The 144,179-nt window shown below is 39.3% G+C and overlaps 1 long non-coding RNA gene across 2 annotated transcripts; it reads right to left on the bottom strand.

The window, feature by feature from the left end:
- Positions 1–67,371: 67,371 nt before the first annotated feature.
- On the bottom strand, positions 67,372–133,966 carry LOC120530005. 2 transcript variants are annotated; one of them, XR_005633866.1, is made up of 3 exons: positions 133,687–133,966; positions 119,573–119,705; positions 67,372–67,569 (listed from the first exon to the last, which is right to left on the bottom strand). It is a non-coding gene; the product is annotated as an uncharacterized LOC120530005 (long non-coding RNA). The 2 variants fall into 2 exon arrangements; XR_005633867.1 differs by lacking the exon at positions 67,372–67,569 and adding an exon at positions 85,548–85,754.
- Positions 133,967–144,179: the final 10,213 nt, after the last annotated feature.

The raw sequence follows: 144,179 nt of genomic DNA, 5'->3' as shown, positions 1-144,179 counted from the left end.
AATACATACAAAACAAAGCATTTAACATGCTACTTTAGTTACGATGGGATTCGAGAAACTGGTTAATTAAACAATTTTAAGATGAAGTTTATGATGTTCTACTTTAATGACAATATAAACTACATGATTAAAGTGGAAATTTTGAGATTCAAGTTGACATTTCGAGTTTTTTTCCCCACTGTGTCCCTATTTTTTTTTCTTTTCTCTGTATCCTAATAAGATTTCATATGACACTCAGATGGTGGGCTACTACTTGCCTTTTCATGGCGACTTTGATATCTGACAACTTTTTTTATTTCGTCACTCGATCAACTTCCTTTTGTTGTTTATACCACTGTTTAAACCAACAAATAGTACGTTTTTCCTTGCCTCCACTTGGTATTCGCTAAAATTCTTCTATTTTCCCCCATGCTTTTGCCATTGCCTTTTTACAGAACACTGAGCTTAAGGGCTATTTATATTGATTTGCATATTCAAAGAGGCATAGTTCTGGGAGGAGTTGAGGAGTGGCAGCAGGTACATGCACGTGTGTTACTTTTAACGCTGACCGGGATTTATTGAGCGGGAGAACGTGGAAGATGGCGTTCGCAAAGATTTATGCATCTGGATTTTTTGTGTTTACACACATTTCCGCTTTTGTCCATATGTACAGCATTATGCATGATGCCCCTGGTCACCACTCTACCTTCCAACATTGTGACAACTGACCCATGTGTACTTTTTACTAATTATTTATGTTTGTTCTCCTTGTTTTTATAATAATTTCTAACAAGTTTGACTGAGGGGCTCTACCTACCTACCTACCTACCTACCTACCTAAATCCTGTTCCCAGTCCTTCCTAAATCTGCCACCCGGAAAACAAAAATAATAGAGAAGACATCAGAGTGTTGGGATGGCATCTTTATTTATTTGTCTCAAGGTGGCTAAAAGGCTTTAAGACATTAATAAGGTTAGCAGTTTGTACCGCTCCTCAAGTCACTGTTCCTCACCTGAGCCAGCATGATTATAGTGTAAGCTACTAATCCCAAGAGCAGTAGCAAAAAGAAAGAATAAATAAATAAAAGCTATAGAAACACAAGGGACCAGCAATAACAGCCATTACCACACTCATTAACAGAATTTCTGGTCTTTACCTTTATTGAATTCAGAAGCTAAACCCTCCACCCAGACCAAATAAGTTATAACTATTTCCATTTAGCCTCAGACAATCTGCACAAGCTCCTTTATATACATGATGCAGCCTCCTCTTTCTCACACCCTGTAGCAATACTCCCATTGGATTTTGAAAAAAAACATTTGATTGGCTAAATTGAGCATCCCTTTAGTGTAGAGTTTGTGGGCTTGATTAAAATATTATGCTCCACACCCTCTGCAGTATTGCTCACAAGTTCAGATATCTTTTGTCACTTCCTTATTAAGAAAGTATTTAGGTTGGCTATTACTTATTGCCCTCTTCTCTTTAATGTATTACAGAAGTTGTAGGCAGAGATAATCCATACATCTAAGCAACATTCCCACCTTCTTTTTTACCACATAATACAAAGCACAGGATCTCTTACAAATATTTAACTGGTTTCCTTAAGGTATGCCCTGGAGAGCCGCAGTGGGTGCTGGATTTTCTTCCATCCCAGTTTCTTAATTCAAAGGTAATTTTTGTCAACAACAGAACTTGTTATTTAATTTATGGCTTTATTTTGACCATGTCAGGTGATTCTTATAATTTAGATTTTACTTTCCTAGAATATCATCCAAATAATTTTTGAACCAGAGCAGTTTAATAATTCTCAGTTCTTTACTTATTTCTCTTCCTTATTTCACCAGATATTTTATTTAAAAAACAGGTATTTCCTCATCAACACACAAAGGTGTAAATGGAACTTAATGAACTCCTGGTTCCTTTGTAATTTACACCTCCTTGGCAGCAGGTTTAGAAAACAAGAATCATTTAAAAACAGTGAATGTAGCTACAGTATATGACTAGTAGTGATAGAAGCAATAGTAGTACACTAGCAAATAAAAGAAGCAATGAAGTGTTTGGAAATTTAGCAACTGAGTCAACAAGAAAGAAGAACAAGAAAGTTACTTGAATAATATTTATTTACACAACAGCATTTGGATTCTAAGAAACAAGATTGGAGCAAAAGCTGCTGTCACAGTTGGAGGTTGCGCCAGCTAATAACTACTGCAGCTTCACCATGCCCCCGCATGTTTAACACATGCTTTAATGCATTTCTTCAACAAAATGATATCAAGTATATATCTTAGTGTTCTAAAATGTTCAGAGAGCTGTAATATCATGAATGTAATGTATTCTGTGTGGTGATCACTGCCTGCATGTGCCTGTCGGCATAAGAGAAAGCCTGTTTAAGAAGCACATAGCAATTAACAACTGGGTCGGGGAACACATAGAATACGAAGCATTTAACATACTACTTTAGTTATGAATGAATTTGAGAAACTCTAGTATATTAAACATTGATTTTAATATGAAGTTTGTGCTGTTCTACTTTAATGACAAAATAAACTACAAGATTAAAATGCAAATTTTGAGATTAATGTCGACATTTCAATTTTAATCTCAACATAGACCTTTTTTTCTTCACTGTATCCCTTTTTTTCTGTGGCCCTAATACGCTTCTGTATGACACTCAGGCACTTGCCTTTTCATGTCTATTTTGTCAATTAATTTTTGAAATTCTTCCTTTTTATACATGCTTTTATAATTGTCTTTTAACAAATCACTGAATGGAAGGGGCTATTTATATTTATTTGCATATTTTAAATATGTGAAATTCTGAGAGAAGTCAGGGTGGTGCATGCATGGGCATTAAAATTCAAGTTGATTGGGATTTATAAAGGGGAAGTGTGTGGAACTTTACTTATGCACATTTGTGTTTTTGTCTGCATGCCAATTTTTAGTGTGAATTCTAAGCACAGTGTTATACATGAGTCCCCAGATGTCAATGCCATTTTTGCTTTTGTTTGCTCTTTGCTACACACACACACACAAGGATTAGGCGTCACAAGTCAATGAGTCTACCTTTACTGTAATGGCAAAACTGATATTCGCCCACACCCCGCCTGTTGACAAAAGTCAACATCCATCGTAAAAGGGTTAATAATACCATGAAAAGTTTAGGTTGAGCATTATAAATATATCATTTCTTTTTTTACCTGAAAATTTTGGACTAAATCAGCATGCGCATTATCCACAAGGGCACATTATATGTGAAATGTTACAGTATTTTAAGTTGTTTCACTGCAGGTACAGTATGTTAAATATATGTATATGTATGCTGTATATGCAGAAAATACAGGATAAATTATGTTACTTTGTATTCACCTCTTGATGTCAAGTCTTAATTTCTAGTTTATAATGTAAACTTCTTTTCCCCAAATCTTATGGAAGGCATAATATATAAAAGCAAACATTGGAAAAGCGATAACAGAAAAGAGCATTCACATTGTCCCTTCAAAATTTTAAAAAGAACCACTTAATTTCCAGCTCTCAAGATGTTGTGTGGTATTTTATTATTTACCTTCAACTTTAAAAACACACTTTGCATTTGTCCTTGCTAAAATTCAGCAAAACATCCCATTCCAGCTCTGCATTGACCCAATGAATGTAATGATTAATTTTGTAAACTCCACGGATGAGGATTATCAATTCAGCATGTTGCAGTTATAAGGCAACTGGAGTGCAAGGAATTTAATTGTTCTTGGGTGACCAAGGATCCACCATCGCCTCCCCAGACCTATGAACGATTTAATAATCACCATTCCACACCCTATCACTCATACCTAAAAATGTGCTGGCTTCATATTCCCCCCAGCCCCTCATCCACAACACAAAGCAACACCGTAACAACTTATTATTATTAATAATATAATATAACAACCTATTATTAATAAAATGTAAATTAATAATGCCATAAAAATTTCACACAGAATGAAGATCTACCAAAATAGAGTATAACCAGCAAAGAACAGTATTAAATATCTTAACATCAACATCAAGTACTAAACACTGAAATCAGAAAAGCAAATTTCCAATTTTTGTTCAATGGGGAAAATGCTTAATTGTATTGTACAGTAGATAACAAATCAACATAATTCATGTTTTAAATCATGATAATGGTGACAACTACTCCAAAATATTAATTTGTTCAAGTTGACACTAGAAATCAACTGATGTGTCACTTAGATGGGCTCCATCCTTCAAGCGGCATGTCAGGTCTTCATGAAAAGTTCAGGCTTCAAATGCACACACATCTGAGTAAAGGTTTGCTGTGAATATTACAGGGTTAGAGGACCTGCCCAAGTAACCCAAAAACAGGCTTGCATTGCCAAGCTCAAAACAATTTCACATACTCTAAAAAGAAATATTAATCTAGATAATTGTTTTGAGCACATGGGAATTGGAAAATTTCAATATGATGACTAAGTTTTTAACTTTTTAAAATATATTAAACTAGCCGACGCCTGCCGTAGCATACGCCGGTGTAAGAATAGGAACGGAAAACAGTGAGAAAGGAACTCAGAAATCAAGAAGAAAGAAATACTTCTTGAAAGACGCAGTTGTGAATAGGTGTTTTGCTGTAGACGACAGATGAGTCGAAAGATCTAACCCTAGAAAAAGCCACGTACAACTGACCTTGGCTGAAGACTGGTTGTTGTAGATTAACGCAAATGTTTGCAAATGTTTGTCCTTGGGATGTCTCCAAATCTGTCCCAATGTGATGCAACGAAATCTACTGCCCTATGTCGTAGTGAAGTGCATTGCCTTCGTCAACTGTTTGTGTCAAGAAATAACCCACTGATAGGAACAGGCAGTTGCCGGATCCCAGAATACAGATGACGTTGTACAAGAACCTGTCGACAAAGGCTTAGGAAACAACCGTCGCAGTATAACGAAAATAGCAAGGAGCGAAACCAATGCCAATGGTCAAGAGAGTACCTTCCTGTAAGCAGGCTATGGAAAAGACTCCCAGGTGCACACATGGCCAAAGTGAAAGGTCACGCAGTCAGGCTAGAAATAGGGCGGTGACGTGACACCAATAGGGTCATGAGAGAGGAGTGGGGAATGTGGTAGTCTGAAGTGGGAATAGGAATCGAGAAAAGCGGAATGGGGGTGTATGGGAGGCTGCAGGCAGCATGGGGAAGGGTTTGGAAGAGGACAAATAGGAATCGAGAAATGCCGTGTGGGCTGCGTGGGGGTGACCGGGTTTGAAGAGGAAGCAGGATGAACCAGAAGAGAAATATATATAAGAGATTATTGAGTTTAGTACTTATTTTAATAGTGCCATCTGCTGGAAATGGGTAGCAGCTCCCCACTTACCCTTAATGCAGGCACTGCACTGCTGTGAGGTTTGTGAGGAATTCTTTGGTATTATGATAAATACAAAAAAAAATCTTTTCAAAAATTTTTCTAATAACTCTTAACATTTCAGCCTTGCTGCCTGCCATCCGAATGCCCCGGTTCACGTCCCCCGTGTTCACCTTTAAAGCAGTACTTTTAACTGTCTCATTACCTCTCCTTCCTCTTACCTGTAAACATCAAGGTTCTTTCAGAAACATTAAAAATCTCTATCCCTCTATCCTTGCTAGGTCCATTTCTGATCTTTTTCTCTATTCACCTATTCCATCAACACTAAATAGTCTTATTGATCACTATAACTCAACCCTTCTTTCAGCACTAGATAAAACAGCTCCTTTAAAACATAAGGAGGTCTCCATTTAGCATTCAACTCCATAGTATAATTCAGAATTGCAGTCTATGAAAGCAGTTGGTCAATGCATTGAGAGCATTTCACGGAAGACTGGCCTTTCTCTGACCATCAAAGGGCTCACAGAGATGCACTATCTGCAGCCAAAAACAGGCATTATGGCAGAATAATAGAAAGTGACCATGATAACCCAAGGATTTTGTTCTCTGTAGTTAATAAACCACTTCACCCTGCATCTGGCCCATTTACCTCCTCTACTGAAGTCTGTGAAAAATTCCTCTACTTTTTCCAGAATAAAATTAAAGATCTAAATAATTTTAACATAAATCCATCATCCATTTATATCTTCCCCTGTCTTCTCACTCCATCCAGCTCCTTTTCTAAATGTTTACTAATCACATCTGCATTTATTAATGACCTGCTTTGTAAGATGAGGTTGACTACATCAGTGGCCTTCTCCATCGCCATGCTCCGGTTCACCCTCTATGGTCCTCTGATTCTGTCAATCTTGTTGTGCCCCATACTAACCTGCACTCTGAGGGTCACAGGACCTTTAGCTGTATAGCGTTCAGACTTTGGAATGAACTCCCTAAATTAATTAGATCAGCTGACTCAATTCATTCTTTTAAAAAAACAACTTAAAGCTCATCTGTATAGGAAGGCGTTTAACTTAACCTGACTTTCTGCCTCCTCTTTCATTCTTCCTCTCTGTCCACATGCTCATTATAATATGTGTGTGTTATATCACAAATGATCATATCTGTTAGGATTTTCTTTTATTATTGAATTTAGTATTTTACTCTGTTTTATTGTCTTTTATTCTATTCAATGTTTTGTGTAACCTGTATCTATCTGTTTTATTGTTCTATTTAGGAAACATTTGTATCCAATATTAAATATACTTGCTGTTTCCTTCTGAGACACTGTGAAGCACCTTGAGCATGGGAAAAGTGCTATATAAATAAAATTTATAATTATTATTATTATTATTATCATTACACCAAGTTCTTATAATATTAAGAGAAAAAGCAGTTTTAAGGAAAATACAAATTAATTCATTTATTACTTCATGATCACTTAGAGCCTACTCTTTTGCTGATATATTACTAAAATATTAAATTTAATGGTTGCTATATTAAATATAAATTCAATATATTTGCTTTCAACCATTGGATCTGCACCTTTTCAGCCCCTGTTTTAGGTTATTCTGTTGGGATTCATAGCTGAAATAGAAAAAAGTGGGTGTGAATTGCTTTTTGTTACCAGGTTTAGTCTCAACATCACAGGTAGTCTTAATTGGATTTAGATAAAATAAAGTATCTTAATTCATTTAGACTGTTAGATTCTGTAGGCCTTGGTCTGCATCATATTTGTGCTCTACACTAAGGTGATGAGAATTAACAGAATAACGGAGGTCAGTATTAGTCATGCTCTGTTTCTAGAAGGCTATATTTGGGATTTTCAGTATACTGATTCATGTTGAATGACCTGGGCTTTTTCTAGTTGCAAAGTTAATCTCTATACAGTTTTGACTGTGTATACATGTATACCACTTGCAACAGTAGGGGTCGTTGTTGCCCTGTGAAACCCGCAGACAACACGTTCAGACACCAGGTAAATATATAAGAAATAAATTTTATTTCTTCAATAATGTACACAAAGCACCTCCACAATACACAAATAATCATCAATAATGATACAATAATTAATCTTCCTCTCCACCCAGCAGCTCTGTCACACTTCCTCCCAACTCTGGCTCAGTCTGTTGGGTTTCCCACAGTCCTTTATATAGTTTGTGACCCGGAAGTGCTTCTGTCCATTATACCATAGCACTTCTGGGTCAGCTGAAAACTTCTTTTCTTCAGCCCGGAAGTACTTCATTTCTTCCATCCCTGTGACTAGGGAGTACTTCCGGGCTACAATAGAAACATTCGCACCTCCCTGCAACGTCCCCTGGTGGCTCCCACAGTATCCAGCAGGGCTGTGAATTTGAACTCCAATGTCCTCCATGTTGCAGGGAAGACTCTATCTAGCAGCCTGGGGTTGTTGGCCATGATAAACTGCAGGCCATCCCTCACACACTATATGTAACAGGACCCTATATTGGGGTTCATTCAAGTTTTATTTCCTGAGGGCATTTTTGCCTATTTGCTTTCTGATAGAATTATAAAAGTAAATTAAAGTAGTGGCACAGGAAAACATTTCAAGTGCTGTACAGAGTCCTTGAGGCTGAAAAAATATCATTTTCAGCCAAAGAATTAATGCTGTATAATAATGATACATTACTAATTAAATGATATTATTTAGTCCTCCCTGCGTGGAGTTTGCATGTTCTCCCGTGTCTGCGTGGGTTTCCCCGGGCGCTCCGGTTTCCTCCCACAATCCAAAGACATGTAGGTTAGGTGGATTGGCGATTCTAAATTGGCCCTAGTGTGTGCTTGCTGTGTGGGTGTGTTTGTGTGTCCTGCAGTGGGTTGGCACCCTGCCCAGGATTGGTTCCTGCCTTGTGCCCTGTGTTGGCTGGGATTGGCTCCGCAGACCCCGTGACCCTGTATTCGGATTCAGCGGGTTGGAAAATGGATGGATGGATGGATGATATTATTTACATTTGTCTTTCTAGCATGAAGTGCATTAATAAGTTTGGCATTACTCCATAAAAAAGAACAAAAAACAGATTACTCACTGGAAGGGGAACTACAGTATGAGCATAGCTTTCTAAACAAAACAAGATACTGGCAATCTAATACTACTTTAGGATTCATTGATTTGAGTTTGAATGCACTCATTCATAACATGAATCAAACTTAACACATACAAGCATACACAACAAATAAGTAGTGTTAGTGATTTGATAAAAATATACAGCTAAACTGAAACCAACTTTTAACCCTGTTCATGGTCAACTTTCTAGCTTAATCATGATATCCAACATGGCATACTAGAACCGCAACAAAGGCATTTAAAACTTTTTCAAGGGATTACATTTTAGCATTTCACCATCTGAAACTTCAGTTATAAATGTATAAAATACGCAGAAGATCCCAACTTTACAGGTCTCAGTTTGAATCCTTATGTGAAGCTTTACAAGTTATGACATTGCTATTCCTCTTCATAGCTGACAGTGGCAAGGGGAGATTATTTCAGATGAAGAAGCTGCACAGCAACTGGGAGTATATCAGCTAAACTAAACACACCATTACAGTTTCTGTGCAATTTCGGTCAAAAACAGATAATTTCAGCAGCAGCAACAACTATGTGATTTATTAGAAGGGTGCCAAATATAGATAAAGATACTAGCAACTACAATGATTTTTTTACTTACTACTCAATGAAGAGGCATGCAGGCCTATTTGTAAAGGACACATGACTTTTCAGCATGGCTTGAATCAAAAGTGTTTGAGTGACTTTTATTTTGATAAGTTATTGGGTGTCTTTGGTTTACATAATTAATTGCGCAGTTTTTGCAGGGAATAGGAAAGGAAAATGGTGACATATGGGGTTAACAAACAAGCACCTCGCTGAAAAATGAACAAGGTATTAATTTCTCTATGTTAAATGTTTCAAAAGAAAAGTTTATTTTGTACTTTGCCTTTATAGCTCTTATGGTGTTTATGAAAAAAGGTCACGGAAACGGTAATAAACATTCATAAAGCATCAGTCTGAGAGTTGACCATAATTCAGCCAGGGTTGCTATAGTAAAAACTTGACCATCTATCGTCCTGCCGAACTGAAGTCGCGGGTGAAGCGCTGGTGATTCGTACCCATTGCAACGGAGTTTAAAGGCAAAGCGGTGACACTCAGTTTCCACTTTACAATGGAAAAGAAAGTACAATTTAAGAATTTCAATAAGAGGTCTTCAGCAAGGGATTATTAAATATTAGCGGCAGCTGATGAATGGATTTGATGCGATGGTCAAATGTAGCCATAAACAGTTATAACGTCACCATGAGTACTGTTAACATTAAATAAAATGAGAATGTACTGTATATATTAGTAAGGTTAAAACTAGAATTACCAGAGCCTACGAGAAAGCTCGTAAATCCGGCCCACCTTAAATCCATTCTCACCTCTCCATCAGCATCTTTTGTCCTATAAACGTGTCATTAAGCAGCAAGCAGCCTGGTATCCCATCCCCCCGCCCACTGCTGTAGTTCATTTCGCAAAGAAGTTTCTCAGTGCTCAGTGTTTATCTTTGAGTGAAGTGCTGGAGCTTTATAGGGTAAAATAGTACATCATCATTTGGAATACATACATTTCCATGTCAACAACAATCTATGTAAAAACGTAGTTAACACAGAAACATTTTTCATGTTTTAGTAATAATTGAAAAAATGTAGACATGAAATGTATAATGTGTGAAGCCTGAAATACAAATATGAAATAAGTGGTGCAATGCTAAGAACTGCTGACTCCCAATCAAGAGCTTCTGGGTTAGATGCTGGCAGTTTCACAAGTTTACCATTTTGAGTAGAGAGCTGCTATTATTGTTAATATTATACAGTAAAAACATAAATTTGAATTGAATCTGTAACAACCACTATAAATTTATAGTGCTTGTCAAAGTTTGCGTTTTTTTTTTTTATTCAGTTTTATTCTGTCAGTCGCGTTCACGCTCGCCCGATGTGACAACTGCTGTTTTCAAATAAAGACGCCCTATAACTCAGATCGGAGAAACAGAATAGAAGCCCTCCCCTCAAGAAACGTCCACTCACACATAAGAACAACGCAGCGGTTTATATAGCCTGTGTGTGTATATGTATGAAGAGGGATTAATCCTGACCCTTTAATAGAATTTGGCTTTAAGGACTATTCTGTAACCACTGTTTAAAGGTTTAATTCAAAGCTTTTAAAATTGACAAAATTGTCAAAATGAAGAAGAGAGTGCACAGAGAGATTGCTCAGAAGAAGTGATTCAAATTAGTAAAGAGATGCAGACTAACATTCAACAAAAACTCCCTTGTCGCTCTAGTCGTAAACGAAAGCCCACAGAAAAATGGTTATATTTCAAAGAGAAGAGGCTCAAAGGAAGGAAAAAAGGCTAAACTATTTGTATGATCAGTGGAAGATCCAAGCTCAGGAAGTAAGAAAACAGATTAAGACAGACATTACAGAAAGCCAACTATCTGCACTGATTGATGAACATGAAAAAGAAAAGATGGTATCATAGCAATTTATGTAGCAATTCAAAATAACATCACACCATTTTCAGATTTAAGATGCAGAGGAGATGCATGTGAAGCAGTGATGGCTGACATTACCAAAATTGCATATGAGAGGTTAACTGGTATTGATGGTGAGTTTGATGCTGAAAGAGAAAAATGTCATCTTCGCCAGCTTCTGCATCATGGATATGCTAGATCCATTTATGTTTCTACAGTCTCAAGAGCAAGCAAAAGATCCAGCAACAATTCTGTAACTTCATGTATGGCAGCAAAACGGACAAATGCTGCAGCAGAGTTAGCAGCAAAGGAAGCTGAATTCACAGTTATACTGGAAGAAAAGAGACAGCAAGAAAGAATACGACAAATAGAAGAACACCAAAGAAGGGAGCTAGAGACTCACAAGTGTGAATTGGAGCTACTGAAAGCTGAAAAGGGTTTGAGAGCAGCACGTGCTAGACTGGAAGTTTACAACCATGCGGCTGCAATAGAGGCCAACATCCTGCCGATTGACTACAGCATAACAGAACAAAGCCACATTCCTGCATCATTCACCTGTCAGTCCTCCAATGAATTAACATCTCCTCATGAAAACACAAACTCGTTTGTGCATACCTCACAAAACAACATAACACTGAAATAGGCTTCCAGTGCCAGAACCATCTGTTTTCAGTGGAGATCCACTTCATTTTATTGAGTGGAAGGCCTCCTTTGTATCGCTTATAAATGGAAAGAACGTTTCTTCAGCTCATAAGCTTTACTATCTCAAGAAATATATACTGTAGCTGGTCCAGCTCATAAGATCCTAGATGGAATATTTTACAGAAGTGATGATGAAGCTTATCAGGATGTTTGGTAAAAGCTGAACCATCGTTATGGTCAGCCATTTGTCATTCAGAGAGCATTTAGAGAAAAACTGGCAAACTGGCCGAAGATCCAGTCAAAAGATGCTATTGGACTTAGGGATTATTCAGACCTTTTAAATGCATTTCAGAATGCAATGCCTCATGTTAAGGGTCTTCAGATATTGAATGACAGAAGAAAATTGGAAACTTGTACAAAAGCTACCTGATTGGGTAGTATCTCAGTGGTATTGTCAGGTTACACTAACCCTAAAAGAGACTGAAGAGTTTCCAGGTTTTAAGGAATTTGCATCTTTTCTGTCAACAGAAGCAGAGATTGCATGTAATCCGATAACCTCTCTTATTGCTCTTCATGCTTCGGAGCATAAAGGTGAGAAACAAAATCTTAGAAAATCCTAGAGAAACATGGCCAGTGTCCTTAAAACTCAAAAGTGTCAGTGAAAACAGTGATAGTCAAAGTTTGACCAAGATCAGTACAGTGGAACCTCGGTTTCATGAACATGTACAAATCGGGTTAAGACCAAAAAGTTCGCCAAACTTTTGCATCTGTTCATGACCACACACTTGGTATATGAACAAGCCAGTTTCCATATCGGTTTGTGCACGCTGATGATTTATGCATGTGTTGCATTGTTCTCGGTCAGATGTGCGTGCTTTTACTGTGAACTCTTTGTGCTCTATTTCTTTTCCCTTCCGGTTCGTATGCCCCAATTACTGTATTTAAGCACGTGTTCAGCCTCTCCCTGTGCATTGTTCTCAGTCAGATGTGCGTGCTTTCGCTGTGAATTCTTTGTGCTCTATAGTATTTTGTGTGCTTTTGCAGTTAACCATGGCTTCTAAGGTTTTCTCAGTGTTATTCAAGGTTTTTACATTTAGTTTACTATTAACGCTGTGCATTCTATGGTATAATTAACTATATTTGTGCTTAAAAATCTTTAAAAAAATATATTTACATACAGTTCGTACAGTCTGGAATGGATTAATTGTATTACGGTCGTGAACCGAGGTTCCACTGTATAGGATTTCAGTGTATGTTCTGCAGTGATGATGGTCATCAGCTCCATAGCTATTTAGGGCTAATGTCCAAGCCTTTGGATGAGTGATGGAAATTTGTGCAGAAAAGGAAACTTTGTTACAGGTGTTTGATGCCTGGACGTAATGTAAAAGAATGCTGTCGTCGTAACTCCTGTGACCTCTGTAAGAAAAGGCATCCCACATGTCTTCACAATAGTAGCTATGTGCCAAGGGCAAGAACAACAACTTTTGAAACCTCAAATGAAGTTAATAGCAATGAAACAACTACTGCCGGTAGTGCTTACTGTGACAGAAGGAAGACATTCTACAATTACCCCCATGGTTGTGCCAGTCTGGGTGTCTTCATGTAGCCGCCTAGATGCTGAAAAACTTGTTTATGCTCTGCTTTAATACTCTGAGTGACACTACATTTGAAGACAAATGCATTAATGAAGCACTAGAACAGGGGTGTCAAACCACAGTCCTGGGGCCTCATGTATAACGCCATGCGTAGAACTCACACTATAACATGGCGTAAGCACAAAAGCTGAAATGTGCTTACGCACAGAAAAATCCAGATGCAGGAATCTGTGCGTACTCCAGCTTCCACGTTCTTCCGCTACATAAATCCCGACCAGCGTGAAAACTAACGCTCGTGCACGCCCATTATGTAACGCCCCAAATCCTCCCAGAATTACGCCTATTTGAATATGCAAATCAATATAAATCGCCCTTAAGCGCAGCCTTTTGTGAAAAGACAATGGGAAAAGCACAGGGAAAATATAAGAATTTCAGCGAATACCAAGTGGAGGCAAATGAAAAACATACTATTTGTTCAAATAAACCGTGGTATAATCAAGAAAAGGAAGTTGATCGAGTGACATAGCGTGTTGGAGAAACTTGAAAGCTCACATTCACAAATCGCACAGTGCGGAAATAAAAAGAAGTCACATATCAAAGTCGCCGTGAAAAGCCGAGTTGTAAGCCCACTGTCTGAGTGTCATATGAAAGCTTATTAGGGTACAGAGAAAAAAGGCACACAGTGAGGAAAAAGCACGAAATGTCAACTTCAATCTCGACATTTCCACTTTAATCACGTAGTTTATTTTGTCATTAAAGTAGAACATCATAAGCTTCATCTTAAAATCGTTTAATTAACCAGTTTCTCAAATCACATCGTAATTAAAGTAGCACGTTAAATGCTTTGTTTTGTATTTGATCTTCTATGTGCTCTATGTGTGTGAATCACTACTTGCTTTTTAAACCGGCACTCTTCCTCCAACTGGACACAGAATCAATTACATTCGTAATATTACAGTTCTCTGAATAACTAAAATACTGAGATGTATACGTGATATCATTTTCATGATGATAGGAGTTAAAGCACGTTATTAAACATGGGTTTCACTTCGATGAAATAATTTATTGCAGCAGTACAATCAGGGGCGGCTCTAGGCTTGTGGTGGCACTGGGCAGAGGAAGAATCAGTGGCTCCTTCGCTCACCCGTCAGTAAGGTAGCTTATGCACAGTGGATGGCTACGTCCGTTGCGGACACTGCATAGCCGCCTCGTGCTCATGACACAAGCATTTAACTTTTGCCGAAATTTGTCGCTGTGTTTTTAGCTGTGTTGTTATTTTCTCTTTCTGTTTTATATTCAATATATATTGGCGTAGCCGTCACTGCAGTCAGTGCTTTTCTTTCCCCAAGTAACCGATCGCCATACAATCAGCTCTGTAATAGACGTTAAGCCATCTGTAAGCTTAGCGCCGATTCTTCAAAACGTTTAAAGAACATTGAAATATCTTCATAGTACATGTTTAATTATTCTATCCTTAGCGACACTCCCAGTGAAGAATATAGATTATTTAAATGAAGTTAAAGTTTTATCTGTATAATTTAATAAACATATTTTGCTGAATTTCACCTTATAAATGATATCGTTTCTGTTTCTGAACCGCGAGGTCCGTACAGGAAAGGCTTTAAAACATTTTGCAGTGGCTGAGACAGCGTGTCCTTGAAGCTGTATACCGATAATTCCCTTTCCTATCAGCTGCTACTGTGATTCCCCACTCAGATACAGTGATATAAATACTCTGAGTGGTGTAGTGAGAGAAATATGGAAAAAGATGATCCGCTGTGGCAACTCCTAACAAGAGGAGCTGAAAGAAGAAGAATAAGAAGAAGAAGTGAGAGTAACAACGCTAAAGCAGTTATGGTATTTGGAATACTATGGCTGTTCCCTCTACCATTATATTGTTACAAGTTAATTACAATCAGATGCATTACACTAATAAACAATATGCGGTTAGTTTTTGTGTATTTATAAAGCCGTCAGGAAAATAAGGTGTAACCACACAGGAACAGTAGCACTGCTTTGGCGCTGGGTGCCGCCAGTCTGCAAAACCGAGCGGAGAACTTGCGTACGACAAGGTATGAGGTACCGTGGAAAAGTGCGTGGATGTACGCCAAGTGTAGGTTTTATACATCGCGATTTGAATGTGGAAAAGTTCTTACGCAACATTTCTGTGCGTACGCACCATTTATACATGAGGCCCCTGGAGAGCCGCATTGACTGCAGGTTTTCATTTTAACCATTTTCTTATTTAGTGACCAGTTTTTGATGCTAATTAACTTCTTTAGCCTTAGCTTTAATTAGCTTGAATCAGGCCCCTTAGTTGTTTTTTCCTTAATTAGCAGCCGGACAGTAATGAGACATAAAACAAGCAGGTCATGACCAGCTCATCTGTACCCATCAAACAAAATCTGAAAATAAACATGAAGGTCTCAGTAAGGTTGATCACTCAGGTTACCAAAACATTTTAGGAGTTCTTAAAAAAAACAGAATATCAACAGTTTTGGAAATGTCTGCTGTGGCAGAAAGAGAGCAGCAACAAGCCATGGAATTGAATAACGAGTTTAATTAACAGCAAGAATGAGCTTCTCATTAAGGAACTGGTTGGAGTTTGAAGCCCCAATTTAGCTGGTCATCTGTTGGTTTGTTTTATGTCTCATTTCTGTTTGGTTGTCATTTAATGAAGAAAATAATCAATTGACAAGACTTAATCCTTAAAAACAGGGCTATTAAAATAGAGAGAAAAGAAGTTAATTAGCAGTGAAAACTGGACACTGATTAGGAAAAGGGTTAGAAAGAAAACCTGCACCCACTGCGGCCCTCCAGGCCTGGAGTTTGACACCCGTGCACTAGAAGTAGATAAATTTCCAGTGAAACTAAAATTGTCTACCATGATTGGAAGAGACACACTTGTGAAGAGTGAAAGGGTCTTTGGACTTCGTGTGAGAGGTTACAACTCCCAAGTTTATATTGAGCTTCCTTCTGTATACACTAAAGAGTGCGTACCACTAAACCGTTCCCACATTCCTACATGTGAAACAGCACAAAAATGGAATCATTTGTTAGAAATTGCAAATGTAATCCCACCACTGCAAGACTGTGAAGCTGGACTTCTTATAGGCTATAAATGCTCAAGAGCATTAATGCTTAGGCAAGTAACGGAGGGTGAAAATGAAGAGCCTTATGCAGTGCACACTGACTTAGGATGGAGTATTGTAGGGCCCTCATCACCACGTATGGGTTCACCTAGCAATCTACATCTGCGCTATAGAGTTCAACTGCCTTCGCATAACAGTTTGTTTTCTCTTGATGCCTTTAATGATAAGGATGGGTGTATTCAATGTGGGAGGAAGACTTAGTAGCTGTTCTCTTCCTTATTTACTGAAACATACCACAATTCTGCCCAAGAATCATCGCATCACAACTTTGATAGTTTGTCGTTGTCATGAAAGGATCAAGCATCAAGGGAAAGGTCTTACTATTAAAGAAATCAGACCAAATTGTTTCTGGATTCCTTCCATCAGTCGAGTAGTAACACATCATGTTCATCAGTGCATCACCTGTAGGAAGCACAAGAGACCCATGGAAGCCCAAAGAATGGATGACTTGCCTCCAGAACGAGTGGATTCTTCACCACCATTCACATATTGTTAAATGGATTGTTTTGGCCCATTTCTTACTAAAGAAGGTAGAAAGGTAAATAAAAGGTATGGTCTTCTGCTTACCTGTTTTTGTTCTCAGGCCATTCATATAGAAATGCTGGATGACATGTCAACAGAAGCTTTTATCTATGGGCTCTGCTGCTTTATCGCTGTATGTGGTGCAGTTTGCCAAATGAGGTCAGATCAAGGAAGCAACTTACTAGGAGCAAAAAATGAGCTAAAGGAAGCACTTAAAGAAGTCAATAATGAACAAATAATGGCCTTGCTTGCTGAGAGACAGTGTAATTTTAACATGAATGTAACATACTCAAACCATGTTGGTGGCGTTTGGGAAAGTCTGATCAAGACACTAAAAAATGTGCTTAACATCACTTTCTCTCTTTCTTCTGGAAGATTAGAGGACTCTTCTCTGCAAACATTCTTATATAAGGCAATGGCAATTGTAAACAGCTGTCCCCTTACCATCAACAACCTTAATGACCCAAGTAGTCTTGAACCACTTACCCCTAATCAGTTGCTGACTCTGAAATCTACTGCTGCCTTGCCTCCTCCAGGAATGTTTGTTAAAGAGGACATGTGTGCAAGAAAAAGATGGCGACATGATCAATATCTCGCAGAACAATTTTGGAGCAGATGGCGTAAGGAATATATTTGTAACATTGCTCTCAGACAGTGCTGGCACATAACAAGAAGAAATCTGCAAACAGGTGACACAGTAATAATGAAAGAAGATGATCTGCCTAGAACTGAATGGCATTTAGGTAGAATGGTAGATACCAAAACTGACAAAGATGGACTTGTAAGGAGGGTCAAAATCTACCTTGGAGACCGGAAGCTAGGTAAATAAGGAGAACGGCTCAGCAAACCATCAGTAGTTGAACTGGCTAAGATCTGCTCCTCAACTGTTTCCATAACGTGACTCTCACCTCTTCAATTAGTTTGCTATTTCATTGATCTTGTTGTTTAGTTTATAAATGCTGTCATCAATTGTCAGTCAGTGTTGAAATCATTATATTTAAATAATTATATTTAAAATATTTGGTGGGAGTGTAAAGGACACATGATGCTTCAGCAGGGCTTGAATCACAGTGTTTGAGTGACTTTTATTTTGATAAGTTATTGGGTGTCTTTGGTTTACATAATTAATTGTGCAGTTTTTGCTGGGAATTGGAAAAGGAAATGGCAACATATTGGGGTTATAAAACAAGTACCTCGCTGAAAAGTGAACAAGGCATTAATTTCTCTGTGTTATATTTTTCAAAACAAAAGTTACGATTGTTAAGTTATTTACATGCTTTTTATTTTGTACTTTGCCTTTATAGCTCTTATAGTGAGTTAATGAAACAAGGTCACGGAAATGGTAATAAACATTCATAAACCATCAGTCTGAGAGTTGACCATCATTCAGCCAGGGTCGCTACACTACTTGTGCATGTATATTTATGAAACATAATGTAATTTATAAAACTCTCTGTCTCTCTCCAACTCTCTTTACTGTATATATCAGACAAAAGGCAGGAGCTCTGGATGAAGCTCCAGCCCATTGTTAGGTTACTTGCTAGTTTGTTGCAGATTCCTACGTGTCTTTAAGTAAAGACGTTATTACTGGGTACAGTGCTAAATCCACTTCCTCTTAATTTCTACCATTGTCCCCCTGTATGTGATTCACCCTTTAGCTAAAAGGATTCTTTTGGATCTATTTTATCGATGCCTTCAAGGATTTTAAAGATCTGGAATAGGTTCCCATTCAGTTTTCTTTGCTCGAAACTAAACAGGTTTAATTCTCTGAGTCTGTCAGAGTAGGACCTGTCCTTAAGTCCTGGGATGCACTTGGTTGCTCCCCTCTGCACAGCTTCTAGTGCTTCTATGGTATGCCTTTCTTGTAGTGTGGTGACCAAGACTGCTGCACATAATATTTAAGATGCTGTCATGTTTTATGCCTTAACCTTACAAGTAAAATACAGTACTAACATTTTATGTGGTTCATACACAACATGAAAAAAGTACATAATACGCAAAAATCAGTTTCAGACTAGAAAAAAATCTCTTTTTTTTGAGAAATATTTTCTAAAAGTAATTCAAAAGGTTCACATTTAGTGTCTGTTCTTGCTTACACCTTATTGACATTCACAGTGCATATATTTACACTCCTAACTACAGAAAATCAATAATTTTTAAGCGCCACTATGTGACTTGACTAGACATCTTAGCAAGGAGCAGGGACTGGCAGCTTCTTGAAATGGGATCCAACTAGACAGAGGAAGGAGATCTTGAGTTTATGCCTGAGTTTGGACACCATAATCACTGCCTTTGGATTATTGTTTTGTCCTGGATCACTGTGCCTATATGGATGTATGGACTGTCCTAGGCTTGCATGTTATGTGAGTACTAGGTTAGAATGGTTATCATTCTTCACTGAAGGGAGCTCTCCCAATCTCCTCACCCCACACCCCATCAGAAATAATGGCAGGACTGTTCTTACATTGAGCACTGGTCACTGGATTATTATTTCTTCCTCATTACAAATGATAAATTGCTGCATCATTTGGACAGTATATTGGATTTTGTGCATATTGTGCTTGTGTTGTTTGTTGGTTGTATTTGTGATTGCCGTCTGGGAACTGGGGAGGGATTGTTTTTGTTTTTGTATGGTTAGATTTCTTCTTCTAGCATTGTTTAATATATTCATGTTGATTAATCCCATTGTTTCTGTGTCTCTGTGTTTGAGTGAGGCGAGCTGGGCCAAAGCTGGGTGCATTTCCTGAGGTTTTCACCAAAAAAATAAATACTGTTCCTGAGGTGGTGTGAATTGTAGTGTCGCCGTGACCACTACACATTAAGAAATGGTTTTGCTTTTCCTATGATAATTTTCTAAATGCATTTATTCTTTTTCAGTTTTGAGGGAAAACAGCTGAAAGCAGTAACATACTTCACAATGTAGAGCGCAGCCCCAGATAGGACACTAGTTCATCACATCACACTCCTAGTCATTCATATTTTGCGATTTTAGAGCTAACAATTAATCTTATACTCATGTCTTTCAGAGGTTGGAGAAAAGAACAAAAAACAATACAGACACATGGAAAACAGGCAAAGACAGTGGCTAGGTTAGGAATCTAACTACAGTTAGGTCCATAAATATTTGGACAGAGACAACTTTTTTCTAATTTTGGTTCTGTATATTACCACAATGAATTTTAAATGAAACAACTCAGATGTTGAAGTGCGACTTTCAGCTTTAATTCAGTGGGGTGAACAAAACGATTGCATAAAAATGTGAGGCAACTAAAGCATTTTTTTACACAATCCCTTCATTTCAGGGGCTCAAAAGTAATTGGACAATAGACTCAAAGGCTATTTCATGGGCAGGTGTGGGCAAGTCCGTCGTTATGTCATTATCAATTAAGCAGATAAAAGGCCTGGAGTTGATTTGAGGTGCCGTGCTTGCATGTGGAAGATTTTGTTGTGAACAGACATGTGGTCAAAGGAGCTCTACACACAGGTAAAAGAAGCCATCCTTCAGCTGCAAAAACAGAAAAAACCCATCCGTGAAATTGCTAAAATATTACGAGTGGCAAAATCTACACTTTGGTACATCCTGAGAAAGAAAGCAAGCACTGGTGAACTCAGCAACTCAAAAAGACCTAGATGTCAACAGAAGACAACAGTGGTGGATGATCGCAGAATCATTTACATGGTGAAGAGAAACCCCTTCACAACAGACAGCCAAGTGAACAACACTCTCCAGAGGGTAGGCATATCGATATCCAAGTCTACCATAAAGAGAAGACTGCATGAAAGTAAATACTGAGGGTGCACTGCAAGGTGCAAGCCACTCATAAACTCAAGAATCGAAAGGCTAGATTGGACTTTGCTAAAGAACATCTAAAAAAGCCAGCACAGTTCTGGAAAAACATTCTTTGGACAGATGAAACCAAGATCAACCTCTACCAGAATGATGGCAAGAAAAAAGTATGGAGAAGGCGTGGAACAGCCCATTATCTAGAGCATACCACATCATCTGTAAAACACAGCCGAGGCAGTGTGATGGCTTGGGCGCGCATGGCTGCCAGTGGCACTGGGACGCTAGTGTTTATTGATGATGTGACACAGGACAGAAGTAGCCGAATGAATTCGGAGGTGTTCAGAGACATACTGTCTGCTCAAATCCAGCTAAATGCAGTCAAATTGATTGGGCGGCGTTTCATGATACAGATGGACAATGACCCAAAACATACAGCCAAAGCAACCCAGGAGTTTATTAAAGCAAAGAAGTTGAAGACTAAACTTCGGACAGAAAGGCCCACAAACAAACAGCAACTGAAAGTCACTGCAGTAAAGGCCTGGCAGAGAATTAAAAAGGAGGAAACCCGGCATCTGGTGATGTCCTTGAGTTCAAGACTTCAGGCTGTCATTGCCAGCAAAGGGTTTTCAACCAAGTATTAGAAATGAACATTTTATTTCCAGTTATTTAATTGGGCCAATTACTTTTGAGCCCCTGAAATAAAGGCATTGTGTTAAAAAAATACTTTAGTTCCCTCACATTTTTATGCAATCTTTTTGTTCAACCCACTGAATTAAAGATGAAAGTCTGCACTTCAACTGCATCTGAGTTGTTTCATTTAAAATTCATTGTGGTAATGTACAGAACCAAAATTAGAAAAAAGTTTTCTCTGTCCAAATATTTATGGACCTAACTGTATGTGAGGCAGTACCTTAATTGCTCATCTACCATAACTTTAGTTTTAAGTAAATAGCACTGCTTACCAGACTGTAGCATTGATTTTATATAATTATTCCTACAGTGTGAATGAAGAAATCACAGCAAAAAAAAACCCTTCCATTATGTAAGAAAAAAGGTGAACAAAGATATGTTTTTCACTTTTGAAACAATTTATATAATCTTTTATTCAAAAGTTATTCAGTCATAAACTTAACTTTGAACTTTAATTAATTTATTAATCATCTTGCACCATTACTAGATCTAGTAATTAAAATGTAAGTTTTTAGAAATGAACCTTGATTTCCTATAGGTCTTGCGAATGTCACTGTTTAATTTTTGCCAGTAGAGGGCAGCATATGATCAAGTAACAGAAGGTACTTCTCTTTGAAAGCATCACCTGATTAACATGGAGGTCAGATCACATGGAAAATTCTTTTTCTAAGGATAGAAATGCAATATTAAAACTTTTAAATGTAAAACTGCAACACTTAATAATAATCGAAGACTTGATCAAAAAGAAAATACAGAATAACCTAATGAAATTGTTACAGCTTAAACATGTTTGTTACTTTCTTTTTTATGTTTCATTTAACATTCTACTGTTTCTTCATTGAATAAAATATTTGAAATGTTTGTGAATTAAACAAATAACAATTACCCATGTATAATGTACGTGTATATGTGCTATATATAAACTATATATGAAAAAGATAAGTTAACAGAAAAGAAGATAAAATAACACATACAATAATAAAATAGGTAACAAGATCAAAATGGTAAGTTTATGGCTTCTGAAACAGAACTCGTAAACGCAACTTCATTATACGATGCCTCCCTTTTTGTGTAATACATAATGGCATGTGTGTTCTCCATTTAAATTTTGCAAAGATATTAGGTTACGATTTCTTTCTTCAAGCTGGCATGTATTTTGGACAATTAAGCAAAGAAAAAGTGTGAGTAAATAGAGTTGCTGATATAACTAGAGGTATGTTTCCAGAAACCGTTACAGTAGACTTGAGAGTATGTGTTTTCAGGTTTAGCATCAGTGCAGTGTGCATATGAAATGCTGCCAGTTTCTTCTATACTGTACTTCTTCAGAGTGTCGTGGAGGTATTTTTGCGGGTGTCCTCCTGATATGTTATGACATAAGGTCTTCTTATAATATGTATTATATAGAGCTTGTATTTTAGTCTGCGCTTGGAGTAGACAGTCTTTACAAATACTGTCCAGACTCCGACTAGGGATTTATGCATTTTGGAGACTGTTGGAATACTTTGGTTATTTTGTTAAAGCTAAATGCAAAATGAATGACAAGTTTCAACTGTTTTGTACTATGTAATTTGGAAATGACATACAGAAGGACAACTATGCTTTAGATACAATCCTACTAACATGGATCTCTTGTCATCATTCCTTTACTTATGGGGCCTTTTCATACACTTGAAGTAAATAAGATTTACAAAAATGACAGCAACACTCTTTTTGATCTAATGTAGCATAAAGATGCCTGCAATTAATTTTTATTATGTTTACTTTTTTCCTGTGTTGTGTCCCTTTAAATTGATAGGAATGTGTAGTGGTCTGTTATTAAGGGCGATTAGCTTGCCAAGTAAATAAAACGAAGAGAAACACAGGGCCAAAACAAAACTATCTGTGAATTAGTTAAATTTGGTATTGATCTTTTTCTGCTGTCTACTGAGATAGTGCTTGGCCCTGAAGATCATGCCCCTATGTGGGCACTCAGTGGTCTTCATCTGCTTGTAGTACTGTGCTATCTCAGGTACACTATAACTATCCCTCTAAGTCTTATTATTAGCTTTGGAATGGTACCTCAATGCCAAAATAATAAACACCATGGCATGTTCATAAAAGCACTTTAAAAGACACTCTCAGAAACTATGGAGGTACTGAATCTGTGTCAGTTTATCATATGCTCAGTATAGATACTATATCTTCAAGTGAGTTGGCTAAAGGCAGTATTTTGAAAAGAATAAAAAGCATAGTCTTTAAAAATGTATAAAATATAACTGTGTAATGGCATAAAGCTTTGAAGAAGATATACCAGTAATGCAGTCCATAGATAAATATCCATCCATCCATCCATCCATCCATTATCCAACCCGCTATATTCCAACCACAAGGTCACAGGGGTCTGCTGGAGCCAATCCCAGCCAACACAGGGCGCAAGGCAGGAAACAAACCCCAGGCAGGGCGCCAGCCCACCGCAGATAGATAAATATGCCAATGAAAAATATAACAGCAAGCAAAACAAACCTGTTGGATAGCACTTGAGGGTACTGCAATATCTCAGGTCTTAAAAACACTCAGTCTCTACATTTAGAGGGACCTAAAATCACTTTGTATAAATTCCTTAGTTCTTATTATATTAGGATGTCAGTACCCCATTTAATATGTTATTTCTTTATGTTTGTGTACACACCTTTTAATTTCAAACACAAGATTTAGAAAATTTTCTTCAGGTAAATTAGGTAGTAAAAAAATCTTTAAAATAACCTAATTTAATCGATGATGTAACGCATCTACAGTAATGTCCTAAAAATGTATACTTAAAACTGTGCCTACTTAAGCCCATCCTCTCTGTGTGAGATTCATTAGTTTGAAATCCTTAACAATTTAACAAATGTAAACAAAAATGAACAAATAAATAAAAATGTCACATCCTTCCAAACCAGATTGAATGGATACAAATTGCCGATGCCCTTAACTTCATCAAAAGACTTTGATGCACTTTATCAGTGTTTGTTAAGCATTGTAAAGAAACAGCACCAAAACCAACATTTGTAAATTCAACTTTAATTTTGAAATGTAACAAAGGATGTATAGGTCTTATTATTGCACTAAATTGGTTTAAAAAAAAAAATCAAGGTCCAAACAGCCTGGAAATTGAACCTAGTAACAGAGAAATGTAATTTAGGATAATAAGAAGGTGTCATCTAAAGACATGCATGTAATCAGGAAGACATAAAACATTTCTATCAAAAGGTTAGCCAATACTCAAAACTGATATTCAAAGTTAAATTTCCAAACTTAACCATAATAATTTTTCCTGATCAATATGTGGACAACAGTACAGATTTCCATATCGGATCGGTCGAGGCCCAGGTTAATAAGCAGAGGAAGAGGTTGGCAAAGAAGAAGTGGGATAGCCAGAGAGATGCAGAAAGCAGGCAAGGGTATAAGGAGATAAGGTTTAAGGTGAAGAGAGAGTTGGTGAAGGCTAAAAAAGAGATGTATGATGAGTTGTACGAGAGGTTGGACACTAAGGAGGGAGAAAATGACCTGTACCAATTGCCTAGAGAGAGGGACCAAGCTGGGAAAGATGTGCAGCAGGATAGGGTGTTAAATGATAAAGATGGGAATATACTCACAAGCGAGGAGAGGTTGTTGAAGAAATGGAAAGAGTACTTTGAAAGGCTGATGAATGAACAGAATGAGAGAGAGAAGGTTGGATGATGTGGTGATAGTGAATCAGGAAGTGAAATGGATTAGCAAGGAGGAAGTAAGGACAGCTATGAAGAGGACGAAGAATGGAAAGGCCGTTGGTCCAGATGACATACCTGTGGAAGCATAGAGGTGTTTAGGAGAGATGGCAGTGGGGTTTTTAACCAGATTGTTTAATGGAACCTTGGAAAGTGACAGGATGCCTGAGGAGTGGAGAAGAAGTGTACTGGTGCCGATATTTAAGAATAAAGGGGACTGTGCAGTGCTGTAGTAACTACAGGGAGATAAAATTGATGAGCCACAGTATAGCACAAGTTATAAGAAAGAGTAGTGGAAGCTAGGTTAAGAAGTGAGGGGACGATTAGTAAGCAGCAGTATGGTTTCATGCCAGGAAAGAGCACCACAGATGCGGGTCATTAATGTGGACCCCCAAATACTTGTAGGACCACCTCCACATCCACCCCTTGAATAATGGCGGAACACAGATGCTCTTTGGTGTGATGAAAGTTAATAACCAGTTCACTGGTTTTGCTGATTCTCTTTGCAACAAGAAACAGGCTTTTCCACCAGATTCATATTCTGTCTCATCCTATTTATTAATAAACTGGATACTTGTAAAATTATCTGAGATTTTCATGCAAGTGTCATGACCTGCTGTTGAATTTATAGTCTGTTATACTCTATGTACTGTTCCTTGTGATGCTCTAGTTTTGTTCACATCCATATCAGAAGCAGAGTCAATATTTTTGTCTCTTTCATTCTTAAATCATTTCACAAATTATTTTTTAACATTTTTGAGCATGTTGGCTTAAGTTGCTTAAATTTGCATTCTCACTGTTTAGGTGTTATTTGAACAGGCTGAGTACAAACAGACAGTGCAGAGTCAAGGGTTGAAGAAAAGAAGTTTATTTTATGACCACAATTTGGCTTCCTTTTGTAGACTAAGTATATTAAAATCATGTGCTGAATTCTTTTTTTTTTTTTTTTTGCTTCTATTAGTTTCCACTATTGCTACATTCTACAAGTCAGCGTCACATTTGTTCTTTTACAGTTAATTGTACTTTTTTATTTTAATGCCTGCTGAGTTGTGATAAACAAACCGCTCTTTGAGGGGTCATGAAGCTGCATGCTGTGGCTACCTATGTGCTTCAAAGTGTTCGGTGACTTGAGAAATGGAAAGTGCGTGTCAAGTCCAAAGTCTGCCTTGATTCCTAACCTAATGAAACTTCATAATATTAGCAGGATACTAACCAAAATCAGCAACCTTATTTTTTTCCCTTTCATGCAACAGACCTGGAACAAAAAGAAAAGCAGATATATTTAGCAGTGACATACTTGACTGAGTGTCCTGCATATGTGTGGGCCACTGTATAGGTCATTTGGACCATGTAAGGTATAAATGTTATGATTAATCTTTGCTTCCAGAAGAGTTAAGTATACAGTGGAAAATTTAATAGTGAGTTTCATATTTATTTAATCTTAAAGTGAGTAGCATACATGTGTGTGAGCCACAGGGAACATCTTCGTGCTGAGGTAGCATGCTTGCTTCATTTGTATATGGTGAAATAGGAAGCAAAATGACACAAGAAGCTTTGCATTTGTATTGAATTCAAATAAATGAAACCTAAAAATGTCATCTGACTGCTATTTTTAGAGGTTTATGATGTACAGTGAACACTGAAAAGGCAAAGACCCTCAGTTTGTTCTCCATTTATTAATATCTCCTTTATTTCCTTGTTCATAATAATAAGGGTTATGTTCTAGAAAATGGTGAATGATTTTATTCTCTAATAACTAAGGAATACATAGCATAAATAGCATTCTCCTCTATGCATTGCACCAATAGATAACTAGTTTATTAAGGCACTACCTAACAGAGCTACATAATATATCTGATGTAACATTGTAACGTATTTATGTTGGTATGACCTCTTTACAAATGTAATAAGAACAACAAAATGTAAATGAAAGAACAGACCCCATGAGTTCCCTGTAGCTGCTTCCTAAATACTGGAACATCTTGTATAAATATTTGAAATACAGTTGGTGGTTGTTTTGGTTCAGTATGAGGAGATTTGGACTATGGTGGATTTTAGAAGTTTGCAAATGTTCCTGAACATTTTGTGGTGTAAAAGAAACCACACAGAGACATGAGAAAGGTTGAGGACGAAGGAAGGAAATCTCATTTCCTGTTGATAATATTGCAGAGCAGAGGTTAAAGATAGGAATAGGAGTTCAAAATGACTGTGACATTGCCTTTTACCCTGGTATTGGTTGTGGCATGTCTTATCTTCTCATCATTAGATAGTCCTTACTTACTGCTGAGGGCCTTTAAAACAGATCTCTGTGCAGGCGTGCTCCAAGTCTGATATTACATTTTAGACAATATAGAATGTATAAGGCATATGCTCTAATCTGCAGTTTGTGTGGTGATTAGAACAACTGTGACGAGAACAGGCTGTTTAGATTGTCTAAAACAGTGATTCTTAACCTTTTTTGAGTCACGGACCCCTTTAAGAATCTGATGAAAGCTATGGACCCCCTTCTCCAGCAATATTCACATAAACCCAATTTTGCATGCAATAAATATAAATGTACTTTATTTATTGATATTTGATTTTCTCATGCATACATTTAAAGTAAGCAATCTAAAAAAAAGCACTCCTTTTTATGCAAAAAGTAATGGCCACTCATTATAATTATGGAATTCCTCTTGTGTAAATTAAAACAGATCTACTACTACTACTACACCTACTATAAATCAACAGTACCGGGCTGTATAGTGAATATAAATGTTATCTTTTATCTGACCCTCCTGGACACCCTGAAAACCATCCATGGACCCCCTAGGTCTAAAATAACTTCAAATCAAGATCTGAATGTCCCGTTGCCTTTCCTGTAATATTTTTCTCCAGCTGCCTTTTCACTTTACTTTTTAACTGTTGCTCTTAATGCCTTATAGCTAAAGCTGGAATTAGAAGTCTTAGGTGCCTTATATAGCTGTTTTTCGTCCTTTGTAGTTTATTTTTAGCTCCTTATTTATCCACCATAGATCATTTCTTACTGCTTCTAAATTTTGGGAAAAACCTACCCTGCAAGGTATGTAAAACCCTTTAAAATCTTCCCCCAACTGTCTCCTCACTTAAACTTTATTTCAATTTGCTGTAGCTTTCTTAGGCTTTGGTGCATCCACTTGAAATTTGCCCAACTGAAATTCAATTTAATTGTTTACATTTTTAAATGTGCATTCTACCAAACATTGTGAAATGTACTATATTATGGTCACTAGATCCTAATGGTTCAATCACATCTGTCTCCTGAATTTTATTGTGATTATTACAAACTCAACAGAGTCTTTTCCCTTTGTGGTGCTTTAATATGCTGTGTTAAAAAAACAGTCACTGATTATATCCAAAAACTCCTGTTCTTGTGGTCTGCTATTTCTAAGATTAGCACAGTTAATATTTGAATATTTCAAGTCCCCCATGATTATAATATCCCCCTCCAATCTTGCCTCTTTAATAATATTAACATGATGTAAATTGAAACTATGGTGTGCAAAGTTTGAGGCCTCCTAATACGAGACATCAATTCCTAATGATTTCTAGTTGAATCCATCACTAAGCTGTGGCTCATCATCTAAATACCTTGAAGAAACCTTGTATTTAAATTCTGATTAACATAAATGGCAACTCCCATGCCTTTTCGGATTTGCCTGTCTTTATTAAATAATATGTACCTGTCTATGTTATACTCCTGCCCACCTCTATTATTTAGCCAGGTTTCTGTTATTCTGTTACATCAAAGGCATGGCAGCTACATATACATCCACATAATTAAAATATGAGGTATTTTATTTCCTTTTTGGTAATGCTTGGATTATTAACATTATCAGCATAAGCTGTACGCATAAAAAATGATAAGCATCAAAATCATGTGGGACTTGGCAACTAGTTATTTCACCGGCTTTTCTGTATTATCTACAAAATTGGAAAAAGAGTCCAACAAGGGAGGCAATTATGCTTATACTTCGATTTTGCACTAACGCTACAAATTTACTCATTGCATATTTCTTTATTTTAATCTTGTAGATACTGAAGGTAGGATTTCCTGATAATGATGTACCAGTGTAACAATTTTAACTCGGGGCATACTGGTTAACACTACTCAAGTTAAAGGATGGACATGCTAATGCAATATTAGATTCCTGATTTTTTGTGTTTGTTTAACTTTATTACTTTTTCCATTTTTTTCTGTTGTATTCTAAAGCTCATTCTAAAGCTACTTTCTGTTTATTTGAAGCTAGCTTTAGGACGTATTGGTGTACTGCACCACATACTTGTATTCCTTATGTTTTATTTCCATGTTACTGACTAAAAGCAGATTACTCAGACAAACATTCATTAATATTTCATTTTTTTGTGTCAGTTGGTAATGGTAACAGGTAGAGCCTCTTTACGCTGAGGAAATCCAGTCTGCTAAATAGCTGAATTTACTGTGTTTCAGAAGGCCTCTAAATTCTAAGATTGCACTGATAAAGCAAAATAAAATACTTATTTAACATTTAGGCGATAAGAGCATGACTGATAGAAAGATTAAACAAGAGCAAGAACAAAATAAATATTCAAAAGGGTAAACTAAACTTATTGGTAGATTTTCCCAAAGATATGTAAGGCTAGGTATCATAGATATCAGGACCACCTGATTTTTAAATGCATGCTGTCCTCAAAATGGTGGTGGTCATTGAACAATGAAATCCTATCTGGTTAATACATAGAGCATTGAAATTCTACAGTAAAATCGTTAACATATTGGGAAACATATTGGGAACAGACAGTGAAAATGCAAAGGAAAGAAAAACAAAATGCATAACAAAACATATACAAATATGCTTTTTCATTCTGAAAAGAAAGCTACCTCAGTGAACCGATTCAAATCCATTTTGACAGAAACTCAGTACTTACTGTGTTGCATTTGTAATACGGCGCTATATAGCGCCCGTCCCGGCACAGACTGACGCAGAGGCACATGTAAAATCAACACACTTTATTTTTCTCTTCAGCCGTGGGACACGCCTTCCCTGTGTCCCACAGGCCCAACACAGTCCCAAAAGCACTTAGTCAACTCACAAACACTTTTTCTCTCCACCTTGGCACCACCATTCCTCCCTTGTCCTCTTCCTCCTGATTCTGGCTCCTGAGTGGTGGATGCTGGCCTTTTTTATAGCCCATCCGGAAGTGCTCCAAGTGCTTCATCACCTGTGGCTAACTGCAGTTCCGGGCGGGGCTGTAGAGGTGTCCACACAGGCTCCGGGATCAGGGAGCACTCCCTGGTGGCCACCCCAGATCCCCACAGGGTTGTAGAGAACCCCATCTCCCATGGAGCCCTGCGGGAATCTGAGGCACTCATGTCACCCAGGGAGGCTGCCACCAAGCATCCCGGGGGAAGTACTGAGGAGCTCATGGCTGCTCCCCCGGAACATATGCAGCAAGGGCGTCCCGGCCAGGCATGGGACTCGGCCGTCCGTTACACATTGTTTTTGAAAAGGTTTTTACATGTTGGTGTTTTTGTGCTGTTATTAATTTTTGTAATTCACTTTGTGATTTATTTGTGTCATCATTTGGTTTGGAGTTGTATGGACGCCACTTTTGTCTTGCATGCATGTTGCCATATTGTTGATGACACAACCCATTACTAGTCATGTCTGCCAATGTAAAATTTAGCAGCACACTCAGAAAGGTGCCTGGAATTTGGATTAGAACACTACGTTGCAAAGACACTGAACTTATAAAATAGAGAAACTTTAAAGGTTTCAATTTTATTTAGAATTTTAGACTACTATTTTTGATTATTATTTCTTTTGAATACCATTTTATGATGTTTCTTTGTTGAAACAATTCATTATAGTCTACTTGGAACTTTCATCATATGAAATCAAAAAGGAAAATGGAACCAAATTATTGTTTACAAGAATGAAAATATTGCATTACTTTTCATTTAAGACATAGTCCATTGTATTTTTAAAATTCTGAGTTCTTATTTTAATTAAGAGTAAGTGGTTAGAAGTTCTGTCTCATAGCTTCAGAGTCCTGAATTTAAATCCTGAGCCTGTTTGTGTTCTTTATATCTCTTCCATGTCTGCATGGGTGTTTTCCTGATTTTTCCAAATACATTGCAAAATATGCAGATTCTTTCCAGAGAAGGTTACTGTTGATGCTACAGCTTCTGATGACATTTTAGACAACTGTCTGCTTCCAACTTTGAGTCAACAGTTTGGGAAAGCTGTGGCCAGATGACATTATTTCTTTATGGGTTAGCAGGGTGGTACATCGACTTACCTACAGGTTACATTTTGGCACTGGGGGATACAAGTCAAAATAGGTGTATCTCGATAATTATAGGGAAAGTCAAATATACTATACAACAAAAGATACAATAATATCACACATATTTAAATAAACCTCCTTGTCTTTCAAAATTGTTGCTATTGTAGAGTGGGACCAACGAAAGTTGCCTTTGATAACATTCACTGCTTTGCCACTTTCGTATTGTTTGATAACTTTTAACTTTGTGTAATGACTCGACATGGGTGACATCAGGCAGAGTATCAGGGCAGCCATACATTGTGAAGGAGCTTAAAAGAGGAGTGACGGACAGCACGGCAGGTCAGATGGTCCAAATCGGACCTGGCAAATGACAAAGATGGCAGCGTGAGGACACTTAAAGGCAGTGGTCCCTCTTGAAGATGAAGAGGATGCTGTCCTCAAAAGTCTTCACATAGTACAAGCTGCCTGCTCTTCTTTGTTGGGTCCAAGTAGGACTGTCCAAATTATGTTGTTTACTGCATTTCTTTTAAGCTTGTGGAATTTTAGGGTATAATGCACTTGATTTATGAAAATGTATACAAAACCCACACAAGAGACACAAGTGAACAAGACTGGAAGCAAGAAACTGGTGCCTGATACGCTATGAGACTATTACCAAAATGTAACATAGTATTGTATTCTTTTTTCTTAGTACATAAAGTACACATTAACATATAATAAAGATTACTTACATATATCTATTTATTATAGCTGATCAGTACTGTACATGCATACAGTATATACACTCACCTTAAGGATTATTAGGAACACCTGTTCAATTTCTCATTAATGCAATTATCTAATCAACCAATCACATGGCAGTTGCTTCAATACATTTAGGGTGTGGTCCTGGTCAAGACAATCTCCTGAACTCCAAACTGAATGTCAGAATGGGAAAGAAAGGTGATTTAAGCAATTTTGAGTGTGGCATGGTTGTTGTTGTCAGACGGGCGGTCTGAGTATTTCACAATCTGCTCAGTTACTGGGATTTTCACGCACAACAATTTCTAGGGTTTACAAAGAATGGTGTGAAAAGGGAAAAACATCCAGTATGCGGCAGTCCTGTGGGCTTAAAATGCCTTGTTGATGCTAGAGGTTTAGAGGAGAATGGGTCGACTGATTCAAGCTGATAGAAGAGCAACTTTGACTGAAATAACCACTCGTTACAACCGAGGTATGCAGCAAAGCATTTGTGAAGCCACAACACGCACAACCTTGAGGCGGATGGGCTACAACAGCAGAAGACCCCACCGGTACCACTCATCTCCACTACAAATAGGAAAAAGAGGCTACAATTTGCACGAGCTCACCAAAATTGGACAGTTGAAGACTGGAAAAATGTTGCCTGGTCTGATGAGTCTCAATTTCTGTTGAGACATTCAAATGGTAGAGTCAGAATTTGGCGTAAACAGAATGAGAACATGGATCCATCATGCCTTGTTACCACTGTGCAGGCTGGTGGTGGTGGTGTAATGGTGTGGGGATGTTTTCTTGGCACACTTTAGGCCCCTTAGTGCAAATTGGGCATCGTTTAAATGCCACGGGCTACCTGAACATTGTTTCTGACCATGTTCATCCCTTCATGACCACCATGTACCCATCCTCTGATGGCTACTTCCAGCAGGATAATGCACCATGTCACAAAGCTCGAATCATTTCAAATTGGTTTCTTGAACATGACAATATGTTCACTGTACTAAAATGGCCCCCACAGTCACCAGATCTCAACCCAATAGAGCATCTTTGGGATGTGGTGGAATGGGAGCTTCGTGCCCTGGATGTGCATCCCACAAATCTCCATCAACTGCAAGATGCTATCCTATCAATATGGGCCAACATTTGTAAAGAATGCTTTCAGCCTTGTTGAATCAATGCCACGTAGAATTAAGGCAGTTCTGAAGGCGAAAGGGGTCAAACACCGTATTAGTATGGTGTTCCTAATAATCCTTTAGGTGAGTGTACACTCTCTTTTATCTATATAGAAAGTGATGCAAATTAATTTTATTTTGGTTTTGTACATTTAAAAATGATTTTGTGCATAGTTTCATTCAGCATTGTTTGTTTTGACCCAAAATAGGAGATACAGTAGCTGTGCAGACAGCCGTGCAACCTCCTTTTCAGTCTGTCATTATACACAGTTTCTTTGTCTCATCTAAAGCACTATTGACCAGTGGCACACTTTCTGTCATCTGTTTACTTATTTATTTTTTGTCAGCTGAGTCATGGCAATGCAAACTGATATAAAATGTGAAAATAAAGAGATGGAAAACAAAGGGTACTATCAGATTTCTGTTTCTTTTGGGAGGAAGAAATAGAAAGATGTTTTTGTACTCTGTAAAACTATTAAGTTTATTTTAAAATAGATTTTGGCATTCTTGTGAGCAGCAGAGAGAAGCTTCATTGTTTGTATGTAAGTTAAAGGGACCTTCAAAGAACAGACAGGGGTCTGATACACATACTTTGTGTGTTTAGAATTCTTAACCAAAACTAAATCATTATTCAAAGTCACAGTCATTTCCAAATGACTTAAATAACTTATTTTCTTTTTCTTGTTTTGCCATCTATCAATGATCTTTTTAAATGATCCAAAATATGGACACGTGTCTTCTAAACATCAGGCATTGTACTATGTTCACCCATCAACAACAAGGTGATTCTGATGAAAATAACACTTCAAGAAGATCCAAAACTAAAGTATCTTTGTGATAATATCACAAATGATACATTTTATAACAAAGTGAAATAGTAATTGTTGCAAAATTTACTAAAATGAATGATGACATTCTCAAATGATATTTTAACATATAACAATTCATAGTTTAAATTATGATTCTTTTTCTGAGCAAACAATTTGAACTGCTTCACTATAGAGCATAATAGCAGTCAGGTCAACATGAATGAATAAACTTTTATTATATGTTGTGATATATGGCCGGGCGGTTTATCCCGCCAATACCCCACGCCGTTAGATGGAGTCATCCCTGCAACATGGAGGTGCCCCGAATTCCAGCAGGGTATCATGGACAATGGGGTTCGGCTTCACAGCCCTGCTGGATGCAGTGGGGCCACTGCAGGGAGGCACGAGTATTTTATTATAGCCCAAAAGTACGCCCTTATCATGGGGACGGAAGGAATGAAGTACTTCCAGGCTGAAGAAAAGAAGAAGATTTCATCTGACCCTTAAGTGCTATAAAATTACATGGACTGAGGGTCAGAAGCACTTCTGGGCCAAGGAATATAAAAGGACTGTGGGAAACTCCAGCAGATGTAGCCGGAGTTGGGAGGAAGTGCAACAGAGCTGCTGGGTGGAGAGGAGGTTTGTTTATTTTGATTATTTGTATTATTATTGAGAATAGTGGAGGTGCTTTGTGCACATTATTGTAATAATAAATTAATTATTGGGACTTTTACCTGGTATTTGGACATATTTTCAGTGGGGTTCCGGGGTCAACAGTGACCCCTACTGTCACAATGTAAATATCAAAATGTACCTTACACGTATTATATTTTATATGTTTACATATTGGCAAAATTGGAAAATGGCAATGTTATGTAACGATTCAACCAAAATTAAGAATAAGAATCAAAACTATCTTCTCATTTGCAGAACTGCCACACAGAGTAAAATGGTACTGCCTCACAGCTGATGCAGTATCCTGGGTCTAAACCCCATTACCAATCTGGTTCATTGTCCATACACGTCACAGGACTACCTCCTAGGCTAATCTGAGGTATGTGATACCACCCTGGAGCGAAAGAGGGTGCTGTTGATAATGGTATTGCCTCTTTTTCATCAGCAGTGGTGAGAAGACGCCAACTGAAGGCAACAGACTCCACCCTTTCTGGTTGGATCACTATAAAACATTCGATGCCCCAGAGAGAGTCATCTCAATCTGGACCTAATCTGCAACCAGAAAAGAGCTCCCGGAAAAGACTGTCAGCCCTGGAGAGTCATGAAGACTGTACCTTGCTACTGTTATTTTGTTAGTTTTGCACCATCGTACACCTTTTTGTTTAATAATATTTAGGTTAATCCTTGAGTGCCCTTCCTCCTGTCCACACTATTAAGAGTTTGCAAATTCTGTGGGTATTCCAGTCTCTCTTAAACACCAAAGATATGTAGGATAGGTTGGTTAGCAACTGAAATGGTCTTCATTTGACTTGGAATCGCCAAAAGATGAGCACACCATTTAGAATTTATTCCTAGCTTATGCCACATATTTTCAGGGTAGGCCACCCTGATTTAAAATAAACAGAAATATTATGTTATGTTAAAAAGCTTTATTCTCAGTTTAAGGTTAAATAATGCTTACCTGTCCATCGTTACAGTTTAAATCATGATTTAACAGAAATTATGTACGTTTCTGAATTACATCTACTAACAGCCAAATAGATTAAAAATGCTGCCAAACTTATTCTTATTTAATTCACTAAAGAAATGAAGAAACATTGTGATCTGAATTCTGCACACTTTAAAAAGGTTTAGAAACTTGTCAGTGAACCCCATAAAACTGAATATATTTGAAATATAACCTTACTTCCTCTATGAATACTACTAGTGCTTTATTATTTTTTATAATTTTATTGTAATCACACAATATTCCATACAAATAGATCAATTTTACAAAAACTTGAAAACAAATCAACCCTCCCTGAGAAAGACAGCATGGCCAGCAGAGTAAAACTTAAAGCTAGTAAAAATAAGTAAATAGATTAATGAAGTGAATAATGATAAATGGCAGAAGAAAAATTAATGGGGAGAGAATCTGCTTCCTCAGTGCTTTAAATGCTTATTCTAAAATGTTATTGATTAGATTCTGCCAGTTTTTGAAAAGGTTCTGCACAGATCCTCCGAGTCCTCTAACTTCAAATAGCATATAACATCAGTTACCCACCGACTTAAAAGAGGAGAGTTAGGATTCTTCCAGTATAGCAAAATAAGTCTGTGTGCCAATAGTGTAGTAAAAGCAATCATAGTTTGTTTGTCCTTCTCCACTTTAAGCCCATCTAGAAGTACACCAAACACAGCTGTTAATGTGTTAGGAGGGATTGTGACACCAAGGCTGTCTGACAGGCATTTAACACTAGAATTACCAGAGCCTACTAAAAACTGTAATTCCGTCCCACCTTAAACTGCTTCTTAAATCCCTTCACACCTCTCCGCCAGCGTCCTTTGTCTTCTAAATGTCCTGATAAAGAGAAGCTAGGAGCAGCCGGCTATTCCATCCCCCCACCAATTTAGAACGTGCACGAACTTCTCTCAGCTCATGCCTTGATTGAGTATCTGGGAGTGAAGTGGAGTTTTAGAGTGGAAATAATAGATCGTTGTTTGGAACACACGCATTTCATGTCTGTTCCGTTTCTACAGTAATCTGTGTCAACACATTGTTAAAACAGAAACGTTTTTTATATTCTAGTAATAGATGACAAAATGTAGGCATAAACTATATAATGTATGAAGCCTGAAGTCCAAATAGCAAAGAAACATTTTTCACAAGAATAACACAATTGCGCTTTTATTCAAAAATATAACTGCAGAAACAAAAAGCCGCCTTAACATGCGACATTGACAGCAATTTATTGTAACTGCCTCCTTGGTTCAAGAGACTCAGCCCCCGCTTGGGAATCAAGAGGTCACGAGTTCGATCCTGCGCCCCTCCGTTTTGAGAAGTAAACTACCCTTAGTCTTACTGTTTTAGAATAAAAGCATACATTTGATTTCAGTCTGTAACGGCCGGTGCAATTTATGAGCCTTGTAAAGGTTAGCTTTTTTTTAATTCACTTTTCATTCGCGTTCAGAATCAATCCATACAACCCCATCTGACGCTGCTGTTTTCACTAAAGACGCGCTATAGCTCTGCAGTGTACCACGATGCACACTAACGCCCCACCGGTTCTGACACACAAACGCTGGCGAAGCTGCCTTCTTCGTATCTCACCGTCACTTGATTTTCTTTTTATTCAGTTTTATTGAGTGTTCCTGCCAGTCCCGCATGTTGCTGTATGCTGTTTCTTTTGTACTCCAGGACATGCAGAGGAAAGAATGGTAAAGACCAGTAACTTCAGCGCTATATGCAATCATCAGACACTCCCCATCTGCCCGTGTCGTTCAAACACAGGAACATATATTGGTGTAAAAGTATAACAAAAGTGCACTTTTATTCAAGTGCACTTTTTCCATCGCCTTTTTTCTGTAAGAAGCAATGTACACACTTCTCTCTATGCTATGGTTTCTATTACACACCTGAAAGAAAGAGACAATACATGTGAAAATATCCAGCATACAGCAACATGCGGGGACTGGCAGGAACACTCAATAAAACTGAATAAAAAGAAAATCAAGTGACGGTGAGATACGAAGAAGGCAGCTTCGCCAGCGTTTGTGTGTCAGAACCCGGTGGGGGGCGTTAGTGTGCATCGTGGTACACTGCAGAGCTATAGCTGCCTTTAGTGAAAACAGCCGTGTCAGATGGGGTTGTATGGATTGATTCTGAACGCACTGAGCTTAATGAAAAGTGAATTAAAAAAAAGCTAACCTTTACAAGGCTCATAAATTGCACCGGCCGTTACAGACTGAAATCAAATGTATGCTTTTATTCTAAAACAATAAGACTAAGGGTAGTTTACTTCTCAAAACGGAGGGACGCAGGATCGAACTCGTGACCTCTTGATTCAAGCGGGGCTGAGTCTCTTGAACCAAGGAGGCAGTTACAATAAACTGCTGTCAATGTCGCATGTTAAGGCGGCTTTTTGTTTCTGCAGTTATATTTTTGAATAAAAGCGCAATTGTGTTATTCTTGTGAAAAATGTTTCTTTGCTATTTGGACTTCAGGCTTCATACATTATATAGTTTATGCCTACATTTTGTCATCTATTACTAGAATATAAAAAACGTTTCTGTTTTAACAATGTGTTGACACAGATTACTGTAGAAACGGAACAGACATGAAATGCGTGTGTTCCAAACAACGATCTATTATTTCCACTCTAAAACTCCACTTCACTCCCAGATACTCAATCAAGGCATGAGCTGAGAGAAGTTCGTGCACGTTCTAAATTGGTGGGGGGATGGAATAGCCGGCTGCTCCTAGCTTCTCTTTATCAGGACATTTAGAAGACAAAGGACGCTGGCGGAGAGGTGTGAAGGGATTTAAGAAGCAGTTTAAGGTGGGACGGAATTACGAGTTTTTTCGTAGGCTCTGGTAATTCTAGTGTTAAAGATTTTAGTCCAGAATGATGTTAATTTGGTGCAGGCTCAAAACATGTGACCCAGTGAGGCTGAAACTTGATTGCAGCGTTCGCAGGTTGGATCTTGCCCTGGAAACATTTTGGACAATTTTAAATGAGACAGATGTGCTTGATATATACTTTTGAGTTGAATAATTATTATATGCTTTGCACATATGGAGCTTGAGTGAATTCTCTGTATTTCTACCTTCCACTCCTTTTCTGATATGTTGAGTGAAAGATCCGTTTCCTACTGTCCTTTTGGATCTTTGAAAGAAAGGGACTGTGTAAAATGGTTTTATATATTGCAGAAATGCTGTGTAAGTCTTCGAAACTGAGCAATATTTTTTCCAGCATAGAGGGAGGTGGGAGGTGAGGAAAATTGGGCAGGTTCTGTTTAACAAAGTTTATAATTTGAAGGTCGTGAAAGAAATGTGTTGCGGGAAAGTGAAATTTGCAATGTAATTGTTTTTTGGATGCAAAGATGTTGTCTATGTACAGATCTCTAAGTGATTTAATCTGAAATGTTTTCCAGACATTAAAAACTGCATATGTTTGTGAGGGTTGAAAAAGGTGGTTCAAGAAATAATCAATTCTTGAGTAGCAATGATGAACTGGTGAGTAGAAGGAATATGCTCTTGAATTTGGGTTTAGAAATCTCCAGGGGTCTGATAAGTTGTGGTCAGTTACAAACTGTGTAATTGTCTTTGCAGTGTTAGATGTCCTCACCCCTGTGACAGGAGATCTATCTAGGTCTGGATTTACAACACAAGTCCACAGCCATTATAATTTCATTATCACATTGGGAATGGAAGCAAATACATTTTGCATAAATTCCCTGTCATCCACATTGGGTGTATAAACATTTATCAAAATCACTTCACAGTAAAATAAATTACTCATGACAATCACATATCTCCCTTCAGGATCAGATACTACATCTGATACTACAAATGAGACTGTTCTATGTATAAAAATTCCCACACTTCTAGTTTTCTTTGTAAAGCTGGAATGGAACATTTAGCCAGTTCAGTTCATATATATATATATATATATATATATATATATATATATATATATATATATATATATATATATATAGTGACAGGTGGCCGGGTCCCATGCCCGGCCAGGACACCCCTTCTGTATATGTTTCGGGGGAGCAGCTATGGACATCTCACTGCCTCCCCCGGGATGCTTGGTGGCAGCCTCCCTGGCCGACGATGGTGCCTCAGTTTATCGTAGGGTTTCATGGGAGATGTAGTTCTCCACAACCCTGTGGGGAGCTGGGGTGGCCGCCAGGGGGTGCTGCATGGAGCCAGGAACCCACCTGGACATCTCTGCAGCCCCACCCGGAGGTGCAATTAGCCACAGGTGATCAAGCACCTGGAGCACTTCAGGGTGGGCTATAAAAAGGGCCAGCATCCACCACTCAGGGGCCAAAATCGGGAGGAAGAGGACGAGGTTACCTGGGAGGAGTGGTGGTGCCAAGGTGGAGAGAAAAGAGTGTTTGTGCTGTAGTAAGTGGTTATGGGACTGTGTTGTGGCTGGAGGGATTATGGGGAAGACGTGCCCTTCCAGCTGAAGAAAAATAAAAAGACTGTTTATTTTACATGTGCCTCTGCGTAAGACTGTGCCGGGTCAGGCGCTATATAGCACCTTTCACAACTGGCGTAGTCGGCAGGATCCCGGTCCATCCAATTGGACCGGAACCTGCAGTAAAATTTGTGTGGAGACCCGGCATAGCAAAGCGCAACAGCGCGAGGCACGTGCTCGACTCTGCTGCGCGGAGAGCACGCTCCCGTCGCAGCTACAGGCGACCACGCCCGGCCCCGAGAGAAGAGCACAGCGCAATGAAGCGCGCACAAGTGGCGGGAGCTGGGAAATACAAGACAGCGCGAGAGAGGTACGAAGCGCGCACATGCGGCAGGGGCCGCAAGCCAGCATGCGCAGCACAGCACGAGAGATGGGGAAGAAAAAAGCTCGGCGGACACAGAGGTCAACTGGCAGACCCGCCACGCTTGTCCGCCGCACGGGTTACCACTGGAGGTAGGTGACGGGCCCTAGGCTGAAGGGCTGCGGGTATGTTTTTCCGCATGTGGGTCATCCTGCCTCCTAGATGACGAGGGGCGAAGCACCCGATGGGGGCAGGGGGATGTGTGTCTATGGCGTGACAGCGGAGCCAGCTCGGGAGAGACCGAGGCAGAACTGTGTCTTCCCTTTGCCCTGGTCAATCGGCTGGAAGGGGAGAGCCCGGACGAGCCTCCCAGCATGGTGTCCCCGCATGATGAGCGTCTCCCTGATACAGTTAACGGGGAAGGGGGGAGGGCATGTGTCAGTCGCCCGCCGAGGACGAGGAACCTTCTCCCCTCACCTCTGGAATGCCCGAAAGAGCCTGCAGAGAGTCTATTAACTTTTCCTGGGCTGCAGGGGAGGTGCAATCAGTCATCCTGGCCCTGCAGTCCTTGTTTAAAGTCTTTCAGGTCCTGCAGGAGTCAAAGGAGGGGCATGAGAAGAAGCTCGGCAGCCCGTGCGGAGCCCTGGCCGAATGACTTCATGCATGCGGAACATCATCCTTCTACCGGCAGGACAGAGCGGTACAGGTGAGTAAAACCTGTGCTGTAGAGGAAAGAGGGCGGTGCGCAGCGGCAGTAGTTATAATTAGTACTGCTTGCCACGCTGCTCCGCCCACTACACAAGATGCTGCCGTGATGACAGACGGCGTGGCAGAAGAGTATGCGGAGAGGCAGCTGGTGAACGTCTGCTGTCAAATGACTCCGCCTCGACTGCCCACGCCTGTCTCACGGCCATCTAAAGGGGTGCAGACAGCCCAGGGTCTCCCTTCTTCCCATAAGGGGACCCAGACTGTCAGTGCACCCCAAAGAAAGAGGAGGACCCGGACACTAAGATCGGGAATTCCTAACAAGGTGCAGTGTAAGCCCGTCGGGTTGACAGTGCCGGAGGGCTACACTGCGGTGGGGCGGAGAGGTCGCAAGCCCTCTTCGGAGCGGGCGAAGGGGCGAGAGTTTCCTGCCTGCTTCCACTCCCGCAAGGGTCAAACTGGAGGGGGTCGGTTATGCTATAACTGCTATCACGGTGGCCACGTCTGGAGGTGTTGTCCAGTGAGGACGTCTGAGTGGCAGGGACATCGGGGCAGCACCCCCAGACCTGTAGCTTATGTTTTCGCAGGGCGCAGCCACGGAGCCAAGTATGCCAATTCCCTATCCTGGAGAGGACCGGCCCTCGTGGGGCAGGCCGATAAGCCCCACAAGGCTCATCTGGGCGAGGGACACTGTGACAGGTGGCCGGGACGCTCCTTCTATATAGCGCCTTTCACATAGATATATATATATATATCTATATATATATATATATATATATATATATATAATTTTTAATGTAGGTAGATCATTTAGAACTGGTCATTTTAAAAGTAGCTCGCAAGCCAAAAAAGTGTGGGCAACCCTGGTCTAAATACTATAAGCAAAACATATATATAACAATCTTGAAAAAGTAAGATAGTAAACCCAGAGAATGGTGTTAAAAAGTGGCCCTGGATAAGCATAGTAAACCCTAATACAATAATAACAATAACAATAAACCAAGGGTATAATGTTTAACAGTCTCCTTTAGAATAGTAAAATTACTAATTTAATTTCTTCCACACATACATACATACATACATACATATACGCATATAACTGTAATTAAAACATAAACAGAAAGTGGCCGAGAAGGGAAAAGGATGTATAATTACAGTACCAGTATCATTGCAAGCAGATCAGACAGCTGGTAATATCTTCTTTGCCATGCCATGACAGGGTGCGACTCACGATCATATTTCAGAAAAATGTCGAGATCAGCTTTCTTAACTGTTTATCTGCTTCCTCCGTAGAGGTATAGATAATGCTTGCCTTGAATATCCACTTTCAGTTTGGCAGTATACAAGTGGCTTTATCTGATATCGGCTTTCTGCAAGCGCTGTTTAATGTAAAAAGCAGCATGTTTAGCAGCTGTTGAGGGTGAGAAATCAGGGAAAATACGATTCAGGTTATTTTCAAATATAATCTCTTGTTTCTGTCTGAGAAATGACATTACATTAAATTTAGATTGTGATTTTTTGAAACGTACAACAAAACTCCTAGGTTTAGTGATATTTGATCCACGTATGCGGTAAGCTGCTGCTATCTCGGTGTCTGATTTAAAGTCCTCTCCAATTATTTTTGAGAATAGTTCAGCTACGAATTTCACTGGGTTTGGACTTTAACGATTCTAATATTATTCCTTCTGCATCCATCTTCCAGAGAAGCAAGTCTGTCTCAGAGTTTTTTGCATTCGGAATTCACAGCTGTTGCCTTTCCATTGACGGTGGATGCCAGATGTTCGGCTGTTTCAATTCGAGTCGTAAATGTTTGCTTAACGTTTTTCAACTGATCACCAAGTGCTCTCAATTTTTCCTCAAACTTTGATGCATTTTCCTGAATATGCTCCTCAATTTTTTCCAGCATACCTTTAAAGGCTGCCTCAAAGCAATTATATACACGCTTCGTCTTTATTATCCTGCCGCAGCTCCACCCGTAGCTTCTCGTTTGTCTTCTCGCTTGTCTTGAACATACCATTTCTTTCTGTCTTTATATCATTCTTTATATCTTGCTTGAGCTCAGTAATCATTACCTTCAGTTCAGACAGATCTTTTCGGCATTTGCGCTCCACAGGTGAAGCACAAGCCCCTTTACAGCTGATGCTCCCAGCTTGCGAGGAGTAGATGATAACGCGTACAGCAAGGCCATTTCCCGTTTCAAGTGATCTTCTGGAATCAGCGAGCTATTGTGACCTGCATCACTTGCACATTCGCTCTCAACTGGAGACGATGCAGCAGACTGTGGTCCCGGGAGATCCATGCTTTCGCCTGTCTGCTCTGGGTCAGTCTCTGTAAGGTCATACCTTGAGGTTGAACTTAGACTTGATACCTTTCTAAGCTTGGGTGTATCTTTGGGTTTCTTTTTAGTTTCTTCCTGAGCCCCTTTCTTACCGTTCATGTTTATATATGCTTGCATATACTGTAATAGAACATCCTCGAGTTGGGTAAATACAGGATACCTCAGGATACTAAAAAAATAAAAGAAAAATTAAAGCCACCACTAACGGAGTTCTGCTTCAAACCTCCATCTCCCGCAATGGACGAGACCAAACATCTACTAACTACTAGTGCTTTAAATGAATAAAATGGCATCAGTTGGCAGTTATCTTAATTGCAATACCCTTTTTCATTTTGGCATTTAGGAATATGAAAATAATTGAACTGTACAGCCATGTCCCATATTCAGATTTATTGTAATGTGCACATAGTTCAATGAAATTCTTACTTGCATAACTCCATCAGACTAGTGACAGTAAAAAATGCCAATTAAAGGTAAAAATACTATGAATCCCATATTGAATGCACCACACATATGCATATATGCAGTACATAAGAGTATGCCTTTAGCAGTAAACGTGATTACTGAGTAACTTTTGAGTCAAGGTTATTATAGTTTTGCCTTTTTATGTTAGTTTTTATTTTTTATATTTCTTTTTGATTTTACTTGAAAATTCAGTTTAGTTTTAGTTTTCCTTCATTGTGTATTTTTAGTTTTAATTTAGTTTTTATTTCACAAAGACATTTATTTCTATTTTATCTATTAGTTTCAGTTTTAGTAATTATTGCATGGAGCCCCTACGGAGTTTAGTTTTGTGTCACAATCAGACAGAACTGTACACTTAACAGATTTGGATACGAGTTTAATGTTAGTGAAAGCTTATTACATTACAGATACTGAATATGAACAATTGTAGCGGGGCTACATAGTAATAGTGTTACTTAATGTTTGTACTGAGTGCGTTTTGTTTCCATCGTCCCGTTTGCTGTTTTTGTGCGTCAGTAAATGTCGTCCCCGTAAATACAAGTGGGACGGATGATGGAAAGAGACCGCAGCCTCAAATTGGAAAACACCTGTTAACTATCAATCAATTACATTCGGCAGTACTATATAAACAATTGGCAGAGAACAGTGGGAGAGAGGAGAGAGACCAGGGTCACATTTCACCACGACACATCAACTTACCTGCTGTTTACCACATCGCACCATTGCAACCAGTTTGTTTTCATTCCGCCAGACTGACTTCAATTCCCTCATCACCAGAGACCCCAGGGTCGGATTACATTATCCACCACAAGCCGAGGATTCATGATGAGGTTGCTCCATTTATTCCGGGAAATACAAACACTTCTCATATCAGTTGACCAGCCTTCCGCATTCAGGACAGTTGTACGCTCGGACTCAAGTTCAATATCATTGCCATTTTCTGTGTTCATTTTTTACTATCTGCGTTTTGTGTTCGTTATATGTTACTGGGGCTAGGGGGTTTGTCATTGAGTATATGTATAGTGTTGTCACGTTATTGCTTTGGTGGTGGTTAATACGTCTATCTTGACTGTCTTCTTCTACTTTTAACCCCTTCCATAATGCTACTGCTTTGATAAGACATAATGGCTTAACAGAGTCTTCCGTTAAAGTGCACAACATTAATAATCTAATAACAAATCTTAATGCACGTAAAAAATCTAGGCAGTGCGGCATAAACACCAATAATTTAATTGAAATTACTACTTCAGATCAACACTGCATTAAAACTATAAAAACGGATTGTAGATTACATAAAAAATACACACAGAGCGGTGTTAACAAAAATAACTTAATTTTGGTTCCGATTACCAATAACACGCATAAAATTCAGCTCTGCCCTTCAGAAACATTAAATATGGCACTATTAAATGTTAGAGCTTTAACTAACAAGACATTTTTTATAAACGATCTTATTAGTGATAGAAAGATTGATTTTATTGCACTATTAATGAAACATGGCTTAACTCAAATGGCGCGGCTGTTTTAAATCGAATCTGCGCCTCCGGATTACAGTTTTACTCGTGCAGACTGCCAGGGGAAAAAGGGGCGGATTGGCAAACATTTACTCGAGCCAATTAAAATGTAAAGATGTTAGTTTTGGTAAATTTAAGTCCTTTGAGTATCTCGCCGTTGTTATTCATGGAGATTCTCACGTTCTAGTATTATCCGTGTATAGACCTCCTAAATATAACGCTTCTTTCCTTGAGGAATTCTCTGACTTAATGTCAATTTTAATTACAAACTATGACACACTCTTAATAGTCGGCGACTTTAACTTTCATATCGACAATCAGTGTGACCAAAAAGTTAAAGAATTCATGAACCTCCTGGACTCTTTTGATTTGAGACAGCTCGTTAATCAGCCTACACATAAAGCAGGTCATACGTTAGACTTAGTGATTACTAAAGGACTTAAAGTTGATATAAAGCAGGTCATTGATATTGGTCTATCAGACCATTTCCTTCTACTATTTAATATAGAAATAAAGATAGAAAACACTCATGAGAAGCATTTTGTTAAAAAACGCTTCTTTGACTCATCAGCAGCTTTAAAACTTACAACATTCTAAGCAATCAGTCCGTTTATAATGCCAACTATAATAGCGAGGATAATGTAAATAGTAAAGTGGAAAACTTTAATTCTAAAGTAAGAACTGCTGTTGACATAGTTGCACCTGAAAAGACAGTTAAAAATCTTCTAGTATTGTTATTCCATGGAAGACCCAAAGAGTGTCTGATTTAAAAAGAACATGTCGTAGAGCTGAGCGTAAATGGAGGAAAACTAAACTAACTATCCATTATGAGATATTGAAGGTTAAAATAACAGAATACAATAACACAGTCCGTCTTGAGAGGCTGCTATTTCTCTAATATTATAAATAACAATGCTAGTAATCCCAGAGTCTTATTTTCTACAATTGATCGTCTGTTAAACCCAGGTAACACAAAGGAATGCCCCAGAATACTTCCAGTGAAACCTGTGAGAACATTGCTGTATTTTTCAATCAAAAATTAATGATATTAGAGATAACATAGTATATCTCCCCAACACTGCAGAACCTCCAAAGCCCCGGTACTCCATTATAAACAAATTAAATGCTTTCACCAGGATAGATTTACCTGAATTACATAGTATAATCTCTCAACTGAAACCCTCCACCTGCGTCCTTGACCCAATACCAACAAGGTTTTTCAAAGAAATATCAGGCGTGCTAATTGACAATATTCTGGACATAGTTAATTCGTCATTAGATACGGGGGTCTTTCCAGACTGTCTTAAGACTGCTGTAGTTAAACCCCTGCTCAAGAAAATAATCTTGACCCCTCTGCCTTTGAAAATTTTAGACCCATCTCTAACCTGCCCTTCTTAAGTAAAATTCTAGAGAAGGCAGTCATTATGCAGTTAAATGACCACCTCAATAAACATGCTATTCTTGATACTTTTCAGTCAGGCTTCAGAACAAATCACAGCACAGAAACTGCACTTGTTAAAGTAGTAAATGACTTGCGGGTAAATGCAGACAGAGGCCATTTATCTGTTCTCATCCTCTTAGATCTGAGTGCTGCATTTGACACCATTGATCACAATATTCTTAGAAATCGCCTTAGTCAATGGGTGGGCCTCTCTGGCAGTGTCTTAAATTGGTTTGAATCCTACCTGGCAGGAGAAAATTCTTTGTGAGTTGTGGTAATCAAATCTCAAAGACACATGATATCCGATATGGTGTTCCACAAGGCTCTATCCTGGGTCCGCTGTTTTCTCAATCTACATGCTTCCGTTAGGTCAGATTATCTCAGGTTACAACGTGAGCTACCACAGCTATGCTGATGACACACAGCTGTACTTATCAATAGCACCTGATGACTCCGACTCTTTCGATACACTAACACAATGTCTTACTGGTATTTCTGAATGGATGAATAGTAATTTTCTCAAACTAAATAAAGAAGAAACTGAAATTTTAGTAATCTGGCAATAATGGATTCAATGAGGTTATCAGAAATAAACTTGATGCATTAGGATTAAAAGTTAAGACGGAAGTAAAAATTTAGGGGTAACTGTTGACTGTAATCTGAATTTTAAATCGCATATTCATCAGACCACTAGGACAGCATTTTTCACTTAAGAAACATAGCAAAAGTTAGACCTCTTATATCATTGAAAGATGCTGAGAAATTAATTCACGCTTTTGTTTTCAGTAGACTAGATTACTGTAACGCACTCCTCTCAGGACTACCCAAAAAGACATAAATCATTTGCAACGAGTGCAGAATGCAGCTGCTAGAATCCTAACTAGGAAAAGAAAATCCAACACATTTCTCCAGTTTTGATGTCACTACACTGGTTGCCTGTGTCATTCAGGATTGACTTTAAAATACTGCTTATGGTTTATAAAGCCTTAAATAATCTCGCTCCATCTTATATATCGGAATGCCTGACACGTTATATTCCAAATCGTAACCTTAGATCTTCAAATGAGTGTCTCCTTATAATTCCAAAAGCTAAACTTAAAAGAAGTGGTGAGGTGGCCTTCTGCTGTTATGCACCTAAAATCTGGAATAGCCTGCCAATAGGAATTCGCCAGGCAAATACAGTAGAGCACTTTAAAACAACTGCTGAAAACACATTACTTTAACATGGCCTTTTATAACTTCACTTTAACTTAATACTGATACTCTGTATGTTCAATTCATCATAATAACTATTCATGTGGCTCTAAAATCCGTACTGACCCCTACTCTCTCTTCTGTTTCTTTTTCCGGTTTCTTTGTGGTGGCGGCCTGCCCACCACCACCTACTCAAAGCATCATGATGCACCAACATTGATGGACTGAAAGCCAGAAGTCTACGTGACCATCATCATCAGGTCCTTCCATGAAAACCCTAAATACAAAGAGGACTGTTTGATTTATGTTAGGTAGATTGCCCAGAGGGGACTGGGCGGTCTCTTGGTCTGGAACCCCTACAGATTTTATTTTTTCTCCAGCTTTGGAGTTTTTTTGTTTTTCTGTCCACCCTGGCCATCGGACCTTACTTATTCTATGTTAATTAATGTTGACTTAAGTTTATTTTTTATTGTGTCTATTTTTCTATTCAATTTGTAAAGCACTTTGAGCTACATTTTTTGTATGAAAATGTGCTATATAAATAAAGGTTGATTGATTGATTGATTAATATATATATATATTTTCTACGTTGGGAATGTCAATAGTGTTTCGTTTTTCATTTAACATATTCACTTATTTGACATACCTGTTTTTGTGTGCTTGTTTAAACTGTCGATTGTGGGGAAATTTCATTTGTTAGAGGTACGGCTTGATATTTAGATTAGCCTCAGTAATTTATCGAGGCCTCAGGTATGGAGGTGTAGCTGCCGGCTGGATAAGGGGTCGGCCGTTACAGAATTTTACACAATTTTATAATTTTTAAAATATTTTCTATGTCATTTGTGCTGAAAAAAATCTACGCTGACTGTTGGCACTTTATCTTTTCCTTTAATTGCCCAAAATGGGTTAATTTGTAATGAAATTTAGGTGAATTGTAAGGTTTGAGGGTTTTGGTTTTTTTTTTTTTTACTATAAATGTCTATAGCACACAACATATCCTGCTCCAAGACAATGAATGAAAGCCCATGCTGGGCTTTTTTTTCTACCAACCATATTGATCTCCGATTCCATCTCAGGCATATACAATTTATAGACAGAATTTTGCCACCAGCAGACCTGAAAAGATATCAAAAATCAGAAAACAGATTCTACTGTGTACTGTGTTGTACTGTATGTGAAGGGTAGGGGTGGTGAGACTTGAATAGCCATTGTATAAGAACAGTAAACCCTTAATGAGCAGAGTAAGAGCAGGTAATAGATGTATGGACGGGCACAAAATGACAGAGAGAGCATCTGACATTAAGAACAATATATACATTATCTAAACCTGATAATCCAGAGTAGCATTGCATGAAACCTGGAGCCTATCCCAGCAGGTTTGGATGCAATACAGGAAGAATCTCTGATATGCAATATGAATGATATGGCTGATGTTATGAACAAAAAGAATATATTTCAACTATCTATTTTGAGAGAGAGAGAAACATTGAAAAAAGGGGAACAAATATTTTAAAATTCTGCTACTGGATTATTTTCACAGTATCAGGTGTGTTGTGCTGTGAATATGAACTAAAAAAGATAAATTAACAAATTTAGAATAAATATAGTTTTTCATCATTTGGCAGACTCTCTTCACCTACCTGCCTTTAGTTCAGTTGTCAACTCAGGAATTTTACAAAGTTTGTATCGCTTCATTGTTGAACAATGTTTATGAAGCAAAAGTGATTGGTCAGTAACAATATGCTGATCTTGTATGATCACCTAGTAAATCTCTCGATCAGTGTTATTTTATTTTCAAAACTCTGGAGTGGTCTCCCCTAGACTTTCTTGTATACTCAGATATGGGGATGGATATTTGAAGAGTAAACTGCAAGACAATGATTATATTTTTATATTATTTAAATTAAAGACCCATCAATAACAAGTCAAATCAAATGAATAATATACATATTAATATATTGAACAATTATTATAAAAGTAAAGTTGAATAAATCAGACTCTGTAGCTGCATGAATAAAAAATATCGAGTATGTGTTCAGGTAAAGTGCAACTTCCGGTTGATGGATTTGGCTCAAAAGTTAATACAGATCCACAATTATTGTGTAACAACCACGTGCCAAATTTTATCCATCTATCTTATTGCATTTTTGAGTTACAGTGATCCTTCGCTATATCGCGGTTCGACTTTCGCGGCTTCACTACATCGCAGATTTTAAATGTAAGCATATCTAAATATATATCACGGATTTTTCACTGGTTCGTGGATTTCTGCAAACAATGGGTCTTTTAATTTAAGGTACATGCTTCCTCAGTTTGTTTGCCCAGTTGATTTCATACAAGGGACGCTATTGGCGGATGGCTTAGAAGCTACCCAACCAGAGCATGTATTACGTATTAACTAAAACTCCTCAATGATATACGATGTGCTTCCCGCGTGGTGCTTGATTGTTTACTTTTCTCAGTCTCTTTTACTCTCTCTGACATTCTCTGCGCCTGACGGAGGGGGTGTGAGCAGAGGGGCTGTTTGCCTAGAGGATACGGACGCTCCGCTAAAAAATGCTGCTTTATCGCGGTGCTTCGGCATACTTAAAAGCCCAAAAGCACGTATTGATTTTTTGATTGTTTGCTTTTCTCTCGCTCTCTCTCTCTGACATTCTCTGCTCCTGACACGCATTCCTTTGAAGAGAAGATATATTTGCATTCTTTTAATAGTTAGAAAGAACTGTCTCGAGCACAGTTTAAACATTTGACTAAAGGGTGTTATTTCATGTTTAGAGGGCTCTAATAATGTTAACAGTGTGGGGGAGTTTATAAGGGCTTAAAATATATAAAAATAACCATACAAACATGGTTTTTACTTCGCGGATTTTCATCTATCGCGGGGGGTTCTGGAACGCAACCCTCGCGATCAAGGAGGGATTACTGTATTGTGTTTACACAGACATAATTCCACAAAACTATTTTCGGACTCAAGGAGTTCTAAAACGTCAAGATTAATCAAAATCTTAAGGTGGAATTCTTTCATGTTTACTATACTTTCTCTATACTTCGTATACAATAAAGTAAAAACTATTTCTCCTTTGTGAAGTGGCAGGTGAAGTACTGTCGACAAAAAACAGGCACTTTAGAAATAAAGTGAAACATTACTCATTCATTATTTTTCTGTCCATACGGTAAAGGTTTTGTTGACCAGTACATTCCAATTTCAGGTGTTTGAATTACATCTTGATATACAATAAGCGCTAAGAAAGGTGGCATGTAAATCACTTTCTATTTCATACGCTTTATTCAGCTTGCTCTGTCATCACCACAAATGCTGTTTGAACACCCGCCCTCCTTCACCAGCTGCCGTTGGCTGGATGAATATACGGGTGGCTCATGGTGGAATAGATTTCTGTTTTAGAGTTTAAGTTACAAGGGTTAAAGATTAACAGCAAGAATATTAATTCAAAAACTAAAACTAAAAACATTTTTAGTAAATTATTATTTTATTTCTGATAGTCTTTCCAGCTACTTTAATAGTTTGGTTTAGTATTTTATTTCAGTTTATGAAAATGTATGTTTTATTAATAGTTTCAATTTTGATTTTAGTTTTCATTAACTAATAACCTTGTTCTGAGTAACTTTTTAAAAAAACTCACTGAATCTAGAAGTGCTAATGTAATTTTTCCATTTGCCCAGACAGAGAAGGGGAAAAATAACTGTGCAAGATAATATTAGATCATGATTTACAGTCCCATCTAGGCATTCTACCTAACATACATGAAACAGTCCTCTTTGTATTTAGAGTTCTCTTGGAAGGACTTGATGATGATGGTCACACAGACTTCTGGCTTTTAATCCATCAATGTAGGAACATCACGGTGCTTTGATTAGGTGGTGATGGCGCAGATCGCCACCACAGAAAACCAAGAAAAGAAACAGAAGAGAGAGTAGGGGTCAGTGCGGATTTTAGAGCCACCATGAATAGTTATTATAATGAATTGAATATACAGAGTATCAGGATTAAATGAAGATGAAGTTATCAGATAGCCATGTTAAAGTAATGTGTTTTTAGTAGTTTTTTAAAGTGCTCCACCGTATCAGCCTAGCGAATTCCTATTGGCAGGCTATTCCAGATTTTAGGTGCATAACAGCAGAAGGCCGCCTCACCACTTCTTTTAAGTTTTGCTCTTGGAATTCTAAGCAGACACTCATTTGAGGATCTAAGGTTACGATTTGGAATATACGGCGTCAGACATTCCGATATATAAGATGGAGCGAGATTATTTAAGGCTTTGTAAACCATAAGCAGTATTTTAAAGTCAATTCTGAATGACACAGGTAACCAGTGTAATGACATCAAAGCTGGAGAAATGTGCTCAGATTTTCTTTTCCTAGATAGGATTCTAGCAGCAGCATTCTGCACTAGTTGCAAACAATTTATGTCTTTTTTGGGTAGCCCTAAAACTGATGACTGAAAGCAAAAGCGTGAACTAATTTCTCAGCATCTTTCAATGATATAAGAGGTCTAACTTTTCCTATGTTTAAGTGAAAAAAATGCTGCCCTAGTGGTCTGATTAATATGGGATTTAAAATTTAGGTTACAGTCAACAGTTATTTACCTCCATCTTGACTTTTAATCCTAATGCATCAAGTTTATTTCTAATAATCTCATTGTCTCCATTATTGCCAATCACTAAAATTTCTGTTTTCTCTTTATTTAGCTTGAGAAAATTACTATTCATCCAATTAGAAACACAAGTAAGATATTGTGTTAGTGAATTAACAGCGTCTGGGTCATCAGGTGCTATTGATAAAGACAGCTGTGTGTCATCAGCATTGCCGTGGTAACTCACGTTGTGCCTCGAAATAATCTGACCTAACGGAAGCATGTAGATTGAGAAGAGCAGCGGACCCAGGATAGAGCCTTGTGGAACACCATATAGGATATCATGTGTCTTTGAGTTGTAATTACCACAACTAACAAATAATTTTCTACCTGCCAGGTAGGATTCAAACCAATTTAAGACCGTGCCAGAGAGGCCCACCCATTGACTAAGGCGATTTCTAAGAATGTTGTGATCAATGGTGTCAAATGCGGCACTCAGATCTAAGAGGAATAGAACATATAAATGGCCTCTGTCTGCATTCACTCGCAAATCATTTACTACTTTAACGAGTGCAGTTTCTGTGCTGTGATTTGTTCTAAAACTCGACTGAAATTTATCAAGAATAACATGTTTATTGAGACGGTCATTTAACTGCATAATGACTGCCTTCTCTAAAATTTTACTTAAGAAAGGCAGGTTAGAAATGGGTCTAAAATTTTCAAAAGCAGAGGGGTCAAGATTATTTTTCTTGAGTGGGGGTTTAACTACAGCAGTCTTAATGATGAGTTTACAATGTCAAGAATATTATCAATTAGCACGCCTGATAGTTCTTTGAAAAAACTTGTTGGTATTGGGGTCAAGGACACAGGTGGAGGGTCTCAGTTGAGAAATTATTTTATGTAAATCAGGTACATCTATCCTGGTGAAAGAATTTAAATTGTTTATAACGGAGTACTGGGGCTCAGGAGGATCTGCAGTGTTGGGGAGATATACTATATTATTTCTAATATCATTTATTTTTTGATTGAAGAATACTGCAATACCGTCACAGGTTTCACTGGAGGTATTTTGGAGGCATTCCTTTGAGTTACCTGGGTTTAGCAGACGATCAATCATAGAGAATAAGATTCTGGGATTACTAGCATTGTTATTTATAATCTTAGAGAAATAGCAGTGCGTCTCAAGATGGACTGTGTTATTGTATTCTGTTATTTTATCCTTCAATATTTCATAGTAGATAGTTAAGTTTAGTTTTCACCCATTTATGCTCAGCTCTCCGGCATGTTCTCTTTAAATTAAACAGTCTTTGGGTCTTCCATGGTATAACAATGCTAGAAGATTTTTTAACTGTCTTTTCAGGTTCATCTATGTCAACAGCAGCTGTTATCTTAGTATTAAATTTTTCCACCTTATTATTTTCATTATCCTCACTATTATAGTTATCATGACGGTCATTAATGGACTGTCCTATGTCTGGATCCTTTCCTTAGACCTACTTGCCTTGCCACTCCATCAGGTGCATACATTTACAGAAAGTATAGTTTTAAGTATCATTTAGGTACACATGATCTTCTATTGCACCAAGGTCACATTTCAAGGAGGTCAAATAAGGTAATATTTGAAATAAAAACTAAAAATTGATCGATATATGTCAACATTTTGCTTTCATTTTGTTAAGTGCATTACATGAGTAGATATATACCCTGTTTAATTTTTTTAAATGGAGTAAATTAATCTAAAGAAATAAGGATGCACACACAGAAAAAAAAGGTCATAGAAGATTACTACAGTATATAAACATACTCAAGTCATAGAGTGTCTGTGCTGGGAATGAAGTGTGGGAAAAATAAAAGAACAAAGCAATAGCAGTAGCAAAACCACCAAATGTTAAGAAAGACAGTCACATAGGTAAGTGAACTGAAGAAGAAAAAATAAAAAGTTAAGGAAGCACGCATAGACCTGGAAGCATTTGAAAGTTTCTTCACTACAGGCAGAGAAATTATGTGAATACCAAATGGACAAATACAAAGAGATAGTATTATAAGTGTTGGTATTACAGGTTGAGCATCCTTAACCTAATAATGCCTGAGATAAGTATTTTGGATTTCAGAATATCTGCATATATATATATATATATATATATATATACAGTGGTGTGAAAAACTATTTGCCCCCTTCCTGATTTCTTATTCCTTTGCATGTTTGTCACACAAAATGTTTCTGATCATCAAACACATTTAACCATTAGTCAAATATAACACAAGTAAACACAAAATGCAGTTTTTAAATGACGGTTTTTATTATTTAGGGAGAAAAAAATCCAAACCTACATGGCCCTGTGTGAAAAGTAATTGCCCCTTGTTAAAAAATAACCTAACTGTGGTGTATCACACCTGAGTTCAATTTCCGTAGCCACCCCCAGGCCTGATTACGGCCACACCTGTTTCAATCAAGAAATCACTTAAATAGAAATGCCTGACACAGAGAAGTAGACCAAAAGCACCTCAAAAGCTAGACATCATGCCAAGATCCAAAGAAATTCAGGAACAAATGAGAACAGAAGTAATTGAGATCTATCAGTCTGGAAAAGGTTATAAAGCCATTTCTAAAGCTTTGGGACTCCAGCGAACCACAGTGAGAGCCATTATCCACAAATGGCAAAAACATGGAACAGTGGTGAACCTTCCCAGGAGTGGCCGGCCGACCAAAATTACCCCAAGAGGGCAGAGCCGATTAATCCGAGAGGTCACAAAAGACCCCAGGACAACGTCTAAAGAACTGCAGGCCTCACTTGCCTCAATTAAGGTTAGTGTTCACGACTCCACCATTAAAAGAGACTGGGCAAAAACGGCCTGCATGGCAGATTTCCAAGACGCAAACCACTGTTAAGCAAAAAGAACATTAGGGCTTGTCTCAATTTTGGGAAAATACCTTGTGGACTGATGAAAAAAAAGTTGAACTTTTTGGAAGGCAAATGTCCCGTTACATCTGGCATAAAAGGAACACAGCATTTCAGAAAAAGAACATCATACCAACAGTAAAATATGGTGGTGGTAGTGTGATGGTCTGGGGTTGTTTTGCTGCTTCAGGACCTGGAAGGCTTGCTGTGATAGATGGAACCATGAATTCTACTGTCTACCAAAAAATCCTGAAGGAGAATGTCCGGCCATCTGTTCGTCAACTCAAGCTGAAGCGATCTTGGGTGCTGCAACAGGACAATGATCCAAAACACACCAGCAAATCCACCTCTGAATGGCTGAAGAAAACAAAATGAAGACTTTGGAGTGGCCTAGTCAAAGTCCTGACCTGAATCCAATTGAGATGCTATGGCATGATCTTAAAAAGGCGGTTCATGCTAGAAAACCTTCAAATAAAGCTGAATTACAACAATTCTGCAAAGATGAGTGGGCCAAAATTCCTCCAGAGCGCTGTAAAAGACTCATTGCAAGTTATCGCATACGCTTGATTGCAGTTACAGTATTACTGCTAAGGGTGGTCCAACCAGTTATTAGGTTCAGGGGGCAATTACTTTTTCACACAGGGACATGTAGGTTTGGATTTTTTTTTCTCCCTAAATAATAAAAACCATCATTTAAAAACTGCATTTTGTGTTTACTTGTGTTATATTTGACTAGTGGTTAAATGTGTTTGATGATCAGAAACAGTTTGTGTGACAAACATGCAAAAGAATAAGAAATCAGGAAGGGGGCAAATAGTTTTTCACACCACTGTATAATGAGATATCTTGGGGATGAGACTGAAGTCTAAACACAAAATTAATTTATGTTTCATATACACTTTATAAACATAGCCTGAAGATACAAAACTATTAAAAATATTGTATGAAATTATTGTATTTGAATACAAACGTCTCCACCTACGATGCTGTATTATGATTAAAATGTTACTGTACATGGAGAATAATCAAAAAACACAATGAATAATGCAGCTTTGTTTGGCAATGATAATGGCTGATAACAAACTGGTGCCAACACAGTGTCAGAGCCTACATTCCTTCTAAGCTGCACAGGTACTTTTGAACTGCCACGCAGGTGTAATTACACTGTGCACTTGTCCTGCCATGCAGCAATTTGAAAGTGCCACACATCCTTTATCACACCCATCAGCTTTTGCTAATGCTCCTATGGCTACCAAATCTCCACCATAAAGCTTGTTGTTAGTGTGTTGGTACACCAGATCCTGCATGAAATACTGAAAGTAACATCCCTGTCACTTGTTTAGTCTTGCTTCTTTCCACTTGAAATTCAAGCTAGGATTGAGGAAATCAGTCAGAAGTATTAAGTATCAGCTCATGTGTTATTCACATCTGCAAATCAGTAAAACAAATTTGAGGGAAAACTGCTCCGAACTCCATATGGGCAACTGAGGTCTTGTGTGGAATTTTCCACTTGTGGCATCATGTTAATCTTGAAAAACTTTTGGATTTTGAAACATTTCAGATTTTGGAATCTTAGATTAGGGATTGTCAACCTGTATTAACAATTAATACAGATGCTTAGAGAAGGTTATCATGTGTAAAACAGACAGTGTAGTTGTTTTAAACGTATATTTAAAATTCTGAATTTAAAAAGGGTTAAATATTTTAACATAAAAAAACAAAAAAGATAGTACAATGACAGAGTTTTATAATTTAAGACTTTTCACAGGCTTACTTTCAGGAGGTCTTCATCTGAAAGTGATGCCCAGCATCCCAGTAATACCTCAACTAGGGTCACTTAACTTGAAGCATTTAACCCGATTTATATATGATTGGAGGAACTCTCCCAGGTGTCCTTCATAGAGATAATGCACACTTTTAGAGTAGAATGGGAGGATACTCCTGTCCAAAAACAAAGAGAAAGTTGGGTCACAGCCATAATTGCACACTGTTCAGGGTATCCACACTCGGGTAAATCCAGTGTCATGCCACACAACTATTTTTAATTGCAGCCTTCATTTACATAATTTTAGTGAGAAGTGGCAAATCATGCCATGTGTCAGTGTTTACCAGTTGTGTAGTATGATACTGTGTTTCCAGCAACTCAATCATAGCAGTCAGAGACTCAAGAGGACAAATTCAAACTCAATATATATATATATATGGGATATGCCCTAGCACCAGAAGTACTTCTGAGTCATTGATAAATGAAGCTGCTCAATCTCAGCCAAGCCAGTCAGAGTCAAGTGGAAGAGGGCAAAGTTTTCCTGGAGTAGTGGATGGTGAAGGAAATGATTATTGTAAGAAATGAGCAAGCCTTTGCAAGGTATATTGATGCCAATAAACTGCACCTGGGAATGCATCAAGCTACGCTCCTTTGTGGGGCATCCCAACTGCTTTGTCCCTCATCACTGGCTTGCCTGCCCAATTCGGTCTTTCTAGCTCTGAAGTATCTTTCTTCCTCCCAGTTTTCCTTTTTCCTCCCTTGACCTTTTCTACTCATATATTTTATGAGTATGAGTATGCCTGGTGAGTGTAAGTGTAGTAAGCAAACTGCGGACCACTAACGAAGGATAGCCGTGCTGAGAGCTCTCATTCAATCATCCAATTCCCTCATTAAGTACTTTGTGACTGCTTGTTTCTCCCCCACACACGTACACACATGGAATCTGAGCCACAGTATTAAAAACAAATTGAACCTAACCACTCTGCTAACCAGGTCATGACTCCACTTTATCACAGGAAGACATATTCATGGGTTAATGGAAGACTGTTTATAGCAGAGAATGGAGGACCTCCATCTTTCATTTGTTTGGCTTACTCAGAGACTGACCAGGCTAGGAGCTCCTAGTCTGATTAAGCTTTGAAGCTGCTGTCCTATTTGATATTTAAAATGGGCTAAAATATGCAGACAAAAGATAATAGCCAATGTACCACCACACTGTAAGCATAACAGGAATGTAATCATTTACTTATATAAAAACAACAACAATATTTTGTTTGGTGGTAAGTAAAAATACTTAAATTACCAATTTATTGTTACGTAGCATTCTATTTCTTATGTCATTAATGAAACAAAATCTTCAGTAACAGAAAAGTTTGATAATGAAGGATAAGAGAGCTAAAGATATTAATGTAAAAGAACTTACTTTTAATGTGATGATTACCGTATTTGAAATAAAAATCTGCAGCCACTGCATCCATCTGGGATGGTGTTCAGAGACAGCTGATCACAGAAAGAAATATTTGCCTTTAATTGTAATTGATTTTTGCAAAAAAGAAATCCCTTTTTAGCTATCTAGAATTCCCTTATTATAATAAAGGTGTAAGAGTTCAACCGTTACTACTGCAAATAATAGTATCAGAGAAGTCTGTCACTGTAGTTGAGAAAATGACAGAGATAAATACTGTATAACAGTTTTGCTTAAAAGTTGTAAGACTCGCAACAAATAATATGGTCTCTGAAGAACAGTTGTGCACAAGCTAAGGTACATTAAAAGGAGTTTGTTATAACACTACTTGTTCAAATACAGAAATTTATCTTGGATTGATTTAAACAACTAAACAGAACTGTTGGCAACCTTGTTTTTCTTGCCATTAAATTTAATGTTTATAGTCTGGTTAGACTGAAGTTCAAGCATGACTTAACCAGTGACTGACTGACATCAAATACTTGCTAAGCCTCGTCTTGTGAGAAGAAGCAATACATTGCCTTTTATTAATGTGAATGAGTCACGTTTGAAGATCAATCTTCTTTTATAGCGGTTTGATTTTAGCATGAATAATAAAATCTACTTTGCACAAACTGACAAAAAAAGGTGGAGCAGTCTGACTCCTGATGTTTTTCATTGTATGGGATGGTTTGAGATTCACAGTTGTCCTTATATCATTTGGATTGCTTTCCTAATGAACACTAACTGCAGGATTTACAGACCTTACAGGCCATACCACACAGTCTTCATTAGTGTTAATGACCAATAACTCATGTTCAAAGTAGTAGACCTAACCCACATAAATCTGACAATATCTCAGTATAATACATTCAACTAAGATTTTATTACTACAATACTTTCAAATAAAAAGTGTATTAAACAGAAAATTTCTGTGAAACATGTAAAAGTAACCATTAAAAAATATCAATGTTGCCATTTTGCATAATATTACACTTAACTGCTTCTTTATTTTATCAGACAAGGATAATCGTATTTTGACTGTCAATAAACAAAATGATTTGCATGTTAGCTCATAGGAAGGGACATTATAAGCAAAAAGCAAAATTTGTCAGAAACACATAGTTCTGGATGTGCTCATCTAAGGCCAGTGTAAGCAGTTTAAACTTTAATTCACATTTGTAAATACGCAAGCCTAAAGAGTGAGTTATTTAGTTTTCCTTACAACTCAGTCACTCTGGTATACATTTTTTCAAAAGTGTTACATGCAGGACACAGGACAAACTTTAAAAATCAAAAAAAAAAAAAAAAATGTAATAATTTGCATTGAGAAGAATTTATATTGATAGCTTTCGCATCCAAGGGCATCTTGATATATAATATTTTTGGTTTTGCTACCAGGGGTGAGAATGTAGCTGTGATCTCTTTGGCCAAAAAAAAAGTTGGCAAGGTATCTCTGGCCAAGTGGAAAGTAGGTACACTCCAACGTCAAACACTGGCACTGTATCTGTTCGTGTTCAGCTCTGATGGGAGTGTGTTGCCCGCGTGGGGAGAAGAGCACATGTCTGTGATATCTCTGCCAATGAGCAGCTATCCTCTAAAACACATGTAGCTGAGATCTCTCTCTCAAAAACGTCAAACATTAGTCTTTAACAATCTCTAGATGATAATGTCTGCTGAACAAACAGGTATCGCTTCCTAAGTGGAGGTATGGTATGCTCCAACATTTGGTGAGGAGTAAAGCGACTCGAACGGAGGCTGGCACGTGAGTGAGAATGGCCCAGCCCTGCCCCACTCCCTATTTCTGAGGTCCCGCCTCCCCCTTGGCGCACAGCCTGTCTCTCTGATTTGTGCGAAAAAATCGGTGCCGAACTATGATATTTAGCACAACGAGAGAAGTTGAAAAATCAACTGGAATGTTCAAGCAAATTTTAGAAGAAAAAAAAACCTGATGTAAATCCATTAAGTAGTTCTCTTGTGAAAAGCGAACAGACAGACAGACAGGCATTGGATTTTATATAGAGAGAGATTTTATGCATTTTCATTGTTTTTGTACATGTTTTTATGCATTATAAAGGTTTATACAAACAGTCATCTGGGGTTTGGGAATGGATTAATCCATTTTACATTAATTCTTATGAGAAAATGGTTTCAGTTTTGAAACAAATCAGTGTCTGAACAGCCTTTAGGAATGAATTATGTTCGAGACTGAGATTCCACTATATAAGTAAGTCTATCACCCCACAGTATTCAGGGAGATTGCTATTCACCCCATTTCATTCCCTATAGGTTCCCCTACAAGTACGTTTATAAAGGGGATGCCAAATGCCTGTTGCTCTTAGTATTTGTGCTGTACATAAAATACACACATGCAAACGCACATCAAAATAGTATTCGAAAACAGAGTGCAAAACATGGTGATCCAAAAATCCTGCCAACCTGCACCAAGTGTATTAATGTGGAATTTTGCCTTAATGTGACTTCTTTATAGTGCCCCATGTGTACAGTTTTATCTGCACGTGGACAGCTGCTTTAAGCAAAGAGACATTACTTTAGCATAAGCAGACCAAAACGGTTAAGCTACACTTGTGCAACTCGCCAAAGAAGGTGCCCAATGATCGCTCTGCTACTATGGGAAAATGTTTTTTCCTCAGCTGCTAACCACTGTGGGAATATGGCAATCACCCACAATAGGTGCTCTTAACAATATACCTTGACCTAATCAAACAGCATAAAATTAATATTACTATAAAGCAACACTAATAAAAAAATTAAAAAAAAAAACAGTAAAACCAATGGTAGCAAAAGCAGAAAAATGTATTTGAAAAAGAGTCTTATTAAAAATACACAGAAAATAAATATGTCAGTTTCTCTGGACTATTCTCCTTCTCGGCTCTCTTGATTTTCTCTCTGCTACTCTGCTCGCCTTCCTTTCTTCCTGATCTGTCCAGTATGCACCCAAACTTAAAGGCCTAGCTTCATGTTGAATTAACAATAATTACAAGAATAATCAGTGTTTGCCTTTCTCAGGCTGTTTGTCCATTACAATGCTAATTACCGCAAGTCTAATAAATTATCAATCTGTTTTGAGATTCTAAAAGAGTGATCTAAAAGATATAAGGTTCAAGTCAGTAAAGATACAGAATTGAAATTCAATCTACTGCTATTGTTTTCAAATACACACTGAGTGTGTTTATAATGGGATTAAAGTGTCCAGAGTTAAAACATCCAAGGAGACTGTTCAAATAAAGTCAAAAGGTCCAGGTTTTCTAAATTTTGGCTTTTTAATCAGGTGTCTATATTGCTGGCAAGTTAATCAGTGCTAGTTTACACAGTTGACATTTTGAGTTCATTTTTCATTCTACTTTCTTATTTTATATATCGATTAAAAGACATTTCAGTATTGTGAGCTTTGAACATTAAAACTTCTTATTTGTATAGCAATACACTCCTTTTTGGTAGGCTTTTGTACTTTGTCCAAGTCATCGACGATCTGTTTTCCTTCATTTTATAGGATTCATGTGACTTTTGATTTTCTAATCTTCTTGGGCTGTCTTAGTTCCCTTCAGTTCCTGGTGGATCTTCAGGGGTGTGTTCACATCAGTATTGCCAGATTCTTCTTCTTTTGGCTGCTCCCATCAGGGGTTGCCACAGAGGATCATCTTCTTCCATATCTTTCTGTCCTCTGCATCTTTCTCTGTCACACTCATCACCTGCATGTCCTCTCTCACCACATCCATAAACCTTCTCTTAGGCCTTCTTCTTTTCCTCTTGCCTGGCAGCTGTGTCCTTAGCATCCTTCTCCCAATATACTCAGCATCTCTACTCTACACATATCCAAACCAACACAATCTCGCATCTCTGACTTTGTCTCCCAACCATCCAATTTGAGCTGACCCTCTAATGTACTAATTTCTAATCCTATCCATCCTTGTTACACCAAGTGCAAATCTTAGCATCTTTAACTCTGCCACCTCCAGCTGTGTCTCCTGCTTTTTGATCAGTGCCACCGTCTCCAATCCATATAACAAAGCTGGTCTCACTACTATCCTGTAAATATTCCTTTTCACTTTTGCCAATAACTGTCTGTCACAAATTACCCCAGACACTCTTCTCCACCCTGCCTGCATTCTCTTTTTTACCTCTCTTCCATAATCCTTATTACTCTTTACTGTTGATCCCAAGTATTTAAACTCATTTACCTTCACCAACTCTTCTCCTTGCATCTTCACCATTCCACTGACCTCCCTCTCATTTATACACATGTATTCTGTCTTGTTCCTACTGACCTTCATTACTCTCCTCTCTAGAGCATATCTCCACCTCTCCAGGGTCTCCTCAACCTACTCCCTACTATCGCTACAGATCACAATGTCATCAGCAAACATCATAGTCCACAGGGACTCCTGTCTAATCTTGTCTGTCAACCACCACTGCAAATAAGAAACGGCTCAGAGCCGATTCCTGATGTAATCCCACCTCTACCTTAAATGCATCTGTCACTCCTACTGCAAACCTCACCACAGTCACACTTCCTTCGTACATATCCTGTACAACTCTTACGTACTTCTCTACCACTCCCGACTTCTTCATACTATACCACAGCTGTATATACCAATACTGTATTTGACAGACTAAGGAAGAAGGACTAGGAGAACAGAGAAAAATAAAGTCTTAAAATTTCATGGCTACCAGTCTCTTTGCCATTAATTCCCACAGGCAGGAGTAGATGCTTGGCAGTGTCAGCAGAAAGATACAGAGAAGAGAAACATAATAGAGGAAACTAATGAACAAACAGCTGAGATTTGCACAACTAATAAGCAGCTCTAGTCAGGGTATGCTGGTGTAAAATAATGGGGTTTAAGATATACATTCTAAGATTATTAGGTCATTACAGAAGCATTTTACTGCTCTTTGGCACTGTAGCTAAAAGCTCAACCCTCCATTGTTGTTTTAGTAATCCTTGGAACCGCAAATCAACTGGCATGGATTGATTGCAATGTATATTCCTATATGCATGTAATAGTAACTTCAGAAAATACTGTAAATAGGGCCTAATCATTTAAAACTTTATATAAAAAAGAAGGGATCATAAAGTCAGCCTTAAACTTAACTGGAAACTAGTCAAAAAAAATAGGAACAATAGTCATGTAAGCATACTTCCTAGTTCCAATGAAGACTCTGGCAGCATTATTTTGCATTAACTGAAGTAACAAATAGAACAGTATGAACTACATGCAATAATAAATTCCACATTTACATGAAGAACATTGTTTTATTCTTCTTACTTAGAAAATTATTTTCCAGTAGTAATGAATTGAAAAAAAGATGTTTTTTGATAATGGTGTAATGTGTGTGGTAAAAGATGGACTTATGCTGATAAAAGTAATGTTTAGAGCTAATGAGGTAAAAATGTCAGCAGATTCCTGTCTGTATTATTTCCATCAATTAATAACCTTCCACCTTTATCTGAATTCAAAGACAAGTAGCTATCACTTATCCAATCTTTTAATTCTTTGGCATAATTAATAATGAACACAGATAGAGAAACATTGTTTTATATGAAAGACATAGCTTAGTATTATCTGCAAACAGATGAAAATGTGTTGTTTTTTTGTAACAAGTGAAAATAGTAAATGTTTGACTACTGAGCCCCAGAGGACACCACTTTTAACTTCAGAAGTTATTATTTAATTAAAAAGCTATATTTTCATGTTGGTATACAAAGTTAAAATTAATAAAATGGTGTTCACAGGCTGAGATACTGTCTGAAAATAGTAAACAAAATGTAAGCAATGCAAAAACCTGGAATGGTTTCTTATTAATTTTATCATTTAAGAAGTTTATCAAATCTATAATGCTAATAGGATTTTGCACAGCAGTTCAACTTTCTTCTTTGTTCTTGTCAATTTAACAGTTGTCTAAACAGGATGCACAGATTAATTCTTTTTTTATAAATTGAAAATTGAAAATACAGCAGGCCATGGAAATATCTGTTTTTAGACCTTTTAATATTTTCTGGTCATGTTGTTCTGAAGACCGATAATTCTGCATTCATGTGCTCTTGGACAGACAGTAGATTTTAGTTCAGAGTTGTAAATTCCATGTGAACACACTATAAACTCGATGACCCAAGTCACAAAATTTTGAACATAATAAATTCTACCCAAACTGTTAAGTTGTGATGTAGCACTGATCTTTTAACTTTGTAAATTGTAGAAAATAAAACATATCACCTTGTCAGTCACAAATGCAATTTTTTTGGTCAACTTGCATGTGGAGTAAAGTGATATTCATTCATTATGTTTATTTCATGAAAAAGGTTATTTATTTTTAACTGCTGTTTTTAAAGACCAAGGAAAAAAAAAAAAAAAATCAGCAGTGATCTCGTGTTTCCCTGAATAGTCCAACCAAAAACCCATGTGAATGTATTGAGGTCGGAAGGAGAAACATCACAACTCAGAGCTCCAAATGGTCTGAAAGCATGTGAACACACCATAAACGTGTTGCTTTCCAGCTATGCTTTATTTTTCAGCATTCTTACTTTAGATAAACAGTGGTCTAATTAAACAAAGTGAGTTCATTGTGCTCTACATGAGGCTACCCCAGGGCCTTTTTCATAGATATGCTACAATTATATGTCATCTGATCTACATTCTTTTCCAGAATAAAGTTAGAGTTTCTTTTTATTGTAGAGTTGCAATTTCATGCCACATGGTTATTGCTTTAATTTGTGATTTTATTTGTGAGGGCACAGATAAGTCAAACTTAATTAAATAATGATCAGAAATAATTTAATTTAGTAGAGAAATACATAATAATAACTTTGAATCTCAAAATCACCCATCAACATTATAGGATAATAATTTACAGCTAGGTCAAGTAAAATGCTGACAAATTAGATCAGGTGATCTATAAAATTAATACCTTAAATGTGCTGATTCTGTTCAAGTATTTAAAATGAACATCCCAAAATATTTTAAATGATCTAAATTATTTGGAGAAACAAGAAATTTATCATATAATATAAAAGGTTGTGTATTTTTTTTTAACCAAAGCAGCTTTATATCCCAAGTGAATGATTAGCAAATAGTATTTTGAACTAATGTTCTTAGACATGTTTTATATTATTTATGTTAATATGAATTGAACTACTAATACAGGTATCCCTAGTCAATTATCCAATTTTAAATTTAGTTCTAATAATGCGCTCCAGTCACTGGTTATTCATTGATTTGGATTGATATGAAATTTTGGGTAGCAGCTTCTACAGAATAGCACATGTGACAGATAATGGCATTTCATTTTGATCACCTTCCATGCAGGATGGTGTCCAAGCAAACACTGGGAAAGACTGATCACGTAAAGAGCTTAGCAAGAGGAGCAGCTGAAATAAAAATCAAAGAGAAGGCAAGAGATTGTCTGATGAGACAGCCAGATATAAATGATTGTCAAAACCAGAAAAACTTAAGCCAGCAATACATTAAGGGCCAAAACCCTATTATTAACTTGTTATACTTTTCCTAATTTCTTAATTTGTTTTTGTGTGCGTCTTAAGGCTTAAATGCCAGAAGCAGCACAGTTTCATCATATATATATATATATATATATATATCTCGTGTATATATCGTCTATATATATATATATATATATATTATGGAAGACTGCCGGCTTCCCAGGCCGGTCCGCACCCCCAGGCCGACAGGAGGAGCTCTCCCGACACCAGGATCGTGCCCCGAGGTCCAGCAGGGCCTTATGGACTCTGTAGTGTTTATACACAGCCCTGCTGGATACCTTGGGGACCACCAGGAGTCGCTGTGGGGGGACTTGTGGGATCTGTTGTGCCTTATGACCGAGTACGTCACAGTCACGTGATGGGAAGGAATGGCGTGCTCGGGTGATGTAAAAGACTGATTGCCCTGACCCGGAAGGAATAAGGAACTGTGGACTGCTGGGACAGTAACACCTCCGGGTCAGGGGCTATAAGGACGGTGCCTCAGTCCAGACACTGAGCTGTGCTGGGTGGGAGAGGAGCAAAGTGTCTGGGCGAGGAGGAGAGGTTATTGTGTTTGTTAAAGTAGTTTATTGTTGTAGTTAATGAGTAGTGTGGAAGGTGCTTGGTGCACTGGAAGAAAAGAAAATAAAAAGGTCGTGGACTGTTACCTGGTGTCTGGAGTTATACCTGAGGGTTCAAGGGTGCACTACTGCCCCTACTGCCACATATATATATATATATATATATATATATATATATATATATCTCGTCTATATATATATATATATATATCTCGTATATATATATATATATATATATATATATATATATATATATATATATATATATATCGTGTATATATGATATAGTATGTGGTTAGAGAAGACACAGTTAATCATATATCCTCCATGTCTTATGACCAGCAAGAAGCTTAGCAACCATAAACAATATGGCCATACAAAAATTATCACAAAATGTTAAGACCAAACAGAAAACAAAATGGCTTTACCAGAACAGTGATAAAAATTATAACAGATCCATGACAGTATCCTCCTAAGGTGTGGGCTCTGAATCCATCTATTCAGTTTGTTAGGATGACACATATTAAACCATTGTAGGAGATGTGGCGTAGAGACATGTGAAGTTGGTTATTATCAACTGGTCTTCTACTCCACACCCTTTCCAAAGCAGCAAATAACATGTCAATGCAACATGCCATCTCCATAGTATTCAGTATTTTGCTGTAGAAATCTCATTGTAATTCCTTGGAGGAAAAAAGAGAAAAAATAAATTCAAGATAGAAAAGAACTTCTACAAAAAGAAGCCAGTAAAAGGGGATCAGAAGATGTAGTCAAAAAAAGCTTACCATAAATTTCAAACCAAAGAACACTAGAAAGAAGCAAACACACTGGAAATTACCAACTGAAATCTCTTTTTTATGTGTCATGCCAATAACATTACATGACACTTCTTCTGCTGGGGGCATGTTTCAGTAAATGGGACCCATATCCTAGCCACAGCAACCCAAAACAGTGCTGCAAATGCATAAACAAACGGCACTGCAATAAAAGGAACACATCATAATTATTTGCCTAGAGACAAAACTTACCAAAATATCCACACAAGGAGATTCTCCGATGTCCAAAATGTAAAAATAAATTTGAAACAAAATTGCTAAAGATCAAGAATCATAGCACTCTTCATCGTCATCCACACATAATCATAGGTTTAGGGAGATATAGACAAGAAAAACAAAACATAAATACAGGCCATAGCCTGAAAAAAATGGAAGATGGAGTGGATCAAAAAATCTGTTACCTCCTTGCCCAGAGCCATGTTTTCAAAAAGGAACTCTCAGGGGGATGTCTCATATTTGCTGTCATACCTTCTGTCTGTCCCTGGGTAATATTTCTTGTCCCATTAGCAAAACATTTGTTAGAAATTCCAATTAGTTCTTTCTGAGAACTTGCTAATTCTTCAGTTAAACTAAGTAAAAAAAGACTTTACCAAATCTGCAGAAACAAAAATGGGTTTAATTTCACACTGACATTGAAATGGTGAGGCTATTGTCATCAACAGAGTCCATTAATATATTCAGTTAAAAAAATTGGAATGCAGAAAAATTATTGATATGTTAGAACATTAGAACAATCTAGACGAGAACAGGCCGTTCAGCCCAACAAAGCTTGCTGGTCCTATCCACTTAATTCTTCTAAACAACATCACGTCTAGTTTTGAAAGTCCTTAAAGTCTTAATGTCTACCACGGTACTTGGTAGGTTATTCCAAGAGTCTATGGTTCTCTGTGTAAAGAAAAACGTACTAATGTTTGTGTGAAATTTACCCTTAACAAGTTTCCAACTGTGTCCACATGTTCTTGATGAACTCATTTTAAAATAACAGTCTCGATCCACGGTACTAATTCCCTTCATAATTTTAAACACTGTCACCTCTTAATCTTCTTTTGATTGAGCCGAAAAGGCTCTGGTCTTATAATTTTTCTTCATAATTTATCCCCTGAAGCCCTAGAATGAACGTAGTCACTGTTCCCTAGACCTTTTCTAGCGCTGCTATGTCCTTTTTGTAGCCTGGAGACCAAAACTGCATAGAATACTCCAGATGAGGCCTCACCAGTGCGTTATAAACCTTGAGCACAACCTCCATGGACTTGTACTCTACATATTGTGCTATATAACCTAACATTCTGAACACTGTCTGGAAGTTGATAGCATAGAATCCAATATGACTCCCAAATACTTCTCTTAAAGTGTACTCTCAATATTTAGACCTCCCATTGTGTACTCCTGTGTAATACCTTACATTTACTGACATGAAATTTAATCTGCCACAAATCTACCAAGCCTGTATGCTGTCCAAGTCCTTCTGTAATGATTTAACAGATTTTAAAATTATCTGCCAATCCAGTAACCTTGGTATCATCTGCAGATTTAACCAGTATGTTACTTATATTACTATCTAAATCATTTATATATATTAAAAATAGCAGAGACCCTAGCACTGACCCCTGTGGAACCCCATTCTTAACATCAGCCAATTCTGATAGGGTTCCTTGCACCATAACCCTCTGTTTCCTGTATCTGAGCCAATTCTGCAGCCATCTACAAACATCACCCTTTACACCCACTTTTGTTAGTTTAATACTCAACCTCTCCTGCGGCATCTTATCAAATGCTTTCTGAAAATCAAGATAAATAATATCATATGCTCCACTTTGATTATATCCTTTTGTTGCTTTGTCATTGAATTCCATGTTTGTAAAACATAACCTCCCTCTTCTGAACCCATGCTGACTGTCCAGAAAAACTCCTGTACTTGTCATGTGTTGCCTACCCTTAATATTTCCTTCCATTTATTTTCCTGTGATGTACTTTAAGCTTACTGGCTTATAGTTGCTTGGATCTGCCCGGTCACCCTTTGTATATAATGGGGTAATATTTTACATTTTCCACTCCTTCGGAATCTCCCCAGTGCACAGTGACTTCGTAAAAATCTGTGTCAAGGGTTTAAATATGTATTTGCTAGCCTTCTTAAGAATTTGAGGGTAAATATTAGATGACGATGCGTAGAGCAGAATGGCATAGGAGGCGGAGAGTTGAAAGAGCCAGGAGGCGAACCTCATTTGTAGCTGACCCCTTTGGCTTTACAAGAAGACTGCTGAGAGAGAAGCGTAGTGGAGGTTTGGATTGCCCTAAGGAAGAGGTAGATCACTTCCTGTATAACACCCTGAGTGATCCAGACAGAAAGCAAGAGTTAGGGCTACAGACAGCTTTCTTGAAGGTACCAGCACCACTAGTTGAGTTCAACACTTTAGAACCCACCTGGAATGAAGTTCAAGAGGTGGTAACAGCAGCCAGAGCGAGTTCTGCTCTAGGTCCCAGTCAAGTACCATATAAGGTGTATAAGCGTTGCCCAGGACTCCTTCGAATCCTCTGGAAGATCCTCAGAGTGATTTGGCGAAGAGGGATCATCGCAGAACAGTGGAGGGAGGCAGAGGGCGTCTGGATCCCTAAGGAGGAGAATTCAACAAAACTGGAGCACTTTCGATCTATCTCACTTCTCAGTGTGAAGGGCAAAATCTTCTTTAGTATTTTAGCTAGAAGGATGGCAGACTTCCTACTGAAGAATGGTTATATTGACACATAGGTACAAAAGGGCGGCATTCCTGGAGTGGCAGGGTGCCTGGAACATACTGGAGTCGTCACACAATTGATAAGGGAAGCACGCGAGGGAAATGAAGATTTAGCTGTGCTTTGGCTGGATCTTGCCAATGCATATGGGTCAATCACTCACAAGCTGGTTGAGACGACTCTAGATCGGCACAATGTACCCTGTAAGATCAAGGGTCTCATTCTGGATTATTACAGTAATTTCAGGCTGAGAGTTACTTCAGGGAGCATTACATCAAACTGGCATCGACTCGAGAAAGGGATAATTACTGGCTGTACAATTTCTGTGATCCTTTTTGCTCTCACGATGAATATGTTGGTCAAGGCTGCTGGAACGGAGTGCAGAGGCCCCCTGTCCAAGTCTGGGATTTGACAGCCCTCGATCAGAGCCTTTATGGATGACTTGACAGTCACCACTACCTCAGTGCCTGGGTGCAGGTGGATTCTCCAGGGCCTGGTTAAGCTCATTTCTTGGGCGAGGATGAGCTTCAAGCCAACACAATCCAGGTCTATGGTACTGAAGAGAGGGAAAGTGGTGGACAAGTTTCGCTTCTCAGTGGATGGCGTAACAATACCATCAATTAATGAGAAACCAGTCACTAGCCTAGGTAAGGTTTTTGACTGTAGCCTCAAAGATACTGCGTCAATACAGACAACGATCAAGAAGCTGGAAGATTGGTTGTCGGCAGTGGATAAGTCGGGTTTACCTGGCAGATTTAAGGCATGGGTATACCAGCATGGCATTTTGCCATGGATTCTTTGGCCGCTGTTGGTGTATGAAGTGTCGATGTCTACAGGAGAGGCCCTGGAGAGGAAGATCAGCTGTCATCTCCGAAGATGGCTTGGCCTGCCTCGCAGTCTAACGAGTGTAGCACTATATGGCAGGAGTAATAAGCTTCAGCTTCCTTTCAGCAGTCTGGAGGAGGAGTTCAGGGTTCCTCGTATAAGAGAGGCCCTAGTCTACCAAGGCTCTGTAGATTCTAGAGTAACAGCAGCAGGTATTGAAGTGCGAACAGGAGCACAAGAGGGACTGGAGTTGGCAGAGTCTCGGCTGAGATACAAGGCACTTGTGGGTACAGTGGCAACGGGGCGAGCAGGTTTGGGAGCAATCCCAAAGCCACAGTACAACAAGGCTCAGGGCAAGGTGAGACGAGAATTGGTCCTAGAGGACGTCCGAGCAGGTGTTGAGGAGGTGAGGACCAGCAGGGCGGTGAGCATGCGGCAGCAAGGGGCATGGAAGAGGTGGGAAGGAGCGCTGGAGAGGAAGATCACCTTGAATGACATCTGGAAGGCAGAGCCACAGCGTATTAAGTTCCTGGTCCAAGCTGTGTACGACGTGCTCCCCAGCCCAACGAACTTGCATGTTTGGGGCAAGAGTGAAGTTCCAACGTGTCCACTCTGTCCTGGACAAGGGTCTCTGGAGCATATTCTGAGTAGCTGCCCATCTGCCCTTGGAGAGGGCCGATACCGTTGGCAACACGATCAGGTCCTAAAGTGTATAGCAGAGACCATTTCACAGGCAGTGGCCAACAATAAATATGTTGGAAGCCAGAGAAGAATTGCCTTCATAAGGGCTGGTGAGCAGGCGCAAGCAAAGCAAAAATCAATTAGCCTCCTTTCATCTTCAGCACACTGGGAGCTGCGGGTTGACCTGGGCAGGCAGCTCAAGTTCCCGGAATTTGTAACATCAACCTCATTGAGACCCGATATAGTTTTAACATCTGCATCGTCCAAGCAAATCCTTTTGTTGGAACTGTCAGTCCCATGGGAGGACCGCATGGAAGAGGCAAATGAGTGTAAGCGGCTCAAGTACCAGGAGCTCATTGAGGACTGCCGAAGGAAGGGCTGGAAGGCTTGCTGTGAGCCTATAGAAGTAGGGTGCAGAGGCTTTTCCGCTCGATCCCTGTGTAAGATCTTTGCCAGGCTTGGAATCACAGGAGCGGCAAAGAGGAGAGCCATTAAGTCCATCACAGAAGCCGCAGAAAGAGCCTCGAGGTGGATTTGGATCAAGAGGTCCGCAAAGTGGGCCAGTGCTGCTGGGATACAAGTTGGGGCGTGATCAACCCCAGCTGGGTCACCTGAGAGAGGGTGTCTGATCTTGAGAGACCCGAAACACCCGATGATCTTAGGAAACATCACTGATGATGTGTCCCAGTGCATCCAGAGATGTATCTAAGTACTGTACAGATGGTCTGGGTGTTTGGTTTGATTTTGGCCTATTTAATCTGAGCAATACATCTCCCTCAGCAATTTCTAAATCACTCAGTACTTCCTTAGTAGTCCAGTTTACTGCTGGGAGGTTATCCACTTCCTCACTTGTGAAGACATCAGAAAAATGCAAGTATGAAACATCCACTGTTTCACTGTCTGTATCTTTTAATTCCCCTTTAATATTCATGAAGCCTTGATGGTTTTTTACTACCAAAATACAGAAAGAATTTCTTCAGGGTTGTCTTTCGCCTTATCTGCTATATTCCGCTCCAAATGTATTTTAACATTCCTAATATCCTTTTTAATGGTTACCCTCATTTTCTCATATGCACTACCATTCACTTTGGAGTCATTAGTCTTATACGCCTTACACAGCTGTTTTTTCTTCTTTGAACCTTTGTTTTTAACTCTTTATTAACCCATGGTGGAGTTTTTAAAAATGTCCTATTAATTCCAAATTTAGGTATGTACAGTACCTGTCCTGAATTATATATAAAACATTTTAAAACTGTTCCACTGCTCCTTGGCTGTCTCCACACTTAAAAGATGATCCCTGTCTAACCTCCTTAGACTTGGCTGCATCTACTCAAAAATTGCCCTACCAAAGTTAAACTTAACAATTTTAGTCTTTGCATCTGCACTCTTACAAAACACTGAGAACCGTTTTTATATTATGGTCACTTGACACTAGTGGTTCAATCACCTCTACACCCTCTATACTTATTATTACAAAATACTAAATCCAGAGTTTTCACCCTGCGTTGGTGCTTTAACATACTGAATTAAAAACTCAAAGGTATAAGAAGAACCAGAATAACACAGACCTTTATTTTATATAATTCATTTGGGTGTAAACCAATGAACCAGACAAAGTAAAATGTATGTATTGATTGACACTGTATGTAAATTCAATAGCTTATAAAATGAACCTCTATTCTTTGTTTTCTTGGACCATTCTGACCATGCTGTAACAGACTGCTTTTGAAGAATGCTCCCTCCAAGGCATTTTGCTGAGAAGTAATTAAAAGATACCATGAACAGCTTTTCTTCTGCCCAATTACTGAATTGTCCTGTTAGAGGATGTTTCTTTCTTTAATAAGATGTTACATTTTTACCACAAATATCATAATTATGCTCTGCTATATACCACTCATTTTTTGTTGATAATTCTAGCATTAAGGCAAGTTATTTTAATGTGTTACTCCTTCTACATTTATATGTTGGGTTAGAATTTACATTACTACAAATTTTTATTTCTACGCTGTTGTTTGTTCCCCCATGTATAGTTTGTAGTAAAAAGCAGACACAAAAAGGTTTGGGGATGGCCACCCCATATACTGCAAAATAAAGAAAACACATCTTTCCAGGTGGAGTTCAAAATGAAACTGGTTAACTGAGCTTAAATATGGTGGATAAAAGGAAGAGGTGGAGTCAGGATGGCTGGAACAGGAACTAATGTGGAGGTGTGATGGATTCTGGGTATAGGAAATAATGTCATCAGTGTTAGCTGAAAGTGATGTCAACAGTGGGTGGACAGGTGATGATGTCATCAAGGGGCCGGGTCTTTGGGTGAACTGCAGAGGAACAAGAGGAGAGAGGATTAAGTGAGAGTGCCAACCCCTAGTCTAGCTGATGAATATCAGTATTTGAACCTCTTGACCAGGGTTGTCCAACTCTAGTTCTGGTGGACCGCAGTTAATTAGTGAGCCGTTTTTGCTGCTGATTAACTTGTTTTGCCTTAGTTTTAATTAACTTGACTCAGACCCCTCAGTTGTTTCTTTTTTCTTTAATGAACAGCCAAACAATCCCGAGGCACAAAATGAGTCACCACATGACCAGCTAACTTGAAAATAAAGAAAGGAGAAGGTCTCGGTTATGTCTGCTCAGGTCACCAAAACATCTTGACAGTGGTCTTAGAAAAATTAGAAAATCAACAGTCTGCTGTGGCAGAGCAAGAACAGCAACAAGTCATGATATTCAATAACGACTTTGACAGCAAGAATTGGCTTCTCATTAAGAAACTGGATGGAGTGAAAATGGCTGGAGTTTGAGGTTCCAATTTAGCTGGTCATATGTTGGCTTGTTTCACATCTTAATTCTGTTTCATTTCTTCATTAAATGGCAGCCAATCAATTTAGAGGACTGAATCCTTAAACAGGGCTATTAAAATGAAGGGAAAAGGAGTTAATTAGTAGTGACAACCGCTTACTGATTAGGAAAAGGGTTAGAATAAAAACCTGCGGCCACTGCAGCCCACCAGGACCAGAGTTGGACACCCCTGCTCTAAACTGTCCCCCATGTGCACGTGTGTGACAAGTTCTGAATGTGACCTGTCCTAAACTGCCTGCCCCGCCATTCTCTATTTTAAACAATCCTTAACTAACCTACTCATATGCCTCCCCAATACATTGGTGTCCCTCTGGTTCAGATGTAACCCATTGTGGTGGAACAAGTCCCAATGCCCCATAAACCCTATACCCTTCTACCCTGTATCAAGATTTGAGCCATGCATTAAGCATTCTAATATCCTCAGTCTTACCTGGACTGGTGCATGGCAAAGGCAGAACTTCAGAAAAGACTACCTTGTCAGTTGTGCTCCTCAGCCTGACACCCAATTCTTTTAATATGTACGTAATTCCTGAATATATATTTCTGTCTGACCATTACTCTGAGGATAACACCCAGAAGTAAGTTTCAATTGGATACCATCTTTTTTTTTATAAAATTACTTTCAATACTGTGATATGAATTGTACAGCAAAGTCGGAATTATAGTTGAAAGGAAACAATAAATTCTACAATAAATTAGTAAATAAACACTTTCATTAACACTTTCAACCAAAATGGAAAATGGGGCCTCAGCAACAATCAACGAGTAACTCACCATAATGGCACTGGCAATCAATATTTAAAATTACACCACAATATGATATTCAAATATTTCAACTTCATCAGGAATTAAGGTATGATGAAATAAATATTTATATCACATTCCTCAACCTTAGATAACCCAGAATAGCCATAATGAAGCTGGAGGAACTCCTCAGGAAAGTAAACAAAAATGAATAAATAAAATTAATAAAGAACACCAGTCATAATAGCCAGTAGAAAGTCATGTCCCCAAAATAAAACTTTCTTGTAGTTCCACTGGCATGAATTTCAAAGCTAAAACCACACAGTGTCCAGTGCGTTTATGCCTCCCTTTTTAATGAAATTGTTTAAATTATCATTGCCATCTTGCATATATCTCTGCATGTTTATAGGTACTATGTTTGTTGGCATAATGTGATGTGGAGATCACACGATGTGCTGTGTTATCACTCTCCACCTTTATTAGGATGGTACAGCTCAACAGCATGTATCTAGATAATTGATCAAAGATATATAAACAGATAATGTGAGAGAGGGACTGAAGAAAATGAGTGATTATTATATTGACTATGATTTCCACTTTTGCAATTTTTTTTTGGTATACAATATGGTTTAGTTACTTTGATTCTGTACTGGCTACAATTGTGATTGTTCCATAAACATTTTTTCCATTTCCTTGCTGGTTGTGAGTGCAATTATAACCTGAGTTCCTGTTTTACTTAAGTGCTTATTACAGGTAGTAAACCCTACAAACTTTTCTAGGTAATAATGCACTCAGACTCAATAGAGTTCCCACCAGTGTCAAATTGCCAAGATAACACATCAGCTTTTAATTTTCTTATCTGTAGTATGGTAGGAAATAGCAACATTAAATAACTGAAAAAAATTCACCTACCTGGTTTTGTGATCTATAAAGATTACAGTGAATGTTGTACCCCTTACAACAAGTGACATCAATCCTTAAAATGTAAATTCTAAAGGTAATAATTCCTTTTTTAAAATATTGTAATTTTTCTACTTTAAGGATACTTTTATGGAGGAAAGTCACATGGATGTAATTTTCTGGTAATGGTAAATTTCTGTGATAAAATATACCTCACTCCAATGTTTGATACAGTACATCCGTTCCCAATTCAAATGATAAGTACCTGCAAGGATATTTAAGAATTCAGACTACTTAAATTTCTCAAGGGTCCTTTTAGTTAAAGAAGATTTGGAGTTTTACAGTTTGAATGAAACTCCAGCTGTAATTAAACAAAAATTATTGAGCTTGTTTGTTAGTTATCTTCAATCAAGAATTGCTGTAACCTATTTGTCATCCATCTTTAATCCAGAACATATTTCATAACCTAGAAAAGTCACTGATGATTTATGAAAGTCACATTTCCTGAGTTTAACAAAGTTTATTTTCACTTGGATGAGCAAGGACTTCAAAAACATGTGCAAATGTTGCTTGTCACATTTTGCCCTTCCCTGAGCAATCCTAAAGAAGTCATCAATTGTCCCCTGTGTAAGGAATCCACTCAGAGAACTGCTCCCACTTGTTCTGTCTCCCTAGTTATTCTCTCTGAGATGGTAGATGTAAGATACAAACCTAAGATGTTGCAATTAAAAAATGACACGTTCTGCAGTTCAGCTAAAGAAATTTTCCCTTAACCAACTAAAGGTGTATGCACAAAAAGAATAAGATTTATAAAACTATGTACACCACATGCCACACCAAGTTCCTTTATAAATCTCAACTCAACTTTTAGCCATTCCCCATCACCACCTGTCAGTAACCATATATGGTGTAAAAACACCTTTTTTGAATATTAACAATCCAAGTGTCTGAGTGACCACTTTACTACAAACCATGAAAGAACAAAGGCAGAAAACAAAATTTAAGTGAATGTGAACTTGAGGTATTACTGACAGAAGTGAAGAGTCACAAAAAATATACTCTGCGGGATAAAGAAAAAATTAAGAGTGGGAGCAGCTGAGTGGAAAGAGGAACAGCAATGTCCCATCATGCAGTATACAGACTGCCACTAATACACAGCAAGAACTGCAATATATTAAGAACATTTTTATTGAACTTGTGATAAAATAAAATCTTTTTGCCAAGTAAACATCAATAGTGCAATACTATCCAAACCTCTGAATTGCTGTTGTGTTGATATCCAGAGGCTATCCATGGCTATCCACACAAGTTATCACAATGAGTGATTTTTTATTTTGACTATTGGATTCCAAACACTACAATCTATATTTTAAGGAATCAGTACTAAACATAACTGCAATCCTTACTTACCAAGAAACCAAACATTACACAGAGCATAATTCTAAAGACTGCTTCCCATGCTGCTATTTGATAAAATCAAAAGAATCATGGGTGTAACTGGGCCACCTCACAACAATGTTAATCAGACACATATGATCATCACATATTAGTTGCATATTAATTGAATGAAAGTGCTTTCTGTTTACAATAGCTAATTCATTCTGTGGTGGTGTCTTTATCAGAACATTTGTGCAGTCAATTGCACCGATTACATTAGAAATATCAACAGCTGCTGCAAGTTCCCTTTTGATCTCAATTTGCTCCCCCTGTGGTAGGGATATTGCATGGTTAGCATCTTAATTATACCATACCATGCAGATGGCATGACAGTGTAATAGCAAGGTTCCTAACTGGTCAACAAATACTCTACAGTTGTTAAAACCTATAACAGAACAGAGATTTATCCATGATAGTCTCTGTAATGTAGGTTCCAAATCAGCAAGCTACTCCAAGAGGATGGCCCTAGAAAGTCTGAATTAGTTTATAAGCCAGTCATCATCATTAGCCAAAAAATTGTGATCCCTGAAAATATGTTTTAGCCTGTAATTGTCAATATCCTCCAGAGAAGATAACGCTATCATTGCTAATCATGTTGACCAACAAACAGGACACCCTTTTCATAGACAAAATAGGCAAGCTACATACTCAAGCAATTGAAACGTTGCTGTTAGGTGTCATCGAGTGGATTCCAACTCATAGTGACTCTATTGATGACAGAATGAAGAACTGCCCAATCTTGTGCCATTCTTACAATTTCTGACAGGTTTGACCCCATTGTTGCAACCACTGTATCAATCTATCTCGTATAGTGTCTTGGTCTCTATCATTGTCCTTCCACATGGCAGGGTGTATCATCTACATATTTCAAGTTCTTAATCAGTCTCCCAATCTTGATGCCACATTCTTCCTCAAATACTCTGGGTTCTTCGATTATTTGCTCAGCATATAGGTTAAACAAGTATGGAAAAAGGATACAACCTTGATGCACACCTTTCTTGACTGTGTTTCCCTGTTCTGTTCAGACAACTGCCTCTTGATTCTATATCCAGGTTCTGTATAAGCATAATTAAATATTCTCGGAATTCCCATTTTTCTAAATGTTGTCCATGATTTGTTATGATCTACACAGTGGAATGCCTTTGTGTAGACAATAAAACACAAGTAAATGTTTCTGGTATTCTCTGCTTTTAACAAGATTCATCTGACATCAGCGATGATATTCCTCATTCTATGTCTTCTTCCAAATTTGACTGGACTTCTGGCAGCTCTGTCGATGTATTGCCGTACAGTAATCCCTCCTCGATTGCGGGAGTTGCGTTCCAGACCCCCCTGCGATAGGTGAAAATCCGCGAAGTAGAAACCATATGTTTGTATGGTTATTTTTATATATTTTAAGCCCTTATAAACTCTCCCACCCTGTTAACATTATTAGAGCCCTCTAGACATGAAATAACACCCTTTAGCCAAACGATTAAACTGTGCTCCATGACAAGACAGAGATGACAGTTCTTTCTCACAATTAAAAGAATGCAAACATATCTTATCTTCAAAAGAGCGCCATCAGGAGCAGATAATGTCAGAGAGAGCGCTCGCTAAGAAAAGCAAACAATCAAAAAATCAATACGTGCTTTTAAGTATACAGAAGCACCGCGATAAAGCGGCATTTTGTAGAGGAGCCTCCGTGTCATCTGTACAAACAGCCCCTCTGCTCACAACCCCTCCATCAGGCAGAGAGAGTGAGAAAGATAGAGAGAAGCAAACAAGAACCGCGCGGGAAGCATATCTTATATCAGTGATGGCGAACCATTTAGAAACCAAGTGCCCAAACTGCAATCCAAAACCCACTTATTTATCGCAAAGTGCCAACATGGCAATTTAACCTGAATACCACCTAAAACTGAACACCAGCATAACCAAGGAGCTGGTGGTGGATTTTAGGAGGCCCAGGCCCCTCATGGACCCCGTGATCATCAGAGGTGAGTGTTTGCAGAGGGTACAGACCTATAATTACCTGGGAGTGCAGCTGGATGGTAAATTGGACTGGACTGCCAATACTGATGCTCTGTCTGTCTATCTATCTACTGAGCTTTTAGTTTAGAAAAGTAAATCATACATTAACATCTTTTGTCTTAAAAGAAAAACATAATAACAGAGCTTTCAATGATACAAACAACTTTTTGTTGAAAGGTTAAAGTTTGCATTCGGTATGCTTTTGAACAATTAATGTGCTTTTTGCTGTTGTATGCATGCTGATAATTTGTCTAACCTTGGCTCATACTTTGTAAGTTTGAGAGCAACACATGCAGCACTCAGGTCATCTGTTAGTCTGTTTCTGGTGTCAGATTTGATTTAATTCAAAGCTGAAAACAGCTGCGCACAAGCATAAGATGTTCCAAACAAAGTAAGGAAAACAATCTCAAGTGCCTTCATTGACTTAAGATTATTTGGCAGAGAATTCCACACTTTAAGGATTTCATTTTCATAACTAACTGTGCTGTCCTTTGTCATCCCTTCGATCCTCTCAAGTGTTTCACGCAGGTCTACCCTATTAAGCTCCGCCCCCAGAGCTTCTATTATATATTACGGGGTCGTGGATCAGGTGTGGCGATTAGCAGCTCCCGGCAATAATTACAGATGCGGACAACTCCTCACCTGTGCGCTTAAGCGGGACTGCCCGCATCACAAAGCTCCGGAAACCGCCCCGGCCACTCTACCATAACTCCCTTTAAGCCGCGAGTGCGGTAATTATCTGTTAAAACTGGCCTTTTCAATTTTGAGCTGTGGACCCGCTATACCACATCCCTCCAACCCCACCACGGGAATCACAGACTCAAAAGGCTGCAGTCCGTGCCGCACCCTCAAGCAGCATGTGTGCCGCCCGCCTTACCCCAGACAGGAGAGGAAGGAAGCGCTCCCATTGGGCTGCTGGGCAGAGGGGCGGGTGATGTGAGAAAAGTCCTCCGCGCGTGAAGAGGGGGAGCGGTGAGGGGAGCAGCCCGGCCCCGCATTCCTCTGGCTTTATAGTAACGAACTCTGTGCTCGGGCGACGGCGTGCGTGCCCACTGAGAGGGCTCTGAGTGCCCCCTTTGGCACGCGTGCCATAGGTTCGCCACCACTGTCTTATATCATTGAGGAGTTTTAGTTAATATGTAATACACGCTCTGATTGGGCAGGTTCTAAGCCATCCGCCAATAGCGTCCCTTGTATGAAATCAACTGGGCAATCAAACTGAGGAAGCATGTAACCTAAATTAAAAGACCCATTGTCCAGAAAGCGCGAACCAGCGAAAAATCCATGATATATATTTAGATGTGCTTACATTTAAAATCCGCGATAGAGTGAAGCCGCGAAAGTCGAAGCGCGATATAGCGAGGGATTACTGTATCCAATTTTGAACTGCTCATATGAAAATTCAAGTTTAAACTGAAGCAAATTAAAACAAATCAACAAGAGCCAAAATATGACCTTGAGCATATATCACGTGAATTCAGAGATCACCTTAAGAAAAGATTTGGTGTGTTGTGCACAAACAATCGAAGACCAGACGAGTTATGGAAAGACATAATACATGAAGAAAGCAAAAAGTCATTACAAAGTAAGAGAAGAAACAAAACAGTAAAGTGGATGTCAGAAGAAACCTTGAAAATTGCTTTTGAACACAGAGAACCCAAATCAGAAGGAAAAAAAGGAGAAAGTTAAAGACATGAACAGAAAAATTCAAATTCATCTTGAAAGGATAAAGTAAGATATTACAATGAAATACGTAAAGAATTGGAGTTGGAAAGCCAGAAAGCAAGAACATGCTCATCATTTTTCAAGCTGAAAGAATCCTTCACTATTTTGATTCAAGGTTTGAATTTCTCCTTCACTTCTAAGAGTGAAATAATAAATGAAGCAGGAGGTATCAAAAGAAGATGGAAGGAATAAAGGGTGGTCTAGATCTAATTATACAGATCCACATCATCTGGATGACTTTGATTTACGATTGGACGATTCCAGTTCAGCGCAAAGACGATTCATTATGTCGTCAGTTCGCACATTTCTCAATTGTCTGGGATTTTTCGGGTGATTTTCTATATAACAAACTTAAGTTATAGCGTGATGAAAATTGCATAATTAGATCTGGACAAATCTATATACAGATTCATTATACCAAAAAGAGTTGGCTGATGTTCAACCATTTCCGGTGGCAGAATATGATCAGGAGCCAAAGGTACTGAAGGATAAAGTTCAAGCTGCCCTGAAGATATTGGCTAAAAACAAGTCCCAAGGAATTGATGGAATATTAATTGAAATTTTCCAACAAATGGAAGCAGCTCTGAAGGTGCTTACTCATCTATAGCAAGAAATGTGGCCAATCGACTGGAAGAGGTCGACATTTGTGCCAATTCTAAATAATGGCGATCCAACAGAATTTGAGAATTATCAAAACGACTGTCATTAATTGTACACATTATTAGCAACATTGAAGACAGCAGATGGACTATGTCAATTCCTTGTGATATAATTCGTTCAAGAACATCAGAATGTGACTTACACATCATTGAAATGTGCATTGAAATAAGATTTACTTTTATTTCATTGTCCTCCTGGCTGGAATTACTAAAATACCAACATCAAAAAAGTCTGTGTAGGACTCGAAACTGGCCCTACCTTAAAGCCAGTTTCCACAACATTTGCGTGTGAAATGGCATACACATGATTCAGAGTGTAAGTTTTATACATCCTGGCTTTGTAGCTTTGTGACGTGGCTTTCCTATGGCGAGACTCTCTTAGCCTCCCTGCACATGTCACTTGTTACACTGGGATTACATGGCTCTACTCTCACATTCTACTTGATATGCTGAATTTTGGAATTTACTTTGTTCCAAACAGCTCTTTTGCTGACTGCATAATATCCCACAAAGTGTCAATTTGAAAAGATGAGTGCTACAAAATGACCTCTGTTTTAAACATACACATAGGGTGTAGTGTAATAAAAATGGTACACAATTTATGAGTTTTGGACAGCATTGCACTTTTGGGTTTAGAAAGCATAAAATGTGACACTTCACTATCTTGTAATTTATTTACTAACCAAGGACTTTGGTTTTAAAATATATTTTGAAAATAATAAGAGAAAATTGGTGTTGTGTGACACATGCTTTGTTCAACATGTTCCAAAATTCTACTGAAGCTGTTATGCAGATTTCATTATTTAAAGATTGCTGACAATATTTCCAAGTTTTTACATCTAGGATATTTCTTGGCAAACTCTAGCATCATATATTTTGCATTCATACTATCTTCAACACAAACTCTATATTTTCAAATAATAAAAAAAACAATTGACCATAAATCATAACAAAAAATGTATCTGACACTGACATATTACATGAACCTTACAACTCTGACTTCCATAAACACCCTTGCAAATGTGGAGAATGTATTCCACTGTACTGAATCAGTATTTGGTTCTGAGCAGTAACTACTGTATCTAACTCTAAATTCAATATTGATCTACACCTATCCTTTCATTTTCAGCTTGACATATGTGTGAATCCATGACTTGTCATAGAGAAAACAAGAAAATCTCATACTATTTTTATATCGATTGTTCTTTGCATGTAAAATTTCTTTTTGGACATTTCCATGCATAAAATGAAACTGCAACTCTTCAACCTGTGAAAGAAAATTTAACTGCTTGCAAGCTACTAAGGATTAAAAGCTGTTTTATTATATTGGCAGGTTATTCATACAGGCGTCTGTCATAAGACAAGGTGAAGTAAGCTGAACCAGGGTAACTTTCTTCTTTAGGAATGCATCTGTTAGACACAGGAAAGATGACCTTTCCTTTTTTGGGGCCCCTCTTGACACATACACAAAAAAGAAATGGTTGGCTGATTTGATGAAATACTTAAATGCATTTTCATAAGTGATGGGGAGGGAGAAAAATTAATATTAAAAGCCAATTGAAACCAGGAAACTTTGCTCTTCTGCTTTGCAAAGCATGAATCCATGTACTCATCTCTGACTGAATAAAGACTGATTGATTGAACTATTCCTGTCTTCCTCGGGGGTTACTCCACAAACCCTCCAACCTAGTGGCTGTGTCAGAAACAAATACAGTAGATGACTTCAATTTTCACACTGTCGTAGGGATGGTGATTTGTTTATTTTTTTTGGTGGGGATCTTAGGAACACACCCAGCCTTGGCCCAACTTGTACTACTCACATATGGAGACACGAAATACAGCAAAGTGTTCCTTTTGTTCATCACCCTTTGAGATTGGTTATATTTAGATGTATACAGAATATAAGAATATATAACATAGACATTGGCATTTTGGAGTTTGCACATTTAACTCAAGTCAGTGCGGTTTTTAATACGAGTACTCTAGTTTGCCTCTCACATCTACAATGTGTATATACTAGGGTTAATTGGCATCTCTAAATTGACCCAATATCAGTGAGGGTTAGGATAGATTCCGGCATGGATTATGCAGATTCAGACAAAGGGCAGATGGATACTTATTACAGTATTTAATAAGACTAAAAGCCGCAGAAGTCAAACCAAGTAAGGTCAAGTGGCTTTACTGTCATATCATACAATGTTCACCAGGATCATGCTGCAATATATACAGTACATTAACACAGGACAAGTGCAAGACAGGTAAAGAACTGTGCTATACAATAAATAAATAAATTGTAAGTGAATAGATGGTAATAATTTGAAATAAATAAATAATAACAATAAGTATTAATAAAAAAATAACAGTTAAGAAGTGTATCAAATGTATTCCATGTAAATAAGCTACTAAGAGCAGGTCTGAGGGTAGAGGGACAGCACAGAGTTCAGAGTTCAGATAGCCAAGAGGTGGAAGCTTTGCAGAACCTGACAGACCTGGTTTGGATGCTACAGTCACTCTTCTTGCTTCAGTCCCTTCTGCCAGATAAAAGTGGGACAAAGAGACCATGGAAGGGGTGGGATCATTCTTCCTCAATGCTGTAAGCTTTGAAGATGCAATGCTTTAAAAATGTCTTTACAGGAGGACAAAGAGGATCCAGTGATCTTTCCTGCTATGTGCAATATCCATTGTAAGACCTTATAATTTGATCTGATGACCATAGGTGGCAGATGCTTTAAACTTGTCCCAATCCATGTGATAAGAACAGTCCTTCAGGTGCTTACAGAGCTCCCCCTGGTCACACCCTGAATTATTTGAGAATTGGTTTGGACCATTTAAGCTGGGTTCTGTATGCAGGCAGAAGCACAACACAGAAAAGATTAGCACTTCCAAGAATCTGTCAACAGAAGGTTCAGTTTGTTCTCTCCCCTGGTTTGTAAGTTCACATGTTGATAAAGTTGGGGAGAACTGTCTTCAAGTTCACATGATTAAAATCTTCAGCCACACTAATAAACCCACTGGGACGAGTGGTTTGCAGCTCTGTAACAGTTGTGTATACTCAGTACTTTTTCAGAATTATCTCCCAGAGGGATTAAATATAACTTGTGATCGCTACATTTATCTGTGTGTTAATAATTTTATATGTTTTGTGGTGCATGATATAAAGAATTTAGAGATGACATTATATGTATAACAGTTTTTTAAAAATAGATGCAAGTGTATTTATAAGAATAAAAACATTTTCAAGTGCCTCTGTTTGCCGAGTTTCTTATTTTAAGGAAGTTTAACATGGTAGTTGTACTATAAAGCAGATGTACTTGCTAAAACGAATGTTATGCACATCTAGTTTTCTTCATCCATCGTGCCAGAACTCCTGTTGCTATCACACAAGAGAATGGGTGGAGTTCCTGCTCTTTGCAAGGCTGGAAAGTGAACAATTGCCATGGATGGCGTGATATAACTGTTTTCTTACTAAAGAAATAAATTTTAAAAAGAAAGGAATTCCAAGTTACACAACTTAACTCTGTTGAATAATCCAAGCCAAATATTTTACCAATTTTCATTATTTCTATGTGCAATCCAAAGCAAAATAATACTTTAAAAAGTCAAAATTATACTAGGTAAAAATGCATTCCTGAAATCCAGAATCCCAATCACTCTTCTGGCTTATAGTTCCATATACTTTTAGCTATGTCGTTTTCCCAGAGTTATGCTAAAGGCAGATTTATATGTGACCTACTGATCTCCTAAAGATGGAAAAGAGTGGTTAACGCAGGCAGTCACCCCACAATCGTTTAGCAATTAGTTAAATTGTAGTGCAAAACAAAATTCACAAAGAAAAATACAAGATCTAAAATCTGTAAACTTAGCAAAGTCATATTGCATACTATAAAAGAAGTACACTGAGGCTATCAGTCTTATTATTTGTTCAAATTCATACAATAATCTTCTTGGCCTTTTTCATTTTTACCAAAATCTAGTCACAAAAATAATGTTCATGAACTCCTTTTTATGTTAGTTCTACATCTCTGTGTTTAGTTTAGATTTAGATTGGTTTTCTTACTAAATTCCAGGAAATCAGAATGTAGGTCTTGATGCAGTAATAAATCCACAAATAATGGCAGACTATTCCAGTTTATATGCCCATACAAGCTAACAACTGAAAAGACTTGCTACTACATTTATATAAATTAAATCACACAATTAAATGTCTACATTTCATCATTTATTACTCAAACATGAAAAACATTTCTATTTTAACAATATGTTTACATAGATTGTTGTAGACACAGAACACACATGAAATGTATGTGATCCAAATAATGATCTATTATCTAAAACTACTTCACTCCAAAATAATCAAGGCTTAAGTTGGGGGAACTTCTTACCCGTTCTGTGGCAGTGGGAGGAATGGTATAGCTTGCTGCTTGTGCATATCAACACATTCACAAGACAAAAGATGCTGATGGACAGGTGCAAAGGGATTTAAGGTGGGCTGGATTTACAAGTTTTTTTGTAGGCTTTGGTAATTCTAGTGTTAACTGTCCCTATGTTTTTTCTTTACTCTGTAACCTAATACACTTCTGTATGACACTCAGATGGTGGGCAACGACTTGTCTTTTTATGGCAACTTTAATATCAGACCACTTTTTTTTATTTCGGGCACAATGCAACTTTCTGAACTTGAATTTTCAGTCAGCTTCCATTTGTTATACTACTGCTTAAATCACTAAATAGCATGTATTTCCTTGCCTCCACTTGGTATTTGCTGAAATTCTATTTTCCCTGTGCTTCTGCCATTGTCTTTTCACAGAGCGCTAAACTTAAGGGGCTATTTATATTTATGTTGATTTGCATATTAAGATATGCAAAATTCTGGGAGGAGTTGGGGTGGGATGGCAGGCGTGTGCACGAGCATTACTTTTCACGCTGACCAGAATTTATGTAGCAGAAGTGCGTGGAAGTTGCCGTACAGATGGTTTTCTGCATCTGAATTTTTGTGTGCATCCGTACATTTCCACTGTTGTTCGTACGCCATGTTTTAGTGTGAATTCTACGCACGACTTGGCAGACCTTCACCAGTCTGCCAATCTAGAGATGCCTTAATGCAGACAGGCTGACCCCAGCCTCAATTGGAAGACTTCAAGGTCTACTCAGGTCCAACAATGGGATACATTGTTTTAATAGTTCAAAAATACTTTCAAATGTCCCAAATATAAAAAAATGTCCTCTGAGGAAACCGTAAAAAAATCCTGGCTGAAAGGACCAGGCCCTGAAAATTTTATTTAAAAAAAAATAAAAAAATGAAAGAAATACAAAGGAAAGGCAGAAATAATGAAGAAGTATTTGCCTAGAACGGCAATCTAAAGAAAACAACTCTAAATCTATGATGCAAAAGTATAATCCAACTACCAGTAGAAGAAAAAAAAATGCAGAAAATGGATCTCTGCTCCAGAGATTCCAAGGACACACTACTGGGACCATCATCTCAACCTCAGTATTTTTATGGTAGGGATGGCAGCCAAGAAGATTTGAGTGGCACATTGGGAGATGGATGTAGTCAAAACAGGCAAAAGTTCAAAACCAGGAGACAAAGGGAAACTCAATTGAAGATAAAATGTGAAGAAAAAGTGAGGGTGTAATATCGTAGTGAAAATGTCTCACCAGAAAATACTAGAAAAAGTTTCTGAAGTATTCAGAGTTCACAAAAAATGTTAATTTGGAATCAAAACAAAGCAATGAATCTAAGCTCAGATGATGGAATCAGATTCCTTGACTATTAAAATTCCAGGGTGGAGTTTTTAACTAATCAAATAGACACCAAAATACCAAAATTATTTAAATAATACACAACATATAACTACTAAATAATAAATAAATGTAGCAAAATTAAGATGAATTACACAAAAGCAAAAAAAAGTGAAAAATTATAATTCAAACAAAACAACAACTAAAAAGAACAATAAAATAGAACATAAACATAAGTTAGAGAAACAAACCCTGATAACAGGCAGTGATGCAGTTCTCATACGTGACGTGATGTGGGTGTTTTCTCACTTAAGTGCACAGATGCCGGGAGCTGCTAATTGCCACACCTCTGCCAAGTCCCCATTATAAATATCAGAAGCTTGATTGCGGAGAAAAGAAAAAAAAGATTGAAAGAAATAATGGAGGGTAGAGGAAGAAGAAAGGGAAGCTGAAAGCGACGGAGCTGATGTGAGAGCAGGCTCGCTATAATAAGCAGTGGCAATTGGGAAGTGAGCCTTAGTAGAGTGTTTGGCCAGCACTCGGGGCAGAAAGTAATGGTCGCTCCTGCTGAGTGCTTGAGAGGAGCAGGAGTGACCAGAAATTGGTTGGTTTGAACCATAAGGCAGAGGAAGGCAGTGGAAGTCAGAGGCTTGGGAGGTGGAAGCCCCAGCGTAAGCACCCTGGTCACTGGAGGAACTCAATTCTCAGTTTGGCGGAGCCCTATGGAACCAGGGACCAAAAGGCTTCCAGACCAATGGGAGAAGTCAGCTGCAGGCAGGGTGACTCCCCTGGTGCACAGCCCAGATGGGAGAAGCAGGGGAGCCAACAGCTGAAGGCGGCAAAGGGTTTTGTTTTTAAAGGACTGCTTCCAGCCAGTATTTTAATCTCGTTTTTAAAGAATTTATTTATTGGATTTTAACCTCCACATTTTCACTGTTTTTAATGAATAATTTATTTATTGACATTTCGAAACACTGCACTTATTTTGGGATTTTGTTTGGATTTGTTTTGTTGGTTTTAAAAAAAGCAATTTTGCACATCTCCCCTTGATTCATTTTGTTGTCCTCAATGCCCAGCTCATCCAGTTACATTACTGATGGTGTCGGGTTCAAGAGCTTCCAAAAAGGAAGAGGGAGCATGGAGCAAGAACCGGCATCGTCACAAAGAGTTTTTTTTTTTTTTTCCCAAGAATCTGGTCTTAGATGACTAGAAATGTATAGCACATATTATAGCATCGTGGTAGTGACATCATGACAAGCGACTGCTGGGAACCTCATCACAGAAATAGGCGTGTCATTTTACCAACCAGTCTCCACAATGACGGTGTTCACAGGGAAAACAAGATGGTGCTGTGGGAGAACATGAATCGTTTTTAACAATATCAAAAAATATAAGAAACAAATTAATATTACCAATAAATTCCTTGGCCTCAGAAGCTCTGAAAACAAAACTCAAACAAATTTTAGTGGACCAAGGGGGAGTTAGGAAAAAAAATACTTTAAAATCGTAGGCCATATCATGACAATAGGAAAACAGAATCCTAGAAGTTTATCTCTTTGAGGCGTATATTACTTCCAGGAGTAAGAGGGCATTTCTGCTAGCTTAAATAAATAGGAAGAAGAAATCATATAATTAGTGTAGTGGCAGGTTTGAAGACAAAAAAAAAGGAAAGTGTTTTATGGGCACTAAGAAATGAGCAGCTATGTTTGAAATTGGAAGAAAACTTGACATTGGTCATTTTTAATCATTTATGAGGAGGGAAGAGCAATTGTGTATAAAAGGTTTTCTGACTTGCAGAAGGTAATCCAATCCCCAGACAGAGTGAACTGGTGAACCATAGGTTTAATTTGTTGTGGATCTTGTTGGCTTTTTAATAATTATTCCTTGCTGGCATGGGTTCCTCTTACATCAGAAAAAAAATTACTAAAAAGAACTGAATGGGACCCTTTGATGTGTGTACAGTTTTGAACTTCGAATGTGTGTAATTATTATTATTGTGTAATTACGTTTATAATTTATTAATGTCTCCTGATTGTTAAATGTAAACTTTTGCTTTAAAGTTTATATTGTTTCAACTGTATTGTGTTTGATTATATATAATCAAAGGAGTTTAGCTTTTATATGATTTCATCGCAAGAAAGCTAAGAAGTAGCGGGGTTTTCTTTTTAGTCAAGGAACGGTTTGAAAAAGAGGTGTACAAGAAGTAACAATTTGTGATCTGGAAAATGTGAACACAAAACACCAGACAACCTGGGAGTTTCAGATCTTCACTTACTCTCCATATGACACAAAAAAACCCGACCCTTGCCTCCACTTAAATCTATCCACAAGACTCACTAATGTAATTGCTCATCTGGAACATCAATTTGGGAGAAGGTTTATCCTTCACATTCATATTCTACCCTTGCCTGAATCATCTCCTTTGATTTGCTCTAAATACAAAATACATGTATCTCTTCCACTGAATGCTTCTTTTTAAGTCAATTTACACCTGCAGTTTCCAAATGTTCATAATACAGTAATCCCTCGCTATATCGCGCTTCGACTTTCGCAGATTCACTCGCGGATTTTAAATGTAAGCATATCTAAATATATATCATGGATTTTTCGCTGGTTCGCAGATTTCTGCGGACAATGGGCCTTTTAATTTATGGTACATGCTTCCTCAGTTTGTTTGCCCAGTTGATTTCATACAAGGGACGCTATTGGCAAATGACTTAGAAGCTTCCCAATCAGAGCATGTATTACATATTAACTAAAACTCCTCAATGATATAAGATATGCATTCCGCGCGGTGCTTGATTGTTTGCTTGTCTATTCCTCTATCTCACCCTCTCTGACATTCTCTGCGCCTGACGGAGGGGGTGTGAGCAGAGGAGCTGTTTGCCTAGTGGATACGGATGCTCCTCTAAGAAATGCCACTTTATCGCAGTGCTTCGGCATATTTAAAAGCACAAAAGCACACGTATTGATTTTTTGATTGTTGCTTTAATCTCGCTCTCTCTCTCGGACGTTCTCTGTGCCTGACGGAGGAGATGTGAGCAGAGGGGCTGTTTGCACAGAGGCTGTTTGCTTAGAAGATACTGACACACCTCTAAAAAATGCCGCTTTATTGTTGTGCTTCGGAATACTTAAAAGCACACATTTTGATTTTTTGATTGTTTGCTTTTCTTTGCGAGCGCTCTCTCTCTCACTCTGAAATTCTCTGCTCCTGATGCAGGCACTCCTTTGAAGAGAAGATATATTTGCATTCTTTTAATTGTGAGAAAGAAGAAAGAAGGTCTCTGTCTTGTCATGGAGCACAGTTTAAACTTTTGACTAAAGGGTGTTATTTCATGTCTAGAGGGCTCTAATAATGTTAACAGTGTGGGAGAGTTTATATAGGCTTAAAATAATGTATATAAAAATAACCATACAAACATATGGTTTCTACTTCGTGGATTTTCATCTATCGCGGGGGGTTCTGAAACGCAACCCCCGCGATCGAGGAGGGATTACTGTAATTGGGGTCTGGGGTGGTTTGTGTTTTTGCATTTAATGTTAATTCTGAAATACATTTTCATGTGATGTTTTCCCATTTATTCCCTTAGTCACATGTTTTTGTATTAGAAATGTTTATGTTGCTTAACTGGAACAAGTGAGGATATAATGTGTGGTCCAAGTGTGAACATAAAATAATAATGACTTGTGGTCTTAAAGCAGACTGCTCAGTTTAGTTTTCCAATTGTCAGTAGGTGCAGTACCAGTTGGCAGCCTAATGGGTACCACCAACTAAATAAATAACCTTCCTTTGTTTCACTTTGTCTTTCATTATGAAATACTTCTGTTAAGTACCACAAATGTCTTCTATTCAAGTTGTCTGATGTCAAGTGTTTTTCAGATATTGTTCAGGTTCAGGGGCTTCATGTATAAATGGTGCGTACAAGCAGAAATATTGTGTAAGAACTTTTCCACATTCAAATCACGATGTATAAAACCTACACTTGGCGTAAAGCCACACACTTTTCCACGGTACCTCATACCTTGTCGTACGCAAGTTCTCTGCTCGGTTTTGCAGACTGGCGGCACCCAGCGTCAAAGCAATGCTACTGTTCCTGTGTGGTTACACCTTATTTTCCTGACGAGGCTTTATAAATACAGTGAAACTAACCGCATATTGTTTATTAGTGTAATGCATCTGATTGCAATTAACTTGTAACAATATAATGGTCCAGGGAATAGCCATAGTATTCCAAATACCATAACTGCTTTCTTCTTCTTCCAGCTGCTCCCGTTAGGAGTTGCCACAGCAGATCATCTTTTTCCATATTACTCTCACTGCACCACTCTGAGTATTTATATCATTGTATCTGAGTGTGAATCACAGCAGCAGCTGATTGGAAAGAGAATTGTCGGTATACAGCTTCAAGCACACGCTGTCTCAGCCACGGCAAAACGTTTCAAAGCCTTTCCTCACGGTTCAGAAACAGTTTCATCCCAAAAACTTTAAATGCACTTAATCAATTGCTCCTTGTAGAACTGTTTGTACTTATAAATACAATCACCCCACTGTAAACTTGCACTACAGTTATATTGCACAACCTGAGCCACTTTATAAAGCGCGTATTTACATATGATGACGATATCATTTTTAAGATGAAATGCAGCAAAATATGTTTATTATATTATACAGATAAAACTTTAACTTCATTTAAATAATCTATACTCTTCACTGGGACTGCCATGAAGGATAGAATAATTAAACATGAACTACAAAGATATTTCAATGTTCCTTAAACATTCTGAAGAATCTGCGCTCTAAACTTACAGATGGCTTAACATCTATTACAGAGCTGATTGTGTGGCGATCGGTTACTTGGAGAAAGAAAAGCAAGGACTGCAGGGACGGCAACGCCAATATATATTGAATATAAAACAGAAAGAGAAAATAACAACACAGCTAAAAACGCAGCGACAAATTTCGGCAAAAGTTAAATGCTTATGTCATGAGCACGAGGAGGCTATGCAGTGTCCGCAACGGACGTGGCCATCCACCGTGCATAAGCTACCTTATTGACATTGGCGGGCAAAGGAGCCACCGATACTTCCTCTGCCCAGTGCCACCACAAGCCTAGAGCTGCCCCCGAGTACTGCTGCAATAAATTATTTCATCGACGGTCGCACACAATCACTGCGCCGTGAAACCCATGTTTAATAACGTGCTTTAACACCTATCATAATGAAAATTATATCACGTATACATCTCAGTATTTTAGTTATTCAGAGAGCTGTAATATCACAAATGTAATGGATTCTGCGTCCAGTTGGAGGAAGAGAGTCGGTTTAAGAAGCACATAGTGATTCACACACATAGAGCACATAGAAGATCACATACAAAACAAAGCATTTAACGTGCTACTTTAATTACGATGTGATTTGAGAAACTGGTTAATTAAATGATTTTAAGATGAAGTTTATGATGTTCTACTCTAATGACAAAATAAACTACATGATTAAAGTGGAAATTTCAAGATTGAAGTTGATGTTTCGTACTTTTTCCCCACTGTATGCCTTTTTTTTCTCTGCACCCTAATAAGCTTTCATATGACACTCAGACAGTGGGCTACAACTTGCCTTTTCACCGCGACTTTGATATGCGACTTCTTTTTTATTTACGGCACTGTGCGATTTTGTGAATGTGAGCTTTCAAGTTTCTCCAACACGCTATGTCTCTCGATCAACTTCCTTTTGTTGATTATACCACGGTTTATTTAAACAAATAGTATGTTTTTCCTTTGCCTCCACTTGGTATTCGCTGAAATTCTTATATTTTCCCCTGTGCTTTTACCATTGTATTTTCACAGAAGGCTGAGCTTAAGGGCGATTTATATTCCTTTGCATATTCAAAGAGGCGTAATTCAGGGAGGAGTTGGGGCGTTACATAAAGCGTGTGCACAAGCGTTACTTTTCACTCTGATCGGGATTTATGTAGCGGAAGAACGTGGAAGTTGGAGTACGCACAGATTCCTGTATCTGGATTTTTCTGTGCGTAAGCACATTTCGGCTTTTGTGCTTACGCCATGTTATAGTGTGAGTTCTACGCACGGTTGTATACATGAGGCCCCAGGTGCTTAGAGGTTGCCATGTTAACATTTGCCAGCATTTTTTAGGTGCAGTAAATGTCAACTCAACTTTTGTCACTTTATCTGGAGTAGCCACAAGTGTGAAAGAGCGAGGACACTGATGAGAAGAACCTTTTCAGCTCAAACCTTGAAGACTTTCACTTTTGGCTTTTCCAGATAAAGTGATAAGGGTGAGGACATTGGCAACAAGAACCTTTTCAATTTCAACCATGATGATCAATTTCAGGACCTGGAAGAGTAGATGACCAAAACTATAAATAATCTAAATAAGATAGTGATCTAGCATCTGAGGGAACACTGACAACTGACCACCTTTTAAAATCCACTGTAAGGACTATAAGCCAGAGTTAGAAGAACTGCAATGGTTAAATTGTATATACTAGTGTTACTTAAACTTATTTTTTTCACAAACCAATTTTGCTTTTTTGTGTCCCATTGAATCGCTACTGATCATTGTCCCGTGTGGTGTTTTCCCTTGCCTGTGACGACCTATCATGAGACATTCCATAAAACGGTTGCAACCATTTACTATTTAGTACTATTGTGTTTCACAACTTGGTGCAACCCAAGTTCAGACATCACGGCTCCTGATCCATACTTTAGGAAACATTGGCCTAGATTATTTTGTATACCCAGAGAGATATTTCATCTATGACTATTACTACTTTCAAGTAAGACATAATGAAAAAGGAGTTTGTGCATCACATTTTATCAGCCCTTGGTACTAGGATATAATATAGGATAACTGTCTAAGGTGTAATTGTTGACACTTTTTGGATGAGTTGTCCAATAAGGTGTGAAAATGAGCTCTGGAACCTATGCATTTATTATTCTTAGCAGGCCTATACATCTTTGATATGTGACCTGACCTTAACTAGAAGATTCACAGTGTTAATAACTGACACAAATCCAGGGTTGATAACATTGACATTCAAGTAGTGCTGGGCGGTATGACCAAAATTTTATATCACGGTATTTTTCAAAATTGTACCGGTTTCACGGTATTCAACTGTATTTTTTTTTCCATGCATGAGTTAACCACATTTTCCACTGCAATTACAGCAGTAGACTGGCTAAGAATAACCTATTCCACTGTCATGAGAATTGTACATAGTACAAAAAAACATTTTAATGTGTATTAATTATTAATACAGGCTTGCATGGCCCCATAAAGTGATAGTTTTCAAGGAGGGGGGCACTAATGAGGCACTAATGAAGAGAAGGAATCACATTGCATGACAACTGCAGTGAAAATTTAGAACCTTTTTATTGAACAAATTTTGCAAACAACTTAAACAAAAATTTTGACAACATATTGTCAACCATCCAAAGAGGCATTTAGACTTAGTAAAATATCCAGAGGTGCTTGTCAAAAGTTGTATTGCACTGAATACGTCTTAGAAAAGGAATAGTAAATATTTTTTGTATACCAACTACACTTTCTGTTAATGTTAACAATCTCTGTCCACTGACACGTTAAAGTGACTATTCAAACAACTTTACCATCATTAACCTGCATAATATTTAAACTAATAAATAACAATAAATAATAGTGCAACTTCCAGTAATAATACTATTACTTCAAAACACGATTGCACAACCGCAGGAAGTTGATGAGGTGATTGGGGCGAGTCGTATCTGATCGTTCTCTATTGCTTCATCGGCTTACTGCAGTATGTGAATAAGGCGCTGCACCCACAGAGATGTATATTCATGGGCCAGCAGGATAGGGGGAAGCAAAAAAGAAAAGATAGGACACAAGGAGGTTAAAGAAGGGAAAAGGTACAGACGCCAGGAAGGTGAAGGCAGCACAAGCTGGGGCTCCGTGAGGAGGCACAGGCTGAGGTGGTCTAGGGGCTGGTTCATCCCACTGACTAAGTGTGTAGAGTGGGGCGAGCGAAACGTAAGACCTCCCAATGGATCTGAGGAGTGTCTGAGTGTGCCAATCTTGAATGGTCTAGCTGTGCAGTGTGGCGGCAGCCAAGACAGGAGTTGGCAGAAAGCAGTTTGTGCTGCAAAGGCTCCGCCAGCAACACCCGTAAAGGGTGAGCCCTTGGAGACAGAAGGTGGCGTGCTGCAATCAGGCGAGGAGAGAGACTGCATTTTAACCTCTATTTTAACACATTATCAATATTTTCCCCACGTTTCACTGGTTTTATGGATTTGCTATTTATTTGGGTACTTTATTTTTCTGAACACTGCACAATGGACATTTTGGTTTTACTTTTGATTGTTTTTAACAAAAGCACTTGAGCACTTTCCACCATCCCCCAACTTCAATGTGATTTCTCAGCTCATCTCGGTCACAACTAATCGACGGTGTTGGATCAACAGATTCCCATGTGGGAAGAGGGAGTCTGTAGGGGACCGGTATCATCGCATTATTACACAGTAACCAGGTACATTACACAGTACTGAAAAAAAAATAAAACAAGTACAACTTGGCTTGCAAAATTAACCAGTAGTATATAAACAGTATTCACATGTTCATTTGAACATAATGGTCCATATCTGAACTTTTAAAACCAAAGTACAAACAACCAATGTTGTTTAGGCTATTTAGAACGGTGTTCCGGTGTAAGAAAAATCCATATCATAACAAAAATAAAAAACGGTTTTTGGTATGAACCGGTAAACCGCCCAGCACTATCTTCGAGTTTTATTTTAAAGGATCTATTTACTAGCTTAATAGAATTGTGGATATGTCCCCACATAGCATACTTTGCTAAATATTAAACAGGTTGAATTTGCTTAACCTGTCCGAGTAGGACATGTCATTTTGGGCATCATTATAATTGGTAATTCTCTGTATAGGTTCTAATACTGCAGTATGTTTTTTGTGGTACCAGGACTGTACAAACAACTTCAGATTTTCTGTCATTTATTTGTCACAGTTTTTGAGCAAAATAAAACGCTTGATTTGCATTCAAAGTTTTTAAGACATAACCTAAGATTTTATTTGACTTTTTCAATTATTTCTGTATATTTACTGGAGAATACTGTCTTAATTAAAACTCCTAAATCCATTTCAGACTGCTTCGTACCAGTTAATGTTATCCATCTTGCATATATAACTGATGTTCTCTTAAGTTGCCCACAGCACTTTGCATTTGCATCCATTAAGCTGCAATTTACAACTTTTTGTGAACTTGTAAAGATGGTTCAGGTTTATCCTCCTCATTATTTTCTGTTTCTTCAGTTTTGATGCAGTCCACAAAATCTGCACACTGACCATGTCAAAATGTATTTAATGTCTGCATTTGTTTAAAAGAAATGTGCATCACGGTCATTTTAAATAAAGTGCAGACTAGTTTAGCTTAAAATAATGGGATCAATAGATTGTATAGTATACAATCTAGTATACAATTGGATAGTATTTATGCAAGATAAGATTATGAAACATAGGAATAATAATGTAATTGACCCAGGGAGTTCTCCTGTGACAAAAACTAGATCAATCCTGTTTTATAAATATGATGTCACCAATAGCTTGCCTTTTTTTTCTTTTTCAGAAAATTATACACATTTTAATTAACCTCCTGCAATATTTTTTGTGCAAGGAAATCCAGGGAGTTTTCCTTTGAGAAAATGGTTCAGAAAGTTACATTTTATTGTCTTTGGTAAAGACAGAACATAACAGTTACAGATGAAGTAACTTGGAGAAGTTAACTGTTTTTTTTTTATTTTAGTTCATTTGCTTGTTAAGTAAAACCCTAGAAAAGTCAATTATTACACAGTTAAATGATCACTTCAATAAAAACTCTATTCTTGACAAGTTTCAATCAAGTTTTAGAACAAATCACAGTACAGAAACTGCACTCAAAGTAGTATTGGCTTGCAGGTAAATGCAGACAGAGGCCGTTTATCTGTTCTCATCCTCCAAGATCTGAGTGCCGCATTTTATATCATTGATCAAAATATTCTTATAAATCGCCTTAGTCAGTGGGTGGGCATCTCTGGTAATGTTTTAAATTAGTTTGAGTCTTACTTAACAGGTAGAAAAATCTTTGTTAGTTGGGGTAATAATACTTCAAAAACACATGATATCCTATATGGTGTCCCAAAAGGATCTATCAGGGTCCACTGCGCTTTTCAGTCTACATACATTAGGTCAGATTATCTCAAGGCATAATGTGAGCTACCACAGCTATGCTGACGACACACAACTGCATTTATCAATAGCGCCTGATGATCCCTACTCTCTTCATTCACTGACCCAACATCTTACTTGTGTTTCTGAGTGGATGAGTAGTCATTTTCGAAAACTAAATAAGGAGAAAACAGAAATCTTAGTGATTGGCAAAAATGGATATAATGAGGATATTAGAAATAAAATTTATCCATTAGGATTAAAAGTCAAGACAGAGGTAAAGAATTTAGGTGTAATTATTGACTGTGACCTAAATTTTAAATCACATATTAATCAGATCACCAGGGGCCTCATGCATAACGTTGGGCGTAGAATTCACAATAACATGGAGTGCTGACGAAAGCGGAAATGTGAAAAAAATCCAGATGCATAACTCTGTGCGTTCACAAACTTCCACGTTCTTCTGCTCCATAAATCCCAGTCAGCGTGAAAAGTAATGCACATGCCCGCACCTGCTGTCCCGCCCCAACTCCTCCTAGAATTATGCCTCTTTGAATATGCAAATCAATATAAATAGCCCTTAAGCTCAGCATTCTGTGAAAAGGAAATGGCAAAATCACGGGGGAAACAGAAGTTCAGCGAATACCAAGTGGAGACGAGGAAAAATGTACTATTTGTTGGTTTTAAACAGTGGTATAAACAACAAAAGTAAGTTGATCGAGTGACAGAGTGTCGGAGAAACTCAAAAGCTCAAGTTCACAAAGTCGCAAAGTGCCCGAAATAAAAAAGAAACTGCCACATATCAAAGTCGCCATGAAAAGGCGAATCGTAGTCCACCATCTGAGTGTCATATGGAAGCTTATTAGGGTACAGAGAAAAAAAAAAAAAGGCACACAGTGGGGGAAAAAAGCACGAAATGTCAACTTTAATCTCGAAACTTCCACTTTAATCACGTAGTTTATTTTTTCATTAAAGCAGAACATCATAAATTTCATCTTAAAAATGTTTAATTTACTAGTTTCTCAAATCCCATCATAACTAAAGTAGCACGTTAAATGCTTTGTTTTGTATTACTTTGTATTGTATACTTTCTCTTCCTCCGACAGGACACAGAATCCATTACATTTGTAATATTACAGCTCTCTGAATAATTAAAATACTGAGATGTATACGTGATATCATTTTCATGATGACAGGAGTTAAAGCATGTTATTAAACATGGGAATGCAGTGACGCAGTGATTGTTCATGTCTCACGCAAGATGCTTGCTGTGCCACGCGCGACCTTCGATGAAATACTTTACTGTAGCAGTACTGTCTCTTTCAAACATACCGTATTTACTCGTGTACCACGCGCCCTCGTGTAAGACGCGGACCCTAATTTTTACAAAGAAAATCGAGAAAATCATTTTGCACCGTGTACGATGCGCATTGATTGTATAGGAAGCGTTTAGAGAGAGCGCGAGTGTGCGAGCAAGCGAACGAGAGAGAGAGAGCGCAAGTGAGCCCAAGCAGAAGAAGTAAACATTACAGAATTACATTTCCTCGTGTATGACGCGCACCTGATTTTCTAATGCTAATTTTTGGGAAAAAATGTGTGCGTAGCACACGTGTAAATACGGTACTAACCCCCAATTCCTGTCCTTACGTTTCTTTCTCCAAATACCCAAATCACCACACAATCAGCTCTGTAATAGACGTTAAGCCATCTGTAAGCTCAGAACACCGATTCTTCAAAACATTTAAGGAACACTGAAATATCTTCGTAGTATGTGTTGTGGCCCCGGCCGCGGGAGCCGGCGGGGCATAGGAGGGCGTGAGGAGGGCTTGTGCCTCCTCCAGACCGCGAGGCGTCCGTCCTGGTTCTGTTGGGGCCACGGGTTGAGGGCATGGAAGCCCTTCCCTGTAGGGGCCCGTGGTCACCGCCAGGCGGCGCCCCGATGCCGTTTATCCCGTGCGGTTGCCGGTCGGGGCCGGAGCCCGGCGGGGCGCTTGGAGGACGGAGGAGGGCGAGTGCCTCCTCCAGACAGAGTGGGGCGTCCGTCCTGGTTAGGCACGGGGCCTCAGGTACAGGGCTTTGAAGCCCAGCCCTGTAGGGACCCGTGGCCACCGCCAGGCGGCGCCGGTGCCTGATTATCCGGGAACCCGACACTTCCGCCACACCAGGAAGTGCGGGGAAGATTGTGTGGCGCCGGAGAGCGGCCAGGAAGGCAGCCGACACTTCCGCCACGCTGGGGCGTGGCCAAGGATGGAGGAAGCACCTGGGGCTCATCCGGGGCATTATTTAGGGCGCCTCCCTCCAGTCATTGGTGGATGTCGGGTGGAAGTGGACAGAGCTGGAGAGAGGACAGGAGGCGGCCAGGACAAAGGCACAGAGACTGTGGGCCTGGACTTTGGGGAAATCGGTGCAGAGGCACTGGGGTCGTGTGAGTGTCCACTGGACTTTTATATTGTAAATAGTCTGTAAATAAACAGTGTGTTGGGCAAAATATGCTGTCCGTCTGTCTGTGCCGGGGCCAGCGTTCACAGTGGCGTAGTCGTGCGGATGATCCGTCTGGTACAAGACGGGGACCTGCTTCAAAATCAAATATTTCTGTGAACGGCCCGGCGCAGCAGCGGACCCCACACACTGGCCGCAGGAGCGGCCGTGCGGCCCAGCGAGGCGTTTACGGAAACCGCCGCGGACGAAGAAAGGCCATCCCAGTGCGGAGGAGGAGCGGACCTCGCTGGGCGCAGCGGGCTCCGAGCAGCGTTGTTGAGCGGACAGCCAGGCGGCGTGGCTGATGAAGGCCACACCGAGGCAGGGGCCTCAGCACGACGGGATTGGGAGGTGAGTACCCTGCCCTGCGGGTTGGATGTACCTTGTTCTCCGCAGGGAGGGACGAACCGGATCCGCGTCTGTGGCAGGAGCACGCCGGGCCACGGGCTGTCGGCAGCCAGCGGGCGGCGCTGAGAAGACCGCGAAGTCGAGCCGCAGCTGCGGTGCGGCGAAGAGGCGCGTCTCCGCAGCCAAAACAGGGGAGACAAGATGGCGCGGGCTGGAAGTCCCGCCCGCTGACAGGCGGGATTGGCGGTGTGTCTTGCGTGCCCGCCGATGATTGGATAGAGGCGGGCCCAAGGAACGCCAGTCTCGTGCCAAACCGAGACCCGATTGGGCCAGAGGGAGTGGCCCAGAGGAGGCAGGCGTCGCGTGGAGCTGATGGACAGGTAAGCCCACCGACGTCTGTCTCTCTCTTTCCACCAGCGGCTCGGCGTGCGTCGGAGGAGTCCCTTCGGCCCGCCAAGCCGCCTTTTGAGGAGTTGCTGCGTGTTCTAGTCGCTCAGTGCGAGCAGCTGATGGAGAAGGCGGTCGCGTCGGGAGTGACACCGCGTGAGACGGAGGAGCGGGCGCTGGAACCGGAGGCAGACAGAACACGGCGGGAGTGGTGAGTGTTGCCGTTCCGTAAAGCAAGGGGGTTAGCGAACATGGCGTGACTGTTTACAGGGCGGCGGCTCCAGTAGGCAACCTCCCAACAGCGGATCTTGGCGGTGCAGACAGCTAGCGAGGCTGGGAGATCGAACACGCAAGGGCTGGTAGGATCGGGGCTGCTGAGTGCCCTGGGTCCTAGCGCCCTGCGCTTCAAGCCCGCAGCTGTCTCCTGTCGCTCTGCCTGGGCGCAGACGGGGCTGGATTTGAGCTTTGCTGTGCTCAGACCCAGACCGTCAGCGTCCAAGAAAGAAGGAGGAACCGAAGGGTGAATGCGGTTCCTCCGATAGGAAGAGGCGCGGCGCTGGGTGCAGCGTCCGAGAAGGCCGTCCTCTGTACGAGCAGAGGAGATCCCTGGGCGGCTGGGCGAGCCGCCTGCGAGGCGGTGCCGCGGACGGCGGCGGGCATGGAACCTGGCGGCGGACTTCAGCAGGCAAGTTGGGGGCTGTCGGAGGGCAGAAGCACGGTCGATCGGAGACCGGCGGGCGCTTCGGGATGAGTGTCCTCGCTGTGCTTCTGGCCCTCTTTTCTTTATTTTACAGGCCGAAGCCCCGGCGGCGCTGAGGCCGGCGTCGGCGAGGACCTGCCCGCCTGGAGCGGAGGCGCTCGCGGTGCTCCACGCCGGGAGGCCTACAGTGACCCGCTGGGGAACAGCGAGGCGGCGGCGCAGACCACAGGGGCGTTTGCGCGGCGAGGGTGCCGAGGCGGATGTCCCAGGGTGCGTGTTGGACCCTGGGGACATAGTAGGACCCTCGCTGGGGCGTGCTGCCCTTCGGGTTGTGCCGTTCGGACCCGTGTCCTCGCTAGCGGTGGGGCACTGTGGCCCCGGCGGGCGCCAGGAGGGCGTGAGGAGGGCTTGTGCCTCCTCCAGACCGCGAGGCGTCCGTCCTGGTTCTGTTGGGGGCCACGGGTTGAGGGCATGGAAGCCCTTCCTGTAGGGGCCCGTGGTCACCGCCAGGCGGCGCCGATGCGGGTTTATCCCGTGCGGTTGCCGGTCGGGCAGGAGCCCGGCGGGGCGCTTGGAGGACGGAGGAGGCGAGTGCCTCCTCCAGACAGAGTGGGGCGTCCGTCCTGGTTAGGCCGGGGCCTCAGGTACAGGGCTTTGAAGCCCAGCCCTGTAGGGACCCGTGGCCACCGCCAGGCGGCGCCCGGTGCCTGATTATCCGGGAACCCGACACTTCCGCCACACCAGGAAGTGCCGGGGAAGACATTGTGTGGCGCCGGAGAGCGGCCAGGAAGGCAGCCGACACTTCCGCCACGCTGGGGCGTGGCAAGGATGGAGGAAGCACCTGGGGCTCATCCGGGGCATTATTAGGGCCGCCTCCCTCCAGTCATTGGTGGATGTCGGGTGGAAGTGGACAGAGCTGGAGAGAGGACAGGAGGCGGCCAGGACAAAGGCACAGAGACTGTGGGCCTGGACTTTGGGGAAATCGGTGCAGAGGCACTGGGGTCGTGTGAGTGTCCACTGGACTTTTATATTGTAAATAGTCTGTAAATAGTGTGTTGGGCAAAAATATGCTGTCCGTCTGTCTGTGCGGGGCCAGCGTTCACTGTGTTTAATTATTCTATCCATCTATCCTTCCAGTGTTGTGCCAGCACCAGCAAGAATACAGCGTGAGACAGGAACAATCCATGAACAGTGCGCCAGCTTCTCACTAGCGCTTCGGCACAATGTCCTCACATGTTTAATTAATTACAATATAGATTATGTAAATGAAGTTACAGTTTTATCTGTATAATATAATAAACATATTTTGCTACATTTCATCTTAAAAATGATATAGTCATCATATGTAAATATGCACTTTATAAAGTGGCTCAGGTTGTGCAATATTATAACTGTAGTGCAAGTTTACAGTGAGGTGAAAAGTACAAACAGTTCTAATAGGAGCACTTGATGGACTGATTATAAACTGTGTTTATAGTCAAGTTAAGTCAACTCTATTTATAAAGCACTTTACCTACAACAGCCGCTGACCAAAGTGCTGTACATAAACTAAATAAATTTAAACAAAACAAAGTAATAACTCAATCAATAAAATACAATAATAACTAATTACAACGTAATAAAAACAATTAAACAACTAAACAGAGTTAAAACAAATAACATCAACTGCTCACACAGAATCAAATGCCAAACCAAAAAGATAGGTCTTAAGAGCAGACTTAAAAATGGGCAGTGAGGAGGCCTGTCTAATGTAGATCGGCAATGAATTCCAGAGCCTTGGAGCCACAACAGAAAAAGCCCTATCCCCCCTGAGCTTCCGCCGAGTCCTAGGCACATCCAGAAACAGCTGACCAGCTGATCTGAGTAAGCGAAAAGGAGAGTGCATATGCAGCAGCTCAGCAAGGTAGGGCGGAGCACGCCCATGTAAAGACTTAAAAACAAATAAAAGAATCTTAAAATGAACTCTAAACTGAACAGGCAGCCAGTGCAGTGAGGATAATACAGGTTTAATATGCTCATTTTTTCACGTGCCAGTTGGAAGACATGCAGCAGCATTTTGCACCAGCTGGAGCCGAGACAGGGTAGACTGGCTAACACCAATATACAATGAATTACAATAGTCCAACTGAGTTGTAATAAAGGCATGGATTACTGTTGTGAATTGATCTTTGGAAAGAATGTTTTTTATCTTTGCCAAACGTCTCAGCTGAAAGAAAAAAAAAAACAAGATTTCACCACCGCCCTGATCTGACCGTCCAGTCTAAAATCCTCATCTATCCTAAAACCCAAATTTGTAATAACAGGCGTACCATATTGTGCTAGGAGACCCAAATCCACAGGAGCAAAAGTAGAAATAGACCCACTGGTACCTCCAGGACCAAAAACTTTAACCTTGGTCTTATTTTCATTAAAATTTAAGGAGTTCACTGCCATCCAAGCTTTCACCTCTTCTAGGCATATAACCAAAGTTTGTATGGAATAAGCATCCTTACGTTTGAGGGGTACATAAACCTGAGTATCGTCTGCATAACAATGGAAAGCAATTTTTTGCTTTCTAAAAATAGAGCCAAGAGGCAGGATATACAAAGAAAATATCAGAGGACCAAGTATAGAGCCTTGTGGAGCCCCACATGATAGTGAAGCAGAGGAAGAGCTAAATTCATCAAGCTTCACCGAAAACGTTCTTCTAGTCAAGTACGACTTAAACTATGCTAAGGAAGTACCACGAATGCCCACACAATGCTCCAAACGAGCTAATAAAATACTATGATCTATAGTATCAAAAGCAGCTGTCAAATCAAGCAGAACTAAAACCACATAATCCCCCGAGTCTGTTGCCAGAAAGATGTCATTAAAAACCTTCAGTAATGTGGTTTCAGTACTGTGAAACGGCTTAAAACCGGATTGAAACACTTCAAGCACATCCCTTTCATCTAGAAAAGCTTTCAGTTGAATATATACACTTCTCTCCAAAACTTTGGACAAAAATGGAAGCTTGGAAATCGGTCTAAAATTAGATAGCACAGTGGGATCTAAATTTGTTTTTTTAATCAATGGTTGCACTATGGCATGTTTAAACAAACTAGGAACTACACCTGAGGAAAGGCTGCTATTAATAATAGCAAGAAGAGATGGCCCTAAAACAGAAATCATCTCTTTAAAAAAAAAAAAGGTGGAACAACATCAAAAGGAGAACCTGAGGGCTTCAATTGACCAACAATTTCAAATAAAGAAGATAGGGTCATTGGCTCAAACTGATGAAAAACAGCAGAGCAGGAAAAAACAGTTAAGCAGTGAAAGGTATATGAGCCCTAACAGTATTCACCTTATCCACAAAAAAGTGCAAAAATTTCTCACATGTCTCAAAAGAAGGTTCCATACAGGCATTCTGTGGAACATTTAAAACCTTATCTATAATATCAAATAACACACAAGGTTTATGACAGTTTGACAAAATAATATTTGACATGTACGCTCTTTTGGCATCTTTCACAATACACTGATAACGATGCCAACAATCTTTCAGTACTTGAAACGATACATGTAAATTATCCTTTCTCCACTTACGCTCAGCTTTTCGACACTCACGTCTCACAGCGCGAGTTGTGTCGTTCAGCCAGGGCTCAGATTTCATTTTAGGCTGCCTGGTTTTCAATGGAGCCACAGCATCTAAAACAGTTCGGCAGGTGGAATAAAACCAGGAGCAGAGCTCCTACGTATTGGAGGATGCAAGTTCAGGAAGATCGCATTTACTAAACAAAGCAGAAAAATGTACAGCAGTAGATGGATTAATGACACGACAGCGCCGCATGGAAGCACGGGATTTACCAGCTTTACAGGGCAAGGTGATATCAAATATTACAGGCTTATGATCTGAAAATACTGCCTCCAAAATTTTCAGATTCGCAACAGAACAGCCAAGCGATAGAACAAGATCCACCGTATGCCCAAGTTCATGCGTCGGTCCAGACACCCACTGCATAAAACTAAAAGAGTCAATTAGGCTTTGAAAGTCCTTCACCATCTGTTTATCAGGACAACATACATGTATATTAAAATCTCCAAGAATAAGGATTCGATCATATTTAGGCACAATTTCAGTCAATAAATCAGAGAAGTCATTGAGAAAGTCCTTATTATATTTAGGAGGCCGATAAATCACAACAAACAATACTGAGAGCAGGCAACCTAGCTCAAATAGGCTCACTTCAAAGCTGGAGGGAAAAGATGATAAAAAAGCTGCTTATTTCTATATTTATTAAGAAAAACAGTTGCAATTCCTCCTCCTCGGCCTGATGTCCAAGGAGAATTAAAATAATCTTTGAAAAAACGCTCAATTCCCCAACACTCAACCAAGTCTCCATCACACAGAGAAAGTCCAGTCCATTGGAGATGAAAAAATCCTTAAGAATAAAAGTTTTGTTTGACAGGGATCTAGCGTTTACCAGACCAATCCTTGCAGGAGCCGGTGTCATCAGGGCGCCTGCATTCCAAGGAACCTGGCGAAGAGGCCACAGATTTCCCAAAACCGCTCCGCATTGTCGGGGTAAAGATAGTAGAGACAGCGGTGCTGTGTATAGTTCTTGAGATGAAACGGTTTCTGAACTACGAGGTCCGTACAGGAAAGGCTTTGAAGCGTTTGCCGTATGAGAGCAGTTCAATAGACAGCATGGCTGAGACAGCAAGTGCTTGATGCTGTATACCGATAATTCTCTATCTGATCAGCTGCTGTAGATCTGTGATTCACCACTCAGATACAGTGATATAAATACTCCGAGTGGTGCAGTGTGAGTAATATGGAAAAAGATGATCTGCTGTGGCAACCACTAATGGGAGCAGCTGAAAGAAGTAGAAGAAGGTGAAGAAGTGAGAGTAACAACACTAAAGCAGCAATGGTATTTGGAATACTTTGGCTATTCCCTAGACCATTATATTGTTACAGGTTAATTACAATCAGATGCCTTAAACTAATAAACAATATGCAGTTAGTTTCAGTGTATACAGTTAGTCCATAAATATTTGGACAGAGACTAATTTTCTAATTTTGGTTCTGTACATTACCACAATGAATTTTAAATGAAACAACTCAGATGCAGTTGAAGTGCAGACTTTCAGCTTTAATTCAGTGGGGTGAACAAAACAATTGCATAAAAATGTGAGGCAACTAAAGCATGTTTTTAACACAATCCCTTTATTTCAGGGGCTCAAAAGTAATTGGACAAATTAAATAACTGGAAATAAAATGTTCATCTCTAATACTTGGTTGATAACCCTTTGCTGGCAATGACAGCCTGAAGTCTTGAACTCATGGACATCACCAGATGCTGGGTTTCCTCCTTTTTAATGCTCTACCAGGCCTTTACTGCAGCAGCTCTCAGTTGCTGTTTGTTTGTGGGCCTTTCTGTCCGAAGTTTAGTCTTCAACAAGTGAAATGCATGCTCAACTGGATTAAGATCAGGTGACTGGCTTGGCCATTCAAGAATTTTCCACTTCTTTGCTTTAATAAACTCTTGGGTTGCTTTGGCTGTATGTTTTGGGTCATTGTCCTTCTGTATCATGAAACGCCGCCCAATCAATTTGACTGCATTTAGCTGGATTTGAGTAGACAGTATGTCTCTGAACACTTCAGAATTCATTCAGCTGCTTCTGTCCTGTGTCACATCATCAATAAACACTAGTGTCCCAGTGCCACTGGCAGCCATGCACAACCAAGCCATCACACTGCCTCCACCGTGTTTTACAGATGATGTGGTATGCTTTAGATAATGAGCTGTTCCACGCCTTCTCCATACTTTTTTCTTGCCATCATTCTGGTAGAGGTTGATCTTGGTTTCATCTGTCCAAAGAATGTTTTTCCAGAACTGTGCTGGCTTTTTTAGATGTTCTTTAGCAAAGTCCAATCTAGCCTTTCTATTCTTGAGTGGCTTGCACCTTGCAGTGCACCCTCTTCTCTTTATGGTAGACTTGGATATCGATACGCCTACCCCCTGGAGAGTGTTATTCACTTGGTTGGCTGTTGTGAAGGGGTTTCTCTTCATCATGGAAATGATTCTGCGATCATCCACCACTGTTGTCTTCCTTAGACGTCCAGATCTTTGTGCGTTGCTGAGTTCACCAGTGCTTGTCATCTTTCTCAGGATGTACCAAACTGTAGATTTTGCCACTCGTAATATTGTAACAATTTCTCGGATGGGTTTTTTCTGTTTTCGCAGCTGAAGGATGGCTTCTTTTACCTGTGTGTAGAGCTCCTTTGACCACATGTCTGTTCACAACAAAATCTTCCACATGCAAGCACCACACCTCAAATAAACTCCAGGCCTTTTATCTGCTTAATTGATAATGACATAACGACAGACTTGCCCACACCTGCCCATGAAATAGCCTTCGAGTCAATTGTCCAATTACTTTTGAGCCCCTGAAATAAAGGGATTGTGTTAAAAAAATGCTTTAGTTGCCACACATTTTTATGCAATCATTTTGTTCACCCCACTGAATTAAAGCTGAAAGTCTGCACTTCAACTACATCTGAGTTGTTTCATTTAAAATTCATTGTGGTAATATACAGAACCAAAATTAGAAAAAAGTTGTCTCTGTCCAAATATTTATGGACCTAACTGTAGCCGCGTCAGGGATGTGGATCTAAAAAAGAAAGGGTAACCACACAGGAATAGAAGCACTGCTTTGACGCTGGGTGCCGCCAGGGTTGGAGCTATTGTGAAAATGTGTGTGGCTTTACGCAAGTTTAGGTTTTATACATCGTGATTTGAGTGTGGAAACGTTTGTACGGAACATTTTTGTGTGTATACACCATTTATACATGAGGCCCCTGGCATCTATCTTCTTGTACTCCACTTGTACAAACTAAATATTTTCAACTTTTCCAAACTTACCTTAGTTTAAACATCAGAATCAATCTAGTAGGTCTTCCCTAGACCAGCTTAGTATAATTCAAACCAAAACTGCAGATAAGAGTTAAGAAACAGCCTCATAGATAGATTGTATATGTTAAGAATAACCTTATTTGATTTGTTCATGACACTGTGTGCTACATAATTCAGCATCCCAGTAGCAATCTTATTAACCTCTATTGCCTTAAGTAAAACTTGAAAGATATTTAGACATTACTTCATTGGCCACTTTTTTTGCCCAAGACTTAGTTCGGTTCAAGTCCACCTGTAATTATTTTGTTTTCTCTGGGGTATCTGCCATTGTACCTAATAAGTTTGTCACCTGAAAACCACAGATGTATTAGTTATCTCAATTCTATAAGGTTATTTTGTTAATAATTAATACTATACAGCGAAAGACTCAGTAACTATCACTCAAATGTAAGTTTGTCATGTCAAAAAACTATTTTGACCATTGTTGTACATCCTAAGATACACAAATCTTAATAAGAGATTTCTTACAGAGTTCTGTTACTTTAAAAGAACACTTGCCCTCTTTTAATATGAACAAAATCAACAGTGGAACAACTGACAACTAGGTAAGCTGTATGATGTCGATTCTGGCCCTTTCCCAGGTTTTAGGATTGTCATGTGTCACAAGAGGAAGGAGAGAAAAGCATTAATATTTTTGGCTTCAAAATAACTAATAAAACAGTCACTAAAACAAATTATGTACTTTATATGCAAAATTGCAGACTCTGCATTTGAAACCATGATAAAACACCATGGGGAATAATGTGTTCAGCAAGCTGTGTGAAAAAAAAATCTTAGGCTACATTGGACAGGAAACTTGGCTTACAAGGTGTCAACTAGATCAATCCAGTTTTATAAATATGATGTCACCAATAGCTTGCTTGCCGTCTTTTTTTTCTTTTTCCGAAAATTATCCACATTTTCATTAACCTCATGCAATATTTATGTGCAAGGAACAATCTGTGCACTGTCCGTAATACAAGAAGAAAGCAGGGATGTTTCCAATCAGCAGTTTGCACAGAGAACATTTAATTCAGTCTGAAATATTAATTCCTTTACTGATCAATTACTGTAAAAGATATATAGGGTGACATGGTCCCATGGTGGTTCCTAATTTAAAACCAGCATCCAGGTGTTGTCTATGTTTGTTTTCCTACCGCTTGTTCAGGTTTCCTCCACATCCCCAAAAATTGTGTGTGTTACATTAACAGATGACACTAATTTGGCCCTGTGTAAGTGTTGGAATGTGTGTGTGTAAGTGGACCCTGCCATGGACTGATGCCCTATCTGGGGCTTTTTTTTTTTGCCATAGTACATAGTCCCTACAGCCACAAATTGGGTTAAAAAGGGTTGGAGACTGTTTTGCTTTTTAATTATATATATATATATATATATATATATATATATATATATATATATATAGAATGTAAATGAAAAAATGAATTTGGAAACAACAGAGACTCAACTCTGTTAAGAAAGTTCACCTCTTTGGATTTTGTATTGTGACTTTGTTTTTGGAGTTGCCCTTAACTGGCTTTGTATGCGATTTGTGCCCTTCTGAGATTTGCAGTATTACAGAGTAGTTCTTGTGAATAATAGTTTTTTTTTTTTTAATTTTAATGAAGTTTCAACAAGACCTTTTTTGTATCTAGCTGAAGTTTTCAATGGCATTTCCCCCTCTAGATGCACATTTGGAAGTGCTATTGGAACTTATTGGGACTCTGTGGTGCTTTGAACTCCCAGTTCATGATAGTTCGTCTACCAACTCCAATTTAATCTGACTTAAAATGTAGAAGCCCTTACAAGGCAAATCCCCTAAGTACTTCTGGAACCATTCCAATATATTGAGAAGTACTTCCGTTTCACCTTTGTTTCCATGAGACTCTAGGGATACACTACATTTCCCAGTAGCCACTGTGGGAACCTCAAGTACAACAGCAGAATGCTGCAGTGGCCAAAAAGCTGGAAAACAGAGGAAACAATGAAGTTTTTCTAACCTTTCAGTTTATAGTTTTTATTGCATAAATATAAGGGAGGTAAGAAACTACATGCAATATTTCAGCAAGAGTACCACAGGCAACATTGGAGATAATTTTAATGCTGCTTATAGGAGTGAAACTAGGTCTGCAAGAGGGTAAAATTTAGAGAGAATGGGTGGAAAAGTAATTAAATAAAGCTCATTGTATCAGAGTATTGGGTGCACTAGATGTGTTTTTCCTAAATGGCACCTAATTTTCACTTATATTCTGTGTTATTGTTTTACATAGTCTATGGAGCACGACTAACAGCCTTCTGCGTGTTTTTGACGCATGCATGAAAGAGTTTCATTGTACTTTGTACACATAATAAATTTGAACTGAACTGACTACCTTGCACTGCAATTCCTTTATAAAAGCTTAATTTTTGAAAGAACCATGGTCACCGGTATGTCAATACTAAGTTAACAATGCCAATCCTCAATCAGAATTATGCACTTTCTCTCGTGTGTTGTGTGCATGCATCACAAAAAATAATGAAAAAAATTAAAAAGGCAGATTATCCGATGAAGCTGAATCACGATGAAACAGACTGGAACACGCTCAAGCTAATAATATGATGAGATTGTTTCCAGTTGTGATTAATAGTAGTTTATATCAATTTTTACTTATTTCTGTCATGTGAGTGGTTCTGTGACATTTTTTATTATTATTGTGTAGTTGTCAGTAGAACAGAGACATCTGGACATCAACATTTAATAATGTCAATAACAGTGCATGAAGATGACTTTTCAATCTGAAACTATGCTTCAGGGGTTGAAAGGTTGTTGTGGAGGGAGACAATCAGTAAGCGGAAGTGCACAACCAGCCTCCTTTTAAAATGGTCACACCTCACAAAAATGTTGTGCTTTTTACTGTCACTTTCCCTTTCCCTTTTCTAAAACAACATGCATACACTGTCTTGCTGTATGTGTGCAATCTCAAGTTCCAATCAATACTTGATAAGACCCTTCGGTTGAAAATTGGATGTATGCTGTAGGCTTAAGGCTTTTGTTGTCACGTTTGGACTTGTGTCATTTACCTCTATTTTAAAATGCTTCACTTTAGAACACAGTTTTATGTGGAAAATTAATATATACCATGATTTTTAAGAAATAACTTGAAAAATACCCAACTTATCCTTTAAGCTCCTGAACTAAAGCTTGTGGATGTTTCTTTTGGCTCTTTGAAATAAGTGAGCAGATCCAGGGTTAATTTTGGCATGATGTGTTATGTTACCAATAAAAATAACACTATTACTACTAAAAATAAATGTGACGTATACAGAATCAACTTAACCAAAATGAACACAAAATGAGGCTAGATAAACATATGCTGAATATTGCAACAAATTCACTTCACGCTCTTAGTAAATGGAATATGTCCTTACTGTAGTCCGCACCGTTTATAACTTGAATACTATAAAAAATTTACAATGTTTGCATTAAGTTTCCTGTTGTTAAGAAAGCTGATCCCGGGACTATTCTGATACATAATTGTGAGTCATGGCGGTAAATGATAAAGCTAGGATTAATAATCTACTGTCTGATCTATTTGTTTTAAAATACGGGTTTTTTTATCAGCATATATTCTCATATTCTTATTATTGCTTACTTATTATTATTATTACTTACTTATTACTTATTATTACTTAGTATTACTAGGGCGCTAAATGTTATGTTTTATTGTGCTTAATTACGTTTTCCTCCTCTTTTTTCTTTTCTAATTATTTCATGTGTACCCTAAATGAGACTGTTCAATATCATACCCTTGGTTTACTGTTATTGCTATTACTGCATTAAGACTTGTTATGCTTGTTTTGGACACATCTTTAACACCATCACCTGGGTTTATTATCTGGGGATATCATCTTAATGCACTAAAATTGCTGAAGATTATATGTATGTGTATGTATGTATGTGTATATATGTGTATATATGTATATATATATATATATATATATATATATATATATATATATATATATATATATATATATATATATATATATATATTAAGTGCAAAATTCTTTTTTTTTTTTTTTTTTCCTCTTTTAAAGACTATATTGGTAACAGATATCTCTATCTTTTAACCTTAAAGCGCCACTGCATGGGGGCTTGATGTGCTTTGGGCGTGCTCTGTCTCTGGGTATGTCAGAGGACTGGGACTGCATGAAGTGGGTTTTAGCCTCACCTGGGGAGGCAAAAGGGAGGGTGGGGGTTAAGGGGAAGAGAAAGAGAGCAGGCTTGATCTATATCTAATCTATCATCTCAATCTTTATAATTATAACTATCAACGTAATAATAAGCTGCATGGCAACAACTCTTGGGGGAATAGGAAATTAAGACCTAAACTATTTCACTTCCAGTTAAGACTATAAATGACATCAAAAACTCAGAATCAGTGTCTCCATGATGGGACAGTTAACCGTAAGCTGGAATGTTAAAGGCCTGAATCACGAATTAAAGAGAAAGAAAGTACTTTCTCACCTAACAGGTCTAAATGCTAAAATAGTATTTTTACAGGAAACCCACTTACTAAGTAAGGATCAGTTCCGGCTGCAAAAGACTGGACTGGCCAAATGTTCCATTCTAGTTTTACAAAGAAAACTAGAGGGGTGGGAATTCTCATACATAGAACAGTACCATTTGTAGCATCAGATGTAGTATTGGATCCTGAAGGGAGATATGTGATGGTCATGGGAGACTTATCTAACTGTAAAATGATTTTGATAAATGTTTATGCACCTAATGTTGATGATAAGGAATTTATACAAAATTTATTTGCATCCATTCCCAATCTGAACACTCATAAACTTATAATGGCTGGGGACTTTAATTGTGTTCTAAATCCACTTTTAGATAAGACTTCCTCCACAGGGGGAGCGGCAACTAACACCGCAAAGATAATTACAAAGTTTATAACTGATCACAACTTATCAGATCCCTGGAGGTTTTAAACCCAAATTCAAGAACATATTCTTTCTACTCACCAGTACATCATTGCTACTCAAGGATTGATTACTTCTTTATAGATAATAACTTCTTGCCTAAGATTAAATCTTGTAAATACGATGCTATTGTTATTTCAGACCATGCTCCGATGATCTTGGAGCTGAAATTACTAAGCCCCATACACTCACCCGCAGATGGCGTCTCAATCCGCTTCTATTAGCTGGCGAGAATTGTACTGAATTTATATCCAAACAAATTGAATTCTTTCTAGAGACAAATACATCCCTGAGATCTCTGCAGGAATACTCTGGGAAACTCTTAAGGCCTTCTTAAGAGGACAGATTATCTCATATCTTTCCCACAGAAATAAATCCGAAGCGAAGAAAGTAGCAGAGATAAAAGCGAAATTACTAAAATAGATGAAGAACATGCCAGACTACCAAGCGAGACTCTACATAAGAGGAGGCAGGCTCTACATTCAGAATTAAACCTCTTGACAACTAAAGAAACCGAACAACTAATTTACAAATCCAGACATCATTATTATGAACATGGAGAAAGCTAATAAGCTTTTAGCGCAACAAATTCACAAGCAAGATATGCATAGCGCAATCTCGGTAATTACTAACACGAATGGAGATAAAATCATCGAACACAAAAATATAATGTACACTTTTAGAGACTACTATAAATCCCTATATACTACTGAGTTTAAAGAAGACAATATACAATCTAATGCATTTCTGGATAAATTACAGATACCACAAATTGGCGCTTTTAGTGTGGAGGAACTCGATAAACCTCTGTCATTATCAGAATTACTGGATGCTATAAAGTCACTCCAAGGTGGAAAAGCAGCAGGCCCTGACGGCTACCCTGCAGAGTTTTACAAGAAATTCTCCGCTCAGCTAGCTCCCTCCTATTAGCAACATTTACAGAAGCCAGAGATAACCAATCTCTTCCACAAACCTTTCGCCAAGCACTAATCACTGTCTTTCCAAAACAAAATAAGGACTTATTACAATGTGCATCATACAGACCAATTTCACTTCTGAATAACGACGTTAAAATACTCTCTAAAATCATAGCTAGAAGGATGGAGAAAGTGCTCCCCTCAGTAATATCACAAGACCAAACTGGATTTATTAGGGGCCGACACTTATCTTCAAATCTTGACGCCTGTTTAATGTAATATACTCACCAACTAAATCAAACACCCCAGAAATATTATTATCATTGGATGCAGAAAAAGCATTCGACATGATTGAATGGAAATACCTTTTTACTATTTTGGAGAAGTTTGGGTTTGGCCCGAACATTTGTGCATGGATTAAATTACTGTATACTAACCCAGAAGCTTCAGTTTGCATCAATAACATTTGCTCAGACTACTTTAAACTAGAGCGTGGCACAAGACAAGGATGCCCTTTGTCACCACTGCTGTTTGCAATTGCCATTGAACCACTGGCAATACATTGTCGAAATACTGATCAGATAAAGGGGATTAGCAGAGAAGGACTGGAACAGAAAATCTCATTATATGCAGATGACATGGTACTGTATATATCGGACCCAGAAAATTCTGTGCCTGCAGTCTTAGCAGCACTCACAGAATTTCAAAAGCTCTCTGGTCTCAGAATTAATCTGAATAAAAGTGTACTCTTTCCGGTGAATTCGAAAGCATATAATATTAGATTAGACACCCTTCCTTTTATCATTGCAGAACAGTTTAAATACCTCGGGGTAAACATCACAAGTAAACATAAAGCTCTTTATCAACAAAATTTATGTCTGCATGGAAAAAATTAAACAAGACTTGCATAGATGGTCAACCCTTCATCTCACACTAGCTGGAAGAATTAACACTGTTAAGATGAATATTCTTCCTAAGCTCCTTTTTATTTCAAAACATACCAATATACATTAATAAATCGTTCTTTAAGCAATTAGATTCAACAATAACCTCATTTATTTGGAATTCTAAACATCCACGCATCAAAAGAGCGACCCTACAAAGACAAAAGGCAGAAGGTGGCATGGCTCTACCTAACTTCCAGTTTTATTACTGGGCAAATATACAGTCGATAAGAACCTGGACACAAATAGAAGAACATACACAGGCATGGACCGCAATAGAAGTAAAATCCTGCAGTACTTCTTTGTATTCCTTGCTCTGTGCTCCAATAAACACACGTTATCGGCAATACACTAATAACCCAATTGTGCTCCACTCACTTAGAATCTGGAACCAATGTAGAAAGCATTTTAAGACGGAGAAGCTTCTTTCTGTGGCACCTGCAAAAGAACCACCTCTTTCAACCCTCACAAACATATGCAGTTTTAATATCTGGAAAAATTTGGAATTAACTTGCTTAGAGATCTTTATATAGACAACGTCTTTGCATCCTATGAACAATTACATTCCAAATTTAACATTCCAGCTACAAATTTCTTTCACTATCTTCAAATCAGGAACTTTGTTAAACAGAACCTTCCAGATTTTCCTCATCTTGCACCCTCATCCACGCTGGAAAAATATTGCTCAATTTCAAGGAGTTAGACTCCATCTCTACAATATATAAAATCCTTTTACAATCCCTTCCTTTCAAAGATCCAAGAGGACACTGGGAAAATGACCTCTCAATTAATATATCAGAAAAGGAGTGGAAAGTAGCAATGCAGAGAATTCACTCAAGCTCCATATGCAAAAGCATACAATTATACAACTCAAAATTATATATCGAGCACATCTGTCTCGACTAAAACTCTCCAAAATGTTTCCAGGGCATGATCCAACCTGCGAGCGTTGCAGCCAAGCCCCAGCCTCACTGGGTCACATGTTCTGGGCCTGCACCAAATTAACATTATTCTGGACAAAAATTTTTAATTACCTCTCAGACAGTCTTGGACTCACAATCCCTCCTAACCCATTAACAGCTGTGTTTGGGGTTCTTCCAGAGGGTCTTAAAGTGGAGAAAGACAAACAAATTGTGATTGCATTCACTACACTGTTGGCACGCAGACTTATTCTGATAAACTGGAAGAACCCAAACTCTCCTCTTTAAGTCAGTGGGAAACTGATGTGTTATATTATTTAAAATTGGAAAAAATCAAATACTCAGTTAGAGGATCTGTGCAGACTTTTTCAAAACATGGCAGGATCTAATCAGTAATATTTTGAAATGATTTATAAAGCACAGAGAATTTGTTGATTTAGGTATTTTTAAAGCCTTAAATTTTACACCTTTGGCTTGCTCTCTCTCTCAAGGGTGGGGATCGATCTGTTCTTAGCATAATTCTTTTTTTTTGTAAAACTTGATTGCTATGTATTGATTGTAATAAAATTAATAAATAAAAAAAAAAAAAGTTTCCTGTTGGTACTCCAGATTCCCTTCCACATTAATGAACAACATGCAAATGATATTATTTTTCACGAGTACCTGGCTTCACTGTCAATTAGATGGATGGACTTCCAATTGTACCTTGCCTAATTGTTCAACTGCAGAGACCAACCTCAAATGTCATAGATGCATTCCTGTTATTGTAAATCTTCATCTTTGAAATGTTATTAAAAGATAAAAAAGGGCAATAGAAGAGAATCCTTAACTAAATTTATTTACTTTTCAGCAGTAGTATTTTTCATATTTGTTTTGTTTAAGTCAATAACTGCACATGAACCTTGTTGTAGTATGTTCGGAACAAGGCTAGAAAAGGACAGTATGTGATCTTTAATGTTGTTTTATTCTATTTCATCATCTAACTAAACATGCTAAACAAATGTTTTAGAATCCATTCAACCTAGATGCAAATCTTGGTCCCACTCTTGCACGTCACCTGATTAGTACTGCACCTGATCCCACCCTTTGATGAGCCCACATGTTTTATCTGCACAGTTTTTTCAGGCCTTGCCTGACCAGGCTGCATGGCCACCAAACACACCTCTCCTAGACAATCTATATTCTTATCCTCACCTGCTGTATCTTCAGAAGCATTAGGGAGTGACTGAAATAATGAGAAATGATATTTCTACTCAGGATTGCTGGACTCCTGATAAGATAAAGTGCTCAGAAATACATGAGTAGAGCCACTGCTTCTTGATTGAAAGAAGCCAGCTGAGCTGCTTTAGGCAAGTAGATACGATACCCTATAAATATCTCCCTTGGGAGGCATACAAGGCACAGCCACCCAGAATAAAACTGTAGGACAGACTTAGGACATGACAGAGAGTCTCTTGACTGTGCTGGAAGTATCTGCGTATTAAGAACAGTTATAAGAAATTGTTGGGACTAGGAAGGCATGGTTCCTCAGCAAGCTCAGATCAGTATGTTGCTACAGCTGCCCTCACCACGCAATCTGAAATAAAATCAATGATAATAATGATGAGTATTCAAATTGAAGCTGGAAAGAACAATACCTTCAGGGTGTATAGAGTTATTTTTGAAGCCCTTTTACTGTGTGTTTTAAATTCGCTCCATAAAATATAGTTTATATATTTTGAATAAGGAAATGGATATATTTGATAGATTTTAGTTTGGTTAAACAATTCAGTGTGGCAGATGGCTCAGGATCCTGCCCAGCCGGGACGTCTGGAAGGACCGGAAGAAATACAATACCTCTCCAGGACTATAAGAGGGCAGCCACATGGGGGCCATGGCATCAGAGCTTAGAAGCTCAACCCTGTTGGGGCCCATGGCCACCGCCAGGGGGCACACAGATGATTATAAAGCCTTGGACTGCAGCACTTCCGCCACACCAGGAAGTGCCGCCGGAAGATCGTCACTAAGCCCCTGGAGCACATCTGGGGCATTATAAATGGGGCCGCCTCACTCCATTAGTGGAGCCAGAGTCAGGAGGAAGAGGATGAAGCTTACGAGTGGAGGAGTGAGGGCTGCAGAAGAATAGACGAAATAGAAAAGAAAGAAGGGACTGAGTAATTGTGGCTGATTTATGCATTGTGTGGTGCTGTAAAAGGAAAAGAATATTAAACGTGTGTGATTTTTGGACATCTGGTGTCTGTCTATGCTGGGGAGCTGCAATTCCACATCAGAAATGTGCTTTTTATCTTAATTCTTCATAATAAGAATTATATAGTATGAAGCATTCATTGCAATATATGGTTTTGCTCATATTCATAAATTATTTAACTCTGCCTGAAGCAGTATTGCTATAGATTTTGAGTTACTATCTGTCCAGAATGTTTTTTCTTTATTTTGAAACTTACCAACAAGCTTATTAATATGTGAAATCATTTATTTAATGAATCAAATATATTTTTATATATGTATATTATTCAGTTAAAGTCAACATAAGACTCAAATATTGTTTTGATTTTAAAAGTTATTTCTTAAGTGTCTATGTTTTAAACATATATAGTTACCACCAGGGGCTGTCGTTACAGCCCAAACTCCAGACACAAGTCCCACTTTAAAAAAAAAAAAGTTTTAATCTTATATTTCTACCTTCTACAAAGGTTTCCACAGGGCACAAACAAAACATGCTACAATTCTTCAGTCTCTTTTTTCCTTACCTCTCTTCAATCCTGTAGTGGAGCTTTGCTCATTTCCATCCAACTCTGGCTCCCTGTTCTGGGTGGAATCTGGATGTACCGCTGACACAAGACTGTCCATCGGAAACACTTCCGGGTAAGGCTGCAGTAATTTCTACATATAATATAGACAAATGATTATCAGTGCTTTAAGGATCATTAAAATCAACTGTTAAATACAAACACTTTTGTTGTTTATTGGTGTACTGGGAGGGGGGGGCAAGCCCCCGGTGCCTTCGGCACCCAACCCCCAGCTGCAGCCAGAATATTAGTAAAATCTGTAAATGTACCAAAAAAAATAATTTATTGGAGTCAAAATCACGAAATTCTACAAATATGTAAAAGAAAAACTATTTTTTTAACTGAGTAAAAATCATTAAATGAGAATAAAATATTTACTCTCTTACTGATTGGAGTATTCCCGTTAAACTGAGGTCCACTATGCTCGATGAGTATTTATAAAAGACTAAATAAACGATCCATTCGTTTTAACTGACATTCTTATAAACCACGACTTTCTTGATATTTTAGTTTATAATTTAAAAACGGAATAAGAGTCTGAAAATCTAATAACATCACATTAAAGTTCGATAAATTCAGAAAAGAATGATACCAAACGTGTGTGAGCCTGATTTAAAGCGCGAAAAAAAAGTCACATAAAATTGTTGCACTTTCAGGCTTAAGATTTATTTATATTATATATATAGTGCATCCAGAAAGTATTGACAGCGCATCACTTTTTCCACATTTTGTTATGTTACAGGCTTATTCCAAAATGGATTTAATTCATTTTTTTCCTCAGAATTCTACACACAACACCCCATAATGAAAATGTGAAAAAAATTTACTTGAGGTTTTTGCAAATTTATTAAAAATAAAAAAAAAACAAGAAATCACATGTACATAAGTATTCACAGCCTTTGCTCAATACTTTGTCGATGCACCTTTGGCAGCAATTACAGCCTCAAGTCTTTTTGAATATGCCACAAGCTTGGCACACCTATCCTTGGCCAGTTTTGCCCACTCCTCTATGCAGCACCTCTCAAGCTCCATCAGGTTGGATGGGAAGCGTCAGTGCACCGCCATTTTAAGATCTCTCCAGAGATGTTCAATCAGATTCAGGTCTGGGTTCTACCTGGGCCACTCAAGGACATTCACAGAGTTGTCCTGAAGCCACTCCTTTGATATCTTGGCTGTGTGCTTAGGGTAATTGTTCTGCTGAAAGATGAACCGTCACCCCAGTCTGAGGTCAAGAGCGCTCTGGAGCAGGTTTTCATCCAGGATGTCTCTGTACATTGCTGCAGTCATCTTTCCCTTTATCCTGACTAATCTCCCAGTTCCTGCTGCTGAAAAACATCCCCACAGCATGATGCTGCCACCACCATGCTTCACTGTAGGGATGGTATTGGCCTGGTGATGAGCGGTGCCTGGTTTCATCCAAATGTGACGCCTGGCATTCACACCAAGAGTTCAATCTTTGTCTCATCAGACCAGAGAATTTTGTTTCTTATGGTCTGAGAGTCCTTCAGGTGCCTTTTGGCAAACTCCAGGTGGGCTGCCATGTGCCTTTTACTAAGGAGTCACTTCCATCTGGCCACTCTACCATACAGGCCTGATTGGTAGATTGCTGCAGAGATGGCTGTCCTTCTGGAAAGTTCTCCTTTCTCCACAGAGGACCTCTGGAGCTCTGACAGAGTGACCATTGGGTTCTTGGTCACCTCCCTGACTAAGGCCCTTCACCCCCGATCGCTCAGTTCAGATGGCCAGACAAGCTCTCTTGGTTTCGAACTTCTTCCACTTACGGATGATGGAGGCCACTGTGCTCATTGGGACCTTTAAAGAAGCAGAAATTTTTCTGTAACCTTCCCCAGATTTGTGCCTCGAGACAATGCAGTCTCGGAGGTCTACAGACAATTCCTTTGACTTCATGCTTGGTTTGTGCTCTGACATGAACTGTCAACTGTGGGACCTTATATAGACAGGTGTGTGCCTTTCCAAATCGTGTCCAGTCAACTGAATTTACCACAGGTTGACTACAATTAAGCTGCAGAAACATCTCAAGGATGATCAGGGGAAACAGGATGCACCTGAGCTCAATTTTGAGCTTCATGGCAAATGCTGTGAATACTTATGTATATGTGCTTTCTCAATTTTTTTATTTTTAATACATTTGCAAAAATTTCAAGCAAACTTGGTTCATGTTGTCATTATGGGGTGTTGTGTGTAGAATTCTGAGGAAAAAAATGAATTTAATCAATTTTGGAATAAGGCTGTAACATAACAAAATGTGGAAAAACTGATGCGCTGTGAATACTTTCCAGATGCACTGTATACAGTGTATATATATATATATATTAGTGGAGGACTGGCGGCTTCCCATGCGGTCTGCACCCCCAGGCCGCCAGGAGGAGCTCTTCCGACAGCAGGACCATGCCCCGAGGTCCAGCAGGGCCTTATGGACTTTGTAGTGTTTTAACACAACCCTGCTGGATACCTTGGGGGCCACCAGGAGTCGCTGTAGGGGGGCTTATGGGTTCTATTATGCCCTATGACCGGGAGTACGTCAGGGTCATGTGACAGGAAGGAACGACGTGCTTCCGGGTTAAAGAAAAGGACTGATTGCCTTGACCCGGAAGGAGTAAGGAACTATGGACTGTCGGGACAGGAACACCTCCGGGTCAGGGGCTATAAAAGGACGGTGCTTCAGTCCAGACGGTGAGCTGAGCTGGGAGGAAGGGTGGCTAAGTGTCTGGGCGAGGAGGAGAGTTTATTGATAGAGTGTTGTTGGTTTATTGTATGAGTAGTGTGGAGGGTGCTTGGTGCACGGAAGAACAAAATAAAAAGGTTGTGGACTTTTACCTGGTGTCTGGAGTTGTACCTGAGGGTTCAAGGGTGCACTACTGCCCCTACTGTCACTATATATATTGTGAAGGATTGCGGCTTTCCATGCCGGTCCGCACCCAGGCCGCCAGGAGGAGCTCTCCGACAGCAGGATCATGCCCGAGGTCCAGCAGGGCATTATGGACCTTGTAGTATTTTTACACAACCCTGCTGGATACCTTGGGGGCCATCAGGAGTCGCTGTGGGGGGGCTTATGGGCTCTTTCATGCCCTATGACCCGGGAGTACGTCATGGTCACGTGACAGGAACTAACAACGTGCTCCGGGTTAAAGTAAAAGACTGATTGCCCTGACCCGGAAGGAGTAAGGAACTGTGGACTGCTGGGACAGGAACACCTCCGGGTCAGGGGCTATAAAAGGACGGTGCTTCAGTCCAGACACTGAGCTGAGCTGGGAGGTAGAGGAGCAAGTGTCTGGGCGAGGAGGAGAGTTTATTGTGTGTGACTTAGAGTATTGGTTTATGAGTAGTGTGGAGGGTGCTTGGTGCACATTGTTATTAAACAATAAAGGGTGTGGACTTTACCTGGTGTCTGGAGTCATCCCTGAGGGTTCAAGGTGCACTACTGCCCCTACCGCCACACTGGCGTAGTCGGCAGGATTCTCTGGCCGTCTGTTGGCAGAGGACCTGCATTAAAAACAAATTTTGTGTGGGCAGACAACCCTCGGGGGATTCCCCATCTTTTCACGGAGGTGCAAACACCACCCGCTACCGAGAAAGCTGCAACTGTGCGCGCCATCCCGTTCTGCAGGACCATGGGCAAGAAGACGGGAAAAGAAGGTCAGTCCCAGCTGGCTGCAGGGCCTGACGGACGCCGAGAGGTCCTGGACCTACCTGAGCAGGCGAGAGGACCGAGAACTAGTTCGGGCGAGTTAGCCGGGTAGCGCGTCAGTCGGGACCGCGGACGCTGTCGGCGCCTCGGACTCCCTAGATAGTCCGGGGTTCCGCCATACACTATGGAGGGCTGCAGGTAAAGCGTCCGGCGTGTCGGATTTATTTTATCATGTTTTACAGGCGCTCACCAAGAGAATGCAGCGGCGTCTCGGATGACTGCCTCATGCTCGGCAAAATGGCGCGGGCGGCTAGCGAAGGCTGCCCACGAGGACAACAGACTGGTCACCCGCGGTGCATGTCGGGAAGGTGAAGGACACTCGGAGTCCTCCGGCGAGTCGTTCATTCCCTGACGAGTCCGAGCCTCCTGGAAGGGGAGGAAGGCGTGCAAAGCAGCGCCGAAACAAGCGGCAATCGACAAGAAGGGGCGGGTTGTGGCTGAAGGGTCTGCAATTGGGAAAGAAAAGGCAGATCGCAGCCGGCTCGTAGAAGCCAGCCGTCCCTCTAAGAACTCAAAGCCCAGGAGCCTGCGCGACCCAGCTGAACACGTGCCAGGAGGGGCGTGCTCATTGGTTCCGGTCGGAGGGTAGCGAAATCGCGGAGCGGCAAACAACTCCGGCCGTAAACATTAACTCTGTGGACTTATGGAGGCTCGAGGAATACCTCGCGCCCCTTCGCCGTTTCTTACAGGATTTACAACAGCTGAAGGAGCGTGTGGAGGACTTGGGAGCGCGGCCGCAACCCGTTAAAGGCTCTGCAGGACTACGTGCAGCGGCTGAGTTGGGAAGCTCGGAGATGATCGATCGCGGTACAGGTGAGTCCGCCCAGCGTCGTAGAGTGTAAGGAACACAGTGCGATCGGGCACCGCAGATGTTGAGTAGCGGTTGTCAAAGCACCGTGTGCCCGACAAGAGACGGAACACGATAACCGAGTGGTTGGGGAGCGAAGCAAACAGCCGGGGCATGCGTTTGGCGTGGCTTTCGGGGCTGTGCAGTTCTCCAGGACCCGATCGGTCTGGCGTCGCGGGTAGCGCCGGTGATAGGAGCGCCCGGCGGAAGCGCCGCTCGTGCCGGTGCAGCTGGATGGTGCTGTACATCGGGGCGAGTCGGTACTAATGGCGCCGGAACCTAATATCGTGGGACAGCGGGTGTGCAGACAGCAAAGAGGCTCTCTTCTTTCCATAGAGAGCCTCAAGCTGAGCACAAGCCCAGATGAAGCGGGAGGTCCCCAAACCAAAGCGTGGGTCTCCTGACATATCGGAGAGAGGGCTAAAGGGCAGCAAAGCGGCCATAAACCCTTCCTTGGCGGAGAAAGGGGAGGAGGTGGCGCTGGCGGAATTCCGGGTGTTTCTGGTCTCGCAGAGGGAGACACAGGGGACATCGTCGGTGTTACAACTGCCGTCGGCTGGGCCGCAGTGGCGAGACTGTGCCGAAGGGCGGGGAGTGGGCGCATAAAGGATACACCGTTCCCCAAGGTTGCCGGGAGACATGGACATGCAGCCAGGGTCCGGCTGGCGCGTCCTCTTGGAGGAGGGCGTCCCTCGCCCAGGCGCTCCGCCCAGTTGTCGTCGCTGAGGGAAATGTGAAGGATTGCCGGCTTTCCATGCGGTCCGCACCCAGGCCGCCAGGAGGAGCTCTCCGACAGCAGGATCATGCCCGAGGTCCAGCAGGGCATTATGGACCTTGTAGTATTTTTACACAACCCTGCTGGATACCTTGGGGCCATCAGAGTCGCTGTGGGGGCTTATGGGCTCTTTCATGCCCTATGACCGGGAGTACGTCATGGTCCGTGACAGGAACTAACAACGTGCTCCCGGGTTAAAGTAAAGACTGATTGCCCTGACCGGAAGGAGTAAGGAACTGTGGACTGCTGGGACAGGAACCCCTCGGGTCAGGGGCTATAAAAGGGCGGGTGCTTCAGTCCAGACACTGAGCTGAGCTGGGAGGTAGAGGAGCAAGTGTCTGGGCGAGGAGGAGAGTTTATTGTGTGTGACTTAGAGTATTGGTTTATGAGTAGTGTGGAGGGTGCTTGGTGCACATTGTTATTAAACAATAAAGGGTCGTGGACTTTTACCTGGTGTCTGGAGTCATCCCTGAGGGTTCAAGGGTGCACTACTGCCCCTACTGCCACAATATATATATATATATATATATATATATATATATATATATATATATATATATATATATATATATATACACATACATACAGTGGTGTGAAAAACTATTTGCCCCCTTCCTGATTTCTTATTCTTTTGCATGTTTGTCACACAAAATGTTTCTGATCATCAAACACATTTAACCATTAGTCAAATATAACACAAGTAAACACAAAATGCAGTTTTAAATGATGGTTTTATTATTTAGGGAGGAAAAAAAATCCAAACCTACATGGCCCTGTGTGAAAAAGTAATTGCCCCCTTGTTAAAAAATAACCTAACTGTGGGTATCACACCTGAGTTCAATTTCCGTAGCCACCCCCAGGCCTGATTACTGCCACACCTGTTTCAATCAAGAAGTCACTTAAATAGGAACTGCCTGACACAGAAGTAGACCAAAAGCACCTCAAAAGCTAGACATCATGCCAAGATCCAAAGAAATTCAGGAACAAATGAGAACAAAAGTAATTGAGATCTATCAGTCTGGTAAAGGTTATAAAGCCATTTCTAAAGCTTTGGGACTCCAGCGAACCACAGTGAGAGCCATTATCCACAAATGGCAAAGACATGGAACAGTGGTGAACCTTCCCAGGAGTGGCGGCCGACCAAAATTACCCCAAGGCGCAGAGCGACTCAACTGAGAGGTCACAAAAGACTCCAGGACAACGTCTAAAGAACCGCAGGCCTCACTTGCCTCAATTAAAGTCAGTGTTCATGACTCCACCATAAGAAAGAGACTGGGCAAAAACGGTCTGCATGGCAGATTTCCAAGACGCAAACCACTGTTATGCAAAAAGAACGTTAGGTCTCGTCTCAATTTTGCTAAGAAACATCTCAATGATTGCCAAGACTTTTGGGAAAATACCTTGTGGACTGATGAGACAAAAGTTGAACTTTTTAGAAGGCAAATGTCCCGTTACATCTGGCGTAAAAGGAACACAGCATTTCAGAAAATGAACATCATACCAACAGTAAAATATGGTGGTGGTAGTGTGATGGTCTGGGGTTGTTTTGCTGCTTCAGGACCTGGAAGGCTTGCTGTGATAGATGGAACCATGAATTCTACTGTCTACCAAAAAATCCTGAAGGAGAATGTCCGGCCATCTGTTCGTCAACTCAAGCTGAAGCGATCTTGGGTGCTGCAACAGGACAATGACCCAAAACACACCAGCAAATCCACCTCTGAATGGCTGAAGAAAAACAAAATGAAGACTTTGGAGTGGCCTAGTCAAAGTCCTGACCTGAATCCAATTGAGATGCTATGGCATGACCTTAAAAGGCAGTTCATGCTAGAAAACCCTCAAATAAAGCTGAATTACAACAATTCTGAAAAGATGAGTGGGCCAAAATTCCTCCAGAGCGCTGTAAAAGACTCATTGCAAGTTATCGCAAACTCTTGATTGCAGTTACTGCTGCTAAGGGTGGCCCAACCAGTTATTAGGTTCAGGGGGCAATTACTTTTTCACACAGGGCCATGTGGGTTTGGATTTTTCTCCTAAATAATAAAACCATCATTTAAAAACTGCATTTTGTGTTTACTTGTGTTATATTTGACTAATGGTTAAATGTGTTTGATGATCAGAAACATTTTGTGTGACAAACATGCAAAGAATAAGAAATCAGGAAGGGGCAAATAGTTTTTCACACCACTGTATATATATATATATATATATATATATATATATATATATATAGTGAAAAGGCTATATAGCGCCCGACCCGGCACAGAATACGCAGAGGCATGTGTTCACACTCAAGGATCTTTTATTTTGTTTCTTCAGCCGTGTGACACGTCTTCCCCGTGCCACACAGCCCAAACACAGTCCCAAGCACAAAACCCAAACACAACCAAACACTTTCCTGCTCCACCACTCCTCCCAGGCAACCTCGTCCTCTTCCTCCCGATTCTGGCCTCAATTGCTGGGAGGCAGGCCCTTTTATACCCCACCCGGAAGTCCAGGTGCCTGACCAGCTGGTCTTAATTGCACCTCCGGGTGGGGCTGATAAACCGTCCAGTGTGGTGGCTGGTTCTCTGCAGCACCCCCTAGCGGCCACCCCATCTCCCAGCTGGGCTGTTGTGGTGGACTCCATGTCCCATGGAGCCACGGGGGAGATTGAGGAGGAATCCACTGCCAGGGAGACTGCCCCCAAGCGCCCCGGAGAAGGTATTGCAATGTCCATGATGGCTCCCCCGGGACGTATGCGGCAGATGGGACCCGGCTGTCCGTCACAATATATATATATAGATTATGTAAATTAATAAAAAAAATTATTTTGTTTGCATTATATACTAATTGATTGGTATACCTCATAATTTATTTTGCACAGTCACTAAACAAGATGCACATACTAAATGAAATTTGCTTGTTTGTAGATGCTTACATTGAAACCCTAAAAAAAAATTCCTTATTAAAATTCTGGCGATACTGAAGTTTTCAATACATTTATTTTATTTTTTCTGCTTATAAACCCCATTTTCTTTAGTAACATGCATGCCCACTAGGAAGAAAATACTATGCAGAAAGACTCATACAGTAATTCATATGTACAAATTTGGTAGGTACTCGCTCTGGTCAGTAAGAATATAATTTAAATTCTGTGACAGTATTATTCTTCATTGTTAATTATATTCACATTATTAATTTTAATATGTATCCTAAATTGTTATGTAGCACAGTGATTAGCCTTGAATGCCTTACAGATCTAGAACATGAGGATCAACCCCTGTGCCCTATTATTGTTCAAATGGAGTTTGCATATTCTCTCACACTTGTCCTAGTACTCCAGTTATCTCACCGCTACCTCAAAATATGACACTTACAGTAATTCCAAATTAGCCATGTGTTAGTGTGAATGTGCATGAGTGTGTCATGATTAACTCTTTTTAGGGTGGTTTCCATACCTTGTGCATGATACAGGCTCCAGCTCCCTGTAATCCTGACGTGGATTAAGAAGATTTGAGAATATTATATTTTTTCTGTTAGACTAAAGATGTAGAGTTACACAGTTTTTGAACAAATGCTTAGCAATTTCTTTGATGGACATGTTTATTTGTTATTTTAAGTGTAAACGTGGCCAGATTAGTCTGGGAGAAATCCAATTAGAATGTAATTGTTTGTGTTTAGAGAAGAAAAGTAGATTATTTTTTGAGAGTTTAAATTTGAATGATTTTTTTAACTATTATTTTATTACAGATTTTTTTTCCATATATCCATTGTTGAAATGCATACAGAAAGCACTTTCACTTGTGCATTTGAAAATGTTCTAGATATTATCTACAGTACATTTAAACAATGTGTCTGAATCATGCAATGCATATGTTATGTCAGGCAGGTATAATATTTTATGCCATGTCTAATAAAGCATAATAAAACAAAATACTAGAAATCAAATCTAATTTTTTGATTAAGCAGAAAATATTGCTTTTAACAGATAACATACAACATAAATAGTCTAGAAAAATAAATAATCCATGAAACAATTTTCTGCATCATATTTATATAATGTGTAAAAATGAACAAAAGTCAATTCTGGCAGCAATAAGCAAGTACAGTAACTTACTCAAATGTTATTCCAGTCTTACACAACATAATAAAAGTAGTTCAATAAATGTTGACATTTACCATATATTTATTGGTTTTTTAATAACAAATAATGTGGCATACACACTGTTTTTTCAATATTTTATATGAAATTATAATAACCATTATGTTTTTAATGTTCTACACACTCCAAAGTTTATGTGGTAGATTATTCATGAATCTCAATATCTGTTTTTGTTTTCTTGGTCCTGACAACTTAAACAAGCATTGGTAGCTAAAACACAAGGATGTATGTGTTATTAAGAAACGGAGTATAATGGGCCCAGTGGGACTTTATATTTGGGGGGTTAATCAGCTACACTTATTACTCACAGTTTTGGGACTGACAAAAGTGTTACATCCAAAGAGCTCACATGCATTCTGTTTTTCATTTGCAGTTGCTGGCAAGGGCTTCTTGACCAAGACACTTTACATGACACGGGGAATGTGTAATTTAGTATGTGAAACTGGCTAAATTTCAATTACATACTGTATATAGGCACATCATTTTTGGTGCCATAGTTACATAGTAGTTAGTGCTGCTTTAATACAGCACTATTATTGTGGACTTTGCCAATTCTGCCAATATCTGAAGGGAATTCTTTTTTTTCCTTCAAGTAATTTGCTTTTCCCTGAACAACGCAAAGATGTTAAGTTAATAATTGACTAAGTGACTCTACACTGACCCAATATGATTAAGTAAGTGAAAATGGATGCGTTTGTGAATGTTCGTGAATTGCTCTCAATGCTGCTTGATAGGCACTGGCACATTGCAAACCTTAATTGAATGACAGGAATACCATTTTTGAAAACAATGGTTTGACTGCAATATAATCAATAAATAGCATATTACTGTGATATTTGAATGTATTGGTTATGCATATATATATATATATTATATATATATATATACACACACACACAGGCAGCCCCCGGGTTACGTACGAGATAGGGACTGTAGGTTTGTTCTTACATTGAATTTGTATGTAAGTCGGAACAGGTACATACATTTCATAAATGCTGTTGTTGACCGACTGTAACCAAGTGCTCTGCCAATGAATGATGGGGTTTCACATCTCTCTGACCTTTTTATTACCTCTGCTTTATTTTCCACGGTGATAGTTTTTCTCTTCTTTACTGTATCACCAGCACTTGCATCAGATTTGTGTTTCAGAGACATTCTTGAAGGGTGAAGACAAAAGGTTAAGATGAGTGAACACGGTGCAGCCAAAGGTGAGTACTGAATCGACCACCACTGCCACCATTCAACAAGCAGCCACCCGAGGCACACTACAATGCTACCCCCCGCCACCCCATTCACCCTCAATGGCCTCCGTTCAGCCACAACCGGGTCACCGCTTGCAGCATTACCAGTCGCCCACCGAGAACGAACAGGGCAGCCGTGTGTGGTGGGTGGGCAGTGAAACGCCCCCCTCCGCTGCATCCTGCCTGCGTCCAGTCAGAAGCAGGAGCTGCGGTGGCATGGTGGGTGGGCAGCAAACCGCCCCATCAAGCCTCTGTTCTGCACATAAGCAATAGCTGTGACCACGGTGACTTTGGACCACGGGACACCGCTTGCTGCCGGGAGCCGTCCAAGGGACATTGCACTGCGTGAACAGTGAAAACACCCCGCTCCAGCCACTGCTAGCAGCATCCCCAGGCCGAAGATGATGGAGCGGCAGTCACTGAGACGCCTGTGCCGCGTCCCCTACAGATGAAAGTGCAGCTGCGGCCCCGTTCATAAGTCAGATGTCCGTAGCTTGGGGACTACCTGTGTGTGTGTGTGTGTGTGTGTGTATATATATATATATATATTATATATACATATATACACACACTATACTGCTGAAAAAAATTGAAGGAACACTTTTTAATCAGAATATAGCATCAAGTCAATAAAATTCTGGGATATTGATCTGGTTAGTTAAGTAGCAGAGGGAGTTGTTAATCAGTTCCAGCTGCTTTGGTGTTAACAATTAACAAGAGGTGAACTAGAGGAGCAACAATGAAACAACCCCCAAAACAGGAATGGTTTAACAGGTGGAGGCCACTAACATTTTCCCCTTCTCATCTTTTCTGACTGCTTTTTCACTAGTTCTGCATTTGGCTACGGTCAGTGTCACTACTGGTAGCATGAGATGATACCTGGACCCTACAGAGATTGCACAGGTAGTCCAACTTCTCCAGGATGGCACATCAATACATGCCATTGCCAGAAGGTTTGCTGTGTGTCTCAGCACAGTCTCAAGGGCATGTAGGAGATTCCAGGAGATAGGCAGTTATTTTTGGAGAGCTGGACAGGACCATAGAAGGTCCTTAACCCATCATCAAGACCAGTATCTGCACCTTTGGGCAAGGAGGAACAGGGTGAGCACTGCCAAAGGCCTAGAAAATGATCTCCAGCAGGCCACTGGTGTGAATGTCTGTGACTAAACAATCAGAAACAGACTGTACAAGGGTGACCTGAGGGCCCAACGTCCTCTAGTGGGCCCTGTGCTTAATGTCCGGCAGTGTGGAGCTCGATTGGCATTTGCCATAGAATTCCAGAATTGACAGGTCCATCACTGGTGCCCTGTGCTTTTCAAATATGAGAGCAGGTTCACCCTGAGTACATGTGACAGACGTGAAAGGGTCTGGAGAAGCCGTGGAGAACATTATGCTGCATGTAAAATCGTTCAGCATGACCAGTTTGGTGGTGGATCAGTGATGGTCTGGGGAGCCATATCAATGGAGGGACGCATAGACCTCAATGCCCAACCTCATGTGGCAAGAGTATGCAGGCAGTTCCTGGAGGATGAAGGAATTGATAAAATTGACTGCCCCCCATGCTTGACTGGCATAAATCCAATAGAACACCTCTGGGTCATTATGTTTTGGTCAATCCAATGCCATCTGGTTACACCTCAGACTGTCCAGGAGCTCAGTGATGCCCTGGGTCCAGATCTGGGAGGAGATCCCCCAGGAAACCATCCATTATCTCATTAGGAGCATGCCCCGACGATGTCATACATACAAGCACATGGGGGCCATATAAACTACGGAGTACGATGTTGAGTTGCTACAGTGAAATTTCGGCTAAATGGACTATCCTGCCGCATCATTTTTTCACTTTGGTTTTCAGGGTGTCTTTGAATTCAACCCTCTGTAGGTTGATAATTTTCATTTCCATCAAACAATGTGGCATCCTTTCATTCCTAACACATTACCCAGTCTATATCAGTATAAATACAGTATCTAGCATGATTTTTCCCCATTGAGATCTGATGTGTTTTCAAAGTGTTCCTTTATTTTTTTTTAAGCAGTAAACTCTCTCTCTCTATATATATATATATATATATATATATATATATATATATATATATATATGTCTCACATGTATGATTCAGGAACAATTTAAAGGCTTATGTGATTGTAATTCTCCTAAGGGACATGAGATGATGCTATGCAATATGTTTTCTTCTCTCCCCTCTGCAGAAAGGGAGACTGCCACAATTCCACCTATGTCACTTCTGAGGTCAGCCTACCTGCAACCACCTTTCACTCCCAAAATTGCCTCTGAACTGGAAATCACGCCATCCTAGGCAATCCGAATAGGAAAATAAGAGGACTCAACAATTTGCACTTAAACACTTTTTTTTTTTTTTTTTTGATCTTTTGTATCTTTCAATATGGGGGGTTGCCTTAAAGGTGCCCCAAAACACTTTGTGCTTTGCTTCTTATATATTACGTATTTATATGCACACGCACACAAAGTGTATAGCGCTAGTAAGTCTTACTATAGGCCCTGCAGTAGACTGGAGCTCTCTGCATGGCTGGTTCCTGCCTTGTGCTTGATGCTACCTTGGTAGGTTCTGGGTCACCATGGAGTTTAAGATGTTTGTGTTATATTATGTTAAAAACCCGTGAAACTGACTAACATCTGTTTTGTTCAAATGGTTTGAAAAGGTATAGTTTCATGGCTTATGACTTTATCTTTGTTACATACAATATGTGACAAGTCGAATAGTGAATAGTATGGGATAGTGGTTAAGGCATTGAACCTTACAGAGCAAGGCCTCTACTGACAAACTAAAATGGCATCTATTTCAAATATAAAAGTATATTTAAAGAATTGTACCATAAGTATTTAACTGAAAGTGTTTAAGGGTTGTGTTCACTAACCAAACTATATAATTATTTTTTTCCTGTAGAGTATTCAAGAACTTTAAATAAATCTGGTTAAAAAAAAAAAAATCAAGTCAAAGATGAAATTTAAACTTTGTGGTTCAACGTACTATTTTGCAGTCCTACCTTTTGTACCACACTGGCTACCTATTTTCATCTATCCCAACTCACTTGATTCGAGTCTGGCTGTTGTCATAAGTCGATCTTGTATAATTTGAAAGCTTGTTTGCTTTCTAATTTTATAAGCTTTCAAATTTTATTAAATGAGGGGACCCTTAAGTCAGTGCTTTAAACATCCAATTAACTTTTGATATGAATTGGTATTTTATTGTTTTACATGCAAAAGTATAAAGTGTATATTAAGCAGGTTTGTGGTAATCCTCCTATCAGGCATTACCATTTTAAAGAAGAAGTCCAGTGAATAGGGTAAAGGCGACGTTTCAAAATTCATTAAAAGCACCTACCTGTGTAAGACATTAAGTGCAGGGTGCGCTTTCGCGGTCATTTTAATTTTGTCTTTAGCAGGTTTACGCAGCGTGACGCCGGCAGTGGGTCTGATGCGCCTCCAGATCAGGCCTGTTGGTGGACACTGGGCGTCCCCCCTTCTTAAAGGCGAGAATCTCTCTAACCCTGCCGTTGGCAAAGAGAGTTGCGAATCGTTTTTAGTTAAGAACATGCATACATGAATGCATTAGTGCAAGGACGGAGTTCCCAAAGAAAGTAGTACTTAACCGGGCCGCTAACCGTATTTATTACAAGCCTTGCAAAGTTTCAAAGGAGCACCTGTGCAGAAAACACCTGCGTCTGCCGCGATTGGTTAAAGGGAGCAACGTGTCGAGGGATTGGATGGAGACTTGTGACTAGACAACAAGCCGCACATCTTTAGACTCAGTGGTGCGGTTGGTATAGCTTGTTTCAGTTAATTTATCAAACAGCGGCTTGTGCCTTATTTTTTTGTACATTTCTTATAAATATATTATAGATATCTCTTAGTTTTGCTTTATTTTGGTGGATGTTTTTATTTAGATTTAGGGTATTGGTTCACTTTGTTTTCGTTCTTGTATATACACATTTATTTTTCCCTTGCAAATATTTTGCCTTCTTTTGGACTTTGTTATTTATGTAACTTCTTCTGAAACTCCTTTTCTTCATTTAGGAAGACTACCAATTTTTTTTTTTTTTGTACATATACATTTTTGTCTGTATTTTTTGTTTTTGGGACTGGAGGCTTCACTGTATATATTGTGCTCACTCTTCTTGATTGGGACATTTTTTGTTTTTTGTTGCATCTGTAAATAAACCCATTCTTGTATGGAAATACCACTTTTTTGTGTTTGTGTCTCCATGTCTGACATATCACACAGCTGATCCCGGTCGGTCCAGCACTACAAGATGCCCACTGTGTGGTCTGGTGCCAACCTTGCTGCTACATAGGGTGTCACAAAGTGTACCTACTAATTTTGCCACTCAATTTGGTCATAGTACTGTATAATTTAGAAAAAGACATCAAAATTAAAGTTTAAAATGGCCTGCTTTTTTAGTATACTGTATGTTATCTGTTACCAAATAGAAATTATTATTCTCTAATATTGTGAATATCCATTCATAATATATAAATTCTGTATCCTCTCTTAAGACATACCTATGCAAAGGAAGGAATTCAGTTTCCACTCTTTATGTTCTCTTATGGATGAATTCAGTAATTCCTTTCTTCCGTGTTTTAAATGTGTGATAGAGCTTCAATTATCTTTTATCATTATGCATATTATACACCTTGCTTCTTGACAACCCATTTTTCATAAAATGTTTTAATGCAAGTTCTCTATTTTAAATATTAAAACAGTGTTTCAGTGGCTTTTGTTATATCAATGATCTGAATTTTATCTATATGGTCATTCCTTGTCCATCTTCATACAAGTCTGTAATATTTGATTAATGCTTTCCACAACCTTTATTTCCTATACCTTCATATGTAGTAATATTCTTTCCCGATCTTGTTATTAATATTACTGGATTGAAACTTTTAAAGCATTTACTACCCTATTTCAATTTTCTTTGTTGTTGGAATTACAAAGTCACCGTTTTGGAGGTTATACACTCCAGTTCACACTCACCTGTACTTTTTCATAGAAAAGCAGGGACTAAGTCTAACGGCACAGAACATGTTCAGAACTGCTCCCACTTGACAGACTGTCTTCACTATATATGACTGGAGACTAATAGTTTAGGTTTCTGTTATCTGATTGAACTTTACCTTTTGAAGCAGATTTAATTGAAAAAATTTAAAATAGCCAGAAAACAACACCAACTTGTGAGTCAAAGTCAGAAGTCTCAAAAATCACTGCTGAGGTCCTAACCATAACTAAATAATTATTTTAATAAATAAACTTAAATGACAATAATTTGTAGGAGTGTTTGCTTGTCTTGAAAAGCTTGTATACTCTGCATGTGCTGCATGCTGCCATCTTGAACAGGGGTGGAGTGGTGACATTAAAAGGTCAGGAACCACATGATTTGCAACAGTGTTGTTACTAGAAGCAATGCAGTAATCATGCACAAATCACACACACACATTAATGGAGCACAAAAATGTTGCCACAATGAAGTTACCATCTAAACATTTAACTAAATAAAATATTAAAAAATCTCAAAGCTTAAACACAGATTCTTGACACCACTCTGCTTTATGAGTTTCTTTAACATCTGCATTAATGTTTAAAGGTTTTAGACATAAAAGGAGTCTCTTGATCTGTTAAGATGTCTTTTGGGATTACACCCATGATTAGACCCCCCCAGTAATTCTTGTGTTATGGTTTTAGAATTACTGACCCAAAGCAGGTTAGTCTTCAGATATTGGGTAATATATTCTGCAATGCCCAGGATATTTTATGGCTGTAAGTAGAAGGTATTCACAGTCCCATTACATCCATAGTGACATGTTCAAATGAAACGTCTATTAATAGAGGGCACATCAGTTGTACTTGCTAGTATTATTTAAAAATAACCATGTGTTTCATTCAAGAGGACATACAGTTAATAACAACAATGATCAACTGCATTTTTCGGCTCTGCAACTCAAACTTCATTACCTTTGGACAAAAAAAGCAATTGACATTCCTGATTTACACACAGTAATAAAGGGTTTTGGACATTTTCTTGACCTACAGCTCTCTGTTTGCTTTCAGGACCAACCAGTAAGGTTTTTTTTGCTTTGCTTATTGGAATAACCGTTTTGAACTGGTTTGTTTGTTTTGATGTACATTTGACGAACTTGCCAGCTTTCAGTTCAAGAATAACTGTACTCTATATTGGACTTTTTGTCTGCTTTGTTATTTATTGCTAATTTTGCAATTAATTGTATTATAGTTAGGACATAAAAAGATGGGGGATTTACTAATTGTTCTTACTAGCATTGTATTTATCTATATGCACCATATAGAGAATTGGGAAAAGATTAAGTGTGACCATTTATATTTTATTTATTTTGCACTATGTATTGTCCAGTGATCACTGTCATTGATCATTGTACTTGTTAACATTTATAAGGTAAGCATGGTTTGACTTGGCTGAATCCATCCAAATTGCCAGCTGAACGTTAATTTCTGAACCTGGCATTTTTTTTTTGAGATCACTACACATTTCTCAGGAACTATGATAACTCTCTGTGTACAATACATGTGATTGTAGTTTGATTTTAATTTCAGGCCAGGATCACCCTTTTATGATTCCAGGACAGGGTTTGGATGTACCCTTGACCTGGACACATCACATTACACCTCTGCAAGTGAGTGCAACAACAGTAGTTGAAATGCCCTTGTATCCCAATGTACACAGGTAAGCTAAATGGAAGACTGCAATTGTTGTGTTGCTCCCAGAGTGCAGGAAGGCAATGTATGTATTTCCATTCAGTTCAACATTCTCAAACCAGGGGCTATACAAAGACCAATATGCAGTAAGCACACTTTAGCTTCCTCCTTGACTCCATCCATAACTCCATACCATCTTGATTTGCAAAGTTGGGGACAGGCACAAGTGATATGAATGAATGATGAAAATATTCAGCACTTGACGTGGCCTTGGTTGCAGGCAAGTTGTCGATACGTTTTTGCATTTTCTCGACTATGAAGCTTCTAACTTGGGCAGATAGTTTTTACATCTGTGCTCTCTTCTTCTTAGTGGCATGATCTGCTTCAGATCTCTTTCCAAGAATTTCTCTCTGTAAACATCAATTAGCTTGATCAGGTTCTACAATGTCTTCCAAAAATGTCACTGGATGAACCTGGAAAGATAGTCTTACAAACTCTGCAGTAACAGTTCTAATATCAAATGTGTCACATTTTTGCCCTTTGTGTTAAGTGTAGGCTACAGTCATTTAGCTGCCTTTACCACCTCTCAGGATGGGTCCAAACAAGTCTTTCTAGTCCTGGTGAAGCCATCTCATGGAAACACAAAGGTACATGAGTTGATATACACTCTTAAGAATATAAGAAATTTGAAAATTCAGAGGAGACCATTCAGTCCATCTGTCATTCATTTGTTTATCTAAGAGCTAAGCTAGCCATACATAACTCCAGGAACATCTTAAAAGTTATTAAGACTTCTGCTTGTCTCGTTTGTTCAATATTCCCTCAATTCTTTATGTAAAGTGCTTGCTGGCCTCAGTCCTAATCGCACTTTCATATGTGCAGAAATTGATATACAGAAGGAATCCCATTGTAACAAAATCCATGGGACCATAAAAATATTTTGTTATAACACGAATTTTGTTATAACGAATATCCAAAAAATGTGTATACCATTGTGACGGCTGTGCTTCAAGGACATCTCCAGAGGTGGTCTGCTGCATCTGGTAAACAGTAAACCAAGGGCAAAGTAATCAGTTGTCCTCTGCAGGATCAGGCTTACCGTGTGACATGTTTATCGTACAATTTTAGAACATTTAACACCAGGGTTGACCTGCTCTTTCTCATACTCTGCTGGTTTGCCACAGTGGTAATTCCAAGCTGCTGGTGTTCTTCTAATCTGAAGAAAGGAGCTAAATTCCCTGTATTGTGGTTTCTATCTCGTGTGCTTGAGTGCTGAAGCAACAGCTTCTATTTTGAATTAAGTCTTGAGACTTACCTTCTTTCTCTATAGAGTAATAAGGAACCTGTATTTTCCTTGGAAACCTGGACTCACTTTCCTGCCTCTTGTACAACTCCATGTCCCAAGCTTGACAATACCTGTATAAAAAATACAGCGCTTCTTAAACTACAAAAAATATTTTATTTGAAAATGAGACATCAGGTGTACGTTTTTTTCAGGTATGAAATACAGGTATGAAAATGAGATATTAGATGTCACTTTTTTTCAGCATAATTTCAGCACTTTTTTCATTGCAAAGAAAGCAGTATGAAACTCAAGCAGTACAGTATCTGCACACGACACAGTTACCCATGTGGATGCTTGGTGGGAGCACTGACTCAGAATTTGGCTGTTTGATGTTGTACCTACACTCATACCGAGCTTCACTAAGCCTGCCTGATACCAGAAATTTTGCAATAGACTGTCGCTTTCTTTTAGTCTAACAAGAAAGAGACAGCCTGTTATGGAGTTCCTGAGACTTGGCGAAAGTACAGGCCTGGAATTAAGTATTTTTTGCATAGCATTCTTATCTTCAGTGGCCATTTTTGGTTAAAAAAAGTTTGTTATAGTGAAATTTACATTTTGTTAAATCGAAATCTGTTAATCACAATTTTGTATGAACATTTGTCCAGCTAAATGCAACATCCATTTAGTAGTAATCCATTTTTTGGAAACATAAGATTGATGATAGGAGCCAAGAATGTTGACATGACTTTTGCAGATAAAAACTAGGAGCTAGAGCCATCATAAAGAAAAGTTATTTTTTTCAGAGGAGAGAGACATTGCTGAGAAACAGAATCAATCTTTGTAAAATCCTTAGACAAGTCTTTAAAATAAAAAGGCATGTGTCTAAAAAACACCACTTAAAAATACCATGCAAACTAAGGCACTCTTGAATACTGATGACTTTTAAAATGGTAGAAGACACAAAAGAGTTTTAAAAAGGAGCATGCTCATGCCCACCCTACCAATCATTTGCTGGCTAGAAAATAGGCAAATAAAGCATGCTGCATGTGAAAGGAAGAAAATTCAAGATTCAAACCTACACTTGACCTCAGATTTAATCCTAATAAAAATCAGAACAGTCAGTAACAATGTAGCGCCTCAGGCAGCTCGTTCACTATGATGTAATCAATCGACCATCATCTTTCCCATGTAGCCTGTAGCTTCAAGATTCATTTCCTTCTATCATTTGGCTTGATATATAACAGGAGTACACACTCATGTGTCCAGAATAATAATGAAGAGACATCTTGTTTTTGCTGTGAGGCATCTTTAATGTCCATTCTTGCAATCACATCTGAAATAACATCTAAGTCCTAGAATTTGTTGGTTCCTTCTGCTAGACTTTTCTGTCATTATATAATCAACACAATCCCATCTTTTTCATCTTGTGTCCCCATGGTCTGTGGCTAGTTCATCTGGGCCTTACTTTCAATTTGGTACTTTAAGATACATTTCTTGGAGAACACTGATTACGAATTAGAGGGCTTATTGGCCCTTATACTGTAGCTATGCTCAAAAATTCATAGTATGGTATCCTTTTGTTTACTTAATGCCATACCCTCCTTTTTGTCCTATGCAAAGCGAGTGCCACTTGTGCCCCTTAGAGCCTCTTGCAGTCTAGACATCCCTTCACCATCTGCACTGTATCAGATTTCAACTGGATGACCATCTCTTAGTCTAAAAACATGTTACTAAAATGCTCTGTATTATCATTAAAGCTGTAGTTCAGATTCTTTCTGTAAAATTCTTCTAGCACCAAATATTGTTCAGTTTTCACAGAACGTTTCATATACAGTATATATATATCATCCTCTTTAATAAAACCCCTGTGTGCGTCCAGGTGTCCGTGTGTTTGTCTTCTGGTGAAGTGCGCATGCTTGGGGCCGCACGTGTTCAGTCTCTCCCTGTGCATTCCCTGTGCAGAGAGAGAGAGAGACATACAGGCGCGTGCGCGAGAGAGACACACACACACACAGAGACGCGTGAGAGAGACACATACACAGGCGCATGAGACACACACAGAGGTGCGTGAGAGAGACACACACACACACAGGCGTGAGAGAGACACACACACACAAAGGTACACGTGTGCATTGTTGCAATGTTACTTTTCTTGGTTGTTTATTAAATTATGGATTTTTCAAATGTTCATTTTTTTTCCCTGTGCTTAAAACTCATTAAAAAAAAGTGTTTTTAGCAAGCGGTTCGTAGCGCTATAGCACAAACTCTTGCAGTGTTACTTTTCTCTGTTGTTCAAGGTTTTCTCAGTGTTATTCAATGTTTTTACATTAGTTTACTATTACGCTGTGCATTCTATGGTATACAGTAATCCCTCCTCGATCGCGGGGGTTGCATTCTAGAACCCCCCGCGATAGGTGAAAATCCGCGAAGTAGAAACCATATGTTTGTATGGTTATTTTTATATATTTTAAGCCTTATAAACTCTCCCACACTGTTTATAAATATTCCCCGCACAGTTATACAGCATAAACCCTTTGTATTCTCTTAGATATTAGGTAAGATTCATTGAAATTATGTATGTAAACACAGTGTTTATATACAGTAAAACTTAAATATTATTTTAAAGATATTGAGCGTCTCCAATATCACATATGTTACAGACATTACGATAGACAGGCCACCAGCAATAAATACGTACAATGCAAGAAAAATTGTATACAGTAAATATGTGTACAGTGACACTAAATGTATGTACATGTACTAAGTACTGTAAATAGAAAATTAATTATGGATACTCACCAACAATGACACAACGACTTGTCCGATAACAATGAGTTTAATTTTACTGCACAACAAAGGAGAGCGTTACAGCCCAAGGAGCCTCTTCAGGCGACTGTGTAGCACTGCCGTTGATCTTCTTCTGGCAGTCTTCAATCCAAATCCCTAAAGCAGATTCCATCCGGACTGCTGCCTTATTACGTCCACTTACAACTCGTTTTGCACCCTGGTTAAAAGGACACTGCGGCCGTAGATCTTATATTCTTTTCCTCCTTTTTAAATAAAAAGAATTGTGGACTCATTGATGCCGTAATGGCGTGCTAACACGGTGTAGCTTTTCCCTTCCTTCAACATATCCAAAACTGTTACCTTTTCAGCAATTGTTAGCATCTTCCATTGGCGCTTGGGCACAGCCCCTGAAGCAGTAGCAGGAGCAGATTGTTTTGGAGGCATAACAAAGGGCTTGACTACGCACAAAGATAAACACAAAAGAGCACAAAAGTTAACTCTTTACACAGCGAAACACGTTGATGCTGAATGAGCGAGATGAGACTTCCTGGTTAACACCACGAAATCGAATTCGACGCACTGTCACTGAGCCAGTCAGCACACAGGAACTTAACTGCATGCTCTGATTGGCTAGCTTCTCAGCCATCCGCCAATAGTGTCCCTCGTATGAAATCAACTGGGCAAAGTGACAGAGGAAGCATGTACAGGAAGTAAAAAGATCCATTGTCCGCAGAACCCGCAAAGCAGCGAAAAATCCGCGTAATATATATATATTATATGGGCGGCACGGTGGCGCAGTGGTAGCGCTGCTGCCTCGCAGTTAGGAGACCCGGGTTTGCTTCCTGGGTCCTCCCTGCGTGGATTTGCATGTTCTCCCCGTGTCTGTGTGGGTTTCCTCCGGGCGCTCCGGTTTCCTCCCACATTCCAAAGACATGCCAGTTAGGTGGATTGGCGATTCTAAATTGGCCCTAGTGTGTGCTTGGTGTGTGGGTGTGTTTGTGTGTGTCCTGCAGTGGGTTGGCACCCTGCCCAGGATTGGTTCCTGCCCTGTGTTGGCTGGGATTGGCTCCAGCAGACCCCCGTGACCCTGTATTCGGATTCAGCGGGTTGGAAAATGGATGGATGGATGGATATATTATATATATATTATTTTATATATATATATATATATTATATACTAGCAAAATACTGCTCCATTGGCTAGTACTACTTAAAATTTTTATTAAGAAGAAAATTAAACCTTTTTAAACTGAGGGAAAATATATCAATAATTATTTGTCAAGGATCTCTTTGTATACCACATTGTGAGTTGGCCCTCCGGTTGTAATATGACCAAGCTGTGTGCTGAGCTTACTCTTGAGCATACAGCGTACAGTTGGCCATGTGAACAGTAATCTTGTTTCAAATCTCACAGCTTGGATTGCTGCTGTCATAATCGGTTTGAGTTTCATGGTTTGTTTCAATTACGACAGTATTTGTAGGACTTGTGTTGAAGAGACATCTGTCAAGCGTTGTAAGTATACAACCGGTTTCATCGATAACTTCACATCCAGCTTTTGAGAGTTTAAACATCCAAGTGTCCACTACTGAAATAGTCACCTGTGAATCTAAGATGTTTAAGAGGCATTGGCGGTTGTCGAAAGGTGTAAAATATTTGGCCATTTGGTACACTTGAAAGCGACAACCGAACAATTCACGGCAGCCATCAACTCACATGCGGATGCATAGGTGAAGAGCTTAAGCATTTCACTCTTCTAGTGCTCCTGTGTAGAATAATTATCTCCTGTACCATCATCAGTCCACACCTTGAACCTGTCCCAGTCATTCAATACATAAGTCACAATGTTCCTCCGGATATCAAGAGTGAGCCTGATATGGCCGTGCAATATGTAACAAAGGGAATAGAAAAGGTAGGTGCCATCTCCGGGCATGGAAACCACTCAGTAAGTGACAGTTCTTTGATCGATGGTGATCACCTCGATAGACATGTTCATGGGGGTACGGTTGGAATGATAAAGGAAATGGGTACCTGAACAATGTAAAGTAAGTCTAAAATACCTACACAATAACTATAATCGTAATAAATGAACAATAAAACAGCGGAGAAGCCGTGTATTAAATAAAAAGGCTGTAGTTATCAGCAGGGAGACGTGAATCCCGTGGTGAAGCAAGGAAGGGAATGTAGAGACAGGAGTGACGGATGACCTTATATAGGCAGGCAGCCAACAACGTGGGAGGCGTTGGGATGGGGACCGCGCGCCTCACTGATGACCGAACTGCAGGCTATGGATGTCTATATGTACGTAAGTAGGATTCAGTTAGCGTTGGGATTCCGCGTACCAAATTTCTTGAAGATGGGCCCATAAGTAACAAAGACCGTTGAAGAGTTCAATATGGCAGCCGACAGTGGCATCATACCACCGAAATAAGTACCAAATTTCAGCCTTCTACCTACACGGGAAGTTGGAGAATTAGTGACGTTGGAAAGTTCAATATAGCGGCTGACAGTGGCGTCATACCACTGAAATAAGTATATATATTGGTTTTGGTTAGCACAGGGAAGCCACCTACCAAATTTCGTGAAAATGGGTTCAGCCTTCTACCTACACAGGAAGTTAGAAAATTAAAGGCACACAATACAGGGACGCATATTACAGCCACATACAAGGTCCCTTGCGATTTAATATAGACTGTTCCTACCAATGTTTATGCACTACTGTTCTAGCGCCTGTTATTGTAACGGGCTTAATGTCTAGTTTATATATATTGTGGAGCCAACCTAGAAACAGACAGGCGGACATGTTGTTTTCAAACCACCACACGTTTTATTTACAATTATTTACAATAATGTGTCACTCAGACACTAAATAAAATCAGTGCACAAACCCCAACACAGTCCTGGCCACTCAGTGCCTTTCTTCGGGCCGCCTCCACTCTCCTCTCTGCCTCGTCCTACTTCCACCCAACTCTAGCCTCGAATGAATGGAGACGGCCCCTTTTATACATGACCCAGATGAGCTCGAGGTGCTTCCGACACTCCCCCAATGGCCACGCCCCAGCGTGGCGGAAGTGCCGGCTG

Source organism: Polypterus senegalus, chromosome 5 (assembly GCF_016835505.1).
Source record: "Polypterus senegalus isolate Bchr_013 chromosome 5, ASM1683550v1, whole genome shotgun sequence".
Classification (NCBI taxonomy): Eukaryota; Metazoa; Chordata; class Cladistia; order Polypteriformes; family Polypteridae; genus Polypterus; species Polypterus senegalus.
This window is presented reverse-complemented; position numbering and strand designations above follow the sequence as displayed.